Raw genomic sequence first — 114,025 nt, forward strand, 5'->3', positions numbered from 1 at the left:
ATAATAATAACGTAGCTGATCTTTAATTTTCCAGCTTTTAAGCTGAGGTGGAAAAAGCACAAAATATAAATAATAATAATAAAAACGTTTATACATAAATAAACACTCACTATTACTGATTTAAGCAATTTGTATATATTTGGAACTAATATAGGTATTTATAGAATTATGAACAGTTAAAGAAGCGAAAAATACTTATATTTAACTAACCCACCTTTATCCGGATACTACCGCATCAAACAGCTTTATTGTGACGTCAATTTAATTATTGCATTTTTATCATTCACGAGCAAGCAAAGTACTGCAGACTAGCATATCAATGCGGTGGGTGTGTTTTGTTTTGCCTCCATTAAACACTGGCAGTAATAAAATGTTGTGCGTATCTATTACTTTGTCAAGAAACTGGTTGTTACTTTAATTGTCCGTGTAATATTACGAGACGAGGGGCTTGCCGCAACTCCTTCGAGAGAACGCGGTCATAACGCGCGCAGTCTCGCTATTGAACGTACGTCCCTCACGATTGGTTTCCGCGGAAAACCGGAACGCATTCTAAACTTTTTGTTTCTTTAAAAGAAAAGCACTGAAATGTATACCATCGCTGAGGCCACTCTGGCATTCGTTGTTCTCTACCTTTTCTCGTTCCTCTTCGAAGTTGTTACTGGATTAGTGGCGTAAAACCCAAAAATGTTATAATATTTCCAAAAATGTGATATTTTATTTAGTTTATTAATAGTTTTAAGGCATAAATTTAGTCAACACGTCAATGCAAATATACATAATTTTATTATTTATTAAAAATTTAGTAACATAAAGCCACCAAATTACCAAGTTAAGTATCTTCTCATCAATAAACGGTAAGTTTCATTAATATTATTTTAGCTTTTTAACTGTTTCTGACAACTTATTAAATTAGTTTAAGGTATTAGTTAACATAGAAGTGAAATGAGCACAACGTAACCAAATTATTTATGTGACGACACAAAACTATGAATCCAACTTTCCAAAAAATCCAACAAAAGTTTTTTAAACCGGTTCGCGGGCTTGGCAACCTGTTGGCGCCATCTGTCGTAACTTTGAATTAACAATTAAAGAAGGTCACTGGTTGAGATGTTTCTACATAGATATTTGATCAAATAACTAGTAATCAATTAAGAGATCTCAAAATAAACCAATTTCTTGAATAATTTTATTTTATGAGAGCAATTTTGGTCTTGAACAATTTTTTACTTTTATATTATTCGGTGTTTCCCACAGAAGGATTAGGTGTTTCCCACAGAAGGATTAGGTGTTTCCGAACAAATAATTTAAAAAAGTGTCTGTCAGTGTCAATCAACTGTCAGTAAACTCAAAAACAGCTGATCACAGCAGCTGATGATGGGATGGATTGTTGTTTGTATTTAGTGAAAAAATTGAATTAAAAATGAGATTTACGCGAGTGTGTAATCGAATATACAGTAACAGAAACTTAGTGGTTTGCAAATGCAGTCATTCAACTGCTGCAGACAAACAATGGCAAAGTGTTGTGGGGTTAGAAGTCCATGCGCAGCTTAGTAGTGAATCTAAACTCTTTTCTGGTGCTGAGAACACTTTTGGTGGGCTAGTGAACAATTGTGTGTCGTTATTTGACGCGGCTATACCGGGAACATTGCCTGTGTTGAACAGAAAATGCGTGGAGTTAGGGTTGATGACCGCGTTGGCTCTCTCATGCAAGATTAACGAAGTGTCTACATTTGATAGAAAACATTATTTCTACGCCGACCTGCCCTCTGGTTATCAGATTACTCAGCAAAGAGCACCTTTGGCTAGCGATGGCGTTATAAATTTTCAGGTATTAACTTGAATACTGTACAATTTTGACTGACATGTTATTTGATTGTTTTCATGATAATACCAATCACAAACTGTAAATGTTAGAATGCAACCATCATATTAATGACATAGCTATGTGCTCAGATTACCATCTAAATACTTTAAGAGTGACCCTCTGCAATCAGATGTAATTAAATTTTAGTGCTAATATTGTATTTCCTTTGTCCTCAGGTATTTACACCTGGAGTCCATAAGAAGCCATACAAGAAGAGTTCAAAGATCAAGCAAATTCAACTCGAGCAGGACAGCGGCAAGTCACTTCATGACGTTGAGCTTAAACGCAGTCTCGTAGACCTGAACAGAGCTGGCGCACCGCTTATTGAACTTGTATTCGAGCCTGACTTAGAAGTGAGTATTTTAAACTCTGTGAAATTACATTACATTATAGTTCTTGCAACTCACGAAGGTGAGTGAGCTTAACTTGTGTGTGTTAATTTATTGGGGAACTTTGCCACAGGGCTACTGCCACTGGAGTATATTTATGAGAAGCACCCATTAAACATCAATTTTATTTCAACAGTGTTATATAACCTGAGGTGGAATTGTGTAAAGCAATCGTAATCATTTGACAGTTCATAACGTGCGATTATTCTGTCAAACGTTTTGTTTAACTGACTTTATCGTACATTATGAACTGTCAAATGATACTGTTTAACACACATTGTATATTATACAGGTTGCAGAAAAGGGATTCAATCATCAGAATCAATAAAATATGACCTAGTTAGATAAATGTTTATCAGTCAAGTGGTATTTCTATGAAATATTTTATCAATTCAGTTTGTGCAACATTTGTGCAAACATTTGTGTTTATCAAATGTCTATCTTCTAGTCTCAGATTGTGTTAAAGGTCTATATTAGTTTAAGAGTCGAATCATCATCAAATATGGAGTTAAATACTACTTAACACCTGATCTGATTATCAATCTTTTAAAACATGATATTAGAAGGTCTGCCTAGTTAGTACTATTCACAAGCTTGCCATAAAGATTCCCAACCCTTAGTGTGCAAAATAGAGTTCAATTTTGCTCAAACACTTACCAAAACTTATTCCAGGATGGAGAAGAAGCGGCAGCGTTGGTCAAAGAGCTGGTGCTCATCGTCCAGAGGCTTGGGGCTTGCTCGGGCCGCATGGAGGAGGGCGCCTTGCGAGTTGACGCCAACGTGTCGCTGCGCAGGCCTGGGGCGCCACTGTCGACCAGGACCGAGGTTAGTGTCCACTTAAGTAAGTTTCATAATCAGCTTCAGGCCTCAGTACTAGACAAAGAGCTGATTCATATCGTCCAGAGGCTTGGGATTTGCTCCGGTTGGAAGTTTTAAGGTCTTGTGAGTTGGCGCCATTCGTCACTGCAGAGTGAAGAGATACGAGGCGCCATTGTCGACCAGAACCGAGGTTAGTGTCCACTTAAGTAAGTTTCATAATCAGCTTCAGGCCTCAGTACTAGACAAAGAGCTGATTCATATCGTCCAGAGGCTTGGGATTTTCTCCGGTTGGAAGTATTAAGGTCTTGTGAGTTGGCGCCATTCGTCACTGCAGAGATACGAGGCGCCATTGTCGACCAGGATCGAGGTTAGTGTCTACTTGTATACTTGGTGAAGTCAGAGTTGCATAGTCAGCATTAGTTAAAGAGCTGGTGCTCATCGTCCAGAGGCTTGGGGCTTGCTCGGGCCGCATGGAGGAGGGCGCCTTGCGAGTTGACGCCAACGTGTCGCTGCGCAGGCCCGGCGCGCCACTGTCGACCAGGACCGAGGTTAGTGTCTACTTATGTAAGTTTCATAGTCAGCCTCAGCACTAGACAAAGAGCTGATTCATATCGTCCAGCAGAGGCTTGGGATATGCTTCGGTTGGAAGTTTTAAGGTCTTGTGAGTGGGCGCCATTAGTCACTGCAGAGTGCAGAGATACGAGGCGCCATTGTCGACCAGGACCGAGGTTAGTGTCTACTTGTATACTTGGTGAAGTGAGAGATGTGTAGTGAGCACTAGTCAAACAGCTGGTGCTCATCGTCCAGAGGCTTGGGGCTTGCTCGGGCCGCATGGAGGAGGGCGCCTTGCGAGTTGACGCCAACGTGTCGCTGCGCAGGCCCGGGGCGCCACTGTCGACCAGGACCGAGGTTAGTGTCCACTTAAGTAAGTTTCATAATCAGTACTAGAAAAAGAACTGGCTCATATCGTCCAGAGGCTTGGGATTTGCTCCGGTTGGAAGTTTTAAGGTCTTGTGAGTTGGCGTCATTCGTCACTACAGAGATACGAGGCGCCGTTGTCGACCAAGACCGAGGTTGGTGTATACTTGGTGAAGTCAAAGTTGCATAGTCAGCACTAGAAAAAAAGCTGGCTCATATCGTCCAGAGGCTTGGGATTTGCTCCGGTTGGAAGTATTAAGGTCTTGTGAGTTGGCGCCATTCGTCACTGCAGAGATACGAGGCGCCACTGTTGACCAGGATCGAGGTTAGTTTCTACTTTTATACTTGGTGAAGTCAGAGTTGCATAGTCAGCACTAGTCCAAGAGTTGGTGCTCATCGTTCTTCTTGTCTATGGTATCCTGATATAGTATCCTTGACTGGGTATCCCTGACGACTACTGAGTAGGATATTGATAACCAAACAATATGATATTAACTTCTAAGCAAACTTTATTACCTTGAAATTCCGGCATGATCCATTCATCCAAAATGCTTTCGCCAAGTCTTTTTTATTTTTATTTTTTTATTTTTTTTTATTTTATTTATTTGGAATAATAACAGCCGACACATATAATAGACTTAAATCAAATATTTTTCTTAAACTAATTAGGCCAAAAAGGTTATCCACAGCATTAACGAATTTTGCTTAAACTATCAAGTTAAAAACAGTAAAGAAATTTATATAGACACCTGACCACAATTCTATACTGCCCCATGATTATGTTTGGCAAAATCAAGTGTTGTGTTAAATGATCCAGTCCACACACACATATCTCGTTCACGACCATGCACTTGGACTTTGTTGTCTTGTCTTGTGGCATTTGTGTCATATCAACGTACTTTTATTCCAGATAAAGAACATCGGCTCGGTGCGTGGCGTGGCGGTGGCGATCCGACACGAGATCGAGCGGCAGCGCGGAATACTGGACGCGGGCGGGACGATCGTGAACCAGACACGAGCGTGGGACGCCGTCAACAAGGTCACCGTGGCTATGCGGGACAAGGAAGTCGTTCAGGACTACAGGTGCGTTTGTACCTTGTATTTTATAGTGTACCTTAGGTGACTGAGCGATAGAATGTGATCTACTGATTCCGGATCGGGAACTGCCATGATAGAGAGGTATCGCGGGATACTGGACGCGGGCGGGACGATCGTGAACCAGACACGAGCGTGGGACGCCGTCAACAAGGTCACCGTGGCGTGGCTAGGCGGGACAAGGAAGTCGTTCAGGACTACAGGTGCGTTTGTGCCTTGTATTTTATAGTGTACCTTAGGTGACTGAGCGATAGAATGTGATCTACTGATTCCGGATCGGGAACTGCCATGATAGAGAGGTATCGCGGGATACTGGACGCGGGCGGGACGATAGTGAACCAGACACGAGCGTGGGACGCCGTCAACAAGGTCACCGTGGCTATGCGGGACAAGGAAGTCGTTCAGGACTACAGGTGCGTTCGTAGACCTACCAGACTGTTCAATTCCCCGAGTAGGCATCGAAAACGAAAACACGCGGCGTGTCCGCCAGCTAGTTTAATCCACGAAGGGGGAATCCCGAGAGAGTAGTAAGTGACGTGCGCGCGTATTCCTTACTGATTGTAAAAAAAAAATTCGCTATGGAAAGAAGAAAAAATACGCGTGTGGTGCGCTAGATGGCGACACAGTAGCTTCTTGTAGCAGTCAGTCCTATCGCATCCGCACAATGAAATCAAATACCGATCGACGTCTGTAAACGAAACGGTGCTCGACTCTGAGACAAGCTAAATTACACCAAATATTTTGCACTCACTAGATGGCGCCATTGGCGAGTGACAGAACCTACAGTGGATACGAAGCGCAGTCCAATCATTAATTATCTGAACACAAAACAACTTTTATAACCACGTCTTATAAAACAACACGGGACACTTTCTAGAACGCGGACGTATTCTCAGCTCGATGGTTCAACTTAAAGTGATCACTTCTGTCATACGCCACTAGGTGGCGTACCGTATTTTGACTTCCGTTTCCGATGCATATTATATTAGTTTAATTAAAATAGATTTCGTGTTTATTACATAAATATTGCAAAATGGGTGGTAAACTTATTTGCAAGAATAATCGGTTATTGTAACAATAAAAATATTATTTTTGGTTTCTATAAATAAATAAAAATTGTTTTCCTCCAGTTCAAATCTAAAAAAGCGCGAAACAGAAGCAGATGTGATTATTATGTTTAGAGTAATATTTAAACAATCGGTATTTTTCTTCACTCCAGATTTATGCCTGAGCCGAACCTCCCACCGCTCCGAGTCAACCTGCGGTCCAAAGAAGACGCCCGTGACGTCATCAGCGTGCCCCTCATCCAAGACAGGATCCCAGAACTACCCGAAGAGACCCGCAGGAGACTCACAGAGGACTTCCAACTCAGGCCAGAAACAACTGTTCAACTCGTCAACGAGCCAGTACTACTAGAATACTTTAAAGAACTTACAACAAATGCTAGAAACCCCAACAAAGTGGCCAACCTTCTTCTGAACGACCTTTTAACTGTTCTAAACAAAAATAAACTTGATGTAGAAGACTGTCCTATAACAAACAAACAAATGAGCGAGCTAGTAGACCTGTTGTTCAACAAAGAAATCAATTTAGATGTGTTTAGAAAAGTATTAGACGCCCTTGTTGTTGACGCAGACAACGATTTGTCGCCTTCAGATTTGATCAAAAAGGAAGGATGGGCTTTAGTTACTGACACGGAGAATATAAGTAAACTATGTAAAGATATTATAGAAAACAATCCAAAACTAGTGAAACAGTACAGAGATGGGAAGACCAAAGTTTTCAAAGCATTATTAGGGATGTTAGCAAAGAATTCTCAGAACAAAATCGACATGGCGCAGGCTACAAAGATATTGGAAGATTTACTTAAAAAGTGATATTTTATAGTCTTTATGGTTAAGAGAAATAAAAGATTTGAATTGTATTTGTGTTGTTTCCTTTCGTGATTTTTGTTACTTATTTTATATTAATAATCCAACATCATGGTCAGGCCAACGTAACTATGAGGTGATTTACCGATCCTCCTAGTAGAAACGTATATTCACATAGCTATTCGGTGCAAAACATGTTAGGTGCTTAAGTAAATAATTGAATGCCGTGTGGTGACGGCAGAGTAGAATACATTTGTCACCAACCCCTACTTTTCCCACGGGTGTCGTAAGAGGCTTCGGGAATACACATTAAAAAGAGAACGGGCAGTAGCGCTCAGCGCTCTCTGATAAACATTAATATTTTAAACTGCGATCTCCAACCCGCCTGGCAAGCGTGGCGATTATGGGATTATAACCCTCCACTATAGTGGAGGAAGCTCAATACTTCAGCAGTGGACTATAAAGGGCTGTTGATGATGATGAAGTAAATAGTTGTGGAGTACTCATTATTATACTATGATTATTGATTGTTCTCTGTACACTGGACAGGACAGATCCAGATGATTCACATTTCACACATGTCCGTGTCTAAATCAAATATCGCACGCTCTGCACTGGATCGATCGCCGTTAATGTGAATGCACCATACCATAAAGGTCTATACATATCTTCGCCCGGCTACACGGTTTTTTAAAGGTACAAGGGGGGATAAAATTTATTCCTCATGGAACTGGCACGACGATTATTCAACATTCTGAAGTCAATCTTTTGTTGTTCAAAAGGGGCACGACATATCCTACTGAGAATAATCACACAACAGTGTGTTTATTAAAAGTTAGACGAACTAACTTTTAATCAGGCGCCAAGGTTTTAATCCTTGTTTTAGCATAGTAAACAAACTACTAGGCTAAGCAGGAATTCTTATGGGGAAGTTGGAATTTCACTCTAGTGCTAGGAGTCTCAAATTTTGCACGGGAGTTTCTTCTAGAACGTAGGTGCTCATTAAGACGGGATTTTGCAAAATTCGACCCCTAAGGGGGTAACACGGGATTTACTCGTGCGAAGTCGAGGGCGGCCGCTAGTAGTAATTATGCTCGTGCTTTGTCCTCGAGATTAGAAATAAGAACTATGTAGTATCACGTACGGTGATGCCAGTTTACGCACTGTTAGTTGAGGATATATTTTTTTTTTTTTTGTGGGTATCTCACTTTACATCTTATTTGACATTGGTATCCGTCGTCAGTCACGATTCAGTGCTCTGCCAGTTCGCACTTCTTCTACTTAAATACGTACCCAGTGTTAAAAATAGTGTTTTTGTGTCGTCAAAATGCCGAACGAAAAACGTCAAATGAGGATAAGGAACATTTGCTGAAGAAAATAAATAAATTGGAGCAGAAGATATGGGGTGCTGAACGTCGTTCAAGCGGTTCAACAGAAGATCATCGTTACACATTACCATAATGCGAACAACCATCCCGGGTTGTCTCTTTATGCCAGTTGTGTTTTTTTATGTGATCGATTGTTGATTTGATACGTTGTTTTGTGATTTTCGTGTGATTCCTGAAAATAAGTACTATGTGGTGGTAACTCATTATTTATTGATCGTAATTTTAAGTACATTTAGATGGTTCGTAAGATTTAGATTGTAACTCAATAATATGCTTTGACACGATACGTGGTTAAGCAATTATAAAATAATTATTACCACTTTTTGCTTGACTTTGCTCGAGTTGCACCGGCTGTTGTAAACTCGAAAAATGTTAAAAAAATGACGAATGGTTAATTTGTGTGAAGTAGGCACACCATCTGATCGTGCTAAAGTTAATGAAACAGAATGATATACTATGAAATTTAAATAAAGATGTATACTGTGTCAAAAATACATGAAGGATAAAATTGATTAATAAAAAAAATCCTACTTTAGAATAGACAAGTATTCTAAGTAATGGTAAAATTTAAAGTTGATATTTTCACTAAACTGAATCTTTTTGGATCGGCCATAGATAATTTAATCTGACTTATTTAAAGAATAATGATGATACCAGTAATTCTTGGTACTACCACTGAAAGTTATAAACTATTAAAAGGACTACTTTTCCACCTTCCAAATTTTTGGTTTTATCCAATTCCAATCTAAAAGCGCTGGTGTGGTGGAGCGGTGAATGAATTTGTGTTTTATCGTCAAAAATGAGATACCTAATCTCAAATAGAATTGTGATTCATGTGTCCCCTGAAGAGGCGCTCTCCTAATGCTTAAAGGGTGAACAACCACCAATGTTGTTTTATTGCTAGTTTAAATAAAGAAATTGTTCATTCAGTTCAGTTCTATCTAGCTATACATTTGTTATTTGCCACACTAATAATGAAAAGAAAGACGGATTTAACACTTTCGTGGACAGTAGCATCCACAGACATGTTAGGTGTTAACTCAGATCTTCTATGATCTGAGGGTGTTAATATTGATTTGCTGAAGTCACAGTGCACGTATAAATTCAGTACGCCTTACATTAGATTTTTCATACTGTTAGATTCAAGGAAAGGCATGTTTTAGTGTCAACGCAAAAGTAATACGCTAATGGTACTGTGAACTGTCATCTAGCGAATATTTTTTGTGATGCATTTTAACACCTTATGCAAAAAAAATATGGGCAGCGTATGAAATATTTTGGTGTCACATTAGACGTCATTACTAAACGTGTACCTACTGTTTGCCTGTATATTGGCTATTATGAATTTAATGAAAATCGCAATACAGTTTCCAATCCTTTGAGAAGTTCACTTTCTGTATTTTTACAAATCTCTAAGAAATGTAAGTAACTACATTCCATTTTATAATAATTATGCTGACATAATGATGTCATACTTCTTATGGAATCCATCGAACAAGGGATTTTTTGTAAGGAGACCTTGTTTGAAACACTAAAGCTTTGAAACTAAAAATCAATAAAAAAGGGATCGTTTAAAAAAATCTAAAGTGAAGTACTTGAGCTGTGGGGTCTCATGTGGAGGAATTCAATCGTTAAGTACCTACCTACCTACTTAACCCATAAACATTTTCGATATTTTTTGCTAGCTACGATTTTACACTTGTTTCTGACTGTAACTTTTTAACAAATTACTCGCAATAAAGTTGACTACACTTAATTTGATAATAATCAAATCACTGAATGTCTGGTATTATGCACCGAAAAGATGCAATTTTAGAACATTTCTAATGCTGTCAGATTGTTTCTAATTATGCCATATTTTCAAGTTTGTTGTAGTGTTCCAATCCAATTGAATTCTAGTTGTTGTAATGAATTTGCATAGAAGCAATATAAAAATGAAAATACATGAGTATTCTCAAAATTATGGACATTGTTATTACACTCGGTTAATTCTTGATGATTGATATTGAGTTTAAAATCGTTAGTATTTTAAAATAAGTTAGTAGTTTGTATTTAGGACTACTAGGATTGCTAATATTAGATTTGACATTTCCTTTTCTTTATTCTGATCTAGAATTATAAAAAAAAAACTGATTCTGTTGTAGACATGCCAATATAGTATGGGGTAGTTCAACAATATTCTTGATTCAATTAAATTTTTATCAGTTGTCGCTCTCAGAAAACTGATAGGCTTTTATGAGCAGTACCTATCTAAAGTTTGTGTGCAAGTACTAAACTTTCTGATTTCTTCCTGTTTTTAATTTTGATTTGATTTGATTTTAATTAAATTTTGGTTCTGATTGAATTTTAATTTTAATAAAAATTTACATTTTGATTAAATTTTAAATTTTGATTTTGATTAAATTTTGATTTTATCTAAATTTTGAATTTGAATTTTGATGATGATTTTTTTTTATTAGAGTATGTTTTATTTTGATTTTAGTCTAGGACTGGTCGTGTATGAATTACACTGGTCAACAAAAAATCAAAATTAAAATGGTGCCGAGATTCTGTTGATAGTTTATTATTAGGTGTGTATTAGTAATAATAAAAATATTTTTCTTTTTTTTTTCCTACGTGTAGTTTTTGATCTACCCTCAGTTTTAAATTTTAGCTTTAATCGGTACTTTGGTTGCACAGTTTGTAATGTTATCGGTATATTTTTATAACGAAATTTATTTTAATATCATGTCTGCATTGCCCAGAAGTTGAGTCAACGATCCAAATGTAATTTGTTACATTTGTGATGTGTACACAGTTAAGAATTTCAAAAATTTAGACAAAATTTTAATAAAAAGTGCTTATTTTTCTTACTTTAAGTCGGAAATTGTGGTTGTATTCAAGCCGTGGATACCCGAAATTGTTTGTATAATCTGCTGTGAACACTGAGGCAATGTTTCAATGGTCAAAGAAGCCATAACATGAAGTTCAGAGTGGAAAAAGTGAGGAAAAAACAAAAAAAAATCCTGGTTTGAGCATAAAAAAAGGTTAAAGCAGTAAATTTTTGATGGCCCACAAATAAGAATATTAATAAAAGATACTGATTTCTTAACTTTGATGGACGTTTGGAACGATTTACGTGGACTTCGTTCGTTGAAGTTACTAAAATTTTTTTCGGAAATCACAGGACTAGTAGCTACTATGAAATTGTGAGACATGCCCTAAAAACTCAGGATAAAATAATTTAAATCAAAGGGCACTACCTCCACAGTCATCTTGATCAATTCCCAAAGAATCTTGGGTCACTATAGCATGCTATAGCTAAGAACAGGGAGAGCGATGCTATCAAGACCTAAAAACCATTGGAAGAGAGGTACCAAGGCAGATGGGATAGTTATATGATGGCTGATTACTGCTGGAGGATGTAACGTGATAGTTCCATTACACCTCATTCACAAAAGTCGTGGAAAAGAAAGTTTTTAAGCACTTCAAAATATTATAAACGCTGATTTTGGTGAAATTTTGTATTTTTCTATACACGTCAAAATCTAGAAAACCACACGTAGGAAATCAACAAATTTGCTACTAAAGCAACCAGTATAAAGTCCTTAATCAAAAAATATATACAGTTCCTTGGCACCAAAACCACTGTTGACCAGTGTTATTTTTAATGATAACACGGTTAGTGACGCCTTATACAACCTATGTAAGCAGTGTGTGATCTTTATGTACGAGTACTTACATTATGCAATAAAATTATTTAATATTTTTTTTTTATTTGAGATAATGACCGATGTGATTTTAAAATCATTAGTCAGTTGTTTATAGAATTTATAAATATGCTAATATGCCCCACAGAGCGAGAAATAGTCAGGTTTAGCCGTTGTCGGCGCTAATGAGATTGAAAGAGTTATTATAAGAAAGAATATCAATAATGATGATATTGTTGTAGTATCTTTTGACATTTTAATGTTAGTTATGACGAAAATTATGGCTGGTTAACATGACTAAGAGTACTCAGGGCCTTGTCTTGTTGTCGATCGTAGGTCATATTCCTAACCCAGTTTAGCTGGTCGGAGACTGCGCGGCGATGATGAGTAATGAGGTCATGGGTTGGGCAGTTGATTGAATTTGTTTCGATAGCTGCTGATCGGTCGTGAGTACCGATGGTGGGGCCATGAGAGTGCCTTTGTGATCGGCCATGAGAGTGCCGTTGTGTTCGGTCATCTATACCGATGGTGAGGCCATGAGAGTGCCTTTGTGATCGGCCATGAGAGTGCCGTTGTGATCGGTCATCTATACCGATGGTGAGGCCATGAGAGTGCCTTTGTGATCGGCCATGAGAGTGCCGTTGTGATCGGTCATCTATACCGATGGTGAGGCCATGAGAGTGCCTTTGTGATCGGCCATGAGAGTGCCGTTGTGATCGGTCATCTATACCGATGGTGAGGCCATGAGAGTGCCTTTGTGATCGGCCATGAGAGTGCCGTTGTGATCGGTCATCTATACCGATGGTGAGGCCATGAGAGTGCCTTTGTGATCGGCCATGAGAGTGCCGTTGTGATCGGTCATCTATACCGATGGTGAGGCCATGAGAGTGCCTTTGTGATCGGCCATGAGAGTGCCGTTGTGATCGGTCATCTATACCGATGGTGAGGCCATGAGAGTGCCTTTGTGATCGGCCATGAGAGTGCCGTTGTGATCGGTCATCTATACCGATGGTGAGGCCATGAGAGTGCCTTTGTGATCGGCCATGAGAGTGCCGTTGTGATCGGTCATCTATACCGATGGTGAGGCCATGAGAGTGCCTTTGTGATCGGCCATGAGAGTGCCGTTGTGATCGGTCATCTATACCGATGGTGAGGCCATGAGAGTGCCTTTGTGATCGGCCATGAGAGTGCCGTTGTGATCGGTCATCTATACCGATGGTGAGGCCATGAGAGTGCCTTTGTGTTCGGTCGTGAGTACCGATGGTGATTGGCCGTGAGTGCCATTGTGACTGGCCGTGAGTGCTGGTGGTATCGGATGGTGATTCCGATGGTCGGATGCGTTCCGATAGTGCGTGACAGTGTGTCGCGGGTATTAGTTACGTTAACCTTGGCCTTAGTTTTGGTTGAAATAACTTTAAGATTCTAGTTGAAACTAGATTTGTTCTTGACTGAGTTGAAAACTTTGTAGTTTTGATTTGAATCTGTGGAGACCTGACATTTTACTGACATGTACCTTCCTACTCATAGTGGTATTGTAGGATAGCCGAACGGTACTTTAAGTTACATGAGTGAGGTTGTCATATTACATGACGACTGAAATGCTGATCCACACGAGGACGTGTGAGAGTCAGGATCGCCGTGTCGGCGCGCGGGGCGCAATAAATTAAATAACTTAATGTTATAGTTCTCACAACACTTTCAATGCGTTAGCTAGTTTATTGCTATGGAATTTTAAGCAGCGCCAAAGCTCTTATGCCAGAGTTAAGTGCGCGCCTGGGAACGAAGGTGACATAAATCTCCATGTTGCCTGACGTAGTTGTGGACCCGTTCAAGTGCAGTATTGATGGATTAATAGCTTAACAAAAACTTCAGGTACAGAGCCCTGGAACGTAGAGATTTTGGGACTGAGTGTTAGAGTCATTGCACATTCGGGTTTTGGACGTGGTGGTGACTGGTCGTGGTTCACAAATTCGTCAATCGCTCCCAATTTATTAAGTCTAGGCGTCTCTAGCTTTGTTAAAGTAATTCAGTAACTTTGATCTTTCTGTTAAATTTAACTGTGGACAATATTGATTAAATTACGAACCAGTCTTTACATTCTAGTCTAGTAAAGTTAGTCGTTTATAATCAGTGATTATAATTAGTGTTAGTATCCACTCGCACGTGTTCCCTATACGCCCACATAGGTAGATAGTATGAATTCAATGAGAGACCCTTCTGGTGCCGTCCGAGAGCCCGACGCTCCGACATATATATATCCTCAACTAACAGTGCGTAAACTGGCATCACCGTGCGTGATACTACATAGTTCTTATTTCTAATCTCGAGGACAAAGCACGAGCATAATAAAACCTAGATGGATAGTCTTCATACAAACGCTTCGTCAAGAGTGAGGCAAAAATCTTATGTCATTAGTGTCATCTTTTTTGGGGAGTGTGGACAATGAAGGCGATTTACCCGAAAGTAGGGAGATTTTTAATAAGTTTTAAATTATTTACAACAACAAAACGTATTATGTACTAACTTATTATATGATCAAACAAACTTACCAAGTGAAGTTCGATCTGAATTATCCTGTTTTCGCCGAAGAGATTTATTTTACCGTGTAGTAGTACCCCTGTACGACAAGCCAATCCGCACACAATATTCAGCGTAGTAGTAGTAAAAAACAAAAGAGCGGGCAACCCCACCCCTACCACGCTGTGGGCTCGGTGTCCGAGCGGTCTCATTATATTTAGAGAAGAGATNATATATATATCCTCAACTAACAGTGCGTAAACTGGCATCACCGTACGTGATACTACATAGTTCTTATTTCTAATCTCTTCGGACAAAGCCCTCGCATAATTATGATAGAACTTCACTTTTTAAGTTCGTTTAATCATTAATACACAGGCCCTTCTACTGACATTTTAACTGTGAAGGCGCTGACTGAAGCTGTTACTTTTTTTGAATTTAGGAAAGAATCCGCTTATAATAGTTTTTCCTTGAGCTAGTACTGGCATCTCCTAAATCAACATGAGTGTTTTTCTAATTGGCATGCCAAGCAGCGAAGGTTGTTTGTTTTCAAACGATGTTACGGCACGCGCCCCGAATATCGTCAACAGTAGGGATGACAGAACTATCTTTTATGTGTAACTTACTTAATTACCTACTTCATAATGGACTATTTAATAATAAACAAACGACAAACTAAAAATAATGGCTCTAAAAATGCCTATACAATTTAAGTGATTCAATGAATTTGTTAAAATGAAATTAACACGTTTGAAAATGCTAATTTTGGCAATAAAAATAAAAACCAAAGAAGAACTAAATTGTATCTGCAATGGTAATCTAGCACCAAAGTACTTAACTGAAGTAGATGCCTATTGTATTGACACGTTTAGAACAGTTTAAGAACGTAATTAGGTAACAATAATTCGATTTTTTATGAACTCTACATTAAGTCTAATAAGTTAAAACGGTTCTAGCAAATTATAACGTTCCTAGACCTATTGTTATATAACAGAAAAACTTAAAGTAGCATTAACATTGTGATAATTACGTTTGAATTGCTGACAACCCTCATTATGTTGTCAGTGCACAATATGCATATAGGCCGCTCGCAGTGCCTCACGTGCAATTGCGACAGTGGTCTGGCGAGCTAAAGGATCCAATCACAACGATAGCCGACAGTCATCCATCACCATGTGGATCCAGCTAGCGATTTTGGCGACGTTTGTGTCTATAGTTATCACTGAAATGGGTCCTCCAGGTATCGAAAGATCGTTCAGCGATGGAGTCACAAGCAGAGGGTATAGAGTGGTCTACGGTGACGAAGACTTGACAGTGATCAATGAGGTGGTGGGGAATATGGAGAAAAATGATATCTTGAAGGCTAAAGCGAGTTTGAATGAAGCGATCCAACCCTTGCCGGCTGGGGACGTGAAGTGCCTGATGTCTGCAGATCGGTACTGCTCGGTGGAGATGCGGAAAGTCAAGGGTATGTCCTATCTAAAGTTTTATCATTTACCTACTTAATTGCAAAATTAAATATTGTTAATCGATGTTGCCTCAGGTTCTCTCCTATGATAGCATCTAATAGCACTCCATTTCTAGACCTCAGATAGGTTGATAGAGCGTTTACCATTTCCTTATAATTTACACTGTCTCTCTCTCTACCTCCTTCCATTGTCCTCCTCCTAGAAAAAAACACTGATTTATTTAAACGGATGGTATGAAAACTTCCCTGAAAATTACTTTTATTTGCAACCCTCAACGTTCAGTATCCTGAAAATCTACAAACTACTACGGAAACTCGATAGTTAACTATTTGTACTAAAGGAAAAATTTCCCATTTCAGGCGTTCTCATTCAGGCACTCAAAAACGACTGCGAAAAATGTTCAAATACAGAAAAGGAAACTGCAGGTCGAGTAGCTGCTTCCATGATGACCTACGATCCCGTCGGCTGGAAACTCTTCTTAACTAGGTACGATGGATTGTCCAAGGTTCAGAGGATTTTAGGATAGGAAACTACAGAACAGCTTGAATGAATTAGGATTAGGATGCGCGCCATGATAAAATCTTATCGACGATTTTAGACGACAAATTTATGAACTTATCGAGCAAATCGATATAATCCATGAGTTTATCGTGGCGCGCATCTTAGGCCTAATGGACGTCTTGACGACTTGTAAAACTTGTAGCTGGTAAAACATTTACGGGTTTCTTCGTTTAGTACTGATTCACTACCTAAATAGCTGGGTATACAGACCTATACATTTCTGAATTTAAAACAAGAGTAGATTGTATTTTTGCGCTTAAACGTTTCCTTAGATTAAGTATTATCTTTCATGTTTTAAGGGCACTTGGGTAATTTACATTTGTTTGTAAATTGTTTTCTTGATCTTTTTGCAGTCACTTAGTAAAAGTTAGAGTCTAGATTAATTTATTGTGGTTTAACTTTATCAACTGTTGTAGGTCTGCGCTAGAACTTAGAACAGAAAAGAAATCCCCTAAACCAGATCAAACCAGACTGAAGCCTATAGGGGAGCCAGAGATAGTAAGTTCCAAGTACAGATATACTATGCCAGGCGTTAAAGTTAGGGTGAAAAGATACTATGCGGAGAAATTACCGTAGTCTCATGCCATGGAAGAAGTTGTAAAACCTATTGTGTAATTTATTTATTTTATATCAGACCCACCTACATATTAGGAAAATAAAGCATTAATCTTGATGGAGTGTTTTATTTAAACCCATTCCTGAAATCTGCTGTCAATTCCCTTTTAATAAAGATACCAAATTATATTGGAGAGAAGATGGCATACTTTAGATAAAGTTCTGTTTTAAGAAGAGCTGTTGTGGGGTAGGATTAAAATCAATTAATACATTCACCCTTTAGTGTTTTATTAGCGACTGTTATCTATTAGTTTTCAAATTCAATTAGGGGTTTGCTTTGGTCATTTCCTTTCCGGCATTGCGCAGTTTAAGTCTTGTTACTCTTTAGATTTGCTGTCATTTTCTTGAGATTTTTCAGCAGAGTTCGATTGATTTCTTGCTTCTTTTCTCTCTAAGTATTTCTTTTTGTAACTGCCATCTGAATTGTACCTAAAAATAAATCGATCATATTTTCAATACTCATAATAAGTAGGTACCTAAATGTGACTCTAGCCATCTAAGGACATAGTTACTCAAATTAGGTATTCTAGCAATTTTGATTTAACGAGTTACCTACTTCTTCTCAAGTTTCTCCCAATCATCTGGTCTGTGGTCTATGATATACTCCATGACCTGATCGGCACCTTCCCGTTGTCGCTCGCTGCACTTCTTACAATCGTTCTGAATGGCGTCAGGAAGGTTATCTAGAAATGGGGCAAGTGGAAGCAGATATCAGTAAAGAATCGTAGATACCTACTTAAGTCATAGAGTCAAGCAAGAACTCAGATTGATTACTGTTTAGTAGAGTTCTTAATTTCATCTACCTAAGAAACTTATTGCCTATAGTGAGGGGCCACAAGGTGGACCGACGACCTGATAAAGGTAGCGGGAAGGCGCTGGATGCAGGCCGCTACATGTGCCGTGCGATGTGGAAGTCATTGGGGGAGGCCTATATTCAGCAGTGGACGTCCTGTGGCTGAAATGATGATGATGATGATGATGAAGAAACTTATTAGGCTGGATCTGGGATAGCTTCAGCAGGAGCTAATGCAAGGCATACCATAGTACCTATGTCCCACTTGAATGGTACGAACTTTACATTCAATTGACGTAGCATTGCTCTTTTATTATATTTTTTTTTATCCACAACGAGGAATCTTTTGGAGGTTTCTCAATTGTTGCTCTTGCAGTCTTACTCCTTTTTGTGATGTAGACTTCTTCGTAGTGTTTTTCTTTTTACGGTAATATTAACTCAAGCAACCTTGATGATCACAAAAAAGAGAGAAGATAGAGCTACTCACTCTTCAATTCCTTGCCATCCGGCGTGCAGGGTCCAGTTTCCAGCAAGCAGTTCACGTAGCTGGTCAGCAAACGGTCGTTTTCCAGGATTTCATCAAGGTTGACCCCGTCGTACTTGGTTGTGTAAGTGGGGGACTCTTCGGCGTTAGCTCCAAGCAATAAATAAGTAAAAATTGGGATAAATGCCACGAGTTTCATGGTGCTGAAAATATAGAGCAATAAGTAATTCGTATTCCTACTTCAAAAATATTTATTATATGTATTATTTATTTTTTTTCAAAATATCAAATAAACACATCGGCAACGAGTGTTTGAACATGGTTCTAAATATCATTGTCGATTTCATTAATTGTAGTAAACGCCTTTGAAGTATTTCTTAACTTTTACACACCTCGAAAAATATTGGCGCCCACAGGCTAAAAGGCACTGTTCCGTTTAATAGTAACGTAGAGACAATTTGTCAATTTATACCTAATATAGCCACGGAAATAATATGCCTTGTCTTGCATAAAAAAAATAAAAAATCCCGATAACTCTTGAAGAGTAACAACTGTGATAAATTTCATGTTACGAGTTTTATACCATTTCTTCTACGTAGCATGCATCAGAAAAATTACACTCAAATAGCTATAAGTGTACGAAATTGCTGGCATTCAAGATCAAGGAAGCGTTATCTAGCAATTCAGTAAAACTATGCAATTTTAGTATGGAGGTTTTTTTATACTAGCGAACTTATCTATTTTATGGAAGCCATGGGAAGAGAGTGAACCTGAGAGGGTCCTAATCTACTCTGTCGGAAACACTTGGCAATGTATTCTAAATTCCTACTATTCCACCTAGAATTTAATGAATTCGTAAGCTAGTTTAAATTGCAATGGGTCAAATCAAAATACAAAATATCTTGGAGAGTTCCAAATAGAAAAATGGGTAATGTTAAGGAAGGCAGTAAGAAAGAAAAAATGATAGATTTTTATTTAATTTACTAATACCTAAGTAGACATGTAAAATTATAGGTAAGTCATGAGTAAGTCGATGACTCAAGTGACAAAAATCATTTGAGCATTGTTTTTAAGTTCAAAAGTCAAGACGAAGTGGCGTGACGATCATTAGGTAGAGGATAGGGTTTCTGATTTCTCGACCTATTTTTTTTCTCGAGTTTCGGGAATTCTCGAGGCCAAAGTCTCGAGTTTTCTCGGGTCTCGAGTCGTTTAATTAAAATTTTTGAAATCGATTGAAATTTGCTACAAACACAGGTTTATTTAAATCTAATATACAAAAAAACAAAAACCCAACTACGTAAAAATGAACTGAAAAGATAGGAACAAGACAAAGTGTTCACAAATGCAGTCGGAGGCATCAATGACTATTTTTTGTTTGTTGGTGATAAGTAGTGGGTGATAAGCCATGTGGTGACGGCAGAATAGAATACATTTGTCACCAACCCCTACTCTTCCCGCGGAGGAGGCTCATAGTCCAGCAGTGGACTGTAAATGGCTGTTGATGATGATGATGATAAGTGTTTGATGCTTCCGACTGCATTTGTGAACACTGTCTTGTTTTTATCTTCTCAGTTCATTTTTAACCTGTTGGGGGTTTTTTTTTCAATAATATATTTTTTTAAATCTTTTAGTTAAAGAACATACATTTTGCAAGCTATTTTTTAAAAACCCTTTATTTTGATACCCCACTCGATAGGTTTTGAGATATTTTTTTAATACATATTATAGCGCCAAAAATCGGCCATGTTAATTTATTTACAGTTAAAACAAATCTAACGATAGTCTTTAGTGACACTCGCCGGACTGAGAGGAATCGATTGACGAGCGAATCATAAATTCGACCCAGGAGTTTAGTCTCTATAGTGCTTCAAAAAACATACATACATAGGCTGTTAAACACATTATCACTCCTTTGCGTCAAGCAGTCGGGTAAAAAAGGAAAGACTAGACCAGTCTAAAAGCAACGTTAACCTATTAAATAATTAAAATCTTACTTTTGTCTAAGAAATTAGGCTTTCAAGAATATTAAAGCTTCAAATTCGAGACTCGAGAATTCTCGAGCTCCGGTAATTTTTTTCTCGTCTCGAATGAAGCCAAATTTCTCGAGTTTTCTCGAGTTCGAGAAAGCTCGAGCAGAAACCCTAGTAGAGGACATACTTGGTGTCAGCATCATGACGCATAGTTGCTAATGTGGTTGCTAACATTAACTCTCTGAAGGGCATCCTCCAACCAAGTTCACCAAGACTTCTTGGTTTTTCAGTTCAGTTTCACAAATTACTTAATTTGTTGTGCAATTTATTTACCACTTCAAGTTTCCAAGTGTGAATCTGACGCCTCTATTATCAAACGAGCTCAAAGTTGACGTCGATTGTGGTACTTAGATTATGTACGATTGGTTAAATTACAATATTTTACCTATCACAAAAAAAATCCTATTCTTGAGTGGGTTTCATACTTAGGTACCTACTTCACTGCTTTACTGGTACAGTCTCTTCAATCTCTCTACATCTCAGTTGATGAATGACCTAAGTCTGATCGAATCTTCACATTGCAGAAAAAAATGTATGACATTTCTGTAATCTGTTGGAAATGTCTTATTTCAGGGTGCTGGACAAGTCGCAAAGGCCAGACCCTCTTTGATTGGTCTTAGACATGTAAGCGTTGACAATGGGCTAATAATTATTGAACATAATATTTTTTGTATTTCAGAAGCTTGTAAAATTGCTTTGTAAGCGTTCATAAGAGATGAAGATTTGCAACTAATGCCCATGCCCATTTGACCTTTAATAAATCCATGTAGCAGTAAAAATGAACCTATTAGTTGACTGTTCAACTAGTTCTGTTGACGCTTGGTTATTATACAGCGGGTTTTTTCTAGCGGCTCTGTAATTAGTGGCTATAACAATAAAAACAATGGATCTACTCAAGCGCATGCGTTGATTGTGCGTCACTCCAAACCTGTCCCTCGCTCTAGGTCTCGAAGATACATTTTTAGAGTTCTTTACGCAAAGGGTGCCAATGGGACCCTGAGAAAGGCTTCGTTTTCTTGTCTGTCTACTAGCGAGTTGTATCTCATGTGCTATTCTGTAGATAGGTGGTACTTAAATGCAATTTTCCCAGAATTTGTGAGTATTTTATTGCCGCTTTAGCAGCAAACAAAAAAAACATAGGGGAGCTTAATTTTTGTTGTTCTTTTATTTTTGTTCGTTTTAAGAAAGTATTCAATGGATAAGTACGGAACTATTCCCATTTCCCACCCCTCGTTCCTGCCGCTGCAACTCCTGTGTATAGCCAGGATCTACAGCTTGTCCGCCAATGAAAACCCAACCAGGGAAAGTTAAGTTTGTCCAATGGACAATGTCCATAAATAAGTAGTACGGTACCCTTTGAGTACGAGTGCGTCTCTTACTTAGCCGGTTGATTTTATTTATTTATTACACTTTTTTTATCGGAAACCAGACCATATATCGGGTCAATTATATTTTAATGAAACTACAAATTAAAGGAAAATTGGACGAGTTTCTACCTAGAAACCAGATATCTTCGTGAAGAGGATTCATGATAATAATTATGTTAATACATTAGCTGTGCCTTGGTGGTTTTACCTGGATTTAATTTATCATGTCACCACACGATTCACCTCAATCTCACTTTGTAAGTAAATAATATTCTAAACATTCGACCTAATGTCTATTATAATATTATTATGTAAACAGATATACATCGTCGCTTGCCTCTCTAACTGACGTATCTGACATTTTTTTCGAAACTGAGTTATCTACACCACCTTAATCAATTTCGCAAGACGAATCGATCTGGCTAATCGCCTGAAAATTTTGCAAAATGTCAGTTACGTCAGTTAGAGAGGCAAGCGACGACATGTGTTTCACGTTACCAGCTCCCATGATCATAACAATTTTCCATAGAAGGTATTCTGGGAAATTGAAAATTTGTTTATCTATACTAATATTATAAAGCTGAAGAGTTTGTTTGTTTGTTTACTTGAACGCGCTAATCTCAGGAACTACCGGTCCGATTTGAAAAATTCTTTCAGTGTTAGATAGCCTATTTGTAGAGAAATGCTATAGGCTACATACCATCACGCTACGAGTAATAAATAGGTGCAGAGCAAAAATGAAAAATGTTGCGAAAACGGGTTTTCACGCGTACGAAGTCGCGGGCACAGCTAGTAATCCAATATTTGCCAATATTGACGTAGAAGTCAATTAACAACATCTTGTTCATTACAAATGTACATACGCCATGATCCCGCAATGCTTTACGTGGAAATGGTTTTATTTGCTGATTTATTCACTATCTATTCATCTACCGGCTATGGTTCAGGTACACATAAATGACTCATGTTGATCTTTGGTTTAAAAATAAACCAAGTACCTACTTAAACTTGCGTGTGTTGCTTTGTAACTGAACACAACAGAAACAGGCATTCTGCACTACCTTCTTGTTTATGCTAATTGCTCATATCCTACAAAACATCTTCGTTTTTTTTATTAATAATTTTGTCATTTATTTTTATTTTCTTCGTTTTTATTTTATTTACATTTATGAAATGATAAATAAATCCCATGTATGAGTTTTCTCTTGAAAATCGCGACTACCTTAGCTTCGGAAAGGTGTGAACTCTCGACCTTTTGCTTCCCGACTCGACTTGACCATATAGGCCAGTAGAATTAGATTTTAAATCGGAAATAATTCCTACAAAAGATTTTATTGCTTTAATGGCTTCATTGGTTGCCCATTAAGACTCTCCTAGGTTTTCGACTTCGACGGAGTTGTGCTTAAGTGGTGGGGGCCCCCGAAAGGGGAGCTTTTTAGGTTTTCCGGTTATACCGCGTAAAGGACATACCCTATCGAAAAGTGGTCTTCCTAACGGTTGAAGGGCATTTAATCTTGCATTAAATAAGACCAAATTCATATGTTTTGGACAATCCGTTCTCGTGCAAATGTTCGGCAAAGTAGAAAATATGTGTATTATTGTGTATAATTAATGACCCTCTCCACGTCCAATAGCTCGTCACCCGTAGGCTCCCAAGCCTTGTAAAAGGTCGCCTTAACCAGCGTATCCCTGTCAAGGCTCACGAGTTGGATTCGCTTATCCTTGTTCGTCCCAGCCGTTCCTTAACTGCCGTTGCTGCACCTCTTCCTGGCACTCTCATGAACGACTCTGTGTTACCTAATGTGGCTGCCCCTCTTCCTTGTACCCTCCTGTACGATTGCATTGCTTAGCCATATGTCTGGTCCAATGTTCGACGCCACAAAATCAACTTCGTACGCGTGAAAATAGTTTAAATTCTATTTTCCGTGCTTGCAACATTTTTCTTTACTGTTTCGCCTCTATTAGTCGTAAAGTGATTGTATATATCCTATAGCCTTCCTCAATTTATGAGCTATTCAACACAAAAATAATTATTTCAATCAAACTAGTAATTCTTGAGATTAGCGCGTTCAAACAAACAAACAAAACGTTTTATTATGAACTTGTTGTTGTTGATTTTTGGCGTCGAACCTTAGACCAGGCATGCAGCTAGGCAACGTAGTCGTGCAGGAGGATACAAGGAAGAGGGGCAGCCACAGTAGGTAACACAGAGTCGTTCAGGTGAGTGCCAGGAAGAGGTGCAGCAACCGCAGTTAAGGAACGGCTGAGACGAAAAAGGATAGGCGCATCCAGCTCGTATTATTTCCGATTTAATTCATTTTTGTGTTTAATTCTACTGGCCTATTATTATTTTTGCTAAAGTCGGTTAGTAACCAAACTGACTCTAGATTTACGTATCCCTTTTTAAATAATATCCTCATCTCTATGAAAACAACTAAGTAACGCCCGTATTTACAAACGATGCAAGCAGCAAATCGAACGCATAGCGTTGAATCGAGCTCTGTGATTGGTTCGTGTACCTATCACCCTGTGAGACCTCATAGTAATGTTTGTGATGACGGTCGTAAGTATGACATGACATACAGTGTAGTGTTAACAAGGATAAAAAATATTTAGTAATCGATTTTTGGAAATGCTATTAGGAGTTGCCGGATGTTTTGAACAAACTATAGTCGTACAAGATATTGACAATCACAACTTCTGAGGACAAGGTAAAGTTGTAAGGAAAATAACAATATCTACGGCTACAAAGTAATTTAGTCGATTATCTTAATGCTCATCACGAGTAGAGTAGTCTAAGGCTGGGTTGCACCATCTTACTTTAACAAAAGTAAAAAAAAACTGTCTAACTCCATACAAAAACATCGGTCATCGTTATAAGTTACCGTTAAAGTTAGGTGGTGCAACTCAGCCTAACTGTCGCGCAGTCAATTTAAGCCATTGTCTAACGATTGGAAATATTCATTAATAAAAGACATCAGACAGATAATTAGTGATGGATTACTAGTGAGTCATATAATGTCCACCAAAGTTATTAATTACCTAACAATGATGTGGAGTTCCCGTTGCATCTGAATTACCCCTCTGGACACGTGGTCCGACTGCTTTGTCCGATTAATCGGACCACGTGAACTTTTTTTTCCTGTTGGTTCGATTAATCGGACTACAAGGAATCGCAATTCCACTTCGTCCGACTAATCGGACTTGAAATAAATTAAGGGTGGTATGCAACAAAATCGATCCATGGAAACTATTTCTCGTGACAATTTCATATTAACTACCAATGCGATGCTCTTTGGTCATAATAATAACAAGAGCTTCCTCGTGAACGGCTTGGCATGGAAAGGTTCACTATTAAATAAATTTATAATTATAAATTTAAATCAATATTGATTTGAATAAATTAATACAAATATGTAAAGGTATAAATATTTTTAATTAAAGATTGTTTCATTCAATGTAAAACGACCTCCTTTTAGTTCAACTGAATTGAACTTTCAGGAAAAAAAAACGTAAAGTCAACTTTCTTAAGTAATCTTTCAAGGAAGTTGAAATACACGGATTTTTTTATAAACATTTCCTAAATGTTTATATTATTATAGATAAGTAGGTTATGTAGGTAGGTACATGGACCTATAAAAAAAGGCGGACGGATTCTCATCAACAAAATACTGTGACATTGGGATACACCAGCTTGCCTGTACGTACAGGCCGGCACGCACACATTCACACCCTGATACACCACTTCGAGTGCAAACTTCACACAGTTGACACATTTAAGCAGCGAAAAAACAACACGAATACGACATGTCTTGTGTGATGAAATTGTGTAAAAACCGTTCTGTTCGAACAAACAAAAATTAAGGAATCACATTTCACAGGCAAAATAATAATCCAATCACTTATTTCCCGACATTAAAATATTGAAATTAATTGAAATCAAACGTCATTCACTCGAAAAAATAATACGTCAAAGACCAGTGTTCTCAGTTATTTACGTGGGAAAATTACCCGAAATATGGGAAATTAATAATAATTTTAGGACTTTTTAGTTATTTATTACGCATACTATGGAAATAAAATAATTTATCATAATAATTGTGTTTTAATGGGATATATTTTCATAGGCAAATTTGATCCTTCCCAAAAATGTGGAACTGCAAAATTCAAATTTTCTTACATTGATTGCAAGTCAGTGTCAGGTTGTATGTTAAAAAAAATCTATCAGAGATAATAATAATATATTGATGATGCATAAGATTATGATTATAATGTACACAAGATTCGTAATTTGTAACTGCGTGAATCATTTTTGATCAACATTATGTACATACCCTGACACACTGACTTGCAAACAATGTAAGAAAATTTGAACATTGAAAATTTCGCGCCTACCTCAACGCATTCACCTTTCATCCTTTTAAAATGGCACGGAATAATTCTCTCTACATTTCCAAGTAACATCTGCCGATCTATGTTTTTCTTAAAATAAATGGGTAAAATGTTTTGGCTAACATGGCATCCCTAAAGTCACTCACACAATAGACAAACGCCAAAATTTTGCGTCACAGTTTTGTTGTAGCGCGAGTTCCGTCCGCCTTTTTTTATAGGTCCATGGGTAGGTATTCATTTGTTTTCCAAATCTTCAATAGGGATGTTTCCTGGGTAAAAAGCAAGAGTTTTAATTAGTCCGTCAGTTAGCTTATCAAAAAATACTCGACACCTATTTTTCACTTTTTAAAACTAATGAAAATGTAAAGAGATAAAGCGTGCCAAAGTTCTAAAGAAAAGGCCCGTGACGTCAGTGAGTGCGTAAAAGTGCTGCACTTTGTGACGTCACGCGGAACTTCAACGCACTGTAACTTTGTAATTATTTGTTTGATTGGCAATTAAATAATTCAAGTCCAATATTTTATTATATTAAAATTGACGGACGAAAAAAATTTTTTTAGGAAACTAGCCTAAAAATCTATCAAAAATATTCAATAGATTTATTATAGTTGAATTTTTAGGAAAATATATTCCGTTCATTTCAAATTTCTAGAAAAGTTATTGAAACTATGGAATTTTTTTCCTGAAAGTTCAACTCAGTTAAACTTTGATTTCAACTAATAGGTCTGTTATAGTTTTTCAATCAAGAAAATGCAATTAAACAGTGTTGAGTTAGTGAAATAATAAATTTATCTTTCTTTTTTTCTTTCAAATAGGTTGGGCGGTTAAATGTCGGACCATGTAACCTTAAGAACAGAAAGTCTTGATAGTCCGACTCCTTAATCGAACCAACAGGAAAAAAAAGTTCACGTGGTCCGATTAGTCGGACAAAGCAGTCGGACCACGTGTCCAGAGGGTGAATTACTTACATTTGTAAACAATACTTCATATCTGTACTTATATCTTGTAAATCCCACTGTTTTGGAATGAATAAAACTACAGGCAATCAGCTTAATCGAACAACTAATAAAAGCCTTTATTTACGAACAAAAAAACCGTTTTTGGCTTTATACCTATGTAGTAGCTGTTGCAATTCACGAAGACGAGTGAGCTTTACATGTGTGGTGCTCGCTACTGTTCATTTTTCAAAAGTTTTGATACACTATCGATATGTGCATGAAACACGTACACACGCAAGTAAAGCTCATTCGTCTTCGTGAGTTTCAAAAACTTATTACTTTTTTATATTTCATGCACACAATGCCGTGGATATGGAGAGCCAATTCAGAATTCGTCAAATTAATAGATGGAGATGACCAATGCCATTGTCATACGTTAATCGCCCGAAAACAAAGTTATAGCAAGGTTCCGAATTGTCTGACAGGTCACGGAAATCCTCTGTCTGTCGAGCCATGGTTATTTTTCACATAATGAAGGTTGCGCGAGCTGTCGCGTTGAAGGCAACAGAATATAAATATTTTATTCCAAAGTGCTGATAAAGTAAGCTTTTTTAAGACAGGTGTTGGTATCTTGAAAAGGGCCTATATTATACTGAATACTACTAATTTTAGTTTCCACGACGTCGTTCGATAGGTACCTACTACAGAATGAAAGATCTTACTGGAAAAGAAGGAGGCTGAAAGCCTCCTACAAGGAGTCCCAAAGAGCATGATTACCTGAATTATTTGATTATAATTGAATGAGACTTCGTTTTAGTTGTAGACTTTCCGGCAAAAATCATCTTACTTTTAAACACTGTTTTCTTCAAAGTTTCCTTAACTTATCTTTATCACCCTGTATAATGTAACGGCTTTATTACTAATTTATTAATGTCTCCATAAGACCTATCATTAGTTTTTACGGACAAAACGCATTTATCTAAGTCTATAGATTTGTTAATGACATTTATGACGAAATAGCATACCGCGAAAAACTAATATGACGGCCAAAACAAGTTCTTAGCTGTCCAAATTAATGTCCTATTTCGTATATAAGTCAACGATCATTGACCAATATTGTAATAGACAACTGTGAGTTAGTGACATCAAGTCGTGCTAGTGACCGAATTACAGAACAAGGTAGGCTTAGTTTTTATATAGGAATTTGGGATTAAGAGGATTCTTTAGACAGTGATTTTAACAATGTTATGCTGTAGAGACAACAATAATAACATTTAGTAAAGTTCTGTAGCGTCAGCGTATACTGCATTTGTTTATTAGACAAAACACAGTAGGTCGCGCGTCACGACTGACGCACATCTTATTAGTTATATACTAAGCAGTTAATAATTAATAAACTACGCTCTTGATTATCGCACACGCATCCAGCTGTTTCATTTGTCGTCTCCCAAAATTACGATTTCCGTGACTGTATGCCTCTTGAAATTTCAATCGGCGATAACCGCTTGTGGAAGGCCGATTGAAATTTGCAATCACGGAGAATCACGTCGGGGTCACCAATTTGGCTCCTGAGCAGGGAGACGACAAATGAAACAGCTGGATGCGTGTGCGATAATCAAAAGCGTAGTTTATTAATTATTAACTGCTTATATACTAATAAGATGTGCGTCAGTCGTGACGCGCGACCTACTGTGTTTTGTCTAATAAACAAATGCAGTATACGCTGACGCTACAGTTCTAAGTGCAATACACAAAACATCTGAGCATTTAGGTATAGTGAAATCTTTAGTGGAATGCATAAAGTGAATTCTTTAGCTGTTACTTTTATAGACTTTCATAGCTCTACATAAGTAGATGTCTTAATATATTTTTATAAAGTTTATATTTTTCCTTATAAGGATTTGTACGTCTAGGTTGCCTCTTTGACACCTATTGGCTCTGCTACTAGTTTCATTAATTGCAGCATGTATTTTTTAATTATTATCACACATGGTTTTTTCTGACCTCAATCGTGAAGGCTTGTTTGTGGTTAACAATGGAATCAAGTTGATCTGCAGGTTTATCACTTTAAGATAAAGACTTTTCCTGATAAAAAGATCCAAGGTGGAGATGTATTAAAACAACTCCATAAAAATTGGCTAGCATAATCTTTTATAGCTACAGGTGTGAATTTTTTAGGGCATCAAGTAGTCAATCCGGCATAATACTGGTTTTACGTAAACATCTTTACTTATCATCTTTCGAGACATCCAAAAGGATTGTAAATGCCAATGCCATGTTTTACTGTTTCTCTTGTTCTCTACATGTTCTACTGTTTCTCTTTTCATGTGTTAGACTTGAGCATGTATCAATTGTTAGTAGCAATCAATTTGTAGTTACGGAAGAGTGGCTCCTTCTGACACAGGTGCAAATGCACTTAAAAGAAGGAGTCAACCTTTGTTTTTAGTTATAAGAAACTTTTACTCCCCTAGATGAGGCAGAGGGCGTCCACAACATCTCCCAACGTCCTCCATCGCGTTCGCTCTTGAGCTTCGCGTTTGATCTCGCTCCAAGTCTTGCCGATCTTCTTCGCCTCGTCTGCCACAGTGCGGCGCCAAGTTTGCTTGGGGCGACCACGTTTGCGTTTTCCTTGGAGGTTCCAATCCAAAGCCTGCTTGGGAATGTGATCGGGATCCTTTGAAACTTTGGTACTAAAATAAAGTTATTTTTTATATGTTCTTATTATCTATTCTTTCCAGATGAAGGTCCTCCTACTAGCCTGTATGCTGGCGTGCGCAGGAGTGGTTCTCGGGAGACGAGTCCCTCGCGCGTACACAGACATCTACGACAGTATTGACATCAACACAGTGCTGTCCAACCGGCGGTTACTGGTGCCTTATGTGCTCTGTGTCCTAGAGGAAGGCAAATGCACCCCTCCAGGCAAGGAGCTGAAGTGTAAGTAGTTTTAGAGAGCATACTTCATCATCATCATCATTTCAGCCACAGGACGTCCACTGCTGAACATAGGCCTCCCCCAATGACTTCCACATCGCACGGTTGGTAGCGGCCTGCATCCAGTGCCTTCCTGCTAGCTTTATCAGGTTGTCGGTCCACTTTGTGGGTGGACGTCCCACGCTGCGTTTCTGGTACGCGGCCTCTATTCCAGAACCTTGCTGCCCCATCGGCCATCAGTTCTGCGTACTATGTGTCCTGCCCACTGCCACTTCAGCTTGCTAATCCGTCGGAGCATACTTACTTTACTTATTTTGGTTTCGATCGACCTTTCAAAGTTATTTGAGAATAACCTAGAATACTGATGAATTAATCGAAATGATAAACTAATTAGGAAAAAACTCAAGTTAGAATTAGTGACACCGTGAAGATATTAAGGTAATTGCTTTGAATAAAGATTAATCTAATAGAGTATTCATAAGGCCAAGATCATTAATCAATACCACCATACACTGGAGATATTCCTATTTCATCGAGCCCTCATAAATATGGTAGAGATGCTTGTAGCTCAATGGCTGATGCAGCGCTGAAAGTTAAGAAACCTACACTAACGGTCATACCACTAATGGTGGCGATGCATAGGTATGTGATCGTTCAATCCAACCATATTTTGTGGCATTTATCTCAAACATCTCTGTGCTTTAGAAAGCACGTTAATAGTTGGTCCTACCTTATCCCTTAGGTAGGTGAATGCACCAAATCTTATACATTCTTCCTTCCCCAACAGCCCACATCAAAGAAGCGCTAGAGACCCACTGCGGCCAGTGCACTGAGAACCAGAAACGAGGATCCCGGCAGGTCATCGCCCATCTCATCAACCACGAACCTGAGTACTGGAAGAAGCTCACCAACAAGTACGACCCAACTGGCAAATTCACCAAGATGTACGAAAACGAACTCAGGGCGCACGTGTAGAGACGATGACGTTCCCCTTTTGGAAGACATTCTCTGAGGAATGCTAGGAGTTGATAACATGAGCTGGTGCCAGATAGTCAACAAGAGAGGTATTGTACATGTCAGAGCAAATATATTTTGATATGAAGAAAAGAACACCTAGCATCGCTACAAGAACTCACACTAACTAGTTTTTGTAGCATCCATTGCCTTGGCTAAGTAATTCTTCATCATTGACTACACCAGACCCATCTTAATGCTCATCTTAGAGTTTGTCTCAGAAAAATATGATCAAGATGCTCGAGTTGGTATTTATAATTATGAAAAGGCTTGTGAATTTATTTAATTTATAAGTATTTCCTGTGGATGAATGAAATAAATGTTTTGTTAAGATTTTTTTTGTTTAATTTGTACCTACTTTGACCATTTCATAGTTAATTTAAAAAACAAGTTCTACGTTTAGAAAGGACATGTTATCTTGCAAGTAAATGCCTAGCTCAGTACATAAATATTTATAAATATGTATTTTGCACATAAAGAAAAAAAAATCCAAAGTAATTTAAAGTGCACCTTGTCATGACCTACCAAAGCCAATAGGTACCTACCATTTTTACTACACATAGACTTTGCAACGAAAATGTGTAGTCTTATAAATGCTGACTGTATAAGCAGCAAAGTAAAACTTATCAAAGTGGGAGCCAGTCATACCGCTACCTTTGAGCTACAAGTGACCCAATTCGATTTGGTCGGCATGAATTCAGTTTAAAGTTTATGCTCTACGAATGTACGGTGTGACTATACATACAGGGTGGACACGATAGTCAAAGTCAAAGTCAAATTTTCTTTATTTGTTTGGACTAATAAATAGTTCTTACAAATCGTCATTTTGCTCTTAAGGAGCCTCTACATGTCTCATAATCTTTTTACCCTACCAGCGCTTCGAGACCAACATTTGGCAAGTGCTGAGAAGAAGCGCCGCAACAAACTCAGTCACCACTGTCTGCCGGTTAATATAAATAAATAGAAATAGTAGTAGTAGGTACATTCGATTCAGGAGCAGTTCACTGAATTTACCATGCATTCTTGTATGGTGTATCTTATAAGAATGGGTATACAAGATTGCGTGGTATATTAAACAAGGTAGTGACGTGCTAATATCTAGACTTACATATTAAGATACTAGTAGAAATGACTCGCATACATAAATTTGAATAACTTGGATTGACCAGTCCCCGAAAGCAGCGCCTGTTCACAGACATGACGAGTGAACCAGCCATCGCTTCACTCGACCATATTAGAGGGAATGTAACGACCCGCCTCACTACGCCACCACCCCAGAGACATTTTAGTGAGAATGACAATTCCAAGTTATCTCTTTAAAAAAAAAAACTAATAATAAAGCTAAGTAACAGTCCAGATTGAGAAGCATGACACTATAACATTTGAGAAATTATTATGAGCTTATACATTACTTTTCATTTTAATTCTTTTTAGTGCGAGCATGAGAGGACCATAATCCTACTCCCAGAATGACTTATCATTAAGAAAATCTCGAGTTGTATAATAGGCTTTTTTAAACATGTGATCTTTAACTATATCTTTAAATTTATTATACGGTAGCTCTTTATATTTATCAGGGACTTTGTTATAAAAATGGATACCTTGTCCCATAAAAGAGGCAAACACTTTATTAAGTCTAAAAGCGGGTATAGCCAATTTATTTTTATTTCTAGTGTTAATTTGGTGAATATCACTTTTCTTTTTGAATTCAGTAATATTTTTTTGAATAAATAGAATACAGTTTAAGATGTATTGTGAAGCGGCCGTGAGAATGCCAATTTCTTTAAACAATTCTCTAAGGGATGCTCTTGCTTTCATTTTATACAAGTATCTAGTGTCCGACCGAAACTAGTTTTACGACCGAAACCGAAACCGAAAACGAATTTCGGCAACGGTGTCTATTTCGGCCGAAACCGAAACCGAAACCGAAACTTCCTTACAAGGCATGAATCTTGAGGGAAAAATAAAGAAAACGTTATTATTTTTTGTATTATTTTCCATTTTCTTCCCTATACTTTGAATTTTTGTAGAATTTCAATATCTAACTACTACGTGTGATATATCATTAGAAAAAAGAGAAGCTAGAGATGTTTTCAAGATCATTGGCAATCCGATATCACCATTCATTTTTTAATCAAATTCTAAGTTGAATTTTTTTTTTCGTGATTTGTACTTTTGTTAAACTTTGGCGGCTCGTAACTAGCTATCCAATCTCTATCTGAATCTGAATTTTATCTAACTAAAGACATATTCAATATTAATATCAAATAAAAAAAATTGGTTGAAAACACGTGACAAAAAAAAATTAAGCAGTTTTCAGGTCAAATTTCGGAAAAAATAAATTAAAACAAAAATATCGATTAAAAAAAAAGTAGGTCACTTAGGGGCAAATGGGCGAACTTGTATTCTTAGAATGACGAAGGTATTTAAAAAAATGTATGCTCAATGTCATTAACAATATGGTGTAATTTAGCTTGTCTCAAGAGTCAAGCACCATTTTGTTGACAAACGTCAGTGATCGGTACTGCGCCGAAGCTATAGGGCTGACTTCGGTAAACTAAATGTATGGAAGCTGGAAACTTTGAATTAGATACGATCCAGTTTATTTTATAACTTATTATTGGTATCGTTGGATAGAGCTCGTGAAGCACTTTCAGGATTCATAACCAGTTTTTGGATATCTTGTATAGTTTTTAATATTATGTGGTTTTACTAAATGTATGGAAGCTGGAACCATTGAATTTTCGGATAGATCCAGTTTATTTTGTAACCTAATATTGGTACCGTTGGATAGAATAGCTCGTGAAGGACTTTTAGGATCAGTGACCAGCTTTTGGATATTTTGTTAGTTTAGAAATAATCGAGTGAGATCACTTATCGTTTCCACGATATATAGAAAGCCACGCAAAATAAAGGCAAAGGAATGGAAAAGTTACTTTTCCTAGGATGCCATGACGACGGAAACACTCTTTTGAAAGACCAAAATAAATGGTCGTAAAAGGCACCCATCCTATCACGCTACAAAAACCATACACATGATACTAAAGGGCAGACTCAGTCTGAAGAAAAAAATTATTTTGATTTTAGGCGGTAGCAACTATGACTAATTTTGCTTCGTTTGTTCGTGTACATGTTTTAATGATTTTTTATATTTTTTCACCTTAAACCTTGACCTGCCTGTAAAAAACAAAAGGATTAGGTTGTCTGCTTACGACAAGTTATGTAGCTGCTACGTCAATCATGTTTTGCTGAAAATGTTTATAAGTGGTGAGTTTCAGGATCCTAATTCAGTTTTCGTATTCATCTCCAGAATCAGGTACCTGTCTATTTTTTTAAACTTTATTTTAAAATATGTGAAAGTTAAGTGATAATTTGGAATATTTCGTGAAGAAAAAAAATCTCAAAATTTTAAACTTGTGATTCTAGCTTGTCTGCAAAAATCAGTAAACTTAACTTTGTTCATACAAAGTGTGATGTCAATAGAATCCTATATCACCATCATCCTTGTCAAGTAATTTAGTGTCTACTGCATAAGAATGACCCTCTAATTTACCTTAAGCAATGGGAAGGGAGGTTGTCTACACTCCCCACGCTGCAGCGCTAGGCAGATGGTTTGGGGAGGCCTGATGTTCGCAACTGTCTATCTCCATCAACCCGCAAATGATACTCAGATTACTCTGTTTCAGAACCAAAATGAAGGTATTCACCACAGTCTGTCTGTTCGTCCTGGTGAGCGTGGTGGCAGCGGCCCCAGCAGAGACCTACCCCGACAAATATAGCGCTGAAGATGTCCAGGAGATCCTCAATAATCGCAGGCTGCTGCTTCCATACATTAAGTGTGCTCTGGACCAGGGCAAGTGCTCGGCCGATGCCAAAGAGATGAAAGGTAAGTTGATATTTGAAGTTTGTGATTATATGACGAGGAGTTGGAAAAGCGATTCAATGAAGCATTGGCAGCTAGATATTTTGTTTGGCGTCTGATTATATCGCAGCAAATGGTTGACATACTCATAATGATTATTTGTATAATTACATAAACCATTTCAACGTTGACATTGATGGGAATTCTTGTGATAAATGGGACCAGAAGCAACGAATCTCGAGCCAAAGTAGAACTAAGCATAAATTCATTTTTTTTAAGCCACACCTGTTGATTTTAATTTTATCAACAGGAATATCATTAGCAAAGTGATTAAGATTATACCTAATGATTTCGCATTAAGAAAAGGAAAAACCTACAGAGCATAATGAAATGACGAAATGACAACAAAACCTTGAACTGTAAAGCGTCTTCCAAAGCCCGGTTGTTTGTGTGTATTCAGTAGGTATTATTATCTCAAGACGTTACTTGTTGATACTAGGTGGCTTTAAACAGGATACTTACACTGGAGATTTCGTTTTTTATTATTTTATGTTCTTTGCTGACATGGATACCTACACTACTAACTCGTTACTTCTCGTTTCTTCGCATTTTAGGATTGGGTACCTAGCTGATTAATTACCCAATAGATTTTGTTTAACGAAACAGTCCTGTAACGTCACTATTTCGACTATTAACTAATTTAGTTGTAACTAATTTTGGAATTGACCATAGTGTTAAAATAATTATTTTTAAACAAGTTTTGTACCTTTGATAGTTACATAATATTCTAAGTACCACGCTAACGATACTTATGCTGTAATGGTTTGTCTATATTCTTTTCAGAACGCCTAAGGGAGGCTCTGGAGACTGAGTGCAGTAAATGCTCCCCAAAACAGAAGGAAATTGGCGGCATCGTCTTCAAACACATCATCAACAATGAGAAGGACTACTGGAACCAGCTCGTTGACAAGTACGACCCTGAAAAGAGATACGCACCTATATACGAGGAGAAGTACCTTGTTCAGTAAAAGTCTAAACTACGAGCGGAGTAAGGAAAAGTAGGGTACCTATCATTGATTTTTTTTTCACCTGGTAAAAGCCACTTTGTCGTAAGACTTATATGATTTCTTTTTGATTTTGTTTTTGTTTTTGGCCTTGACTGGGACAGTTCTTTTGCATGGAATACAAGGTCTTTATGGAAAATGAAAAAATTGTATTAGGGTATTTCTCATCGCCACGGTTCTCATCGTCACCTTCGTGGCAAATTTTATTTTTAACTTATTTCAACTTTTTGTAAACAAAAATTGTAGCGCTTGATGTGAAGAGTGTATTCTCAGTAAATCAGTCAAATAGTGAGTCTGGTTTGGAAGCTTTAACGTTTTGAATTTTTTGATGCCACGAAAGTGATTCTGTACTTCACAGCAATAATTATTTCAAACTTTACTACTGTAAATGACTCTTAAGTATTTATAAAACATATATTTTGTCTTATTTTCATAGATAAATGGCAATAACATAATATAAATAGGTAGGTAGTTAAATACAAGATAAAATTTTACCGATAACGTCACCTACTAAGTTACAAGATTCTACGCAATTGGTTTTAAGGGTGATACTGGTGGCATTCTGAAATCCTAAAGAAGCAAAAAAAAGGATTATCAGTACCTCAATAAAAAAGAACTCTTCACTTATCAGTCCCTCAACAAAAAATGTGTTTATTTATTGAGGCCAGATGGCCTTGTATTTTTGTTGTACAACTTTTAACTCAAACTTCAGATTAAATTTATCTTACAAACAGATACACAGCCACATATACAGACATATATACAGTCATACAGACAGACAGACAAAAAAAATACGAGGCCCTTATTTTTTTATTGATGTACTGAACTCTACTTAACACGTATAATTTATTCGTTATTAAAATATTGTAAAAACTTAAACACCAGTCATTATATTTTAAAATAAACCAAAGCAAGAAATCACTTTCGTGGCCTAAAATCACCTTCGTGTATAAAACACCACGAAGGTGATGCCACGAAGGTGACGAAAATTTTAGTTTTTTATTCATTATCCCTAAATTTGAGTTTAACGGTTCAAGTCGAATACTACACAAATAAGTCTAACATGTTAAGTTTTCAATGGCCTAAGTTTCAATTAAATTGTTTAAATTTTAGAGGTAGAAAATATTGATCAAGCAAGCGACGGAATGTCTATGGATAATCACAAAAAGTTACGTATTTTTTTCCCGGAGCGACGATCGACTTATCTCACCTCGGCAATGGCAGGAGCGCGACTGACGTTAACCGAATAGAACACAGTGATTGGTTGATGGTGTTCGGTTTAACGGCAATCTTGTATGATTACTCAAAATTTTAGGTACCTAAAATCGTGTGACCAACGTATTTTCCTTCCTCAATTCGAAATAATTATAAGAAGATATTTTTTTGACTATTGTGTGGAAAGTATATTTAATTACGATGATTTTAGTATATGTTACACACAAATTGAATGAAAATTGTGAATGCAGTAACCAAATGTTTCATTGCAACCGAAGGTGTGACACGATGAGAACGCGAAAAATGACCCCGTTTTGTATCGTTTCATGTAATGTTTTCGTATTATTTTTGCTTCTATTACGATAAAATTTGTTTTGTATGTAGCTAAATAGATATGTTATCACCTGAATTCAAAGTTATTGTTCTAACTTATACCGTTTATGAACTATTATTGTGTGACCATCAAATTTGAGTGTAAATGAGAAGTACCCATTAACCAAAAAAGCGATATCTGACGAGCTGAAAACTTTTTTCTCTTAATGATTCTAGTCTAGACCTAGTTTAAGATGGTTTAAAAATCATGCATGTTTTCAGTTAGTAGAATTCTACTATATCTAAATATCCTTATTTAGATATAGTAGAATACTACTAACTTGTCTTTATACATAAGATATCCTTGTCTTTATAATAATATATGTTGTCCATTTATTATTTTCTGCCTTATTGCCCGTGGCTGTGACATGATTATTTTAATCCCAATAATGTTTATTATTTAATTTTGTACTTGTTTTAATATGTAGTTTCTTGCAGTTTTTATTCGAAAAATATAGTATTTGTGAAATATTTTTCCTTGTTTGTATTTTATAATAATTTGCATGCCAATCCTATTTCAATCTTTTGTATTACTTAGTAAGCCCTACATACTGAATATACCTGCATGGTTAAGGTGCACGGTGATTTCGTAGAGGACTCATTTCATATTCAACTCCCAGGTTGAAAGTTATTAGGTAAAAGCAACAATAACTTTAATCTTTGAAGGGCACTCGATGTCAGATGTCTAGACAATCCCAAAGTCCATTTAATAGTACTAAGTAGAAGCTGAACAAAGAGAAATAGATAGGCAGAGCAGTTGATCTGCTCAAAAATATTATGTAAGATATAACTATGAAATGTTGTCTATTTTCGGTCATTGCTCTTTCCTCCCGCGTTATACTTGTTTGTCTATGTTTATACTTGACAACAAGCATTAACATAAGTGAGCATTTACACTCGGATCATAAGTCATATCATATAAAAACCGTTAATTTTTTCCGACTATCCTTTCTATAAATATAATTGAAGATGAACCGGTTATGGTGCGATTTGCACCGATCTGTCTGGTAAGTTTAATTAAGATACAAAAAGTATATTTATTTGAGAATCGGCTAGTCTATATTTGTATTAACCTTCGGAAGGCAACAGGCGTGACCGGACACACAGTTAAGAAAAGTCTTCATAAGTTTAGTCGGTGATGTTGGGTCTTTCTGTCGTTTGGTCTATTCTCTAATTGGAAGGAGCATTATCAGTCGCGTGCCAAAAAAGCCTTTGATTTTTATAAGTTTCTGCAACTCCAACGTTTTCGACTCTATCAGACATTGGGTCAAATTGTGGTAGCATCAGAACTCCTTGTCAAGATTGTGTTGGCGTTGGCGTGGAAGTTGGCCACGTATGGCCAATGTTTGTCCATGATTGATACACATATGTATATAGATAATTGGGTACAGTCAGCGTCAAATAGAGTGACACCCAAAGTAGCCAAAAGTTTATCTATTAAATTGGAATAAGCTTGTGTTGTCAACTTTTTGGCATGCGCGTATAAATGGTCTAGGTGCCCTTCCCTGGATGTTGGGCTACCAATTTGAAGATGATAGCTGATTATTCACTCATCCCCCATCATCGAACTTGGCATGGCCAAGACCCTCTAATATACGTAGATATACTATATATATAGCCTTTTTGGCCACTTTGGGTGTCATGAACTATTTGAAGCTGTACAAGATATCGACACCTGCAAGGAAGAACATCGTAACTACATAAAATTTAATTTACACGTGTTTTCATGCGATGGCCAAGTCAATATATTTATGTAAAACGTTAAAGATTTCCTGGCCTGGACTTGGTATTACATGGATCTCACAACTTTTTACCGTAGAACAACTGAGTTGCGAGACTTGGTTTTTTTGACAAGTATTGTTTTTGATGGGATCTCATTTCTTTTTGTATTTTGTAGACAGCAGTTATGTATCTAGAAAACTGGACCGAAATTGAAAAATTTTACTCGACTTGGCGGTTGCACTACCGTGCCCCCAAATATTTTAGTTTTTCCTTGATTCATACACCAAACACTACTTATATTCCAAATTTGAAGCTTCTAGGTCTGCTAGAAGTGCCTTAGAGTTTTGATGATCGGTGAGTCAGTGAGTGAGTCAGTGAGTCAGTGAGTCAGTCAGTGAGTGACAAAATTAAGTAACTTTGACCCGTTATAATTCTTAAACTACTGGTTCAAATTGAATGAAATTTTAAATATACCGTGTCTTTACAATGCCTGCATAGCTAATGAAAATTCAGCCTTCTAGTTTTATCTACAACGAAGTTACAGGCGGTCGAAAATGGCCTGAATTGCTTCGAGAAAAGGATGGTACGGCCGTGCCGCTTTTTTGCTCGACTTGGTGGGGGCACTGCCGTGCCCCCAGATCGACACCTGCAAGGAAGAACATCGTAACTCAGTTTTGGCCATTTTTCAGGAGAGCGCGACAAAGTCACATCTCTTATTTTGTTGTAAATAAGACAACATGTACAAATGTTTGGCCCTATGGAAGTTTTGCACGTTTCTTGGAACAACGTGCTGACCTTTATCTCTAATCAGTATCGTTCATTACCATATTCAGTAGTACCTAGTACCTACCTACTGCATCTGCATACTGTTTACTGTTTTCATGCATTGCTACGCTATGCGTTCCTCATGGCTTTGTTCGTGATGAGGATCTCAGACTGTTACAACAATTTTCAAGTGTCATGGATGTGTAAAATCTTCTCAAAACAGAGGTCAAAACCCTGAATACTTAATAATAATAAACAAGGCATTATTTCCAAGAATAGAGCTGTTACATATTATATTTCTCACATAATTGCGGAAGAAATTGTGTAGGTACTAAAGTCATAACACGACTTATGCCCGTTTTCACCATGAATCCCTAATTTTTAATTGACCCCTATGAAAACAAAATTCCTGTTATGTATTACCATAGGGGTCACTTAAAAATTAGGGATTGATGGTGAAAAAGGGGCATTAGTCCGTCTACGGTACTGGTGCACCTTATGCCAGTTTTAAATGATCTAACGTAGTTATTTAGTAGCATCTGCACTAAGATGTGCTTGTATTTCAAACTTTCTTTGATTTGGGTCACTTGAACCAATAACCTAACTTGCCTTTAAAGGCAGAATCGTATCCTCTAAAAGACTCATTAGACAATCCTTTAATAGGTCTGTAATGCTTATGGTATTCGATAGCTCATAGAGCTATATGGATGGATGTTTATTTGTGAATTAAGTAATGACGTCTTTCATTCCACCTACATCGAACCCAAAAAACTTCAGATGGACAAACAAACTTACCTAGTAGCTATAGATGCCATCTCGACCAGGTGCGGACGTCAACATGACGTAGGCATCGGGTTCAAGCAGTGTTTATTTCCGAAGAATCGCAAACTCGTTCCGATGTTGATCTTGGGATAAAGGCAATGTCCTAGTGGTATAAAACAGGTGGTGTCCAGCACTCATGGTCATTCGGTCGTGGACGACTGTGGTACTGTGATACTTGTGACTTACGGAATTATTACATGTAAGTACCTTTATTAAACTTTACTTGAGCCACATTTTAAGTCAACATCTATTACTTTAATTATTACTATTTAAAATTGCTATAATTTTCATACACTTGGAATAAAGTTGATTGGCGAAGGATACTTTTAGCATTAAGTCCACCTTTTGTTTATTATATTTGTTCAATAAAGTTTTCAAATAAAATAATAGATTTTCCATATAAACTTATTTTGCTCTTATTATGTATATTAAAAGGGCTTGCTCCTTATTAGAAAACACACACGCAGAGCTTATTATAGAACGAGCTTGCGCAGAAAATGACTAGTCATTCGTGCTATAAAAGGATAAAAGATAGAGAGGTACGACGCGTAGATATGATAAAGCATAGACTATTGTACTCCACATTACGCTTGCTAGTTCATTTGTAGATAATAATAGTAGTTATGTCCATCTATAAAAATTAACGAAAAATAAAGGTGGAAATAATTTAAAAAATAATGTTGTACAATGTTGGCAGACCAATAAATAAAATGAAAAATGAATTAAAAATAATTTTAAACCAAAGCTGCCTTTGAATTTTCTTTCTGTTTGAAAGTTGGCACACATCCTTAAAACTATCTATAAAATGATTTGTTTTTGTTATTAAATAGTACCTAATAGTAGTATTTAAATTCAAACCGGCAACGTTCTTGACTTAAATTATTAAAATCTATTCCATTTTCCTTTGTTTTCATCTACTAAATACACATTAATTAAAAACAAAATTATCCACCATTCCAGCATGAAAACCTTCGCAATTTGCCTACTAGCCCTCGTCGCAGTGGTGTCTGCGTACCCGCAGGCCAAGTACACCGACCGCTATGACAGCATCAACTTGGACGAGATCGTAGGGAACAGAAGACTGCTGGTGCCGTACATCAAGTGTATCCTCGACCAGGGCAAGTGCTCGCCGGAGGGCAAGGAGCTTAAATGTGAGAGGTTTTTTTATGCATAACAAGGCAGGTATTTGACTACAATCGCACATGTGTGCTTACCATGAGTTTACGTTAGGTGCACTCGCTAGCGAGTACGTCAAAGAAATCTATGAAGATTTTATTTCTTGAAAGTAGCCGCTAGGGGCGCTGCACAATACATTTAATGTCATTTTTTTACGCAGTCGCTAGCAAGCACACCTAACGTAAACTCATGGTAAGCACACTGAAAGTGGGATGCAGTCTAGGATGGTACATATCTGCCCTGTAAGTGCCTATTCACCTTGAAAAGACCCGGATTATAGTCTTCGGGTAAGACAGCAGCAGGCAGCGAATTCCAGTCCCTAGCTGTTCGCATTATAAAAGAAACGCTTAGTGCGAGCTGGTGGAATGTTAACAATATAGAGATGGTACGCTAACCTGCGTCTGGTTCCCCGATGATGGAAGGGGGCTGGTGGAATTGGTTTAGTCTTCTATTATAAGGACTATGCCACTTTGGAAATTGTTACTGGTCAAGAAGGTTTTGTTTATATGAGACTGTAGAGATATGATTAAGCACATACTCATCATCGTCATAATCTTTAGGAGGAAGACCTTCCCTAATTTTTTATTTATTTGACCTACACACGATGGCCAGATCAGTTGAGGAGGCAATAAGTTTTACATTAATAGTTTTTTCACTAAGCGACAAGCTCTTGTACTAAATTATATTTTTGCATCTTTGTTGTAGAGTCTACAATTCAGTAATTGTAGACAGTTCTACAATGTAGACATTGAGTTATATTACTTCAATGGTTGTAGACACCAAAACCAATTAGGGTTGTTAACTTTGCATCAACTTTAGATTATGTGTGACGTCATAAAAATCTACAAAACCCTAACCCTCGGTTTGGAGCGTGATACCTGGCATCGCATCGTAAAGTAGTATAAGCATTCTTTCTTACACTGTACGTACGTACTTCCGAAACATCATAACAAAAATGCATTTTATTAATTATCATGTTTCTTTCAGCTCACATCAAAGAAGCCCTAGAGAACTACTGCGCCAAGTGTACTGAGACGCAACGCGACGGAACGCGCAAAGTCATCGGGCACCTCATCAACAACGAGTCCGAATACTGGAACCAGCTGACCGCCAAGTACGACCCGCAGCGCAAGTACGTCGTCAAGTACGAGAAGGAACTCCGGACTGTCAGCTAGGCTAGGAAATCTGTGATAATTGTGAGATGTAAGACTTGAAAATGAAATAAATAAGTTATTTTCGAACTTTATTTTTTTATTGTTTCAATTGAAGAGATTCTTGTGAAAGAAGGTGATTTTGTAAAAAAAAGCATCTAAGACAAGATCTTATAATTATGCTTTTTTTTTCAAAATCACCATTAATCAGTAGTCGCTTTATTACAGAACAGCTCTAGGTACCTAAAAGAACCACTGAAGCCATTAAGTTTACAAAATAAGTAACAAACAACTTGTGTCATCGGGAACCTCATCAACAACGAGTCCGAGTACTGGAACCAGCTGACCGCCAAGTACGACCCGCAGCGCAAGTACGTCGTCAAGTACGAGAAGGAACTCCGGACTGTCAGCTAGGCTAGGAAATCTGTGATAATTGTGAGATGTAAGACTTGAAAATGAAATAAATAAGTTATTTTCGAACTTTATTTTTTTATTGTTTCAATTGAAGAGATTCTTGTGAAAGAAGGTGATTTTGTAAAAAAAGCATCTAAAGATGTAAAACCCAGCAGTGGACGTCATTATTTTAGCTGAAACGAAAGAATGATCCTAAGAAGGACTTTTGAAAGCTCTCTTTTACTAGTACAAAATGTAGGACAGTATTGAGTTAGAAGCAGTATAGTTACTACCTACAGGATTTGATGCTTAGTAAAGTGTACACGTTAATGTGAAATGACAATAAATTCATTTAAAGAAATGATTTATTTGTGGTTTGTAGATTTTTTTTATTACAATTTATAAAATTGATACCAACATTGAAATGCAAGTATAAAGTTAAAATAAGACTTGTATGATCGAAACAGAGTTTGAGCAAATTATCATATAACAAAAATCTATCACAAATCATAATTTCATCTGTTTTTTATCATTGTCCCTTATTCTTTAGCAGCCAGGAAGGGCTCGTAGATGGTCTTGAACTCGCCCTTAGGGTCGTACTTGTTGATGAGTTCTTCCCAGTACTCCTTCTCGTTGTCGCGGATGTGGTTCACCACCTTTCTTGCACCAGTTTTCTGTTTGTCTGTACATTTCTCGCACGCGGTCTGCATAGCGTCTTTCACGTGAGCTGTAAAACGAATGATCGTTAGGATAAAGCTAGATCATCATTACCATTATCATCATCATTATAAACTTGATCATTATTATTGGTAGGACGTTTTAAGCGATTGTCTGCCAGGGTCCTTTAGTCAACAGTGTCTATGTAGAGACCTTTATCAATTTTTTTTATTAAATAATAAACACTTAAAATGAACTCGTAAATTGCATTCTTTTTAAAATCTATTCTTGTAAAACATTGGTTTTACGCTTTACTTGCTTTATTATTATCAAGACATGAGTGCCATGACTGTGGCTGTAGTAAATGTATGGAAGCTGGAAACATTGAATTTTCGGATGGATCCAGTTTATTTTGTAACCTATTATTGGTACCGTTGGATAGAGTTCGTGAAGCACTTTCAGGATTAGTAACCAGTTTTAGAATATCTTGTATAGTTTTTAATATTATGTGGTTTTACTAAATTTATGGAAACTGGAAACATTGAATTTTCAAATAGATCCAGTTTATTTTGTAACCTATTATGTTTTTAAAGAGTTTGTGGAGCACTTTCAGAAGAGCCCTTTCAGAGGAGCGCTTTTCGATATCTTGTATAGTTTAGAAATAATCGAGTGAGATCACTTAACGTTTCCACCCTGTATAGCGCAAAATCAAAATCAAAAGACATTTTAAAATTTCAGGGGCTCTGAATGTCACTTTATTTCTCGATTTCAAAGGGGATTTTTTTTCCATATTACATAATACCTAATACTTATATTGGCACAGTACTTAGGTATACAAGAGCCATATAAAAACAAGAACTTGCAAATTCTAAATACAATAGAAGAATCACGCGCTGGTTGCCGTTAAAAAGAATACAATAGCAAATTGCCTATAATATGTATTTTATCGCCATTTATTGCACTTATCCGGTGTTATTGTTTTTGCACTCTTTAAACATTAATTAATCTTTAACATTAGTGGGTTTTGCTGAATGCTATTTTAATTGCAAAATGTCACGCTAGGAAATGAAATATTGAATTTAACAATAACGGCAATGCAAATGGTCGCAAATTACACGAAAAGACCTATGAAACTGAGAAAATTAAATTATACAGTATCTTATCAGTTTGTTCTAAGTGCATGAACGATTGCAATACTCATTAACTTCATATCAACTCATTCCAGAAATTGAATTCATTGATCATCATGATTTGATTGAAGGGCTACTAAATTAACGGAAAATTACCAAAGGGCAAGATTTGGGGATTTGGATGCCACGATGCGTTTTAAAACCTTAACCACGAGCAAAAAATGGCTCGATGACGCACATACGCGACAAGGTTTTATGCACTTAAAAGAAAAAAGTACCCGAATGCTGTTGACATTAAAGATTAAAAGATGGAAGATTACCAAACAAATTAATTTCAAGTACGAAATGAGGAAAATTCACTTGATATTAATGAACGCAATTCTTAACAAAAAGTTGCACATTGAATTCAGTAGAACTTAAATGCCCTTTTGTATTCAGGAACGTTTTGTTTATGGATGTTTTTTTAACTTATTTGCCATTAATTAATACTCAGTAGTTAATTGTTGTCCATGGGTCTACTGAGACACAAAAATATCGTTGCAAAATCCAACAGAACCGCGAAAGCTTGCTAAAAAATATTTCGTTTGTTTTTATCTACACTAATATTATAAGGAGGAAAACTTTGTTTGTTTGGTCGGTCGTAATGAATAGGCTCAAAAACTACTGGACGTTTTTAAACATTCTTTCACCATTCAAAAGCTACATTATCCACGAGTAACATAGGCTAAATTTTATTTTGGAAAAAAATAGGCGCGTCCACTATAGGCTTTTTAATGTAGTCCACGCGGGCGAAGCCGCGGGCGGAAAGCTAGTGTTCAATAATGGTCCAACAACGTAATTACTTAAAAAGTTAAATCAAAATAGGGAGTACTAACCTTTCAGCTCTTTTCCTTCAGGAGTACACCGTCCTTTGTCCAGGACACACTTGAGGTACGGGACTAGCAGTCTCCTGTTTGCGATAATTTCTTCAATATTGATGTCATCGAATCGATCAGTGTACTTCTTTTCGTCAGTCTGTTCTTCTTTCTTTTCTTCTTTTTTCTCTGTTTCTTCTTCAGCCAGCGATTGGGTTACTAGCGCCACAACTGCCAGCAAAATTATGATGCGACGCATCCTGAAAATAAAAAAAAAATACCTTCCTGAAAATGATAACACTAACCTTACTTAAGAAAATATCTACAAATTTAATTATTAAATGTATAAAAAGTTATCTCATATTAATATCATGATCCATGAACATAACATCTTGTTATAATTTAGTTGATTGTCATGAAAAAGTTACAGTGGACTTTTCAATTATCTTTAATTTGAAATAAACCATCAGAAAATTCATGATTGCTGAAAAGTTATAAATAAGTACGATTTATTTTTATTTCTGTGGCATAACTAAAACTACGATCTTACTTGATTCCGATGTTTTTGCTCTTAAGGATCTCGTAAAACTGATGCTTTTAATCCAGTTGTGCTGATCAAATGTAAATCGATTACATTTATACCCTAGATCATTGTCAGCTGCTGCATAATTGCGGGAAAATCTGGTCTTCTATTGTTAGAGGTATTACACAATTATCGATTTTCATTCAGTCCGTTTTATCCTGACATTTCCGACGTTTTTATAATGTCGCGGATGTGGTTTCAAAATCTCTAGTTATGATTCGAAAATGTAGAATAGTTTTTTAGGAGCCTCTTACAGCTCTTAATGGCTTTGGACATTTCGTAGACTAGTTTTTATAATACTATAAGCTGCATAAATCAAGTGCCAGTGGGCGGGGCACATAGCTCGTAGAGATGGCCGCTGGGGCAGAAAAGTTCTGGAGTGGCGTCCACGAGCCGGAAGACGTAGTGTGGGCAGGCCTCCCACTAGTTGGATCGACGATCTGGTGAAGGTCGCGGGAGGTGCCTGGATGCGGGCGGCGCAGGACCGGTCTTTGTGGAAAACCTTGGGGGAGGCCTTTGTCCAGCAGTAGACGTCTTTTAGCTGAAACGAACGAAAGCTGCATAACATAATTTATGTCATCAATTCACTCGCCAAAAACTACTCAAGCTCCAGTTATACTTATTTAGGATCAGTAGACGCGTAGTATTTAATCTTGAACATAATTATTATGAATGACAAGCCCAGAATAAGGTAACGGCAACTTCAAAAACATAACAAAATGATTTTTTGACTAAACCAGTTTGTGTTATGGCGGCAGTGTCACACAACTGTAATTTTAGCTTTACTTTTTTCAAAGAAACATATTCTTTTAAAAGTATTGTTTTTCGTATTAAGCTTTAAAAGAACTTTCACATAATTTAACTCTACCATTTGGATTATAATAGAGCTTAAACCCGCTAGAAGTGTAATGGTTTGCAGTAAATGAAAGAAAGAAAGAAGAAAGAAAAAATGTTTATTCAGTATCATCGACAATACACTTGCAATACTTAACATTATTTAATGAGAACGTAATTACAATGATACTGAAAAGGTATCCACTCAGCATGGTGTCGTAGCATCTCAGTAGATAATGCCACGACGCTGGTCTTCCGTGGACACCCAAACAGGGAGAGCACTACTGAGCACAACAATTGCTTATGAATCATGATACATAATAATATAAATACCTCATAAATACGTTACATATTGTACACCTTATATTTAACTCTTTACATAATTATGAGAAAGTTAGCACACAGTTACCATAACAACCATAGCAATACATGTTACTGATGAAACGTGGAACTTGAAGTGAGTGTATTTCAATTTACATTAATTTCAGTTTGCTGTCCTATAATGAGTCTTTTTGCAAATTTAAAAGGAAACCTTTGTATTTATATTTAAAAGAAAACAATGAGAAACATTTTTTAAGGGGTGGAGGGATGTTGTTCCAACATTTCGTGGCTGAGTATCGAAAACTTCCACGAAATGCAGCTGTACTGTGGCTAGGACAACATAGAAGAGAAGCAGTTCTGATACGATTAGAAAATAACAATTTGTCATATAAATATGAGGGCGATTTATTTTGGATTACACCAAATAAAAGACATGCATAATGCAGTGAACGTCGAGATTGCATATTAATTAAATTGTTGTGATTTAGAAACGGAGTAATATGAGACCTGGGAGGANCTGGTTGGCAATGGTTTCACTGTAGTGTAAAACCCTGATACTCGCCAATAGCACCAACTAGTGAGTGTAAATACGGCAGCTCGTGTAACCGAGCTAGTTTAGATGTTAACGTTGAGAAAAGGACTTCATAGTAATTCTCAAAATCTATAACAGAGTTGTATTTTGTCAGCTCATAAAAAGTATTTTAATTGACTGAGTGTTGTGATCCCCTACTTTGTTGGATGGATGAAGAAGGATTCTCTTGGAGAAACCAATTGTTATAAACAGTTAATCACTAGCAGGTTACAAAGTTAAACTTACACAAAGAACACGGGTCTTATAACAGGCTCTCCATACGCAGCGAAGAACAGCGTGTAGTAATACGGTAGCAGCGCGTAACGCAGTCTTAGCGCGGTTCGGCTCGCCGACACTACTGACGGTCCCAGGTTGTGAAGTTAATCCGGTAAACGTTATCCGAAGTATCGAATGTTGCCATCCCTCTCACGCAAAGCGAGATGTCATCATGAGCGACGGTGACAGAAAGACCAGCGTTTCGGAGTAGCTTTGCTGGAGTCTACGCTACACCAAACTCGTCGATATAACCTGGCGGTTAGGTGTCGATGGCTTTGTTTATAAGAATCACGTCAGCGACATGAATCCGCGCGTGTTGTCTGGCGACTTATGGCAACATGTCGGCGGCACGTATGCAACTTCCGTACGCGCTCATTTGCCCGCCATTTCTCTCTTCAAGCGACTCTACCAGAAAAGTTGCTGATTTCGTGCCGCCGATAAGTCTTATGTCGGGGGGTTTTGTAGTAAAAGAAGTAGCCTTATTATACTCACACAAAGAAAACGGGCCTTATAACAGGCTCTCCATACACGTGCGCAGCGAAGAACAGCGTGTAGTAATACGGTAGCAGCGCGTAACGCAGTCTTAGCGCCGTTCGGCTCGCCGACACTACTGACGGTCCCAGGTTGTGAAGTTAATCCGGTAAACGTTATCCGAAGTATCGAATGTTGCCATCCCTCTCACGCAAAGCGAGATGTCAGCATGAGCGACGGTGACAGAAAGACCAGCGTTTCGGAGTAGCTTTGCTGGAGTCTACGCTACACCAAACTCGTCGATATAACCTGGCGGTTAGGTGTCGATAGCTTTGTTTATAAGAATCACGTCAGCGACATGAATCCGCGCGTGTTGTCTGGCGACTTATGGCAACATGTCGGCGGCACGTATGCAACTTCCGTATGCGCTCATTTGCCCGCCATTTCTCTCCTCGAGCGACTCTACCAGAAAAGTTGCTGATTTCGTGCCGCCGATAAGTCGACGGGGGGTTTTGTAGTAAAAGAAGTAGCCTTATTATACTCACACAAAGAAAACGGGCCTTATAACAGGCTCCCCATACACGTGGGCAGCGAAGAACAGCGTGTAGTAATACGGTAGCAGCGCGTAACGCAGTCTTAGCGCGGTTCGGCTCGCCGACACTACTGACGGGCCCAAGCTCACTGGGTCTTGTGGCTGTAACACAAGGCACATGGTATTGATTGATGATTTTGTGTAGTGTATAGAAGGTATAAGACTCAATACTGAAGTGTTATCGATTATAAGACGGAGTTTGGTAACGAAAATAAAAATCACTTTTCTATTTCGATTGCATTTAGATCAGGCGCAATTTTCTGAGCCGTTGTCAGCCAGTTAGTCAAAATTTGCTAAAGTAGCAGCAGTCCGCTACTTTAGCAAATGGATAAGACTATCAGAGCAGAGTTGCGGTCTGAGTTAGTCAATTGAAACTGAGTAAGTTTCTCCGTCCCGCTTTTTCGCCCCACTACTTTGCAGATTGCGTTTAAAGTCCTGGTCGCCGAGCACGCAGAATTTCATCTAATGACCCCAAGCTACCCATACAGTCTTATCGCTCGCGCGTAATTATATTGCTGTCGCGACTGTGCGACGGGCGGCCACAGTGAGTGAGCGAGCGCGACAGCGGACTTTAGCAATGACGCATTGTGAGCTGAAAATCGCGTTTCATTGACTTAGGAAATCTTGCGTTTTTATGGCTGGGATCGCCTAATTATAAATATTTCATTCCATTTTTCACAGTGCGACGTTGAACAACGGCTGGAATCATCTAATAGTTCATTCCATTTTTCAGACAGTGCGACGTTAAACAAGTTTAATTCTTAACAAGTAGTACTCACACTAGAGCTGTCTGAGTTGTGATTCCGTGAGAAGGGATAGAAAGCTCCCAGCTGCATCCAGCGCCGGCAAAGTTCCACAGTTGTATTCCCACGGAAGCCGCAAATGTCGGCTCCCATCATCGGGATGGCGAATAAGTTGAAGTTCAGCAGCTCTGAGGACAAACGGTTTTAAATATTAATAATTATTATTACCAGTAAAGCTAAAATGTATAATACATTTTCTACATAAGATACAAATACTAAGACAGGAATTTATCGTGTCGTGACACACATCCTAGTCCGGCTAGTCATTTTGTTTCTACTAAAAATGCGCGACCGTTTCATTGTCTGACAGATAGAGTATTTAGCCTACGCTCCTCTTACTGGCCAGACGATAGGAAAGCCACAACAGGTGTTTTACTAAGCCTGGTCCGTGAGCACGTAGAATTTTGTCCAATGACCCCAAGCTACCCATCCTTATCGCTCGCGCGTAATTATGTTGCTGTCGCGCTCGCACACTCACTGCGGGCGCGCGTCGCACAGCCGCGACAGCAATATAATTACGCGCGAGCGATAAGGATGGGTAGCTTGGGGTCATTGGACAAAATTCTACGTGCTCACGGACCAGGCTTTAGCTATGAAATTGTCGTTTTGAACGAGAACTCTTTATTCTGTCTTCACAAAGTTTTGAAACAAAAGAACCATTTTATAATGAACTATTGGTAGAATAGAGACACAGGTCTGAAACACAGCAAATCAAGTATATAGATGACCCACGCTGAACTATCCCACCAAACTCAATGACAGAGGGGCGCTACCATCGTTCAACTATATGGTTTCCAACATGGCAAAAATCGGAACCAGCGATTCGGTATTGACGGTGGCGCCCCGCTGTCAATGTCATCGATAGGACAGTTCAGTATTTCGGAACTATAACAGCTTACCAGGTATAGTCATCCGCATGTCATGCCATTCGCTGGCAATATCGCCGCTCCAGTGGCCGGTGAACTTGCCCGAGCCAACGAACGTAGAGCGCGAGATTATGAACGGACGCTTGCCGCGGATGTCGCTTAGCGCGCTGCAAAAATACATAACATCTTTGTATTGTAGATACTATGTATTTGTAAAACCTTGAAGGAAAAGGTGACAGTCACACTTATTACTTGAGAACACTGGCTCACTTATTGTTTCGAAGCAGTGGAACGTTAAAAGTTATACTGAGATCCAGGTAATTCAGTCCCCACTATATGAGCACAACCATCTATATTTAACAGAAACAAATGGAGGACTAATTGCCAGAAGTAGATGGAGAATTTGGCCTACACTTCCCTCACCAAATAGGTTGGGGAGGCTGGATTTTTGCATTTTTATACCTTAGTCGCTTTTTAGGGTTCCGTAGTCAAATGGCAAAAAACGGAACCCTTGTAGACACGTCATGTCTGTCTATCTGGCTTTTTTTACGGCATCCTTGGATAGTGGAGGTGGACTTATACAACTGCTTGAACCATAAGACACAAAAAGCTAGGATCACTTTTCAACCGACTTCAAAAAAGGAGGAGGTTCTCAATTCGACCCGTATGTTTTTTTTTTTTTTTTTTCTATGTTTGTTACGCGTTAACTCCGCCAATTATGAACCGATTTGAACAAATCTTTTTTCGACGTATAGGTAATACCTCAAGGGTGGTCCCATTTAAATTTAATAATAAAAAAAACAACCCCCAAGGGTGGAAAATTGGGGATGAACTTTTTTATACGCAATATCTCCGTCGNGAATTTTGAACTCGCTGTATTAACTTTTTGGTATAACCAAAGAGGCACCCGCCCATAACAGTATCAGCATAATTCAGTTTTGATAATATAAGCGCTTCGCAAAGCTTAATTCTTATATTAACATCCAAGAACATTCTAATCTTATATAGCACGCTAAGCCTGTAGTAACAATTTCTTACTATTTCCAAGACATGGTTATGAAACCGTAGCCTATTATCCATGAGAACTCCTAAGTTGCGGGCTTCAGTTACTTTCTCGACATCTGTGTCTCCTATCTTAATTGCAGGATTTAACTTTTCTATGCTGCTAATCTGAGTCGCAGAACCCAGCACGAGATACTTAGATTTAAGCGGGTTCAGAACTAAACCATTTTTATTTGCCCATTTGTCAATCCGCTCTAAATCTTCATTGATTTTATTGACGGCAGTTAAGGTTTCACTAGGCTTGAATTGGAGATAAATTTGCAAATCATCTGCATACAAATGATAATTACAGTCTTTGATAGAACCAATCAAATCAGTGCTATATAAAATAAATAAAATTGGGCCCAATATGGATCCCTGCGGTACTCCACGACTTATTGGGGATGGCTTCGAACAAGATCTAGTACCATCCACACCAACCACCTCCACCCTCTGCGATCGTCCCTCAAGATAGCTGGCAAACCATCTAAGTGACCCACTGTCAAACCCATAAAATGACAATTTAGACAGTAAAAGATTGTGGTTTATAGTGTCAAACGCCCGCGAAAAATCAAGAAGGGTTAGTATAGATCCGTGTCCTATATCCTGTCCTGCTAAAATATCGTCTACTACATCCAATAAGGCCGTGGCTGTGCTTCGACCGGCACGAAATCCAGACTGTTTAGAGGGTAAGATGTTGTTTGCATTCAAATAATCAGTTAACTGCTGACAGACTACTTTCTCAATTATTTTGGACAAAAAAGGGAGGATACTGATCGGTCTAAGGTCTTTTAGTTCGCTTGGGGTGGTGGTTTTTGGTATAGGCTTGACAAGAGCCTCCTTCCAGATATCAGGAAAAATGCCAGTTCGAATAGACATATTGATCATTGTAGTGATTACTTTAAGTGTCCTTGGCANTAGTAATTATTTTTCGACGTTTTAGTGTAGGTTTTTTTGAAAATTGTTATGGTTATTTTTTCACGAAAACTGACGACATTTGGGACGAGCTTTTTATGAAAACAGGTTAAAAGTAAAACAACGGAATTAACATAAATTCAATAACAGTAGCAACAGATAAATCATGATTTAGATACTCACAAATTCGTCGCGATAGCTTCAGTCAGCCCATACAAATTGTGCATATCATAGTGCGGGCCGGAGTATTGCTTGGCGTCGATGCATAGCGTATGAGCTCGCAGATACGGGTCCGGTGTGTGCGGCTTGTAAGGTAATTCCTCGTCGGAGCAGTGGCCTTCCTTGATACCATCCACGAAGTTCGATGGCTCGTTCATGTCCTGGGATAGTTTATTATCATCATCAGGGGGCGTAGTGTGAGTTTACGCCAAACGCATTTGTAGTGGACAGCCGCTTGGGCGGGCAAAAATAAGAAATACCTTCGGTTGAAATAAAGGTTTATTCTTGCCTAAAAATGCCCAAACGGCTATCAAAACAAAAACTTCAAAACTAAAAAGTAAAGGTATCAAAAAGAATAAAAATATAGATAAATAACAAGAGGTTGGTCCACCTATCGGTTCCCAACAGCATTCGATGTCGACTGCGTAAAAAGTGACATTAATAATGTATCTCATAGTAAACACGACTCTTCCTACTAGATGCTACAGGACTATTATCACCTCTCGTTCCCACTGCTGTAACTCCTGTGCATTCAGGATCTATAGCTTGACCGTCAATAAAAACTTGACCAGTGAAGGTCAAGTTTGTCCTGTGTTACTAGATATTTGGCCTACACTCTCAGGGTGGCTGCATATTTGGACATCCACAAGAAGATTTGGGGGTATTTTACTCTGCCAGAATCACAAGGAGATATTAATTTTTTGCAGGCGTATAAAGGAGGAAAATGTTAACTAACTGTATCACGCGTTTTACATTATAAAATAAGCTCTTTTCTGCTTCTCAATTCTAAGCCAAAATTATTAAATTTTGAATTACACCAACTCCATTTAATGACAATAATATAAAGTCACTCACGATCCACGCGCCGTCGTATTTGACCTTCTTATGGAAATCTGTCATCATATCCACCCAGAACTGAGTCCCGTTCGGGTGGGTGAAGTCTGGGTACACCGTGCTTTCTCGGTTCCATACCTGTTAAAGTAATAAATAATACATGAAATAGAGCATAAGTAATAACTCAAAATTCGTTGTATTTGCCTACTTGTTAGATGTGTGAATAAAGTTTCCGTGTACATATCTTATTACCATATTATGTTATAATTGGATTATTGGATATAATGTATGTCTATTTGTAATGTATAGTGAGTGACTACCAGCAAATCAAAGTATTAATTTTGTTGAGCGTGTGTGGCGTGTGAGGCGGGTCGCTACATTCCCTACAATATGGTCGAGTGAAGCGATGGCTGGTTCACACGTCATGTCTGTGAACAGGCGCTGCCTTCGGGGACTGGTCAAGACAAGATATACCTACCTTAAATTTTTTAACATAACAATTAACAATCAACTTATAGCCTGACCAGGAACATAAAAACCCTCGCCATGTTGCGGAAAACTAATGGTACTAATTTCTTTTAATGGCAACAGTAACTGAAAACTTCATTGACATGTCACCTTGCATGTCAGTCTATTGCTGTCAAAGTGTAAACAAACTTTATTTTAAATGTGCGCAATTGGTTTTATGAATTAAATTGCTAAAATATTTTTATAGTCGTGAAAGAAAAGTGGTTCACAATGTGTTAAAGTATTTGTCAAATTGACTGACATGTTTATCGTATAGTACAGTCCACTATGAAAATTAGCTGTGGTTTGTTTCAACTACCTATTTTAAAAAAATTTGACACTTTCTAAGTGTTGAATTTTATGGGATTGGAAAAGAAGTACCGAGTTTGAAGCGTTCATGAGCAGACATTGCAGTTGAATATTCAAGTTCTGAATTTGATTATTGATGAATAATGTTGCACTACCGTGCCCCCAAATATAATAGTTTTTCCTTGATTCATACACCAAACACTACTTATATTCCAAATTTGAAGCTTCTAGGTCTGCTAGAAGTGCCTTAGAATTTTGATGATCGGTGAGTCAGTCAGTGAGTCAGTGAGTCAGTGAGTGACAAAATTAAGTAACTTTGACCCGTTATAATTCTTAAACTACTGGTTCAAAATCAATGAAATTTTAAATATACCGTGTCTTTACAATGCCTGCATAGCTTATGAAAATTCAGCCTTCTAGTTTTATCCACAACGAAGTTACAGGCGGTCGAAAATGGCCTGAATTGCTTCGAGAAAAGGATGGTACGGCCGTGCCGCTTTTTTGCTCGACTTGGTGGGGGCACTGCCGTGCCCCCAGATATTTCTATAGATTATCACTACATAGTATAAAACAAAGCTTCTGCTGTGTCCCTATGATGCTTAGATCTTTAAAATCTTTAAAACTACGCAACGGATTTTGATACGGTTTTTTTAATAGATAGAGTGATTCAAGAGGAAGTTTTATGTATACTTAACACCCGTGCGAAGCCGGGGCGGGTCGCTAGTTCAATAATAAGATGGATATTTCCAGGAAAATATATGAGTTGCTTTCAGACTAAGCCCCTGTACGTCAAAAACTAGTTATCAGAATAATCAATTTGCGGATTTGATCATATGATTTTAGTCAGCCTTATTATCTTAGGAATAGGGTAGTTAATCTATCGAATACCAAAGTTTTATTCAACCATAGCGGATTTCAGTGGAGAAGGCTAGAGCGGGATATGGTTTGAACTAATCCGACGAAAGTCCGACTTCTGCGAAATAGCTTGGCTTGACTAAGTACATTAATACTACGTGGTATCCTACGTTAGCTACAAAATGTAGGGCGACGTACTAATTCTAGTACGCCGAAACTGATACAGTCGAAATATCATTACTTAGGCTGGGTTGCACCATCTTACTTTAACATTGACAAACGTCAAAAAGCTGTCAAAATCCATACAAAAAACACCGGTTACCGTCAAAGTTACGGCCAAAGTTGAGTGTGCACCACTCAACTTTGCCTTACCCAGCCTTAAACCTAATAAATGTCACTAATGTCGGTAATTCGTTTAGTTTTATTTAATTTATATTGTTTTGAATGGTGGAAATTTATTTCTGTTTCTTGGAAAATGTCTACTGAGGGCTTAGTGTGAGTTTACATCAAATGACGTCACTAGTGAGCGCGTAAAAATACATATGTATGACGTACAGCATCCTTAGCGGACATTTCAAGAACTAAAAATGTTATACAGGGTGTTTGGTAAATGGGTATATGAGCCGACACTAGCCCATGTTAACATGGGCATATAAATGATATGGTGAAGTCAGAAATTTGATATCATCATTTTATTTTTTTAAATTTTCATACGAAATAAATTTTGTAAATTCCGATTTGTATAAAAATTAAAATAGTTAAAATGAAGATATCAATTTTCTGACTTCACCATACCATTTATATGCCCATGTTAACATGGGCTAGTGTCGGCTCATATACCCATTTATAGCCTGACCAGGAACATAAAAACCCTCGCCATGTTGCGGAAAACTAATGGTACTAATTTCTTTTAATGGCAACAGTAACTGAAAACTTCATTATAATGTCACCTTGCATGTCAGTCTATTGCTGTCAAAGTGTAAACAAACTTTATTTTAAATGTGCGCAATTGGTTTTATGAATTAAATTGCTAAAATATTTTTATAGTCGTGAAAGAAAAGTGGTTCACAATGTGTTAAAGTATTTGTCAAATTGACTGACATGTTTATCGTATAGTACAGTCCACTATGAAAATTAGCTGTGGTTTGTTTCAACTACCTATGTTAAAAAAATTTGACACTTTCTAAGTGTTGAATTTTATGGGATTGGAAAAGAAGTACCGAGTTTGAAGCGTTCATGAGCAGACATTGCAGTTGAATATTCAAGTTCTGAATTTGATTATTGATGAATAATAAAATAAATTCTACTAGCTCGATTGATGGTTTCATTTAATTTATTTAAATCAGGTTACCTATAATAATATTTTTTCGTTAATTTATGAAAATATCAAATTAGCACGTAATCCTGAATCCTGATACATAAAGTTAGCCTATTAATTTAACACAGGTACGACTGTACTCAGTGTTGCACTATCAAATGCAATTGACGCGCCTCTATGCCAGGGTTTTTATGTTCCTGGTCAGGCTATAGACAGTGGCACGGCACTAAATATAAGTATATACAATTTATTTAAAACTACCACACGGTTTTGTTATGGTGCCTTGCTTTTCTCTCTAGAGTTTTCTTGCCTTGTCTCCTAAATAGTTTTATATCTGGCACTTAGCCAGAAGGATATCTTAGACTTGTCATGCTCACTAAAATGTCTCTGGGGTAGTGGCGTGTGAGGCGGGTCGTTACATTCCCTATAATATGGTCGAGTGAAGCGATGGCTGGTTCACACGTCATGTCTGTGAACAGGCGCTGCCTTCGGGGACTGGTCAAGGAAAGATATACCTGACATAAAATATATGTATCAAAACGCAAAAATTAACCTAGAAATTAGCACGGCACTAAAGAAATATATTCAAAACTGCCACGTGGTCTCGTGCTAGATGGGCGTCTTAAAGGCCACCTTCTATCAACGGGAGCGCGTGGTAAGTTGCTTCTGAATGTATGTAACTTCCTACTTTTTTATATTTTTTATATTTTTAAACCGGCAGACAGTGGTGACTGAGTTTGTTGCGGCGCTTCTTCTCAGCACTTGCCAAATGTTTGTCTCGAAGCGCTGGTAGGGCAAAAAAAGAATAAGACATGTATAGGCTCCTTAAGAGCATTTGACGATTTGCAAGAACTAATTTAATTAGTCTAAACAAATAAAGATAATTTTGATTTTGATTTTGTTGAACAATAGAATTTCTTTATTGCGGTAAATGTGGTACAAAATAGTGGATAAACAATGAATGTCCGTTTCACACATCTAACCAACGACAATTGGCATGCAACATACAGTGAAACAGAAAGTACACAATTATGTCCAAATAAAGTCACTAAGACTATAAAAATTCAACTAAAATAATTAATAATAAAATACACTCAATGATAATAAACAAAATACATTTCGATTAAAAAAACATCTTACCTTCCCAACAAACGGTTGGTTAGTGCCATTCTTGATGAACACATCCATTTCTATGCCCTTGTCGTATGGCGGGTAGGAGCCGGGTTTTTCCGATGCACTTATACCAGGATCTGTAAATATTAAGGAGTACAAATAATAAAATAAGCCAAACCTAGATAACATTGTAGTTTGGTTCACTTTTGTGAATTCTTCGTAAACTAACAAAGTATCGCAAAATTATTACTTCATAAATATTGGCTTGAATATTCAGCATCTAGATGCTGACTAAATGACTAGTCATTTGGCAAGACTTTTTCTAATTTATCAGAAGCAAATAAACAAAATATTCAGCTACAAAATGGCCAGATGGGTTAGGGAGGTCTGATTCAAATTTAAAAAGCTGTTTACACGTCCCTGTATTACTTTAACCCTAGCACTGCTTCGGGACAATAAATGGGTCAGTGTTGAGAAGCGCACAAGAAACTTAGTCACTTTTGTCAGCCGTATTGTTGATGTTCGCATATTTGTGCCATTCACCTTTTACGCATTCCACAGGAATACTGAACTAGTTGTTTTCATCAGAGGGCAAACTGTAGACCCTAGCTTTACAGGAATTTCAGTGGTGGCAAATAGACTGAAGTGGAATTAGTCCAATATCCTGGGACATATTTAGTTGCGGGACTAATGACAATTTAACTTTGCCTCGGGACAAACTTGATCTTCACTGGTTGGGTTTTTATTGGCGGTCAAGTTATAGATTCTTGCTAGAAATGGGAACGAGAGGTGGGAATAGTCCCGTGCTAGGATCTATAAAGATAAATAAATAGCCCGTACTTACCCAAAAGCATAACATAATGCATGCCCTCCTTATGCAGTTCGTCCACGAATTCTGGCAGGCCGGCGTACGCGACTGTATCGTATGTGAAGTCGTTCGCATCCTTCATGTAGTCGAGGTCGTTCCATTGCACGTCCTGCGAGACGAAAACGGAACTATAGAAAGGTGTGATAATGGCGACGAGAGATATTTCAGTAGAACGGAACGGTAGCGCGCATAAGACGCGCGTCCTGTCATTGGCCATTGATTTGCACGCGTTGGTTTGGCTGAAGCTTAATGTAAAAAAGCATGTGCAAGTAACTAGCGCAATGTTAGTATACTTTATACAATTTTCGATTTTATTTCCAACTATAAAAATAATTCAATTTATTAAAAGAAGAACTGTTTAAAGTACTTACAAAGGGAATACCCGCGTCTCTATTGGCTTTCCAAACGTTTCGTGTCGTGTTCAGCGACAGATAGTTGTATCTGAAAAAGTAATAGAAATTAAATTACATAATGTAACAAAATATTAGATTTTATTTGCGATTACTAGACGCGTACGCATCTGTGTACGTCTGCTTGCAGCAAGGCTTCGCTAAATAGAACGCGTATAAAGCGCGCGCTAAAGCGCTAGACTGACGATGCGCTATAGCGCCAAATTGTGTTAGTAGAACGCGTCTGTACGCTACGTCGTTGCTTAGTGACTTTTATTATGGTCCCGTAAGCATGTTTTAGGCATCCTAAAATCTACCAATTGCTAGATTCACTTCATCATCATTTCAGCCATAGGACGTCCACTCCTCTAATGATTTCCATATTGCCTGGTAGCTAGTGGCCTGCGTCCAGCGCTTACCTGCTACCTTTATGAGGTCGCCGGTCCACCTTGTGGGTGGACGTCCTACCCTTTCACTACACCTAGACAACTGTCATCCGCTTTACAATGGAGGGAAGTCAAACCTCCTAATATGTTCTTCTGATTAATTTCGTTGCGGGTCCAATGACAGTTTAACATTCCCCCGGGACAAACATGACCTTCATTGGTTGGGTTTTTATTAGCGGTTAAGCTGTAAATCTTGGCTACACAGGAGTTGCAGCGGTGGGAACGAGAGGTGGGAATAGTCTCCTACACCTAGACACCCTCAAACCTAATAAACTATTGACTCACTTGCACAGATGGAAGCCAAGCGGCATGAAGGGCCGGCCCACCAGCGCCGCGTACTGCGCGGTAGGTAATGGCCGGTCGCCGAGCACGTGGAATTTCGTCCAATGACCCCAAGCTACCCATATCTCGCGCGTAATTATATTGCTGTCGCGCTCGCACACTCACTGCGGCCGCCCGTCGCACATTCGCGACAGCAATATAATTACGCGCGAGATAAGGATGGGTAGCTTGGGGTCATTGAACGAAATCCTACGTGCTCGGCGACCGGACTTTAGACTCACTTGCACAGGTGGAAGCCGAGCGACCAGTAGGGCGGCGAACGTACGACGAAGAAGTTCAGAACACCCCCGATAGCGCGGTAGGTTGAATATAGTCCGGGCGCCGAGCACGTAGAATTTCGTCCAATGACCCCAAGCTACCCATCCTTATTGCTTGTAATTATGTTGCTGTCGCGCACGCACACTCACTGCGGCCGCCCGTCGCACAGTCGCGACAGCAATATAATTACGCGCGAGATAAGGATGGGTAGCTTGGGGTCATTGAACGAAATCCTACGTGCTCGGCGACCGGACTTCAGACTCACTTGCACAGATGGAAGCCGAGCGACCAGTAGGGCGGCGCGTCGAGGAGGCCAAAAAAAAAAAAAAAAAAATTGAAGCCATTGTAGCAGCGCCCGCACCAACCAATGTCACTCAATTAAAAAGTTTCATGGGTCTGGTAAACTTTTATTCTAAATTCTGTGCAAATATGAGTGATATTTTAAAGCCTATGTACGACCTGTTGAAAAAGAATGTTCAGTGGAACTGGACAGCTGATTGTGATAGGGCTTTTAATAAAATAAAAACAGTGTTAAGCAGTTCCCCTGTGCTCGCGCACTACGATCCAAACTTAGAGTTGATTTTGTCGGTTGACAGCAGCGCGTACGGCCTGGGCGCGGTGCTCACGCAGCGCCGCGCGGACGGCGCCGAGCTGCCGGTGTGCTGTGCCTCGCGCACTCTCAACAGTGCCGAAGCTAGCTACTCTCAGATAGACAAAGAGGCGCTCGCTATCGTGTTCGGAGTCACTAAGCACCATCAGTACCTATACGGGAGACACTTTACTCTGAGGAGCGACCATCGACCTTTAAGTTACATTTTTGGTAAAAATAAGGGTCTGCCGGTGACTGCGGCAAGTAGACTGCAACGTTACGCGGTTAAGTTAGCGGCATACGACTTCTCTATAGAATTCGTTAAATCGGAAAAAAACTGTTTTGCCGATGCTCTTTCTCGTCTTCCTCTAGAATTGACCAAAAAGCAACTACGAGGTGAAGACGAGGAAGGTAGGTATTTGCATTACGCACAAGATAGCTTTCCGATCAGTTTTAACGATATTAAAACGGAAACGGCAAAGGACGTGCTTTTAAGTAAAATATACGGATTTGTAATGTATGGTTGGCCGAATAGATACGCGTATAATGAAATTGAAAAGATTTATTTTAATAAAAAAGATTATTTATATATTGATCAGGGATGTTTAGTATGGGGTTATCGTATTGTGGTCCCAAAGTCATTACGAAATTGCATCATGAAAGAGATCCACGACGGCCACCCGGGTATAGTTAAAATGAAACAAATCGCACGTAATTATGTTTGGTGGGAAAATATAGATCGAGACTTAGAGGAGGTTGCGCGCGAGTGTTTACCGTGCCGGGAGCTGCGGCCCGCGCCCCCCGCCGCGCCGCTCCACTCGTGGCCCTGGCCAGCGGAGCCATGGGCACGATTGCACGTCGATTTTCTCGGCCCGTTCAATAATAATTATTATCTCATAATAATTGATGCACATTCAAAATGGATCGAAGTAGAAAAAGTCAACACGACCTCAGCCAACGCAGTTTGTGATAGTTTGAGACGTCATTTTTCTCGTTTCGGTTTACCTAAACGCATAGTAAGCGACAACGGACCGCCATTTTCATCTGCCGCTTTCGCTGAATATTTAAATTGTAACGGTATTAAACATACTTTAGTGCCACCATATCATCCCTCGAGCAATGGAGCTGCTGAAAACGCCGTGCGCACTATTAAAAGAGTACTCAAAAAGGCAGAATTAGAAAGAGAAGACACGAATAGGGCGTTGAGTAGATTTTTGTTTATGTACAGAAATACCGAACAGAGTACGACGGGACGCGAACCTGCAGTCGCCCTGATGGGCCGGCGGCTGCGCGGCCGCCTGGACCTGCTGCGCCCCGACGCCGCCGAGCGGGTGCGCGCGCGCCAGCTCGTCGAGGAGGCCCGGGACGAGGCCCCGTTACGCGTTGCCAAACAAAACGAGCCAATTTTGATACGTAATTATTCCAAGTCGGGCAATAAGTGGGAGGAGGGCGTGGTACATGAGCGCATTGGACCTGTATCCTACAATGTGACTACAAAGAACGGTCATACACATAAGCGTCACATCGATCAGATACTCGCTAGGAAGTCACGTCATTCACTGAGCCGAGTGATGGATAATTCGCATAACAAGTCAAATTCGGCTTGTTCTAAAGACACGTCGGTCGGTGACGGTGACCACGAACATGACGAGTCATTTGATAGTGCGGAGGAAGGATCGAGCACGGGCGCGGCCTCTCCGGCGCCGACCTCGCCATCGACGTTGCTGTCTCCGACGGCACAGCCTACTGATAAAATGCGCAGGGAAGCTGCTATACGTTGTTGCAAAAAACTTAAAAATGTTAACTAATTTGATTAATGTCGAGATAGGTATATAATTATTTTGATGTTACATTAAATACATATTTATATATGTTATAACATTATATACACATACGCTCATTTAACTTGTTATAGACTATATTTATTTGTTGTAACAGAAACGGAATGGTGGTGTTATATTTAGGAAGGAAAAGTGTTATGTATGTATAGTTATGCACCTATGTAGTTAGGCTCGCAGCTACGCCGCTGGGCGCTAATAAATCAGTTTACGTTCAACCGCTGTCTTATTGCTACGTACCTATCACAAACATTTCAAGTAGGTAATTAGAATTGTAATTAAACGCAGGGCAAAGGACGAAAACAGTAATTTAGTAATTACGTAATACGTCACGTTGTATTTCTGTGAGTTTTTAACACTAGTTAATAATAATACCTACTGTGTAACTCCAATTGAGATCGCGCGTCGTTCGTAGTTCGTGAATTTAAGATCCGCCATAACAGCTGAGTGGTGCGAACAGTTTTAGATGGTGGTTTTAGTAGGCGCTTAGGTAAAATAATAAAATAATTCAACTTTCCCTTCATACTTACCCGGGCTTAGGATCAGCCTTAGGACCGGCAAAATTCAATGCTTTGATAAGCACCCTGCATCGTGCTGAAGTGTGGCTGTCCCGGTACAGTCGCAAAACCGCACTACACAATTTCTCCGGCCAAGAATAATAATGCACGTATCATTAACACGTATTCACGTGAGGTGAATTGGTAAGACAACGTAATAATTGCACGACACTATTGACTTGATTGATACAATGTTAACAAGACAGTTCACGACCGATCAAGAGCTCGCGCGCGCGCAACTGACCGCGGCCGGCCCGCGGCGGCCGAGCGAGCGAGACGGCGGCGCGGGGCCGCGGGTGATAATGGCCGCCGCACAACAAACGTACACCGCCGCCTTTAGGAAGCGTCGGGCCGGCAACGTCGCATCTCTCTCCATAGTAACGGGCGGCCTTGCGTTGCCGCGTTGAGTGTAAATATTGCTAGCGACGCGTGTGTCCAAATATTACCAATTTTGGGATGAAATTTTGAGTAGCTTTAACTTTTTTTTTTTGCATAAATAGGATCAGTATCAATAACTCATTACCCAGATTTTTTTTTCGGTGATAAAAATGTAGTGGTGTATATTAAGTTTATTTTACATTAAGCGGTATGTCATCTCGTTCGATGATACTGAATGATGATGAGATTGATTCGTGGGTTTACCTGCAGTCTGCTGCGGCGAGGCGACACCTTGGTCGTGCTTCAAAGCGGGTTCTTCCTTCGCTGGGGGCGCGGGCGCGGGCGCCGCCGCCGCCGCTACTTTATGTTTATCGCCCACCTAATACGATATTTTACTCTTGTTTCAATAAATATTTGAAGTATTTGAACGCAGGTAAGGTTCAATGTTGCATGCAGGAAAGCTTCAAGAACTTAAATGTATAAATCAACCAAAGCTATTCAAAATATGATGCTTTTACTTTAGAGTAAAACTAACCTGGTGGAAGTCACTTTCCCTCATCATGTTGGGAACCTTATTGCGTAGTTGACCACTGTATCCGGTAGCCAGCACATACAAATCTGGTCTTTGAGTCTTTTCTTCTTCTTTTACCTGATAAGAAAACAAAGGTTTTATCAGTTTTATCCTATTACCTACTAACAATGGAATGACGCGGATAGAAAGTTATTTTTGAATATAAAAGTACAAAAGGGATTTAAATGAAATAGAAGTTTTGTGCACTTCACGCAAATTTTCGCGAGAGTTCTCTAGTAAAAAAGAATTATCAGCAATATTTATTATTTAAATACACAGAAAGCAAGTTAGTGCTAATACAGTAAGGAGCTAACCTTGTCCACTTTCCTCTCGATGATCTGTGCCAACTTCTCAAGCACAGGGAAATGTGGCAGGACGCGTATCAACACAATCAGCGCGTTGCGGATTTGCACGTAGTCGCCTGAATCCAGGCACACCACCATAGCCTTGGTGATCTTGTAGTGCCACTTGTGGCACACATGTCTGGAAGCAATTAAAATAAGTAATAATTGCTGACATGAGGCAAGGGAAATGGTATCGCTGTTTGGCTAGATTTGTGATTATAATTAAAAAAAAATAAAAAAAACGTTTATTTGGCACAACACAATAAAATTGAGAATGTTACTAGGTATGCAAAATCACTTGAAACCTATGTTACAGTTAAGCTTTTACATTTACAAATACATTAGTTTTTATTTCATTCAAAAATACCCAGTAGTTATGATTTTATAGGCATTCAAAGTTCGCTTAATATTGAGTCCCGCCGACGGTCACGTGACCCCGTGTGACGTACATTCACAGCGTCCGCTCACTAGAAAACGGATATAAACATACTTAAATATTTTTTTTTTGTAAATACAAACTTATTATACATATTAACACCCAGACCCATCACAGAAAATAAATTGAACCAAACCCAAACTTGATGCGATTGTGTCATTTTATTGCGAATTAGCTTCCAGCTCCATCATTAGACCCCGATTACTATATAGAATTAAAATACTCATCAATACAAAACGAACGAGCCCAAACTCGATGCATTTAAGTCGTTTTATTATAGAGTTCCTATGGCCACCTTCCAGCTCCATCATCAGATCAGCTCCATGTCATCATAATATTGCATGGTCATCCAAATCACATGTGTTTGCGAAATTTCAGCTTAATCGGTTGCCTGGAAGTGGGTCTTAATTCAGCTTGCAAGATTCCACCCATACAAATATGAGCCAGTCACTGTAATATGACGTCACGCGCATAAAATGGCGGGCCGGCCGCCGCCCGCACTTTTAAAATTCAATATTTTGGAAACTAATTGACGTATCGAAATAATTCTTTCACGTGTATTTTTTATTTTTAACAGAGAATACAGAAAGCTAAATAACAAAATTAGTGAACATTCTTCATTACAAATTACAACTTGAAATTAAAAAATTAAATTGTACCAAACAGGTCCTCGCTCAGCATATGCCAAGGCACGTGGTACCTCGACGCTAATATTCTGCGAGCACCGTTTATAATTATGTAGAGGGCGTCCAGCCTTACAAAAACAAAAACAAACTTCTAAAATTTCAACAAAATAAAAACAGAATACCTACGTAAACACAAAATATTTTCGAAAATACCTGCAATATCGCTCAAAATAGTCATTAAGCGGTAACAAAATGCTTAGACGTGCTGTGGTGTAGTTGCAAATGTTATTTGATATGTTAACAAAACGCGTTGCCTTAAGCATGTTACGATACATTGAGCAAGTGTTGGCGGCTTGACAAATCGTAAAAGCGCTTTTATAAAAGCCTATTTGCAGAAAATAAATGACTTTTTAAGTCCTGTACCTGTAATTCTCATAGCCGACGTGGTCATTGGCCTCCGTGAACTGGTTGGAGACGCGGTACTTGGTGACGAAGCCGGGATAGTGCGCGCACTCCTTGTGGAAGGCGGCCTTGTCGCCGTGCCAACGCATAGCTGTGCCCAACACTTTGCACAGGAATGTGCCGTATCGGGCCGCCTCACCCTCCGTGCATGACATCACGGAGTACGTTATGTCACAGAACAGCTGGAAATGTGAGGTCATATTAAAGGTGTAATGGGGATTTCAACGTCATGTCATCGGTGAGTATTTTCAGGGAATATGCACGTACCCCCTTATTAATTAAAGTTACACCCTAATTGAACTCTGGCTTAAATTGTTTGGAATTGTATGGAAATGACATTTTAATCTGGGGTTCATCCTAGGTGTAACTTTTTATTAATAAGGGGGGTAGTGTTTAAAGTGCACGATCATCTCGTTCTTTCCTGTATTGGGAGCTAGCGTTGGAGACTCGACTCACCCTATCATATCACAGAAGCGTCGAGAAGTTGGGCGTCTTGAGCGAGTGTACTGTGTGCACGAACTCGGCACAGTACAGCGCATCAGTGGCTGTGAAGACGCAGCGCGGGAAGAGACATAGTTGCATGAGCCGTGCAACGGTCTCGTTCTTAGCTATGTTGGGAGCTTACTTTAGAAACTCGACTCACCCTATCATAGCACAGAAGCGTCGAGAAGTTGGGTGTCTTGAGCGAGTGTACTGTGTGCACGAACTCGGCACAGTACAGCGCATCAGTGGCTGTGAAGACGCAGCGCGGGAAGAGACAGTTGCATGAGCCGTGCAACGGTCTCGTTCTTATCTGTTTTGGGAACTTACTTTACGATATTCGACTCACCCTATCATATAATGAAAAGAAAAAAGATAACATAAAACATGAGGTAATAAAAATATGCATATTATTTTCAGAGGTAAACCTGTCAGCCCGAGGACTGATGCTGCTCATTTTTGCTTTTTTGCAAAAGTCTCTGAATGTCTTCATGCCTCCTGATTGTAAATATTTCCTCTCCCTTGCCCTCGCGCCTCTTGACGAAGATAGTTCCGTCCCTAGTCCAGCAGTGCTTGTATCCCACACTTTTGAATTCGGTTCTGCAGGTCCGAAATAACTGTCTATTAACTTGTGTGAGTCTTTCATTAATGTAGATGTTTCGTTCCGGTCCATCAATGTTGATGTTTTTGGAGGTTAGGCGACGTGTTTTGACTGCTCTGAAAAACCTGTCACGCGTCGCGCGCCGGATAAACCGTACTACTATAGGTCGCGGTGTTTGGGGTAAGTTGGGTTTAGCCGGTCCTACTCGGTTAGCGAAGTCAATGTCTGCTTCTTCCAGTTTTATCCCAGCCGCGTTAGCCAGCGACGTTATGATGCAGTGAGCATTTTCGTCAGTAGTCTCAGCGAGTCCTTGGATTTCTACATCTTTCCTCAACATACCTTGATACTGGTTGTTGAGTTTTTCCTGCAGGATTTCAACTTTGATTTTCAGGTCCGTCATGCCCGCCGCGCAGCCCTCCACGGCCTCAAGCCGAGCCTCTTGAGCTGAGATCTTGGTGGTAATGTCATCCAGCCTTTCTTCACATTTAGTCAGCGCGCAGATAACAGACCTGAATTCAGACTTCATGGACGAGACCTCTTCCCTCAAGAGACGGATTTCCTGGGTAAGTTCCGAGAGTGAGTTTGTGGTGCTCGTTGATGTACTGGTAGTAGGACTTGTGTTTCTGGGCTTCCTTATTGTGACGTTATCTGTTGATCGTACAGGTGTAGCCGAATTATCTCCCACTCTTTTAATAGTGCTGCGGCAGTCCGGGCAGATCCAGGTTTCATTCGGTTCGGTGTTTTTGAAGTTTACACAAAGGTGGTGAAAAACATTTTTGCAATTTATGCTCGTGCATGATACATATTTACTGTCCCTTATATTGTTTTTGCATCCAGCACAGTTCAACGCACGTCCAGACTTCATTTCTGCAATCCTTTTACTATGTTATGCAGCGATAATACAGCGACACGTATCGCTAGGCAGGCGGTACGGTGGTAGCGGGCGAAGCGGTCGACGAGCAGCGCGGTGACTCACAGCAGCGACGGCCCGCAAGTGATTGTCGAGCAGTCAACGATAATTTTAAATTCTTGTGAATAATTTTGTCTAAAACTTCACTATTTTGGGATTTTTTTTACTGTTTTTTTCGGAATTTTATAGAAAAGGGTTTAGTCTACACTATTAACACATTAGACTTAAACGATGCGCACTTTTTCCTATCATTTTGCACAAACAAACACGGATAATAACGACGGAGTTGTGTTGTTGTTGACGGTCGCGCGACGATTCCCCCTGTGTCTGTATTTTATGTATCCTGATGTATGTCTGTATTTTACACGATATGCCTGAATAATGTACCACAAATGCGGGTTTTAAATCGTACTACTTTAGTACTTGAAACGCTCTTCTGGTTTGCGTGTATCGGAACGTGATGTTTTTGTTTTGAATTCCAAATACATTTTTGGAAGCTTCTCTGTTCGAGAATCAAATTATACTAATAACGTTTGATATTGATGTATCAACATTCATAATGTATTAAACGCACGTATTTATGGAAAACAAAAACGTAACTCCGACGATAACTGAAACTTATACGCGTATTTACACAATCTGTAACAATATTGCTGAATCAATTCATTATTATTGCTGGGGTTGTGCAGACGGGCGTTTTTTTCGACGCCCTATATAGAAATTGTAGAAATTCTTAGAAAGGTAGGAGGTTCGTATTATTGGGATTTTTTTTGTGAAGTACGAGTATATGAATTTATTATAGAAGGAACATTAATGGTAAATGTGGTGCGTAGTCGTTACATATAGAATAGGTAGAAATATTTGACAAAATGATAAACACAGCATCGTTCTGCTTCGTAACTTAAGCAATTTAGGAATATTTCAGTGAGTAACGTCTTGCTAGTAATATAAATCACATTAATTTCAAATGAATCTCAAACAGAACCTGGTTTAATACATAAATCTATCAACCAGAAGAAAAGGAAGGCGGTTAAAAGTAATCACGAAACGAGCGTTTAAAAAACGCCAGTTCTATAAAAACACGACTCAATCAAGATACCGCAAATGAAAATCAAACAACCACATTTTATCATTGTTACGGCATTTCGTGTTTTCCCAATTGTATTCCGATCTCGATTGGGCTAACAGAATGACAGATGTTTGAGCGGACCGGAATAGGCTCGGAGATGGACTTCAAAGAAAAATTGTTTTTATTCGCATCGAAAGACTTGCGCAAAGGCACAAGCGCGAAAGACAGTAGAGCAAATGACATTTGCGCGCATGGAAACTTGCGCGAAAAGACACTAGCGCGAATGGACGTTAGCCAGAAAAGACATGAGCGCGAATGGACGTTAGCGTGAAAAGTCATGAGCGCGAAAGACAATAGCGCGAATGGACGTTAGCGCGAAAGACATTTGCGCGCATGGACACTTGCGCGAAAAGACATGAGCGCGAATGGACGTTAGCCAGAAAAGACATGAGCGCGAATGGACGTTTGCGCGAAAAGAGATGAGCGCGAAAGACACTTGTGTCTTTGTGCAAATATCTTTCGCGCTAGTGACTTTCGCGCAAGTGTACCAGAACCGTTCTTATTACGTAGAGATCAAAATTAAACTGTAAATAATTGTGTTTTAGATGCTGGAACATCTTGCTAAACACTGACATCTTGTGTAGTTATTATACTAATACTGTTTTGGAACAAAAATAAACGAATGAACTTAATTTAACCCTTTAAGTACCAGCGAATCGGTACACAATATAAATCAATCGTTACCGCGGTCTTATGCGACCATTAAAGTGCCCACGAGTTATTAGATTCAATTCAAAAAATGCACCTGGAGTTGTTACAGTCCACCTAATAGAAAAGGGTATTTTCTCATGTCTTAAGGTTTTTAATTTATATGCTAGAGAGTCTAATGCCCGTTTTCACCATCAATCCCTAATTTTTAAGTGACCGATATGGTAACACATAACAGGAATTTTGTTTTCATAGGGGTCACTTAAAAATTAGGGACTGATAGTGAAAACGGGCATTAGAGACTTAAACATTCGTTATTGTGATACTATATGATAAAAACTGTTTTGGCAATTCTAGAGCTATGTTGGTACTAGAGGTGGGCGCCGATATAGAATTAGCCGGCGGCGGCGCGCCGACTTTTTGGCTTCGGCGGCGGCGGCGTCGGCGGCGTGACCTTGACCTTTGACCTTGACTCATTATTTCTTTAAAAAAAATTGTTTAGAGTCATCTAGACTATCATCTTGTTCAGGGCCGCGCATGAGCGCAGGCACGTCGACCCTTTGGGATCTTTTGTGCGCCCCCATACCTTTATTCCCCTCTCATCCGTGAAAGCCTATCCATAAAGCGAATCAAGTGCTTGGGTGAGAGGGACCTATTTCTGGTGCCGGATATGCCGACCCCAAGAGACCAATTCTAGTTCTCGCTGGGGCATCGCATTCGCACAGTAGTTATTTCATGGAGTCTGCATGTTCTCCACATGCTCGACAGCTGTCGTTAAGCCCATCTTGTGGAGCATGTGGTTCGTAGTGTAGTGTCCTGTTAACGCACCCGTGATCACACGGGCTTGCCTTATGTTTCCATTGAATATGAGTTTTTCCCATGATCTTGAGTTTCCCTTTAGGAATAATTTGGAGTGACTCATACCGTTGGAGCTTTCTCATTCAGCTCTATGCCTCCTAGTTATTATGCCTCATGGCCATGTATGCGGTGCTTATAGATAAGGGCACTATCGGCTCTGGACCAATAGGTGTCGCCTCTGACCCTTGTCTCGCCAGACTGTCGGCCTTCGATTCCCGTATGTCCAGGTATCCACATTAGGGTCACCCTGTTATGCCTTCCAAGTTTCTTTAGTACCAATATTGCCCTCAGAACGAGTCTAGATCCAACCCTCACCGAGGCAATGGCTTTGAGTGCTGCCTGACTGTCACGTAGGATGTAAATGTCACGCTTTTTATGCACCTGTTCTATATTCCTTAGTGCACACATGATTATAGCATAGGTTACAGCTTGAAATACTGTTGCAAACCTCCCTAAACTTTTACTGTGCTCGGATCGTTTGGAGTAGACGCCCGCTCCCGATCCTGAGCCCATCTTGGAGCCGTCAGTATACCTGATCAGGTTGTCCTGTTGATCTCAGTCTTTTCCAGACTTCCCTTGTTGTATAGACACTTTAAAATATTTGCTAAACATGTACCTAGGCTGCATTGTATCACATCCCATGACCGTTATTGCATCTAATTGAGGATCGCTCCATATCCTTGTGTGTTTGGTGCAAGGTTTGTATGTACTCCAGAGTCCCGCATCCTTCAGTCAGTGCAGCGCCTTTGTTGCGTCTACTTCTAGCGCCAAGTATAGTGGAAGCAGTCCCAGAATAATTTCCAATGCTTAGTTGGCGTAGCCCTAAACGCACTCGTTATTTCTAGGCATGCAGTTCTTTGCAATTTTCCGAGTAACGTTCTGCATGTCTGTAGCCTAGTTCTAGGCCACCAGACAATGCTGTCATAAAGACGTATTTATCTTGATCATACTTTGATATTTGGATAGCGGGTTTGAGTAAACTTTTTACTACGCCTATTTCCAGGTTGGATTTCTCAAATGTAATTGTACCAATGCGCCGATGAAAGTACCCTTAGCAGATATTTTGGAGTTCTTGGGAGGCAAATACACTCGCGAGCAAAAGTATGGAATCACTTACATGAAGTTGTTTCCACGCGATCTTGTGTACTAACGATTTTGTTAGTAACAAAAAAAGTGAGAGCCTCCATTACTCGCCTTCCCATCAAAATGAGTGCGAGCAAATTGAAGGCGTGCTTGTCGGTGACCTGCCGTCAGTTTTAAGCCTGTGGCAGGCCTTTTTGGAGTCAAATTCTATTGCTTATATCTTAGACGAACTGTCCACTCGCCAACAGCTATTCTACGAACATTTCTGAGCTCTTGTTGGCCGTCGATACCAGTCAAATGACGATTTCATAGAGAAGTTGACATGAAAAAACTGTCATCCCTCTGCGATGTGCACCGGCGCTGTTCAGAACTTGGTCTCGGGATAATGCCACCAGTCTCCCGAAAGCGTCCTAAAACTTTCGAAACCCAGGACTGGCTTATGTGGAGCTGACGTGCGATAGCCCGCTGGCTAAGCCCTTCTTGCAATAGTGCAACGATTTGTGATGCTTCTGAAGGTGTAGAATCCCAGGTAAAGTGTCAAAAGAAGCGGAGATGTGTATGGATCAACGTGTGAAAGAAGAAATCCTAAAACACGTGCTTTTATAGGGGGTAAATAGGCCGCAACTCGCGACGTATCAAACAGTTGATACATGTCTTTTTCCTTACTTCTTCACATCAGCCGGGATATCTTTTTAAATACTGGTGTGATTTAAATGAATTTGGTATCAATTTAAAGTTAAAAAAAGTTTAATCTTTAAAATGGTGCTACTTTTTTGTTTACTAACATATTCGTTACTACACAAGATCGCGTGGAAACAACTTCATGTAAGTGATTCCATAGTTTTGCTCGCGAGTGTAGTTAATGTTGGATTAGCTGGTTTTCGACCACATTTAGGTAGATGCCATAATATTATGTCCAGATCGGTTTATAGTTTTTAGGGTTCCGTAGTCCTGACAAGGAACCCTTATAGTTTCGATATGTCTGGCTGTCTGTCTGTCCGAGGTTTTGCTTGGAAACTACTGGCACTAGAGAGCTGTAATTTTGTGGAGGTATGTATATTGATCACGCTAACAAAACGGTTTGGCCGGTATAAGTTTCATGTCCTAAATGTGTTATGGTGAGACTTCGGAGTTTGCTTTTATGCGCTAGTGGGTCAGCTAAGCATTAGTCACATCTAGCTGAGTTTGCAACAGTCTATTATAGTGGCTTTAAGATCACTGTTCACATCTGAGGAAGGCCACAGTTGTTTCTGGTGACTGAGCTACTTTACTAGTAAATATTATTGATATTATGTTGTAAAGGACCGGACCAATTACGGAGTACTGGGATACTCAAGCTCTGCAGCAAAAAAAAATCTTGTCACAGAGTTTGACTTGAAATTATACCATAAATTGATGGTCGATTACTACATGGGCCATACTTAAGAAAGGGGATAAACGTCCAAGGTCGGTCTTTTCCCACAATTTTGACAATACAAGAGTCAGGTTAATAGAGCGATAGGATGAGACTTTGTTAGGCGGCTTTCCAGCCTTATGGATAATTTACCAAAGCTAAGGAACTTGCGTTGCGAGGCTCTCACTCAGTATGTTGGCCGTTTGGTGTAGTGGTACGTTCGTAATCTATGCCGGAGGTCGCGGATTCGATTCCCGCACAATAGAAACATTTGTAAAAAAAACAAATAGTCAGTGCAGTATAGGAGCCGGCGCGCCGACAGCCGATCGTCGGCGGCGGCGGCGTGAAAAATTTCGCGGCGGCGGCGGCGCGCCGGCGTGGCGCCCACCTCTAGCACGAACTCGGCACAGTACAGCGCATCAGTGGCTGTGAAGACGCAGCGCGGGAAGAGACAGTTGCATGAGCCGTGCAACGGTCTCGTTCTTAGCTATGTTGGGAGCTTACTTTAGAAACTCGACTCACCCTATCATAGCACAGAAGCGTCGAGAAGTTGGGCGTCTTGAGCGAGTGTACTGTGTGCACGAACTCGGCACAGTACAGCGCATCAGTGGCTGTGAAGACGCAGCGAGGGAAGAGACACAGTTGCGTGAGACGTGTAACGGTCTCGTTCTTATCTGTTTTGGGAACTTACTTAGATATTCGACTCACCCTATCATAGCACAGAAGCGTCGAGAAGTTGGGCGTCTTGAGCGAGTGTACTGTGTGCACGAACTCGGCACAGTACAGCGCATCAGTGGCTGTGAAGACGCAGCGCGGGAAGAGACAGTTGCATGAGCCGTGCAACGGTCTCGTTCTTAGCTATGTTGGGAGCTTACTTTAGAAACTCGACTCACCCTATCATAGCACAGAAGCGTCGAGAAGTTGGGCGTCTTGAGCGAGTGTACTGTGTGCACGAACTCGGCACAGTACAGCGCATCAGTGGCTGTGAAGACGCAGCGCGGGAACAGGCATAATTGCATGAGACGTGTAACGGTCTCGTTCTTGGCGGACTTGGCTGCGCGCGCCGGGAACCAGCCGCTACACTCGCGCTGCAACCGCGCAGACACTCGCGCCACGTGGTCTTGTTGGCGACGACGCTCCTCCTGCGAATTGGCGCCAGGTAAATAGAAATAAAGAAAGAAAAGTATTTATTCGATGCAAGTACACAAGATAACAACTTAAAAAAGACAACAGAACGGGTACAAGCACCAAAATGGCATCAGCTCAGTATACGCCGTGACGGCAGAGAGCGCGTCACGACAGCTTAATAAGTTTTAGTAGTAAGTTAAACAGAGGTTGCACAGATATGAGACAAAGCATAGGAGAGGTTAAGAAATAAAGCTTATTCTAAACCTGATATTACTATCAGGCACTTCAGTTTGCTTTTAGTATTAGAAAACGCGATTATGCAGAACTGCTTAGCTGTGTTCCTTTTTTTAAAATGTAGGTATTGGAATTATAGATCACATACCTGCAGTTTGTCGATAAGGGTGTTAAAACGCTCTTGCTCCTTTTTGCCTTTTGTACCCTGCGAGGTATCCTTCGCCGCAATCGCAGCCGCTGCTTTCAAGCGGTCCACTTCGCGATCGTAGCTTTCCACCGGCACTCGCAAGTCGTACATTGATAGTGACCAAAATGTCACGTAGAATTCTGGGGAAATATCTTCCCACACTCTCGACGGCAGCATCGGTGTCACAGACAAAAGAACCGGCTCCAAAACCTCTTTAGAAGCGGCGGTGTAACGTTCGATACTCTTTTCGAGACTATCGTTTTTCACTTCGGCGCTCTTTCTGAGAGATTCCACTTTGGCGCCAATTTTTTGAGCCAACACTGGACGGTGTAAGAAGAATGCAACGTCGGCATCTACATGATAATCGCGTAGTAACTCCTGTAGGACAAAATTAACGTTTATTCTTGCTAGAAGCTTGCTTGCTAACAATATTAGATAGGAATGATTCAAGTCAAATTAAAAAGCAGATTAAGTTACCTGTAGAGGTGGTAATCTGGCCGCATACTCATCGGGAGCGTGTGAAGAAGCCAGGAATGTACCGAGCTGTACTAAGGCGTCTTGACATTGATCTGCCAGTCTACCAACCACCTTTAGTTGGGACCCTGGTGGTTCTCCACTTGAAGCAGGTTCATCCTCCAACTCTGCGCAAAGGATATAAAAGTTACTGCACCATCTTGCACGTTTTTATAATTCGCATTTTATTTGAGAGAGCATACCTTTCCATACGCAGCAGTGGCGTTGCTGAGCCGAGAGTATACATAATGAAATGTCCAAATTGTTGCCAACAATGGCCTCTTTTAACCTCGCTGACGACCTGCGTGTGTTGCGGACTTGAGAGAAATATCCAGCCTACAAAACAATTGCAAATCAGTCCTAAATCTAATGAACAATGTCTCATGACAAAGATTAAAGATGATCGTTAAGTTAGCCCACCTCTCCCTTTAGTAGTTCACCTCCAGCCATAGCATCCAGTTGCTCTGAAGTCATTTCCTCCACTGCTTCAATTCCAGCCATCTTTTGGACAATTTCTTTTAAAATAAGAAGGTCTTGGCTGAAAAAGGATATTTTATTCATAGATCTGCTGGCTAAGGATTTAAAATCATTTTTCTTTGGCTAGAATACATTTGTGACAAGGCTACTTTACCTGTCAGTTTCTTGAGTGCTTTTCTGTTAGCTTGATGCGCAGTTGTTCGCATACATAACGAAATGTTTTAAACTATAAGAACAACAGCAAGGGCCCTCGCCCATGGCGACGTTTCCGAAACGCGCGGCAGCATCTACAAAAGTGATGCCAACGCGCTACTAACTACAGCAGCGCGACTGCATCGCTACAAAAAGTCGCCGTGAACGAGGGCCCTAACAATCAGACTCAGAAATTGAAACAAAACACTCACCTCTGTTGCGCCTTCAGCCTGTTCGCTACGAACTGCAAAAGCGCTGTAAGTTCGATGTTGTGCTTCTTGAAAGCGGCTCCAGCGAAGGCAGCCAGCGCTTGCAGCCACGGCGGGTGCGCCGCGCCGCCCGCCGCGCCGCGGCCCGCGCACAACGCTTCCAGCAGGCAGTAGCCGAGCACGTCCAGAGACAGTGACGTCAGATACTTCAGCGACTCCACCACGGGACCGATCAGGTTGTCGTAGGTTTGTATCTGGAAGATACGTTGAGTGTAGCAGGCTGACTTCACTTCATGACTTTTGCATTTTAACGAGTGTCATTTTTTATACTTACTTTTGTGAAGCCTCAATGTAACCTTGTTGGTGATCAAATAAATAAATAAATGACGAATCGAATTGATCGCGGACACGGATTTACTAGTGTATTGAAAAATGTTAATATATGTATTGAAAAAAGTTCTCAATAGAAAATTGGTTTAAATAATGATGAGGGCGCCAACATAAACAATGAATCTGATAGGTTTCAAGGCAAGTTTTAATATTCAAGGCATAAATATTTAGCACATTGTCGCATTTTATGTAGTGTGAACTGTTACGTCATGCACAAGTATTTTGTGTTTAAATTAAAACATATTACATATCGATCCCAGCTTTACCAAACACAATATGATAGATACAATCTACAATCAATTTCACTATAAGTGAATATAATTTACCTGTAAAAGCATATAGTCAAAGAGGAACGCCGGAGCAGCGTGCGACAGTTTTCCGATCAAGCGACCTTGAGGCTTGATGTTCTCTTTCGAAACACGTTTCATTATGTGCTTGATCCTTTGCAGCGAGTTGCCGCGCACTCTCATCAGAGCCGGTATTCTTTCACCGGCTTCGTTTTTCCAACGGGAGTACAAGCAATACCTAAAGAAAATTATAAAAATCAATGTGAAAATTATAATTAATTTTCTGGTTAAATTTTGTAAAAAATAATGTATTATACATACCTGCATTGGTAGGGATATAACTTGAGGAGGGTATAAACTTCTTCAGCCATGCAGCAGTTTCCCTCCATCAAAGTCAGTGACGGTAAAATGGCAACATCAAGAACTGTTAATGCCTCATGTTGGAGAGGATCATCAGGCTTAGATCGCGATGTTCTAAGAATACGGATTATCTAGAAAGAATAAAAGAAATTATTTATACATTTTAGACATTGTTTAGTCTTTATGTCTACAAAAATAATTTAAATACTTACTTTGTACATTAAAATGGGGTCATAATGAAGTGACGGCCCCAACAAAATCAATGCAGGGATGACTGTTTCCTTCATATCTTCAAATGTTTTGCATGCAGCCGGGGCAAGTGGCGATGGCAACGGTGGTATTGGTTTACCATAAATCTTAGGGGCTACACGACAGTGGCTGTAAATGTTCATAAACATTAAAAAATACACCATCAAATCAAACAAAAAGATTATGGCGCATACTAATATGCATTGCGTCATTAAAACAATATTACATCAATAAAATGCCAGAAAAAGTTCTTACGTCCTGTACAATGGCTCCACTAGTGCGTGCAACATGGCACATAGCGCGGTGGCGGGTCTGGCCGGCATCGACGACGTGTGCAGGCGAGCGTACAACGCTGCAAACTCGCGCCAAGCGGTCACCTTCAGCAACGCTTCGCTTAGGACCAGCTTTTGATTGCTCCAGTACTCCTGGTTGGCAAATGTTATGTTAATCTTTTTACAAAAACAATTAGATTGTAACAGGAAACATGAATCAATGAGGACAGGAATGACCTCATGTAAACACAAAACATATTGAGGAAAACATCATGTTCATCTTGACTTGGAAGAATTGAACCAAAGCACTCTGACTCTTCATCTTTAAAAGACATGGACTTTTAAAAATTTTCTTTTTTAAATAAAATAAAATAATGGTCATCATAATTAGTTACAAGAAATTCTAGACTGCCTGTGGAAACAATAATACTGTGAAGAAAAACAAGGCTTTAAGAATAACCTGAGGATCTGCTTTCTCTTCTACAAACTCGGTGGGTCCATTGGCTTGAGGTCCCTTTGTAGACACTATGTTAAGTTTCCGAATATAATCTTGAACTGTTTTGAATTCTTTTTCAGCTTCTTTGGCCATCAACAAATCATCAGGACGTAGCTTTAAAAAAAAGGAAAACAAATGTAAATTTCTTTTTTTACCGATTTCCCCTGAGCCACATCCAACACGACAGCCGAGTTATTCAGAAAAGCTACGCGAATTTTGTGTGTAAAAATGTGCGTGGCCCAGGAGTTCAAAGTCAGGATATTTATTGATACCTACATACTACTACTACATTAACGTACATACCCATGGGTAAATGTCATCAAGAGAGATGACACGATGTTGTAAAAGCAGTGCTATTACAGTCATAATCGGTGGTGGTTCCTTGTACGTATCCAGGACCTCCATATTGCCTAACTTAAACCCTAAAACTTCTGATATCACATGAGGATCTCCCATGTAGTTTTTAATCAATGGTATAAACAGATCCTCTAAATGTGGTCGAGCTTCAAATGATTCTAGTATAATATCTAGTACTCTGTTGGGGTCTAAATTGAAACATCCTGAAAGAAGTTATAAAATTATTAGTATACGAAGTTCATGCAGTAAAACAGATTGAGATAAGATTGACTAATTTCATTTACACACCTATAAGTGACTGAATGATTTCTAGTAAGGTTTTCCATTCTGTATCATCACTTATTTCTTGATTCAATTCAACAATTAATTTAGCATATCCTTCACTCTCTTCTCTAAACAGATTAAATTTACGTTGTTTATAGCTGAAAATAACAACATGAAAATTACAATTTTGTTCACATCTAATCTGAATTTTAACTGTGCTTAGTGCAAGTTTGCAGTGAACATCGTTGGTATCGAGTGTTTATAAAAATCTATGAAGGTTTTAGTTCCTTAAAGTATCTGCTCTGCTAGGGACGCTGAACATTCTGTCATTATTTTATGCAGTCTCTAGTTATGAAGTTTGGTGTAAACTTGCACTAAACACTGATCTATTTTACTTACTACAACTTTGTCTTGATTTTAATGAATTTGGTATAAAAGTTTTTGTTCTTCAATGTACCAACATCTTGTAATGTGTCGATTTCTAATCTTTCCTTTAGTAATTTGTCAGACATAAAAGATTCGAGTTCTCTCACAACATAACAAAAATTTGTGCGTTCTTCACTCTGAACATCAGTGCATGTCTCAGCGTCTAATACACAGACTACATCTAACACAATTGATGGTATATCTGCATGCAATGCCTGTAAGAAATCCCAACTAATATTATAAATGCGAAAGTAACTCTGTCTGTCTGTCTGTTACGCTTTCCCGCTTAAACCTAGCAACCGATTTTGATGAAATTTGGCATAGAGATAGTTTGAGTCCCGGGAAAGAACATAGGATAGTTTTTATCCCGGTTTTTTAAACAGGGACACGCGCGATAAAGTTTTTCTGTGACAGACAAAAATCCATGCGGGCGAAGCCGCGGGCGGAAAGCTAGTAATTAATAAATATTTAAGTAATTTTTGTTTATATGCCAACAAATTAGTGTCAATAAAGTAACCATAAAGAATGGAATACTTACACAAATTTCCCGAAGAACTGCAAGCACTGCATCTCTCTTCAGGTTACCCCGAAGACCACAAAGCAGTAAGTCGTATACATTCTGGGATAAACCAGAAAGTTTTCCAGATTTGGTAAAAAGTGGACTTTTCTCTTCATCTTTGATAGATTGTGTCACATATTTAATACTAAAAAATATTATTATCAGTTAGCAGGGATGGTCGGAAATTAATATCCTGTTTTAAAAGACGATGATGTTAAATTAATGTTATAAGTTATTATGAAGGAATCACTAGATTCTAGATAGTTGCTTTGCTACATGCAAATCCTACTAATATTATAAATGTGAAGTTTTTATGGATGTCTGGATGTTAACATGTTTGTTACACTTTCATGCAAAAACTACTGAACGGATTTTGATGAAACTTTACAGTATTGTTGTTTATGACCCAGAATAACATAGGCTATAATTTATGACGATCTGTGACTGTCTAAATTCTAAATATCGCGCGGGTGAAGCCGCGGGCAAAAGCTAGTAAACTTAATATTTTAGAATCGGATATCGTGTTACTGTAACGAATATCCGATTACTGAGTACATAAGGTAGGTAGGTACTCAGTAGAAGTAAGTTGGAATAAATGTGATTAACAATAAGTCAATCCATTAGCTTGATGAGAGTTACAATAAAATTGGTGATGTTGTAAAAAAAAACTTAAGTCTCTGACCAGTTATGCTCATACAAGCTTATTAGGGTAACAATTGATTAAAGTAATTCAATATTCAATGGATTATTATGGTTCAACATGTGGTATTTACCTACAAGAAGATAAAAAAATATATTTTCAAAATCAAGCAAACAAGATTTCGTGTACTTACAATTGATCTTTTCCTGATTTTTCCCAACTTTTACAATATTCCGCTACAAACTTAGCAAATGATCCCATAATTTGAGAGCTTGATAAATTTTTAATGAAAATAAAACCGCAGCAGGATAACTCACGCTGCAGCCATTTCTGTCATTGAATGAATGAATGAAAGAATGAATGATTGAATTCTGCATAAAAATGATAGACAGTAATACCAACATAACCAAAATTACAATCGGGCTATTGACTATCTTTTTTATTAGTTGTCAACTATTTATAAGCCAAGTATTTTTTTTATCTGCAAGTTAGATTTACCATACGAACGTTAAAATAATCTTGTCAAAGTGACAGCGAATATCTAAACAATTTCATAACCTCAAATCCTTATTTTCTTTAGTTAGTTATTCATTTTGTTAGCAGAACAAATTCAACTTCTATCACTGTTGAATTGAAAAGTGATTAAAAACTTTCCAATATAATCCTACAAGAATGCCTGCATACGAGTTTGCTATTATGTTTCGGGCAATGCCGAAGTCGGAACTGAAGACTGTTCTCAAAAGGGTTTCTCACGCTATTTTTGACCGTGGTGGAATCATAAAGAATATAGAGAACTTAGGTTTCAAGCCAATGCCTTACAAAACCAGTTCTCATGGATTAGTACATCGTGAAGCAAATTATTTTGTGTTTAAAGTAGATACGGCCACTCAAGCTGTTGCTGACCTGAAGGAGGAATACAGTCGTGATGTTGATATTATTCGTCAGAGAGTTTATAAGGCACCAAACGATTCAGAAACCTCTCCTTGTACATTTGAAGAAGAACTACTTCCTCCAGCTTACCGTGAAGATGTCCAAAAGATGATCAAAATAGGAAAAACTCAAGTCAATCGCTTCACCCACAAGTTTAAATACAATTCTGGTTTGGACTACTATCCATTCCAGAAATAACCTTATTCAGTATGTCAAATTGTACAGTAGTTTAATTAGTTAAAGTTATCTTATTTGCAATAAATGAAAGATGCAAATATGTTTTTTATTTAATTAAATGCATGGTAACTTGGCCTACTAGATGTAATGACACAATTTTTATTTGTATGTTCATCAAAATTATTCTTGTAAATACTATGGGATCTTTCTTAAAAACAGCCAATATTTTCTCATGTTGTAAACCATATTTACATGGTACATATTGTATTAATATGAATGTTATTTTAAATTCATTCAGGAGGCATTCTAATTGCAAATTTAAATATAGCCCTGAAGTGGAAGCTGCCATCAACAAACAAATTCAAAGTGAACAAAATGCAGCATTTAGCTATCTGAATATGGCTACCATCTTTCTTCACCCAACTATTTCATATCCTGGTGTTGGTGGATTTTTTATGAAAATGTATGAAGAAGAGCTACATCATATGAAAATTCTTATCAACTATCAAATAATCCGTGGAGGTATCCCCATTTTAAATTTTGGAGTTGTGGACCCAGTTGATCCAAATATGACACTGGTTGAAGCTTTCAATTTAGCTCTTGAAAAAGAGAAGAAAGTAACTGAGGTAAGTAATCACTTGTATTTAGTTTCAGTAGTTTGTTATGATAATGTTACACAAGTTCATATTCTATTGTTGTTGATAGGAATTGAAAAATATAGTAAACACTGCTGAAGCATCAGAAGATTATCAATCTGTGGAACTTATCACATCAAAGTTTCTGCTCGAGCAGGCATATGCTATGAATGATCTATCTCATTATATCACAAAGCTGAAAAGACTCTGTGATGATAAAGATGCACTCTACCAGTTTGATTTAAAACTCGGCCAGCTGTACCCTTATTCATTAAAAATCTGATTCTTGAAGTTGGGAACATAAGAAAATCATATTAATTTTTTAAGACTTTTATTGTTTATTTTTAATACAGTATGTACACTTATTTCTTAGTTAGAGTTCATTTGTTCATTGGAAAATATTTGCCTAATTTGCTTTAGTCTACAGTTCAGCAATGCATCATAAAGAATATTTTTATTGTTATGAAAATCTTTGCTATGCAGTGATAACTCATGCCAATCAGCATACCATCGATGTATAGTTTCTGAAAAAGAAATGCAGTATTTCAATTTTCATTAGTCAATAAAAAGCTTTCTAGTTTTAGATTGCATTCGCGATTTAAAAAATGTCTTCTATACTGGTACCTACCGCTATAAAAAAAGATCGTAAGATTAAATCGACTAAACATCTCGAATCTAGGACCCACAGCGATAAAGGCACCGCGCCGTCCACTACTCCACCGGGCGAAAATAGTTCATCTACCGTCTTACCCAAAAGTTCTTTAAAATGCGTCTTGTTTATGTCGCCGTCCGCAATATTCCATACACGTCGATAGTCTTCGCATAGCGTTAACTCTTCTTCGTTTACTGTTTTGTCGTCTAAATCTAAGGCGCTAAAATTAAACTTAAATTGTAAGTTCAATGAGGACCTATAAATATAAATTGGCTACAAACTCGTAAGTTGGATAGAGCTTTTACCTGAGTGCTTTTTTCAGAGCAAGGTCCTGATATTTCTTATACTCTTCCTCGTAATAGTCTTGAATCCGAATAAACGCTTTCAAACAACTGTCAACTGGAATATCTAAAGCAAAATACGTTCATAATTATCATGTGGAATATGTGACACTAAAAATTCAAGTGAATACGCTAAAAAATTCGTTACAAACCACAAGATATTTCTACTCGAATGCTCTTGTCTACTGAGCAATTAGACATCATGTCTCGTAAAATAGCTATTGTAGTAATATTATCAGATTTAAATACTGCATTTCCCCGTCTGAAATATATTTTTTATGTTGAAAGTTATGTTAATTAAGAATTAAGTAGTAGAGTGGCGTAACGCGTAGTAGACATTCAGAATTGTAATTAGTTGTCTTACTGGTATTGGCATACAAGAATTGTTTTGAGGAGAGCATGAGAACGAGCAAAAACCACATTCGATGATGGTCTTGGCAAATCTCCTGGGAGCGCTTCATTTAGCCATGAAGTAATTTCCGCCACAGAAAAGCTGCCTGACACACGGACTTGACACCATGATCTGAAACACGATATTACTTGAAAGTTCGCGGTTTAGAATTTTGAAGACGTGGAAAGGTAGAGAGTCTGTTAGTCTTTAGGCATGTTTTATTTATACATAGCATTAATTTGTTTCTTCTAAGCCTCATTTTCAAAGAGTTTCAGCCGTATTTACCTTGTCTCGTTATCCAGTTCAGGATGTTCGTGTTGAGAGTAATAGGGTAAAATTGGCAACCGCAGGTGAATCAGACGAGCTACTCTTGGAGCTCCAGCCGGCAGAGCGTAGATTAGCACTCTCACTGAGTCTGAAGCCCTGGTTGCAGGATCCAATGTGAGACGAATCTTCACCCAGAGGCGTCTGGTCCCTGCTTGGCATCTTACTGTGGCTAAAAGGTCTTGATTTTTTCCCTAAAATGGAGAATAAGCAGAAGGAGTGGTGTTATATTTAAGATAATATTTAGCTACTGGGTGTTTAAGTATCTGGTGTTTGTTTTTACCTGAGAAGAACACACGCTCAAAACGGCAGCGCTATCGGTTTGCATGTCCAGCTTTCTTTTGCAGTAAATGAATAGCATATCAAGTGGAACAGCCGACGTGATCCTTGCTTCTTGCCATCCGTCGCCTGTGGCTCCCGAAAGCTATATTTTTACAAGAAAGTTTAAGGTTTACACACCATTCAGTGTCCATTTAAGTAAGTAAGTACAGGGCAGACTACCTCACCTCACATTGAATATCTAATAACGGCGGTGCTGAAATGCCCGCTTGCAAAGATCGTGTACTTCGTTGGTATTTCTCTCGTTCATTTGCCGTTTGCTTCTCCAATCGTGCAACTTCTGTTCTGTAATTATTAAGAAGTTTGAAGTCTGCACTTCTGTATAACACATGCCAAAAGAAATTGATCATAACCATGATGCCAAACCAATCAATATAATAGTATTTTTACATACTCGAGTTTAGATCGTCGTGCAGTCAGAGCATCCAAGGACAGATTGTTTAGTGACGCTCCAGAAACCTGACGTCGTGATCTTAGAGCAAATATTCTACCAGAAAATGTTGTGGCTATTAATTCGGGTTCTTCTGCTGTACCTATACAGCCACCAGTAACTGACGTGACAGGCTCGCCGCAAAACTGCAATGAAGCATGCGTACATCAGTTCTTTGTATTCTGATAATTACCTGCATAAACATGGTTACTTTGTATACTTACGTAAGTAAACTTAAGGCGTGGCTTTTCAGAAAAGTTTTCCATGTCAATCAAATATAACTGTATAGAACCATCATGGCGGCCAACTGCTAAGTGAGTACCGCCGCTGCCGAAAAACCAACCGATGCACACCACCGAGCCTAAGCCTCTTCCTTCCATTAGGCACTTATTTGTTAACACCGAACTATAAAAGAAAGAATGTGTGGAAGACAACAAACCAAGCTCAGCACTAAGTTAACTGTGGCACTTTAAATCGTTGTAGTAACAATGTGCTGACTGTATTTGAATGAATAAGATAACTTACTCTTCATACACAATAAGTCCTATGCACCCATCAGCCGCTCCATAGTAGGCGTAGATATCAGACGTGTGGAGTGATGGAGGTATGGCCAGGCGAGAAGGCCCCGATGATATCGCTGCATGAGTGATCAATTTACCATTCTCCAATAAGATTGCGCCTTTATTGGCGACCAATGCGAGCAGTCGAATGCGGGTACTCTGCACGTCAAAAGTAAGCAGCTATTTCCAATGAAAATACTTAAAAAATATAAGTAGAACTTGTAAATAAGCTTATGTCTAGTTTATTACAATATCGACTTACATTCGGCGCCGCAAACGCAGCGATGTCGAGCACTCTATCTTCGCAGATGTAAGAGTGTAATTCCCTCAAATCCCTGTAGCAGGTGACGGTACGACCACTGCATAGAATCAGATCGCCTCCGACAACACACCTAAACAAAAAAATCCTTCTCACAATTACAACAATTGCAAGGTCCCAAACTTGCGTCCCTCCCTAGCTTACCTGACCTAAATGAAAACATGTTCTAAGTAAATCACTCACAAAAAGCATCTAAAAACATAGAGCAGGTTAGTTATATCATACAGGGTGACAGGTAAAGCGATAAATTCCTTCAAAGGGGTTAAAGTAGAGCTTATTTGCAGTCATTTAAGTCATATGACACCATGTCCGAAACTTGTTCATTTCCAAGTTATTCAAGATTTACTTAAGTATTTTTAAAAAAATCTTCAGTTTTATGTTAAAATGTACCCTTGTAATGAAGAATACGAAATAATGTTAACTTTTTTGTTGTATTCGTATAGCTAAATAACAAGATTGACATTTTAAATTAAAATTTGCAAGAAAGAATCGTCATTACTCAAGTAAAAGCTAAAAAACCATGTATTATTTTGCAAAAAAAAATTGTTTTAGGTAATTAAACGAAGAATTTCCAAGAAAAAATGTATGGAATGTTGTGTACAAATTACAGAATTTAGTTCCTTGATTCATTAGCTATTCAAAAAGGTACAGGTATTTAACAAACACTACTTAATTATTTTTTTTATTTGAATTTAAACGTCTAGTGAGATACTTTCATAAAAAAATAAATAAATAAAAAAGTCACACTAACAACTGTTCTTGGGTCTAAATAAATGAAAAACTTAGTATTTTAATAATAATTGTATCACCTAATTTTATCTAGGTACATTATTTTAAGTCCTGCTCAAACTGTGAGCCCCGTCTTCTAATACAAGCTCGTAGTCTGTTTCTCACTTTTGTTTTTGTGACTCTTGTTGTCAAACTGCTGAATATCTTGAGCTGCCCTCTGAATGCGCTCACGAAGCTCTTGCTCGTTGTTTACGGGGGTTACATACAAGAGATACTTCATGTGACCCCATAAATAAAAATCGCAAGGGGTCAGATCCGGACTTCTGGCTGGCCAAGGAATGGGTCCACCGCGCCCAATCCAACGAAGTGGATATTGTTGATCCATCCATTGGCGTACACTGAGCCGAAAGTGTGCTGTGTGTGTGAAAGCTTCGTGAGCGCATTCAGAGGGCAGCTCAAGATATTCAGCAAAGTTTGACAACAAGAGTCACAAAAACAGAAGTGAGAAACAGACTACGAGCTTGTATTAGAAGACGGGGCTCACAGTTTGAGCAGGACTTAAAATAATGTACCTAGATAAAATTAGGTGATACAATTATTATTAAAATTCTAAGTTTTTCATTTATTGAGACCCAAGAATAGTTGTTAGAGTTTTTTTTTTTTTTTATGAAAGTATCTTACTAGACGTTTAAATTCAAATAAAAAAATAATTATGTAGTGTTTGTTACACACCTGTACCTTTTTGAATAGCTAATGAATCAAGGAACTAAATTCCGTAATTTGTACACAACGTTCCATACATTTTTTCTTGGAAATTCTTCGTTTAATTACCTAAAACAATTTTTTTTTGCAAAATAATACATGGTTTTTTAGCTTTTACTTGAGTAATGACGATTCTTTCTTGCAAATTTTAATTTAAAATGTCAATCTTGTTATTTAGCTATACGAATACAACAAAAAAGTTAACATTATTTCGTATTCTTCATTACAAGGGTACATTTTAACATAAAAACTGGAGATTTTTTTAAAAATACTAAAATCTTGAATAACTTGGAAATGAACAAGTTTCGGACATGGTGTCACATGACTTAAATGACTGCAAATAAGCTCTACTTTAACCCCTTTCAAGGAATGTATCGCTTTACCTGTCACCCTGTATAAAAATGCTTAAGTATAAATAATTAAAAGTTTAAATAAAATATTTACATGGAAGTGATTGTTTCAGACACCGAAGTTTCGATTGTAAGAAATACTTTTCCTTTTTTTGTGTAGCCCTTAACTTCGTTACCAGATGCAGCAAATATTTTGTCTGATGGTGTACCTGCAAAATATGTATATGCAGCTAAGTTTAAAGTAAAGAATAAAGGTCCTGAAATATAGCCTATAGTTAGGTAGATACATAAGTAATTGTTTGAAGGAGTTATCGAGCTAGGGTGCTGTATTTCAGGCTCATGCATAGCATAGCAGTGGACATCATGTAGGTATGACCTATATCCACGAACACACGTGTAATTATTAGGGACCTACATAGGTACATAACATAAAATAAGAAAGCAACATAGGTACTTCCTACGTAACTTAATACCTACCATAAGTAGAGGCCAGTTGAACAGAAGTAATGGGTTTCCCGGGCAGGGTCTTAAATTGAACGATCGGCTCTTCATCTTTTATACTTAAACATTGTAAAACTCCGTTTTTATCTCCTATTACAAACTAAAACAAATGAAATGCATTGATAACTTGGTAAATAGATTTATTTGATAGATACTTAGTCTGAGTTCTGTGAAAAAAACACGGAAGATTCCGTATATTCTGTACCTAATTACTTAATGATCATCGTTAGGTACCTAAAGGTTGCTACAGTTATAACTGCCTAAGTACATAAATAAGTGTAAAATGATGATGTACTTATTTCATTAATTTACCTTTTGCTGAGTTCGTGGCCCAGGTGCCGGTAATATTTTCAATGTATCTGGGTATGTAATACCACAGATGGTGTAGTCAACACGTGAAAGATCGTAATCCATTGCGGGACTTGCAATGATGTCGATTAAAAATTATTAAGAATAACATGTGAATGAAATAACGTGGTTTGTTTTAGAGTCATTACGAACTAAGGCTACCTGCAATCTAACCAAATCGATAACGCCTAGCAACGTAGGAGAACAACAAAGGCAACGATAAAAGGACCTTCAAGAATAGGTACCTACTTAGGTGGTATCAATTTGAAGTTTCTAAATTAATATCAAATTAGGATGGATGCGCCTCCGCCTGCCTACTTAAACCAGTCTATAACTTTAGGTATAAATTGGTGTCTTGGTGTCCCATGGGACTGAGCACACTGGAGACTGGTTCGTTGCGGTTTAATGTTATACCTATTTGGAATCATGAACTTATTGAATATGAATTGGAATGCCGACGTAGTGTGGGCAATAGTGGGCATGTCCCCCACTAGGTAGACCGACACGATCTGGTGTGGATCGCGCGGGAGGTGCCTGGATGCGGGCGGCGCAGGAACGGTCCTTGGGGGAGGCCTTTGTCCAGCCATTTGGCTAAACGAATAATATTGGAATGAATTAATTTATTTGATTTGTTGTTTTGAGAGCACACTGTATATTTGTGTACTGCCCAACGGAATGGGATTTGCACTTTGTGTGCGCTGTGTTCATTTTATGACTTTCATCATCATCATCATCATTTCAGCCACAGGACGTCCACTGCTGAACATAGGCCTCCCCCAATGACTTCCACATCGCACGGTTGGTAGCGGCCTGCATCCAGCGCCTTCCCGCTACCTTTATCAGGTCATCGGTCCACCTTGTGGGTGGACGTCCCACGCTGCGTTTTCTGGTACGTGGCCTCCATTCCAGAACCTTGCTGCCCCATCGGCCGTCAGTTCTGCGTACTAAGTATGTGCCCAGCCCACTGCCACTTCAGCTTGCTGATCCGTCGGGCTATGTCAGCGACTTTAGTTCGTTTACGGATCTCCTCATTTCTGATTCGATCTCGTAAAGAAACACCGAGCATAGCCCTCTCCATAGCACGCTGTGCAACTTTGAGCTTCTGTATAAGGCCTATAGTGAGGGGCCACGTTTCCGAGCCATAAGTCATCACAGGTAACACACATTGGTTGTAGACTTTCGTCTTCAGGCACTGGGGTATTTTGGACGAAAAGATGTTGCGTAGTTTCCCGAACGCTGCCCAGCCGAGTTGGATTCGACGATTGACCTCCTTCTCGAAATTGGACCTACCTAGCTGGATCGTTTGTCCGAGGTAGACATACTTACTTGTCAACAATCTCAAGAATCGAGCTCCCAACCGACACCGGGTAGGGCGCAACATGGACGTTCGACATAAGCTTCGTTTTGTCCATGTTCATCCGAAGGCCTACCTGTTGGGAAACTCGATTAAGGTCTTCGAGCATGGTGCCGAGGTCCTCCAGCGATTCTGCCATGACCACGATATCGTCGGCAAACCGAAGGTGAGTGATGTACTCGCCGTTAACGTTTATGCCGTATCCTTTCCATTCCAGGAGTTTGAAAGCGTCTTCCAATGCCGCGGTGAAGAGTTTCGGAGATATAACATCTCCCTGTCTTACGCCTCGCTGTAGAGGAATCGCCCTCGTGCTTTGCTCCTGTACTCGGACCGACATGGTGGCGTTTTTGTACAAGCACTTTAGTACCTCGATGTACCGATAGTCGATACGGCACCGCTGGAGAGACTGCAGCACTGCCCACGTCTCAATCGAATCAAAGGCCTTCTCATAGTCCACGAACGCCAAGCATAGTGGCAAGTTATACTCCTCAGTCTTCTGTATAACNACTTCATCAAACGGGACCTCTCCAGCTTGACGTTAATGTTTAGTATGCCTCTGACTATCCGGTGATCACTACCGGTTTTCACCCTGTTGATCACGGAGACATCGCTAAACATTCGTCGCTTTGTGGTCATAATGTAGTCGATCTCATTTCTCGTGGAACCATCGGGACTCATCCAGGTCCACTTCCTGTGAGGCGGCTTCTGAAAGAAGGAGTTCATCGCATAGAGATTCTCCTTTTCCAGGAACTCGGCCAGCCTCTGTCCCCTGACTTATTTATGACTTTATTGTCCATCAATAGCCGAATAACGAAGCCGTTGAGGTTGAGAGTCGTTAAATACATATTTTTTTAGTTATGGGTTTTTTTTGTCGTTATATGTATGGATTCCTTCTCTAGTTTTTTTTACCTAAAAAAAATTAAATGTCAAAAATGACAAGTTAGTTGTCAACTTTTATAACCTAAAAATTTTGATTGATTTGCTGGCTGACTGATGCAATAAACTGGAAAAGTGGAAAGGGAACAAGGGAATTTTGTAAATAAATTAGTTTTCTTAGAGAAATTTCCATAATTGAGTAAAATGGAGATCGATAAAGAGAATGTCGTCCAAGCTGTGGTGGTAATGGACACCTTCAATAACAATTTCCATCCTATCAGTAATTACAAACCTATGGTACGTTTAATTTCTTATTAATATTGTATAGATACCAGGATTTTTAACTAAAACAAGTGCTCTTAATGTACTCATTATTTTAGGCTTTCTTGTCAGTGGCAGGAGTTCCTCTAATCGACTATGTTCTGGAGAGCCTATCACTTGGTGGTGTTGGTGAAACTGTTTTGTTTTGCACTCAAGATGGGTCCAAAATAAAGGATCATTTACGGTACAATTACGCAATAAAATATAATATTATTGACTGCACTTGATTTCTTGATATTAGTTTATATCCCAAATTTTTGCTCTACAGGAAATGTAATGATGAAAAAGCTCCTTGGACTTCAACTATGGATGTCCAAGTATTGATGTCAGATACGTGTCAGACGATGGGTGATGTAATGAGGGAAATAGATGCGGCAGGATTAGTTCGCGGATATTTCATTCTATTGGGAGTCAATAGTGTCTCTAACATAAATTATGCAACTTTGTTGGAGCAGCACAAGTAATGACTTCTTCCCACTATTATTACTATTTGATCTTTTGTTACTTAAAATTCACAACGATTGCTTCACTGGTTTTCAGGCAAACATGTAAAAAAGACAAAGGTGCTGCTATGACTTTGGTGTACAAAAAAGTTTCATGGGAACATCCTCTGATTAGTTCTGACAAGCCTACATTTCTAGCTGCTGATGGTAATACTGGGAAAGTGCTGATTCACCAGAAGTACAAGCCAAAATCAAGTGAAAAGACCATCAACCTACCTTTGGTAAACAAATACACATTCTTTCAAATGCCTGTATGATTGTCTTCCAAACTAAATCTTATGTAAAGTTTTCTTCTTGCAGGAGATCATGTTGAATCATTCTGAAGTAAAGTTGCATCACAACTTGGCTGATCCAAATATAGCCTTGTGCTCTCCTTCTGTTCTTCCACTCTTTTCAGACAATTTTGACTTCCAAACCAGAAATGATTTTATTCATGGCATATTAATAAATGAAGAAATATTAGCTAGTTCTTTGTATTACACTCTATTAAAGGGCAATTATTATGCAGCAGCTGTAACTAATTGGAAGACTTATCAAATTATCTCGTAAGTACAGTGAATATTTTGGTCTTATTACCTAATAAGTATACAAGTTATTATTTTTTAGAAGAAATGAAATTTATTTTTTATTTCAGTCGTGATATAATGCAGAACTGGGCACATCCACTGTCAATTGAGACAGGAAGGTTTTATCAAAATAACTATGTCTTCCTGGAAAATAATAACTGTAGAGATAAGAATTCAGTTTTGAGCAGGTAAAATATACTTTTTTTTAATAATAACAGTATAAGGTTACTCAAAAACCCTGTTTTGTGTTTTTTATTATTTCAAAGAAATAACTTAGAATATTTTCAATAATTTACAGAACATGCCGCCTCACTGAAGGTGCACTTGTTGGGTCTGGTACTCACATTGGTCATAATACTGTTATTACAAATTCCCTTATTGGGAGAAACTGTATTATTGGAGATAACTGTACTATTGTAGGAAGCCATATTATGAATGATGTTTCTATTAAGGATAATTGCAAGATTAACAACACCTTTACTGATGATAATGCTGTCATCTCTGAAAATTCTACAGCGGTAGGTTCTATCATTGCCTCCAATGTTACCATTCAACCAGGCAGTGAACTACAAGGCAACCTTATAGAAAATTCAGATAAAGATAATGGTGAGTAAACAATATTTAGGATTAAAGCTCACAAATTATTTTATAGTTATAGGTACATATTAAATTATTATTGCTGTTTTCAGATAAAAAATTACTAAAATCTACATCTGGTAGTGGTACTGAATGGGAAAATGAATCTACTAATAGTGAGGATGAAGAGTTCATTGGATTTGAGAAGGAATGGAGTGACAGTGAATCATGTTACTCTTCTGAATGCAGTTTTGCATCGTCACTGCCAGAGTCTGATGTACTAGATGACACCAATAGTAAGGATGATTATCTTCTTAGATATTATTCAGCAAACTCTAAAAAGGCAACAGCAGTCAATATTTTTTTTAAATTGTTTTATTTCAGTATTCCTCCAAGAAGTTATTGACAGCTTAGCCAGAGGTTATGAAGAGAAACTGAAGTGTGATTACCTTATATTGGAGATAAATTCATCCCGTTATGCATACAATATTCAGCTGAATGAAGTAAATTTCTTTGTTGTAAGAGCACTTCTGAGTATGCCTGTTTTAGAAGATACCAAGAATGTACTAGGTGCTATTAAAGATATATTCAAGTACTTCCACCCTGTATTGGCAAACTACATAAAAGCTAAATCTTCAATATTGGATTGCCTGAAAGCTATTGAGGTAAGATCAGGAAAATCTATTGTTTCTTTGGTATTAAAAAAATATCTCTCAAACAAGTTTAAAAAAAAATACTTTAATTTACAGGATAGTTGCACCAAGTGTCAGTGGTTAGAAGGCAGAGCAGGACAAATCATCCATTTACTGTATGAATCAGACGTATTAGATGAGGACTCACTGGTAGAATGGTACGAAGAATTAAAAGAAAACGAGAGTCCATTGGCAAAACAGGTCTCAGTTGTAAAATTCTTTGAATGGCTTCAAGAAGCTAGTGAGGAATCTGAATCAGACTGAAATAATGATTATTATTGTAAATAAAAGATTATAAATTTGTAATACATATATTATAATTTTTATCTTTGTTTTATTTAGTTTTATATTAAGAAATCTAAAAAATATTTTTTTGGTTTTAGCGAATAGTAGCATACTGTTGGAACTGAACTGTGGAGAAGTTTCTGAACTTGTTGATGTCAAATGACGTTGGTTCACACGGAGAGTGCACCTTGATCTGCCTCATATGAGTGTCCCTTCCATTTTGATGATTGCTCAGCACTGCTATTTGGATCATGTATGTCCTTATTGGTCGGTCATGAATATCTTTGATTGGAATCATCTCCCATCCTGCAACAGTATTTAATTTTGTGAACACCTTATTTATTATTATAAAAAAGAGTGAGGTAAGCACTATTTTGTTTTAAAACACTTAAAAACTTTATAAACTTACCACTTGGTTCAACAAGTTCTATCACTTCAATTTCTTGTAAGTCATTAAAATGAGTTCCAGCTCTGATGGATATGCGGCTAGGAGTATAGCTCTCATCTAATTTGTAGTCTGTATAAATGTAAATATGAGACACCATAGTTTTTCTCTGAAACTGAATATTTACCAGGTGTGGTAGTTGTCCATCTGATTGCCAGTATGTGTCCATACAGTCATCTCTCAATTGATCAATACCATAGCCTGTAATACAGAATTAAAATCTTAATAGGATATCATCAGTAAAAGTAATATTAACAAAAGATGCGAACCTGGTTTGCAAGATGATAGACTCCAAATTGCACTATTTCCTACTTCACGGACGGTCCCAGACCTTTCGCTCACCAAAGGATCTTTCTCCGTAGACATTTGAGGGCCGTATTACCCTATTAATTACAAAATTGAAATCTGGATAAACAAAAACAGTTCAACAAACTCGAAAAGGAAACGAAGATGCGAACTTTAGCGTAAATAATGACGCTAATGACAGTGACAGTGACATATGTGACAGCACAACCACTGACAGTTGACATTACATTAGAAATAGAAAATAGGCAAAGGAATGCACCACCTTTGTGAAATACTCAAAATAAAAGTAAAAAATAGATAACAAATAAAATAATCTACCTATAATATAAAAATGAATCGCAAAATATGTTGGTAAGCACACAATTCAACAACGCCTGGACCAATTTTACCAATTCTTTTTTTTAAAGTTCCTTGAAGTCCAAGGATGGTTTTTACAATGAGAAAATTCGAATAATTATCGGGAAAATCTCGGGCGAAGTCGCGGGCGGAAAGCTAGTTGTTAATAAAGAAGTACTTTACATAATACGGTCCCCAGATGGCATTGCACAATTTTTAGGAAATCACTCCCCCCAATGGAAGATTGATTGTAAGAGTTTCTCCATACTTACTTAATTTCATGCTAGAAAGTACATCCTTCAACCTCTTAAATTATGGGATGAAAAAATTGTCTCGCAAGTCTTGCAACTAACAAAAAGAAGTGAAATCCCACCAGTAACATTTTTACGTTAAGTGACCATGACGACACCACCATAACTATGGAATCCTAATTATGTACTTAGTGCCGAGCTTTTAACTATAAAAGCCTAAGTGGCTTTGCCGTTCGTTACTTCATACAAGAGCATTATTTCTAAGTTTAACTGGTTTAACAGAAAAGTAACGAAGAGTGAAAGTGAACTAATTGTTTAATACTGTGCTAATACCTACGAAAGTAGGGGTTCAAAAAATGGGCTGCCAAAGTTTTACTAAAAAGCTTAGAAGACGACAAAAGCTCAACTTTAACCGCCTCTCTGTGGTAAGACCAACTGTTTCACACCCAGGTTCGATTCTCAAGTGAGGGCAAATTTTTCTGTTCGGTTTGGTTAATGGTAGGGCTTTTTAATCCCGTCAGGCTACTAACATCATCTTACCTAAAGCTACAAAGTATATCAGTAACAAGTTCAACAGCTCTACCATCCATACCAGCGCGGTAGATTGAGATTGAAGTACCTACCTATGTAAGTATTATTAGGTTGGAAATTATTACGTAACATTTCAATGTTATCCTGAAAATCCTCCGACTCCTATTCCCACAATTATAATAATTAATGTTAAACAACACGAGAGCATTCAATTCGTTGATCATTCGCTTAATCGCACAAGATGGGGACGGGTTGACAAATTGATAACTTTATAATTAGTGGTTACGTTGTGGCGACGTAATTTGTTGATGGCATGTGGCGATGGCCTGGTCATCGGCCGACCCGCGGGAACTGGCCACGTAAAGAATCCCAGACGAATACCAAATGTTAAAGTTGGTTCCGCCAGTGAGCACGCTCGTTAATTTCTCCAAGTGACGAATTTCTATATTCAAATTATGATACTAATATTATGAAATGATTAGAAACCACGATAGGAACATAACTCTGAATTTAATGACGCTATTTTGTTACAAATATATTTAATGAATTTTGAAAAAAGCATAATGGAAAGTTTCCTATAATCCAAACTCATTGATGATTATTTTTAATTGAATAACTACTGGTAAATTACTGTCAAATTGTCATTTGTCTTGCACCCCCTGATTGATTGATTATTTATTTCTGAATATTTATTTTGAGCCGCGATACAGTTCATGATACGAACTATGATCTTTGGTAAAAAACAAGTGGAACAGCTAAGCGCATTCACAGCGACTGGGGTTTTCTTCGGTCTAGCTAGTGTCGTCGGCTTGGTGTACTTTACCGACTGGCGAGCTGTCGTCGGCTATCTGCCTTACTACAATGGCAAGTTCAGAGGAGAGAAAAAGAAAGACGGCTGCGAATGAAACTGCGTCAATTCAAGCATAAATAAATATGTATCGTGTCAGAACAATATTATCAGTGCTTGTGGAACAATAGTTTTTTTTTGGTTTGACATCGTGGTGTTACTAAATAGAAGCTAGTTATTTAAATTTACGGAGGGTTAAGAGGGTAAGCAACGCGCACGCGTTCGATAATACAATTGGACTTTGTAAAGAGAATGGAATTATAATAATGACTGGTCTCCGAGATCAGGTGTGCTCGGATTTGTAATAAAATGTCAACCGGGTCCTGCGCAGCCGGCGCGCGCGCAGCTGCCCGCGCCCTCCTCCGTGCCTCGCCAGTCACGCGCCCTCCGAACAAACAGGACCTCTTTTATTGTATTGTTGTATTTTTTTACAAATTTTATTCATAATTGCTGTAGTAATTTCGGAGGACCAAATAAATTGTTAAATGTTTTATTGCTTTTATTGTACATACCTACTGTGTTCAGACCAAAGTTGCTAGTAACAATGTAGAGTCTTTTTAAACGCACTTTCACCTGAAAACGATACTTTGTTTCGTCGGTAATTTTTGTATTTAATAGACATTCATCTCTGATGTACCTAGGCACTTTCTACTTTTACTAGAACTTTCCACATCTATCAATAAGTATTAGTATTCGTATAATCGGTCTCGTCTCGACATATCCGCCACGTGCGACTGAAGTTTATTGTCTTGTGTGCCTCCGATCCACAGTTGATATCCTTGTATGTTCTTGATGAGCACTTGAGTGAGGTAGGTCGGTAGTTGTTGCTTGAAATTATAATTTACCATGAATGAAAATTAAATCTATAATTCTATTACCTACATAGGTAAATATTTTTTTTAAGTCTCTATATAAAACAAAGTAATAAATAAGTCCCAAAATAACCCTACAAACTAGGGACAAAATAGGGCTTCATTTAATTAATTTAAATAAGTATTTAACAAACTACGTTTTCTAACATGACTAAATTAATCGAATCCGGGATTGCGGGGCATCTGATGATGAGTAAGGAATCAGACCTCTTGAGGTAAAATAATACCTACTTTAAAGATAAGATACGTACAACATACCTACCTACTTACGTATGTTGCAAAACATCGCAAAAACATCGCAAATTTTCCACTAAAATAAAAAAAATGTAGAGCGCCACAGTCCGCGATAAAAGTTTTGTCTAATAATAAGATTTGTCACAAGCTTACCTTATCTGAATGCTAAATGTAGGGCTCCATTATGAATAGGGCCCAAACATTACGGCCAAGGGTTCAAGGGAATGTGCGAGGGGAGTGCAGGCCGAGTGCCGATACATCGTACTACGATCCGACACTCTACTGTCGGCCGCTCGCGGGGCGGCTGTGCGACTGCGCTCCGAGCTTTCGAACTTTGTAAACAAACGAACTTTGTGACGCTCGACCGCTTCGAACATTCGAACTTTTAAAAACTGTGGTGAAAGTGAACTGAAATGGATTTGTCTTGTGGCGAGAACATGGAGAATTCCGGCAACCAGAATCGCAATGGGAGGCAGGACATGTGCGTAGCAGGGCCTGACCGCGCGCTGGACCGCGATCCAAGGGTTCTGATGAACCTGATGGCGCTGGAGAGGACTCACGCACTCCACACGGACTACTTCCAGAACGTCCAGATGGATATCCAGCCTTTCATGAGGAAGGTTGTCACTACCTGGATGTTGGAGGTAAGCGTTGTTCATTTCATATTCCAAAACTTTCGAAAAAACCATAACCATTACCTTATTAGCAATTTATATGGGTAATTAAGACAAATGATATTACTTAATTGGGTTTTGCGTAAATAAGTATTTTGCTTAGTAGCCCGAATCCAAAACAAGTTTATTCATTTTATTTTAGTTAAAGTGTCTTGTTTGTATTTACTTATCTGGTATTAAATTGGCAACTTAAATAATCAGATATATTTTCACATTTTAAATACATAAATAAATCAGGGAGGTATTCTTTTATGTTTGTGGCAGTCATTCACAATATTTGCTAATTCATTGACCTGACATATTATTTATTTATGTTTTTATTTGATAACACTATTCTGTGAGTTCATTATGTCATGATTGTACACGATTTGCTTAAATTAACTCATAACGTGTACCTATCATAATAACTTTATATGAAATAAAGAGTAGTACATAATATTATGTTACGTACCTATGATTGATATGTACTTAAGTAATGCTCACACCTCTCTGTACTCCTACTTGTTGACAAGATATGCTCAGTTTAAGTAACCCAATATTACCAGTAACCTTCAGATGTGAAACCTTTGCTGTTTGTGAGCCCTTATAACAGACTTAACAACGGAAGCTTTTTTATGCACTTTTTGCCGAGCTTACCTCTTCAATGCGCACGGGAATCTTAATAGCTGAAAGAGGCATTGCTGCAGGTAAAAACTTTGCTTTACTGCGAACAAGGCTCTTCAGGCTAATGCATTTATTTACATACTGTCGATAATGGTTGTAGTAACCCTCGTAAATTATGCGTCGAACAACCATCACAAATCATGGCGTTATAAACGCGACTTCGAAACAAGTACTCTCCCTTATCCTGTTTGCAATAGGATCCATATTCAATTGAGTGTTGTAACATTGCAAGTTGTGGAGCAAATAGAAAGTACCCTCACGTTACAGTTAGTGTGAAACTTGCAATATTCAAAAGCTGTGATAACAATGCTGTGGAATCTGTGTAACCTAAATATGTATAGTAAATAATGGAGTAACTGTTTTGGGCTAGGTGTGCGAGGAGCAGCAATGTGAGGAGCAGGTGTTTCCTCTGGCGGTGAGCTACATGGACCGGTTCTTGGCGCAGCGAGCTATATCGCGGCAGCAGCTTCAACTACTGGCGGTGACGGCTTTGCTGCTGGCTTCTAAGTTCCGTCAGTGCCACCCGCTGTCTGTGGACCTGCTGTGCGCTTACACCGACAACTCTGTGTACCCCCATGAAGTTAGGGTATGTATACATTTGAGTTCCTTTGATTTTAGCACGTCTTTCAGACTCTACGTCGCTACATTTCTCAGTTGCGGGTTCCAGTAGTCCTGTTACCGTCTCATTTCAAGTTTTAGTCAGTATAAGATATTTAATTATAAATAACTATCAATGAAAATGGTTGAAATGTTGCTTTGTCGAATGATTCATTTTAAATGTGAGTTTTATTAGGGACTAGTATTTCTGATCAGAAAATGTTCATAGGAAAATGCTCATAAACAAGCTCTTTCAATTAAAAAAATATAAGACAGTTCAATAAATCTAGTTGAGATTATGACCTTAAAATACTAATAAGATGCTTAATAACAATAAATTGCATCATACATAATTAGGTCCATGCAAATTGATAGGGCTATCAAAATTTATCCGGACACATCTGACTCAATTCGCTTATCACCATTCACCACCCGCATTACAATTAAAGGTTAAATAGTTCCTTAGCAGTCACACACCTTACATCCTGTCCCGACCGCAAGCTACTTTTGTTTTGATTCCGCCGGGTGGACTCGATTAGCCGAGTCAAATGTCACTCCTTCACCCCAAAGAGACGGCCCTCATATTACCCGTTTCCTTAAGTCGCATGCCAGTATCCGGTAATTATTCCTTCCTTAACACAATCTATAGAGCAAGGCACTTATTGTCGCCCTCAAGTAAGTCACAGCCTGTGACGAAGGCATTGAATTGGTTTACGTGCTTCCGACGGAAATGTGGGTAGTGACTACACTGATACAGAGATAACGGGGTTCTTAATATCCAAAGGAAAAGGACAGTGACCGTCACCAAAGATCAAGCATGAACGTGACTATGTTCAGTAATTACGACAATATTGAATAAATTCCCACAGCGCGGTCGTAATGCTGACAAAATTGTCATAATCGTCAGCGAGTGCGGGCAGGTGCGATTTGATCAATTAGGTAGCACCCACTGACATGACTTTGTGTCACCCAATTCTCACGCGTTTGCATAGCCACCCCCATCAGGTATACAGATGTCCCGATATTATGATGTGAATAAGGTGTCAGTATAGAATTTCAATGTCCTCGTAGTTACCCCGTAAAGATGTTCCGATATAAATGTAATTTTGACCGTGAGAACCCATTTCTTTAAGCACCGTATGGCATCGTGGCACATACCTCCTTGCAATTAATTCGTGCGATGATCATGATAGGCCTACACTACGCATACCTAATGATGTCATATGGCGCGGAATTCGATTGTACTTTCCCATGGCCTTACATGCTTGAGCTCTACTTATGTTACAATGATTAGTTCTTCTGATTATTAAACATATAAACACACAATAGTATGTAATTGGTATAGTTCCACGATGTAAGTAGACTAACTAAGATTAAAGAGAATAAATTATTGGGCTTATACCATTATCAAATTGGACAAGAATTCTTATTGTTTATAAGTAAAACTTTACAGATACGATAAATCTCAATCATTATCTACAAACGTATTAAGTTTAGAGGGTTAGTGAACTTCACATGAGACAGTGATTTCAATAATTATGTATTTTGTTTGATAAGAACGGTCGTTCTGGCTTATCTTTACTTTTACTACGTCTCTACACCCGATGACGACGATGCTAAACCCAATGACTAATGTTTAGAAATCATGAATGTTAACTCGTTAACCTAATGAGTTTTGTAAATGAAATTGTAGTTTTTATCTTTGTTATTTTCATATTATCAAGCGTGCCCTTTCGCAAGTATTTAGTCATTGGCCCTTAGGAACCCTTTTGTCTTTAAACTTACAGAATTTCTATTTTCTTTTGTGACGTGATTCGCTACTTTTTGCGGTTTCCGCCTGACCCATCGAGTATGACGGTTACGACTCAACTGTTGAGAACATATTTGTCCCTTTCAAGACATTTCAAACAAGGGTCTGCTCTACATATAAATTAAAGCAATCAATGCATGTGCGTGAATCTTTTTTCACACGGGGTCGCGCCCTTTTGTGCTGGCGACGAATTTGCAGCAAGCATTCTGCAATTTGCGTGTAAGGGATAGCTGGTATATTGTATGAATGTTTTTTTGTTGTAGCAATGGGAAGTGATGCTCCTTCAGCGGCTTAACTGGCAACTGTCAATCGCAACCGCTTTCGACTTCGTGGAGCCCTTCTTGGCGCGAGTGCCCTGGGGCCGCACCAATCGCCTCGTCCGCGCTCACGCCCTCACGCTCACCTCAATCTGCTATACAGGTAAGGACAAGTTTGATAAAACAGTTTTTTTTCAGTCGTTGACACCTCGTTATCAATTTGCGAAGCTCGTGATACATGCGGGTTGATTCTTCCTCGTTATGTTAATTATCGTTAATCGATAGTGTGTGAGCGTCAATTATTCCTCTCTAATTCGTATACTTAGTGGATTGTTATTTTAATGGGCGAGTGTTGGGCCTCCCATTGTTTGGTTTCGGGCGGAGTGCGCAGGCGCAGCTCGCAGGGGTGTCGCGTGTATCGGCGCGCACATGCCGCGCTCGCGCACTGATATCACACACCTTGCGCCTGACCACCCCTCAGCCACTGACCCTAACCATTTCCAATGTTAAATTACACAACATGCACGAATTCAACGATAAATAAAACTAGATAATACATGGAAATTCTTATGATTATTTAAACATTGCGGGATTATTCTAGACTAAAAATATTTTGTATTTATGTAACACTTAAATTCAAATTCAAATTTTTTATTGCTGGTTAAAGACATATTCGAGCCGTAAATGTACAAAGTGGATAGATAACAATTGAAATAAACCAGTTTAGTAGTAAATCTTGTAGAGTGAGTGTAATAGAGTGGGCTCGTGTTTAACGTTACAGTTACAACAATAACCTGCTGCACTTTATTAGACGGACGTCTGTCATCGTAAAAATAGCATTTTACCGTCAGTGGAAGATTAACAAGAAAATGAAAATATGTACTATACATATTATTATTAATAATAAAGATATAAACTATGTAAGAGCTTTCTTTAGCATATGTTTCATGATTATATACGATACTTATCCAATAATTTACATAAACGTTATCTTTATTCAAAAATTCAATAGGGCAGGTATTTTTTATTAATATAAATGGTATTTACGTGTGTAGATCCAAATATCACTGAACATTTAAGGTTCACACTTCGCCTGGTCACGTAATGTGATGCAGTAATTGCCACTGACCAGAGTTGACCCCTAATAAGCCGTGCAAGGGTTGTATTTACTGACCGCTGAACATTAAATATGCTAGGTATGATAATAAACATCGTAGAAATAGCATGACGGTTAAGAAGCAAAGTCTAAGCCCAGGGTTTACCAACTGACGGTTAATTAAGGTCATGGTTCACCAACAGTAGTAAATAAACTTAAACAGAGCTTTGAAAATGTGTTGTTGCTGTTTTCACTAAAAGCACAGCTAAAAGTCACGTGTTAACTGTTGATGCTTAATGAGACAGCTTAGACCTAATCGCCTATTAGCAAATTCGGACCTAATTTAATTAGGATACTCCAAAACAGACATAATACAATCATATCATATCAGAGCTATTAAAAAGATGGAACAAAATAATGTTGGCTTCATCTCAACTAATTAATAAAGTAATCTATGTTTTTTCCAATATGAGAAGGGCTCGTAATCGGATGAAACTTAACCCTGTTTTGCCCGTATGGTCCATCGAATCCCGATAAGTGTTATTTATGGCTGTCAGATGTGCCCTTCGTTTGGTTTGAGGCAATGCTAATAGAAACGTTTTATCTAAATGAGTAAATGAATTTCCAGTTAACACTCATAGCGATATACTGAAAAAAATCTAATTACACGAATTCAGGCACTGTTTTAGGTAGGTATGTCATACGGTTAATGTATGCAAATACATTACATTTTACTCACTTGCTATAACTACATACTTACGCTAAGTGAAATGTTTAGTTAGGAGCGTGCGGGATTCAAGTAGCATGTCCATGCTGCGCCTTCGCCGGAAATGGTATAATTGCTGGTAACTGATCGTGCATTACTCGAGGTGTGAAAGGGTTAATAACACTTCTTGACCCCTAAACTTCCTTCATCCTAAACATAGGGTACGTCTTTTCTTTTTGAGTTTCTTCTCAAAGTGCATTAATTGTACAGTAGTAAATTGTGCGTTTGATTACACACTTCGTTTTTGTAATTCAACCACCAACACGGGGGTTTTGTTACGGACATTCATTTATATTAATAGGAAAGATTTACGTACCTATTGGCATTTGTGGACAGAATTAGTCGTAATTTCAATATGATATATTTGATATCATAAGCAATAAACGTTAAAACGTTAGGCACGGCTTATGATTTGTTGTAGAGTTAGTCCCAAAAATCAAGTCATTCGTGTCAGGGCCGTCGAGCGTAGGGGAGCGACCGCGACAGCTGACTCGCGACAATGCGCGAAGACGTCCCGCGGCCATTGTACCTCCGTCTCCGAAATCCCGACCGCTCCAGGCCTGTCCCGCGACAAAGGAGCCCCATAATGCCGTCTCGGCGCGCACCTGGCGGTCACCCTATCTAACCCGACACAGCGCACGAAACTTCTCAAATCTCAACGATTATGATATTTTATGTTCCGATTTCGCGTGATCTCGCGCTTCCGCCCTTCGAGCTTCCGAGTCTTTGTGATAACGCCTTTTTATCTCATAAATTATTGTATGTCGTTTTATCATAACAATATAGGTACCGTTTTTGTAACTTGATTTGTCCTCACAGTAGAAGACAGTGCCTAAACAGACTTTACCTAAAGATTTTTACTGAGCTTTTGAAAATCGGCCGAGTCTATTGCGCAATTTCAAACGGTTCTAATATTTTATAGCCTGAAATATAATCCATTATAGCTTTATAATCTACGAACACTTCATGTTTTAACCATAAAAAAGAAGCACCATAAAGATCTTTTTCTATGCACGTTTAAATAAGACATAAAAACTAAGCAGGGGATAGCTTTGATATCGCAACTAGTTTCGCACGATTAGGCATTGATATTTGCAACCCTTGCACTTTTGTCTGTATGTATTAGGAGTGTTGGGGTTGGACAGGTTTAGTAAACGGAACTTAACGGTTTCGTGCGACTGTTGGGCGAGTCATTAGAGTTGCATTGCGGCAATTAGTGGGGTAGGGCGTAAGACGCGGGGGTGTCTTGAGGCGGCCGGCGCGTGCGCAGATGTCGGCCAACTGCCGCGCAACCTGTCGCGCAACGGATCGCGACGGTCCGCTGCGCGCTGCAGATCGCCGATAAGCCACCCGCGATCGTTTTTGATTTCATAATTAACCCAACCCTGATACACGTATGTCGCCGACAGGTTATGGAACTTTCGATTGCAAAAGCTTTGTTTGTGATTCAATGAGACGTGTTCGTGTTTTGATAAAATAATGAGGCATAGCTAATTCTCATTTGGTGTTTTTGTTCCCTCTATAACTCCATTTATTCTGAATTCTTTTAGACTTTAATGAAAACAAGATTTATTTGAAATCATAGACTTACGATCAGATGTTCAATTAGTATCTACCTTAACCTTTAACTGGTGACATGGTTTTTGTGTAACGTAACTGGTGACGTACGGTCTGAGAGGCCGCTACCTTATCAAGACTGTAGCATAGAAACTAGGTAAGGTAGCATACCGCAATCTTTAAAAACAGATTATTAGCATATAGAAGAATTAAATTAAAATAAAATAATAAACTCTAAATATAATTTTTAATGCAGAACTTGCTGTTAAATTATATGTAGTCATAAAAATCAAAAAACTAGAGATGAGATCGATAATCGCAAACAAAGAAATTTAAATCAACAAATTATAACAAAATTACTATTTTTTATTATAGTTCAAATAATAATCAATTAAAAAAACCTATCTCACGATGGTAACCTATCATTTTAGAAAACTGGCAGTGGTGAAACTTTTGTATTTTTTATTGGCTGTCAAGTCATTTATTGTTTGGCATAAAGATGGACCGTCATTTTCACTTTCTGACTGGTTCTCGTTAATTGGTCCTTCATCTTCAAAAACACTTTCTTCGGCTTCCGAATCATGGTCACTTTGCTCCAGAACAATATTTTCAGGAACATATTCGGCTTCCAACCCAATTCAGTCTTTCTTTTCCAGATATTTTTCAACTGGCGAATTTTCAAGTCGTTTCATAAAGTATGGCACTATATTTCCAACTAATGATCCTACGCTTCTTTTTTGGAGTTATTTAAGTATCAATTGCAAGTAAAAACTGTAAAAATACGAAAAAACTGCATGAAAAAAATGTCACGTAACTGGTGACATGCGGTCTGAGAGACCGCTGCTGAGCTTTACATCGATGTTACTTGCCGATTTGGAGCTGAATGATGCAAATGTCCTTATCTACGGCGTAGACACAACTAAACTCGAAGCTACTGAAGTGATGAAACATAGGAAGTACAGAGAAGGGGGTGAAACGATGTTTCACTGACGCTGCCCGGCCTGTGAGACCGCTTGTCACCAGTTAAAGGTTAAGCAGTGATACGTATCATGTTTACAAAACATTGGTATTCAATGAAAAATTGAACCTTATTCCGTTTTGTTAGGAATGATCAGATGTTGCGAAGCCTTAGGACGCTACGCTATATACCCTTGGTTCTGATTGTAAGTACCTTCATGGGTACTCAACCTTAGACGATTGCTATGCCTTCATATCTTTTTAAAGCTCACCCTATCTTGCCGTTTCATTGACCTTCATTTATAAGAACTACTGGGCAAGCTCAACAGAACGTTAATTAATGACCGCTTGGGCAGTTTTTCTGATTAAAATTATGACGCATTCGCGTGTTGCGATAATGTTTTTTCCTTAGCAAAAAGCGTATGGAGACTAGAAGGTCGTTATCGTGTAAGAAGGGTGTAGGTGGGCAGTGACCCGCTGTGGGCACGGAAGGGTCGCGCCAGGTGTCCTCACATCTGCCGCTTCTTGGCTGCCGCGCTGCCTTCGTGCCTACACCCATCGCGACTTACACTTAAGCTGTTTCGCTTCAATACCTCCACCGTTAGAAACGATGATAGTAAAATTAAACTATGCAATAATAAATATAAACGCCCTTGTCGCACACATTAGGTACAATGAAAAATTAAACGAGTGCGTTTAATTGAACATAAATTGTGCAAAATCTGAGTAGGTCCGCGATTTATTGGGGTCACGCCCGAGCTAAAGGTAACGGAACTTGAGGGCTTATTGATTGAATCGATCGATCGAAGTGTACGAAAACTGAGTCCCTTCCTTCACGGCAAAATCGCAGCTGCGCCCTAAGTTAGACGACTTAAGATGTAAATTACCATTATTTTGCCTCTATTGTCCCGAGCCAGGCACACAAAGATGCAGACGGGGACGAAATGCACAAATCTGGCAGCTGTTCGCTCTCCTTCCTCGTCCGTCAACAATAGACGAGGCTTATTGTGCAAAATGTTACGCAAAGTTTTTTAGGCCCTTCAAGTCGACCGTGTATAATCTTTAAACTTTGTCGTGAACTTGAGACAGTTTATGCCCATCGCGATCATTAGTGTCTCTTTAACATAGCTTCAGATTATATTGTTTTAATAAAAACAGCTAGAGATATTAAAGGATGTGGCTCCAAGGACACTCGGGCGCAAGGTGGCCGAGCCACCTGTCCGCGGCAATTATCTCAAAACAGATGCATCCTACCTGCGCACATCCTTGCAGCACGCATCCACTCGAACCACGCGGCCGGTGCATGTAAACAATATTGTTTTAGCATAACTTTTACGTTCCCAATGACACCCAACAAAAACTACCTCTCGCGTTGATCGTATAGAACAAAAGACTCGAACGCGTCAGACACTGTCTGAAACAGGTTTAGTAATTCAAAGTTTTCGATGTAAAAATAATGTTAAAAATAGCACGTGGTCTTTATTGACAATGAGAAAGTTACCTGAACAAGGTCGGCCTAATGACAATTGGGTCGTTTGCAAATGGTTATTAAAGCTTATTTCTTTTGTCCACAGAGACTGAATTTCTCCTGGTGCCGCCGTCTTTGGTCGCAGTGGCTTGCATCTCAGCCGCAGCTCGGGGGTTGCGCGTGCGCATGTCCATTAACGATCTCTGCGCGTTGACTCGGACGCCCGCCGCCGCCGCGGAGCTGGTTGCCCGCCACGTGGAGCGTGTGCTGGCGAGAGAGACGCAGCCGCAGGAGCCGCGCGCCAGGCATGTTCAGCCCCATAAACAGTCCACCCCTGAACACACACAACTACCTGACACCCCCACTGACGTTCAAGATATACATTTCTAATCAACATCCTTTGATATCCAATCAGACTCAGATGGCTCCGGGCTTTAGGCACTTTTACTTTGATGCTCCTGGATTGAAACGGGGCCTATAACAATTTTGGGCTCAAGAAATCATTTAGCTAGCGCGATGACCTTGAGAGATATGCCCATCATTGTAATGATAACTTGATTTCAATGATCCAGTTGTGGGACGCCTGAAAGGCTTTTTGCTCTACGGTCATGGGTAGAATCCGAGCTCCCGGTCGTAAAGAAACACACGTGTCTTATTTATTAGGTACAATTTTTTTCCTTGCACAAAGATCCGCCTAAGCAAACAGAGTCAATCGATCTCACTGGTATTGTACGTAAAACTGTGGATTGTGAAGAAATTCATTGTTGCTGCTATCTTTTTTTGGTCGCACACCTGGGTACGAGAAAAGAAACGGAGGATATATCTAAAAAATGTTAGGTAGGTGGCTATAGAATACATGTCGTTGGAATATGTTCACTAATATTGTGTAGATGAATTGTTCATTGATCTCAAATTATTATTTATGTAAAAATAATGGTCTAGTATAGAGTTATGTTTATTTATTAAGAGTTGTTAAAACACTGTATCATAGTTTGAAGATGTTTTAGATTAATTTGATCTCTCGTAATTCCAAATCGTTAGGTAAGACTGAATGCTCACGAAATAAATTAAATGTTCATTCCAAAAATTTTATTAATGTATGAAATCTGAAGGTTTTTATCACCGCTCATTCATTATACATCATGGCATCGTATTTAACGCATTTCTGGTTTCCAAAAAAATGCCAATTACTGTGTATATTGTATTTAAAATCCTTTGAGTGTTTTGCGTGTAATTAATTTGTAAGATCTCAATGTAGTAAATTTTGATGTTCAATTTTTCTGGTTCCAAATGAACGTGTTGATGTATGTTATATTTATTTAGGTGTATGTTAAGTTTTAGTAAATTCTAGTCAGATGTTTTACACATTCCTGTTTTCGACCAAACTTTGATGTTATTAAGATAATTATATGTAATAGCTAAGTTTAGTGGTCTATTCTATTATTTGGACTTTCCAATCGATAAATTGATTGATGTGTTAAATTTAAAAGTTATGAAAAAACGTTTACCCTGATGAAATAACATGATTGATTGCAGAGTTCAAATAAATATAACATAGATATAGATAGTTTGTGTTGCTAGTTTAAAGTACTACAAAATACTCATTACTTTAACATCACGCGGTATTTATTGTAAACTAGCGGCCGCCCGCGACTTCGTACGCGTGGATCCCGTTTTACCCCCTTCATCTATCTTACGCGGTTTAGATTTTTTCATACAAATGTTTTTTTCCGCTAACTCCCGTTCCCGTGGGAATTTTGCAATATCCTGTTGTAACTAAGCTTCAAGTTTACTAAGGTACCTGCATGCCAAATTTCAAGCGTCTAACTTAAGCGGTTTAGATTTTTCATACAAATGTTTTTTCCCGCTAACTCCCGTTCCCGTGGGAATTTTGCAATATCCTGTTGTAACTAAGCTTTAAGTTTACTAAGGTACCTGCATGCCGAATTTCAAGCGTCTAACTTAAGCGATTCAGATTTTTCATACAAAACGATTTTCCCGCTAATTCCCATTCCCGTGGGAATTCCTAAGTATCCTATAACCTGCCCAGGAGTATGAAGAATAATTGTGCCAAGTTTCGTTAAAATCCGTCGAGTAGTTTTTGTTTCTATAAGGAACATACAGACAGACAGACAGACAGACAGACAGACAGACAGACAGACAGACAGACAGACAAAAATTTTACTGATTGCATTTTTGGCATCAGTATCGATCACTAATCACCCCCTGATAGTTATTTTGAAAATATATTTAATGTACAGAATTGACCTCTCTACAGATTTATTATAAGTATAGATAAAACAAAAGACGACCATGCCGGCGTTGTAACGTGAACTAGGAGAGAAAATACTCATTATTAATATTATTGTAATCGTAAATATTGTGTAAGTCAAAGTAGCGAGCCGCGACGGGCGTTACGCGATGTTAATTAAACTAATTAGAATAAATTAAAAGTCGAGCTTTGAAGTTTCTCTCTTAATTCTCTTACAACGTGGAAGGGACTTTCACATATAAGTGTGTACGCCACTTTAATTAGTGCTTGTGGAGTGATCAGCGTGTAACGTAACATTGTTAGCGTATCATATGAGAAAAAGGGTCACAAAAATGTTAATATTGCCTCGAAATATTTAAATTATTCTTATCAAACCAACTCATGACCGTTATTTTTAATAGGTAACAAAATTTATAGCATCTGTAGCTGTGTACAGAGAGTTTAAGTGATTTTACCGACTGGAATTGTTTAATTGGACCCATCGTTACGTTTTTTTTTATCATAAGCACAGTTTATTGACATTTTGTAACTTTGCACGCTGTAAAAAGAGTTTTAAGCTTAGAATAGCGACACCTTTCGAAATAGGGACAAAAATGTTTGTTTTGAAATTCATGTTATCACTAATCAATTTTATAAATTGTTTAGACGTTTAGGTTATTAGCACTCTAAAAGATGGCCCTTTTGTATAATGATATCAATGTACATACGGTATTGATAAAAAAATAAATTTAATTAAAAATCTTAAAATATTTTGTTTTTATACCTATTCATCGTAACACCAGTGTTTCAATCACAGGACAGAATACAGAATCTTTGACTGACATTAATTCGAATTTTGAGCTTTTTGTAAAAAGAAACGTCATTTCTTTTAGAAATTCAAATACAGGATGTCCCAAAAAGTAGTGTCAAGCCGAAGCTCAGAGGTAGAGCATCACTGGGGCTATCCGAATCACGGCCTCCATGTATGTTCCGCGATTTTTGATAGTTTTCGAGTTATGATTACTTTAAATTTCTATGCATAGGCTCTTTTTTGGTCACTGTGGCGAGAATAGATAAGATAATACATGCCTTTTTTATTATTATTAGATGAATACTAGACCTATCTGATTCAGAAGTATTAACATCCATAACATGTGTAAAACCAAAAAATCCTATAATGTTGTAAACAAAAAAACATAACTCGAAAACTGTCAAAAATCGCGGTGATTCCGGTAGTCCTAGTAATGCTTTACCTCTGGGCTTCGGCTTGACACTACTTTTTGGGACACCCTGTATATGTATAAATATGGTGTTGATCCTCGTAAGTATTTCTATTTTCTAAAGCTTGGTTCTCGATTCTGATATTAATTCCCAAGAGCGCTACAACCACGTCTCATACACAGACTCGTGCATCAATTTGAATTAATTAAATAAGGATTTATAACTTTTTTATAGCATTTCAATACCATGAAAGTATAAAACAAAGGAACATACAAGTATCGTAAAGCCTAATTAATTATTAAATTAACTTACAATTAAAAGTATTTTTGTCTGAAAAGTGATACCTCTGGACCCGGCGTATTCCTAATAATATTCTAGGATATCTATGGAACTCTGGAAGTATGTTTGTTGCTCTTTCACGCTGAAACTATTAAATGGATTTTGATGAAACTTGAAAATACAATCGTTCATACATCAGAATAACATTTACATAGAATAACAATTATATAAGGATCTGTGACAAATTGAATATCACGCAGGCGAAGCCGGGGGCAAAAGCAATTAAAATTACAACTTTCTACAGACCTTTAAGTTAAACTACCTATCTCTACAATGGAACAGTTACTGATAATGTACTTGCAATTTAATAGTGTTGACCTATACAATAATAGTACAACCATATCATAAATTACACGATGTAAATGCTAGTAGCAATATTTTATGACTACTTTTCTATTAATCTATGAAGGTTTATACGATAGTACGTAAAGCTAATCACTAGCATCTTATCTCGTCGTCATAATAAAGTAAGCATGTAGTAATTGATTTTCACAAGACTGAAATAGTACCTACATAGTTGTGAATTTATATGGAAAGTTATGATAGCGAAAAACTTATTTTAAATTGCCATTTACGCAATCTTTTAATATAAAACACCTAAATCTGTTTTTTTACTTTACTTTTTTATTTGTCTTCCTAAATAATTATAATAACATTTCATCATACCTACATACTGAATTCAATAAAAAGTTTAAAGAGAGCTTTCACTGCTAGTGACATCTGCCGAAGCTTTCGGTACTAGTTCCCTGCACCCAAAAAGTTGCGTCGCACGCCTGTCGTCTAGTAGTGTTCGCGCTACGGAAAGCTCCAACTGTTTTTGAGGTGGACATTTCGTAGCGTGGCGATAGATGTCACTGGCCGTATCTGAATTATGAACATTTACATATGAACTGCGGGAAAGTTTAAGATATTATCTAGAAAATATTTAATTGTTGTTTTGTTAGTTTTAGATATAAAGTAAACGACGCTGTTTGATGGTCAACCTGTAATATAGAGCAGGTTCAAGTGCTCCGCTAATTTGGTAAAAGTAATTGAGAATTATAATTATGATTATTTTATATCGGAAAATCACACGATCATATTTTATGTACGAGTATGATGTATGAGCATGAGATTATTATAATTGTGTAACTTCATGTAATTCAAGTTCAATGTAGTTAATGCTTTGATGCCTTTTGCCATATTTTGGTGTAGCTTAGACCTGTGAGGCATGATAATTATGAGAACATAGCCTAGGCTACCTTTTGTCGTACAAACAAAACTTGAAGAGGTTAAATAGAAAATGAAATGGGGGTTAAATTCATCTTGCTTAGATCAAGAAATTTTACATTTATGCAGTTTTTATGAAAGGATTTTTGATATCGGGATGAAACTAGTTTGTATGTGCAAAAACTTATCTAAAACATCTAATAAAGCATTTTGTTTACCATCCGAATCATGTGCGTATACATCATATATCATCTGAGATACCGAATATTTAATGAGGTAGGAGGTATTTGATGGATGTGTACATAAGGTACGCAATACGCATGGCTCAACGCCTACTCGTAAGTATCCGCTGTCTGAGTCGTCCACAATTTTCTAATTTACACTTGAAAGTCCGATACGACACCAAGGGCCGTGTAAACAGAGGTGCGGGCACCACGGGTAACGTCGCTTTTGCGGGGAAAATCGACAAGTCCTTACATGTTAACGAATTTCGGGTTCAGCTAGATAATAAAAGGTTTTTTATTTAACGGATTAATTTATTAGTTTCGAATTGGGCACAGATGTGAATAGCACAACTTATAACCTTGGTGGGAACCTCGTGGGAACCCTCGTCATCAGACTGCAAATTAAAATGAGCCTATTTATTGGCCATTTCGTTCGTTTATTATCTTTTGAGTTAGTAAAGTATATTTTATTAGATGATAATACGTTAAAAATACTTTCTTAATATCTTTAAGAAATTCGTAAGCATCTTCTCTATGAAAACTCTACCTACCTCGAAATCTGTAGATTTAGGTAACTGAAAAGCTTTTTCATGATCTTTCACACAAAATGTAGGTAGGTACCTAGGTAAATTCAAATAATCAAGTCACGAAAATAGGTAAGTTTTTCAGTTTGAGACACAAAAGAGACGTAATACAAAATACAAATACAAAAATACAAAATATTTTATTAATACAAACAAGTCACATAACAAAGTTTTGGATTTTATCCTTTTAAGTTTTGCCAACTTGTGTTAGGATCAGACCGCTCATAATATATTCATCTACGAAAGAACTAAACGATGAAAATGGGAAACCTAGATAAGTCCATGATAATTTTCTCCCTTTACATTAGATGATACGATTATTCCCGACAAAAACTACACCAGGATCACATGATGTTCAGCGGAACGCC

General features: G+C 38.4%; 15 protein-coding genes across 21 annotated transcripts; 9 read left to right on the forward strand and 6 right to left on the reverse strand.

The window, feature by feature from the left end:
• The first annotated feature begins 478 nt into the window (after positions 1-478).
• Positions 479-7,009, forward strand: GatB (glutamyl-tRNA(Gln) amidotransferase subunit B, mitochondrial). 2 transcript variants are annotated; one of them, XM_028307295.1, is made up of 6 exons: positions 480-1,828; positions 2,041-2,217; positions 2,926-2,961; positions 3,865-3,981; positions 4,901-5,073; positions 6,305-7,009. In XM_028307295.1, exons 1-6 carry the CDS (start codon positions 1,421-1,423, stop codon positions 6,960-6,962), a joined length of 1,569 nt encoding a protein of 522 aa, XP_028163096.1. In that variant the 5' UTR covers positions 480-1,420; the 3' UTR covers positions 6,963-7,009. The 2 variants fall into 2 exon arrangements, with proteins under 2 accessions (XP_028163095.1, XP_028163096.1); XM_028307294.1 differs by lacking the exon at positions 3,865-3,981 and having other exon boundaries at positions 479-1,828; positions 2,926-3,078.
• Positions 7,010-15,550: 8,541 nt separating this feature from the next.
• LOC114354753 (uncharacterized) lies at positions 15,551-17,253 on the forward strand. Its single transcript, XM_028307303.1, has 3 exons — positions 15,551-16,018; positions 16,379-16,505; positions 16,997-17,253. Exons 1-3 carry the CDS (start codon positions 15,724-15,726, stop codon positions 17,154-17,156), a joined length of 582 nt encoding a protein of 193 aa, XP_028163104.1. The 5' UTR covers positions 15,551-15,723; the 3' UTR covers positions 17,157-17,253.
• Positions 17,254-17,429: 176 nt separating this feature from the next.
• On the reverse strand, positions 17,430-19,015 carry CSP12 (chemosensory protein 12). The gene is made up of 4 exons (XM_028307304.1): positions 18,865-19,015; positions 18,476-18,675; positions 17,752-17,878; positions 17,430-17,624 (listed from the first exon to the last, which is right to left on the reverse strand). Exons 2-4 carry the CDS (start codon positions 18,669-18,671, stop codon positions 17,513-17,515), a joined length of 435 nt encoding a protein of 144 aa, XP_028163105.1. The 5' UTR covers positions 18,672-18,675; positions 18,865-19,015; the 3' UTR covers positions 17,430-17,512.
• Positions 19,016-28,272: 9,257 nt separating this feature from the next.
• On the forward strand, positions 28,273-31,194 carry LOC114354752 (allergen Tha p 1-like). The gene is made up of 3 exons (XM_028307302.1): positions 28,273-28,378; positions 29,938-30,133; positions 30,918-31,194. Exons 2-3 carry the CDS (start codon positions 29,938-29,940, stop codon positions 31,103-31,105), a joined length of 384 nt encoding a protein of 127 aa, XP_028163103.1. The 5' UTR covers positions 28,273-28,378; the 3' UTR covers positions 31,106-31,194.
• A 3,172-nt stretch (positions 31,195-34,366) lies between these two features.
• Positions 34,367-37,853, forward strand: LOC114354751 (allergen Tha p 1-like). The gene is made up of 4 exons (XM_028307301.1): positions 34,367-34,460; positions 34,831-35,030; positions 35,850-36,221; positions 37,777-37,853. Exons 1-3 carry the CDS (start codon positions 34,399-34,401, stop codon positions 36,032-36,034), a joined length of 447 nt encoding a protein of 148 aa, XP_028163102.1. The 5' UTR covers positions 34,367-34,398; the 3' UTR covers positions 36,035-36,221; positions 37,777-37,853.
• Positions 37,854-41,009: 3,156 nt separating this feature from the next.
• LOC114354748 (allergen Tha p 1) lies at positions 41,010-43,388 on the forward strand. The gene is made up of 3 exons (XM_028307297.1): positions 41,010-41,165; positions 41,927-42,117; positions 43,130-43,388. The coding sequence occupies exons 2-3, from the start codon at positions 41,928-41,930 to the stop codon at positions 43,315-43,317; spliced, it is 378 nt and encodes a 125-aa protein (XP_028163098.1). The 5' UTR covers positions 41,010-41,165; position 41,927; the 3' UTR covers positions 43,318-43,388.
• Positions 43,389-44,208: 820 nt separating this feature from the next.
• LOC114354747 (allergen Tha p 1-like) lies at positions 44,209-46,986 on the reverse strand. The gene is made up of 3 exons (XM_028307296.1): positions 46,878-46,986; positions 46,349-46,587; positions 44,209-44,413 (listed from the first exon to the last, which is right to left on the reverse strand). The coding sequence occupies exons 2-3, from the start codon at positions 46,584-46,586 to the stop codon at positions 44,226-44,228; spliced, it is 426 nt and encodes a 141-aa protein (XP_028163097.1). The 5' UTR covers position 46,587; positions 46,878-46,986; the 3' UTR covers positions 44,209-44,225.
• A 2,906-nt stretch (positions 46,987-49,892) lies between these two features.
• Positions 49,893-61,402, reverse strand: LOC114354737 (lysosomal alpha-glucosidase-like). Its single transcript, XM_028307280.1, has 10 exons — positions 61,324-61,402; positions 61,022-61,151; positions 59,995-60,064; positions 59,600-59,732; positions 58,783-58,892; positions 54,675-54,791; positions 53,784-53,980; positions 51,678-51,811; positions 50,755-50,906; positions 49,893-50,077 (listed from the first exon to the last, which is right to left on the reverse strand). The coding sequence occupies exons 1-10, from the start codon at positions 61,400-61,402 to the stop codon at positions 49,925-49,927; spliced, it is 1,275 nt and encodes a 424-aa protein (XP_028163081.1). The 3' UTR covers positions 49,893-49,924.
• Positions 61,403-64,616: 3,214 nt separating this feature from the next.
• tho2 (THO complex subunit 2-like protein) lies at positions 64,617-81,548 on the reverse strand. The gene is made up of 20 exons (XM_028307281.1): positions 81,395-81,548; positions 80,541-80,706; positions 79,976-80,217; positions 79,601-79,734; positions 79,259-79,515; positions 78,920-79,069; positions 78,443-78,612; positions 78,151-78,316; positions 77,900-78,069; positions 77,618-77,816; positions 76,905-77,155; positions 76,444-76,561; positions 76,227-76,359; positions 75,988-76,151; positions 75,472-75,888; positions 74,855-75,103; positions 66,821-67,041; positions 65,306-65,474; positions 64,956-65,069; positions 64,617-64,799 (listed from the first exon to the last, which is right to left on the reverse strand). Exons 1-20 carry the CDS (start codon positions 81,460-81,462, stop codon positions 64,617-64,619), a joined length of 3,741 nt encoding a protein of 1,246 aa, XP_028163082.1. The 5' UTR covers positions 81,463-81,548.
• Positions 81,549-81,740: 192 nt separating this feature from the next.
• mRpS6 (mitochondrial ribosomal protein S6) lies at positions 81,741-82,406 on the forward strand. Its single transcript, XM_028307293.1, has one exon. The coding sequence runs from the start codon at positions 81,874-81,876 to the stop codon at positions 82,327-82,329; it is 456 nt and encodes a 151-aa protein (XP_028163094.1). The 5' UTR covers positions 81,741-81,873; the 3' UTR covers positions 82,330-82,406.
• Positions 82,407-82,430: 24 nt separating this feature from the next.
• LOC114354744 (ferritin-3, chloroplastic) lies at positions 82,431-83,276 on the forward strand. The gene is made up of 2 exons (XM_028307292.1): positions 82,431-82,934; positions 83,014-83,276. The coding sequence occupies exons 1-2, from the start codon at positions 82,431-82,433 to the stop codon at positions 83,224-83,226; spliced, it is 717 nt and encodes a 238-aa protein (XP_028163093.1). The 3' UTR covers positions 83,227-83,276.
• On the reverse strand, positions 83,258-89,207 carry LOC114354743 (Bardet-Biedl syndrome 7 protein homolog). 6 transcript variants are annotated; one of them, XM_028307288.1, is made up of 15 exons: positions 88,954-89,177; positions 88,618-88,741; positions 88,235-88,349; positions 86,243-86,387; positions 85,946-86,139; positions 85,645-85,825; positions 85,385-85,566; positions 85,158-85,275; positions 84,935-85,075; positions 84,613-84,845; positions 84,301-84,459; positions 84,089-84,198; positions 83,901-84,003; positions 83,694-83,815; positions 83,258-83,467 (listed from the first exon to the last, which is right to left on the reverse strand). In XM_028307288.1, exons 1-15 carry the CDS (start codon positions 89,053-89,055, stop codon positions 83,313-83,315), a joined length of 2,184 nt encoding a protein of 727 aa, XP_028163089.1. In that variant the 5' UTR covers positions 89,056-89,177; the 3' UTR covers positions 83,258-83,312. The 6 variants fall into 6 exon arrangements, with proteins under 6 accessions (XP_028163089.1, XP_028163090.1, XP_028163086.1 ...); XM_028307289.1 differs by having other exon boundaries at positions 83,268-83,467; positions 86,243-86,372; positions 88,954-89,071; XM_028307285.1 differs by having other exon boundaries at positions 83,321-83,467; positions 83,572-83,815; positions 88,954-89,200.
• A 2,099-nt stretch (positions 89,208-91,306) lies between these two features.
• On the forward strand, positions 91,307-94,165 carry eIF2Bepsilon (eukaryotic translation initiation factor 2B subunit epsilon). Its single transcript, XM_028307306.1, has 10 exons — positions 91,307-91,516; positions 91,600-91,724; positions 91,809-92,000; positions 92,081-92,264; positions 92,344-92,588; positions 92,678-92,797; positions 92,908-93,215; positions 93,299-93,481; positions 93,570-93,850; positions 93,935-94,165. Exons 1-10 carry the CDS (start codon positions 91,424-91,426, stop codon positions 94,139-94,141), a joined length of 1,938 nt encoding a protein of 645 aa, XP_028163107.1. The 5' UTR covers positions 91,307-91,423; the 3' UTR covers positions 94,142-94,165.
• Positions 94,166-94,191: 26 nt separating this feature from the next.
• On the reverse strand, positions 94,192-95,077 carry APC10 (anaphase-promoting complex subunit 10). The gene is made up of 3 exons (XM_028307307.1): positions 94,877-95,077; positions 94,572-94,808; positions 94,192-94,468 (listed from the first exon to the last, which is right to left on the reverse strand). Exons 1-3 carry the CDS (start codon positions 94,971-94,973, stop codon positions 94,257-94,259), a joined length of 546 nt encoding a protein of 181 aa, XP_028163108.1. The 5' UTR covers positions 94,974-95,077; the 3' UTR covers positions 94,192-94,256.
• A 3,053-nt stretch (positions 95,078-98,130) lies between these two features.
• Positions 98,131-109,465, forward strand: cycD (cyclin D). The gene is made up of 4 exons (XM_028307309.1): positions 98,131-98,628; positions 99,692-99,907; positions 101,992-102,148; positions 107,936-109,465. The coding sequence occupies exons 1-4, from the start codon at positions 98,398-98,400 to the stop codon at positions 108,217-108,219; spliced, it is 888 nt and encodes a 295-aa protein (XP_028163110.1). The 5' UTR covers positions 98,131-98,397; the 3' UTR covers positions 108,220-109,465.
• The last annotated feature ends 4,560 nt before the right edge of the window (positions 109,466-114,025 follow it).

This window comes from Ostrinia furnacalis, unplaced genomic scaffold (genome assembly GCF_004193835.3).
Source record: "Ostrinia furnacalis isolate ACB-3 unplaced genomic scaffold, ASM419383v2 OfSCF2157, whole genome shotgun sequence".
In the NCBI taxonomy this organism is placed as follows: domain Eukaryota; kingdom Metazoa; phylum Arthropoda; class Insecta; order Lepidoptera; family Crambidae; genus Ostrinia; species Ostrinia furnacalis.

Coding starts and splice junctions, on each gene's coding strand:
- GatB (XM_028307294.1), top strand. CDS start 1,421: ATGAGATTTACGCGAGTGTGTAATCGAATATACAGTAACAGAAACTTA. Junction 1,829..2,040: donor ATGGCGTTATAAATTTTCAG/GTATTAACTTGA, acceptor CTTTGTCCTCAG/GTATTTACACCTGGAGTCCA. Junction 5,074..6,304: donor GAAGTCGTTCAGGACTACAG/GTGCGTTTGTAC, acceptor TCTTCACTCCAG/ATTTATGCCTGAGCCGAACC.
- LOC114354753 (XM_028307303.1), top strand. CDS start 15,724: ATGTGGATCCAGCTAGCGATTTTGGCGACGTTTGTGTCTATAGTTATC. Junction 16,019..16,378: donor GGAGATGCGGAAAGTCAAGG/GTATGTCCTATC, acceptor TTCCCATTTCAG/GCGTTCTCATTCAGGCACTC. Junction 16,506..16,996: donor TGGAAACTCTTCTTAACTAG/GTACGATGGATT, acceptor CAACTGTTGTAG/GTCTGCGCTAGAACTTAGAA.
- CSP12 (XM_028307304.1), bottom strand. CDS start 18,671: ATGAAACTCGTGGCATTTATCCCAATTTTTACTTATTTATTGCTTGGA. Junction 17,879..18,475: donor GGATGGCAAGGAATTGAAGA/GTGAGTAGCTCT, acceptor CCCCATTTCTAG/ATAACCTTCCTGACGCCATT. Junction 17,625..17,751: donor TGGGAGAAACTTGAGAAGAA/GTAGGTAACTCG, acceptor ATTTATTTTTAG/GTACAATTCAGATGGCAGTT.
- LOC114354752 (XM_028307302.1), top strand. CDS start 29,938: ATGAAGGTCCTCCTACTAGCCTGTATGCTGGCGTGCGCAGGAGTGGTT. Junction 30,134..30,917: donor TCCAGGCAAGGAGCTGAAGT/GTAAGTAGTTTT, acceptor CTTCCCCAACAG/CCCACATCAAAGAAGCGCTA.
- LOC114354751 (XM_028307301.1), top strand. CDS start 34,399: ATGTTTATAAGTGGTGAGTTTCAGGATCCTAATTCAGTTTTCGTATTC. Junction 34,461..34,830: donor GTATTCATCTCCAGAATCAG/GTACCTGTCTAT, acceptor ACTCTGTTTCAG/AACCAAAATGAAGGTATTCA. Junction 35,031..35,849: donor CGATGCCAAAGAGATGAAAG/GTAAGTTGATAT, acceptor TATTCTTTTCAG/AACGCCTAAGGGAGGCTCTG.
- LOC114354748 (XM_028307297.1), top strand. CDS start 41,928: ATGAAAACCTTCGCAATTTGCCTACTAGCCCTCGTCGCAGTGGTGTCT. Junction 42,118..43,129: donor GGAGGGCAAGGAGCTTAAAT/GTGAGAGGTTTT, acceptor TGTTTCTTTCAG/CTCACATCAAAGAAGCCCTA.
- LOC114354747 (XM_028307296.1), bottom strand. CDS start 46,586: ATGCGTCGCATCATAATTTTGCTGGCAGTTGTGGCGCTAGTAACCCAA. Junction 44,414..46,348: donor TGAAGGAAAAGAGCTGAAAG/GTTAGTACTCCC, acceptor TTCGTTTTACAG/CTCACGTGAAAGACGCTATG.
- LOC114354737 (XM_028307280.1), bottom strand. CDS start 61,402: ATGGCTTCAATTTTTTTTTTTTTTTTTTTGGCCTCCTCGACGCGCCGC. Junction 59,733..59,994: donor GAGACGCGGGTATTCCCTTT/GTAAGTACTTTA, acceptor TTCGTCTCGCAG/GACGTGCAATGGAACGACCT. Junction 51,812..53,783: donor GAAGCTATCGCGACGAATTT/GTGAGTATCTAA, acceptor GTATTTTTGCAG/CGCGCTAAGCGACATCCGCG.
- tho2 (XM_028307281.1), bottom strand. CDS start 81,462: ATGGGATCATTTGCTAAGTTTGTAGCGGAATATTGTAAAAGTTGGGAA. Junction 79,735..79,975: donor AAAATCAAGACAAAGTTGTA/GTAAGTAAAATA, acceptor TGTTATTTTCAG/CTATAAACAACGTAAATTTA. Junction 77,156..77,617: donor TTGACTATATGCTTTTACAG/GTAAATTATATT, acceptor CGTATCTTCCAG/ATACAAACCTACGACAACCT.
- mRpS6 (XM_028307293.1), top strand. CDS start 81,874: ATGCCTGCATACGAGTTTGCTATTATGTTTCGGGCAATGCCGAAGTCG.
- LOC114354744 (XM_028307292.1), top strand. CDS start 82,431: ATGGTAACTTGGCCTACTAGATGTAATGACACAATTTTTATTTGTATG. Junction 82,935..83,013: donor AAGAGAAGAAAGTAACTGAG/GTAAGTAATCAC, acceptor TGTTGTTGATAG/GAATTGAAAAATATAGTAAA.
- LOC114354743 (XM_028307285.1), bottom strand. CDS start 89,055: ATGGATTACGATCTTTCACGTGTTGACTACACCATCTGTGGTATTACA. Junction 88,742..88,953: donor GGCCACGAACTCAGCAAAAG/GTAAATTAATGA, acceptor CATTTGTTTTAG/TTTGTAATAGGAGATAAAAA. Junction 84,846..84,934: donor TGAGCGTGTGTTCTTCTCAG/GTAAAAACAAAC, acceptor TCTCCATTTTAG/GGAAAAAATCAAGACCTTTT.
- eIF2Bepsilon (XM_028307306.1), top strand. CDS start 91,424: ATGGAGATCGATAAAGAGAATGTCGTCCAAGCTGTGGTGGTAATGGAC. Junction 91,517..91,599: donor TCAGTAATTACAAACCTATG/GTACGTTTAATT, acceptor TCATTATTTTAG/GCTTTCTTGTCAGTGGCAGG. Junction 93,216..93,298: donor AAATTCAGATAAAGATAATG/GTGAGTAAACAA, acceptor TGCTGTTTTCAG/ATAAAAAATTACTAAAATCT.
- APC10 (XM_028307307.1), bottom strand. CDS start 94,973: ATGTCTACGGAGAAAGATCCTTTGGTGAGCGAAAGGTCTGGGACCGTC. Junction 94,809..94,876: donor TCTATCATCTTGCAAACCAG/GTTCGCATCTTT, acceptor TCTGTATTACAG/GCTATGGTATTGATCAATTG. Junction 94,469..94,571: donor AGAACTTGTTGAACCAAGTG/GTAAGTTTATAA, acceptor ATACTGTTGCAG/GATGGGAGATGATTCCAATC.
- cycD (XM_028307309.1), top strand. CDS start 98,398: ATGGATTTGTCTTGTGGCGAGAACATGGAGAATTCCGGCAACCAGAAT. Junction 98,629..99,691: donor TCACTACCTGGATGTTGGAG/GTAAGCGTTGTT, acceptor GTTTTGGGCTAG/GTGTGCGAGGAGCAGCAATG. Junction 102,149..107,935: donor CACCTCAATCTGCTATACAG/GTAAGGACAAGT, acceptor TTTTGTCCACAG/AGACTGAATTTCTCCTGGTG.